Raw genomic sequence first — 129,356 nt, 5'->3', positions numbered from 1 at the left:
TCTCAAATGGGAAAAAATTTTCTTTAGCTTACTATCTGTAAACGGTGAAAGTGTTGTCCTTTTATTTGACAAATCCGATGAAATTATTAACCTTCTGCTATAAACATAACATATAATCATTATAAAGATTGTAGAGGAAAATATGTAATTAATGGAGAGGGATGTGTCAGCAATTCTTGTTGCTTGCGTTGATACTACTGTAACAATACGGCTCCCAAGCAATACCGGGCTGTCCAGATCACTGCGGTGATTCGTGAATCCGGTTTCCGATTTTAAAAGAGAAGGGATGCCACCTTAACGAAGACTTCCTGGTAAAACGTAATGCTTCAAATACAAGTCCTTAACATATCAGTAGATGGCCAACTGCGAGTCCTTGCATTGGCAGCTTATGATTGTTATGTCCCAGAACATGGAGAGTCCAGCCTTAGCATGATTTTTTTGCTTAAACTCTTCACATGATGGATAAAAAATACAAACGCATATATGGATCCATTTATTTTTTTCTTGGGTATGCATAGATGTGCCCAGACAAGAATCAAGGAAAAATAATCGTCTTGCCTTGGTATATATCATGTAATTTTAAGCTTGATTAGTTATTTTAACGGTTGCACTATGTACTTAGCTAATTTTAATTGGATTGAATGCATTAAAAAAAAAAATAAAAAAATAACATTTTTTATCAAATGAAAAAAAATAATTTAAATGAAAAAAATAATAATAAAAAAATAAATATAAATTATTTATTTTAATTGAATTATCGTAAATCGCAAACTGTGAAATAGTTAATTTTAAACGATATCCAGAGAATGACAATTTAAATATTTTACAACAGTTATACAAAATTGAGAATTGTGAGAGATTTTGAATGTTAGTTACCCTTCATATAGATTTGGGTGACTCTCAAAAAGGATTTCTGCGAAAAGTGCCACAAGGTTTCATAGGATGCTTTTTATACAAAATTTTTAGTCTCTATAATAATATATATTTATTTATTTAACTAAATAAATAAATTATAATTTTATTTATTTAACTAAATAAATAAATTATAATTTTATTTATTTAACTAACTAAATAAATAAATTATAATTATAGTTCAAAATTTTAATAAATAAATTATATAAATTTTAAATAATTTTAATCAAACTCCTACTTAATTAATTAGATAAAATTGTAATTTTTTCAAATTACAATTTTATTCCAATATTAATTTATATGCAATCAAATCCTACTTGATTCAACCTCTCATTTTATTTTCTCATTTTTTATGTGTATAATTCATTAGATTCTAAATATGTTAGCAACGAATATAATTAACTAATTAATTAATTTAAAAATTAAGAATATTATTTAATAACATGTCAAAATTACTCAAATATTCGAAAGGTTAAAATTTTACTGTGCATAATTTGTTAATATAATTAATATTCTTTCATTACAAATGTTCCGATTTAATTTTTGATGCACGAAACATGTCTGTAATATTAAATCATATTAATTTTTATTTATTAGCCATTGATGTGTTGAATGAAATTTCAAATCCCATTTGATAATTATATTTCACCTTACACAAGAATTTCATAATAATGCTAACAAAAACAAACGAGATATTTCCTAATTTAATATTGAGTGATGAATTCTATCTCAATCACATAAATACTTATATCCAATTCATCACTATTGTTACTCATGAATCAAAGCTCTTGTAAGATCAATTAAAACATAAAAGTACTTATATAAGATTATTTATTGATTTTAACTTAAATGATCACTTATATAAATATCACTGGAGTAATACATAAATACAAAATATTTTCTATAAGATGAATCAAAACATAAAAATATTTATATAAGATTATTTATTGATTTCAAGTTAAAAAATCACTTACACAAACATTACTATAAATATTATTTGAGTAATCTATAAACACAAATTATTATCTATATAAATTTCTCAGGTGAATCAGTTCAATACACTTATTTATAAAATAAGTAACTACATATTAATTTTAAATATCTCACCTATTTCAATTTATGAGATCAGTTGCTTACTGTAAAGGGAAAAAATATAACATATAATAGTATCAACATTTCTAATAATTATTCAATTATGATAATAACAATATCTCACTTATCTCAATTTATGAGATTAGTGGTTTATTTTAAAAAATAATAATATAATATATACTAGTCTCAACAGTTCTAATCATTATCCAATCACGATAATAATATGGAACATTTGGATATATTACTTAATGTAATAGAAATATTACAATTATAATTATATTATAATTTATTTTGTAAATTAATATAGTTTCATGAATTTTTTCTTTACTCGAAATTCAATTAAATTAACACTAAAAATAAATACTTGTCTTTTATAAAATTATATTTAAATATTTAAAATATACGAATAATAATATTAGACTATAACTAACAAATTGCCTATAGACATATTACTAAGCGTCGCCCTTCTATTTCTTTTCAGAGTCCAAAGAAGAAGCTTGATCAAGCAAAGAAAAAGAGTATTTCAAGCAAAATGGTGGTTTATTGTTCCAGTAATCATCTTAGCAAACGTTCAGCGGATGCAGTAAAAATATTTCCAGGAGGAGAATTAAAGAAGACAACCAATAACTTCAATAGAAATGTGGTCATTGGTCAAGGTAGGTCCTGTCTGTAGAACTGGAAAGAAAGCAATTTGATATAAATCTGAGGAGAAGAGTTAGAAATGTACTTCATTTCCTCGTAAAAAGAGAAGCGACTTTTTCATAATGTGGACCATCAGGTGAAAGCAGACAGAGGGAAATTGTAAGGAAGTTCAGAGAGTGGCAGAGCTCGCATGGAATTGCTTGAGATTAGAGGAAGACAGGGACCCACAATGAAACATGTAGTGGACGAAGATATTGATGCAGTCAAGGAAGCAACCGCAGATGAAGCTAGGACATAATTCCCAAGAGAGCTAACGTAAGTTACTGTTCATTCTGAACAACGAGAATTATACCGTGAGATGGATATTACATATGAAAAAAAATTTAATGGTCTAAATTTATGCATTTAGAAATTATAAATTCAGAGTTGATTTCTTTTACTTAAATATTTATGAGAAATTTACTTTTTAGTCCCTGAGGTTTAACGTAATTAACACTTCTGTCCCTCTATTTTGGCGACCCAACACTTAAGTCCCTCACTTTCTCTTCCGTCCAAATTCGTAGTCCTTCCGTCCATTTAAACCGTTTGGTCAAAGAGTCAAAAGTGAAAGGTGATAATTTTTTCCAGAAATACCCTTCTCTTAATGTGAAATTCCTTTTTTTTTTTTTTTTTTTTTTTTTTTTTTTTTTGAAGAAGAAGAAGAAGGTTAATTTTGTCAATTCACGTGTCCTAAACGGCTATTTTGGACGGAAGGACTACGAAGTTGGACAGAAAAGAAAGTGAGGGACTTAAGTGTTAGGTCGCCAAAATAGAGAGACAGAAGTGTTAATTTGTCAATTCACGTGTCCTAAACGGCTATTTTGGACGGAAGGACTACGAAGTTGGACAGAAAAGAAAGTGAGGGACTTAAGTGTTAGGTCGCCAAAATAGAGAGACAGAAGTGTTAATTACGTTAAACCTCAGGGACTACAAAGTAATTTTCCTAATATTTATTTTTACTTAACAAAGAAAAGGGGGGAAAAAATCGTGCACGCAAAGACGATCATATTTATCTTCTTTCGTGAGTATATTGAGAATCATTTGATATCGAAGGCAGGTTTTGAGAGATCAGAACTGAAAATGGGTATGCAAAAAATTACAAGCTAGATCGAACTTGATACGAAACTACATCTGTTATGCTTTGATAAAATTATTCTATAGAGGGACAAGAGACATTACATAGAAGAATTTTCTCGGAAAATTACCAAAGCTGAGGTTATTTATCTCACTAACATGATCATACTCAGTTATATCTTTACAATGTATCCGCAGACTCAAAAGAGCTTGCTTCTCTTTAAAGCATATACAAAAACGCCATCAAGAAGACTTGATCATTAATTAATTTACAGATGGGCGCAAAATTTGCAGACTTCATATATATCAATCTACAGTTAGAGGAGTCGGCGTCGTTGAAACTGCAAACTAAACCTTTCCGTCCGACGAAGGAACAACTGTATTAGCTCTCGCCATCGGAGAAGATGATGCAGGGACAGAATTGGTTCCTTTGGACGGAGAAGAGGAAGGAGTAGGTAGTTTCTTGGGTAACATTTGTTTCCAATATCCTTTAGGCAATCTTGAAGCTTCCGATGATGAGATGAGGAGAAAGAAAGCGAGAAGAGTAAAGAGCAAGTACTTTTGCATACAAGAAACTAACATGTTGAAGACTGAGCAGGGAGATGACTTAGGGGTGGCTCTCAGTTTGATGAATTAACATTGGAAAGCAGCAGCTTTAGAGAGGTTGTGGCAGCAGACATGTTGAGTAGTATATGGAGAGTGCCAACTTGTTTGTTTGAGGAAAGATGTGTCAGTGGCAGACAATGTGTGTTTTGATAAATACTAAACTGTTAAAAGCAACTCGTGTTGTTCTTGTTTTATAATAGTAGAGTATGGGGCAGAGACAGAAAGAGTTTAATTAATCTTCTGTTAAGAAATCTTTCTTGTCGAAATTGTTCAAGTATATATACCTGTACATGCCAATACAAATATATACATGGATTATGCCATTTAAGCAAATTCTCGATTAAATAATGAAATATAGAAATCCATAAAGCATATGTTCTTAATAAACAAATGGGGAGCTAGCCCTAGCTAAGTCTTGGCATGGTTGAATGAACCCACTTAAGCATCTAGTATTATTATTCTTAGTTTTCAATCATTCAAACATGAGGGATAGTGCCTTTTCATTATTTGGAGATAGCTAAGAAGCCAAAGAAGCCTAACCATGAAAAAAAAAGTTTAAAACATTTAAAAGGAGTCTAAAAAGAAGCATCTTTGACACTTTTGCTTACTACTTTGCCAACAAAGGTAAACTTTATCAAATATAAGATAGAGAATGTCAGCGTGGGCTATCAAAATATATTGCAAAAAAAAAAAGGCAACCCATTTCTTTAAAGTAAAAGAGGCAAAGGACCAAATGAGAGGTTAAGGGAGCTAAGGCCACTGCCCTTAGAAACAAAAGTGCGCAGCTCAAATTTTGCATGGTTGACATTAAATTATGGAAGAAAGTTGATAGAGTGTCGGACGAAAGATAAAATTATGCTTAATGCAGACTTGTGTCTATGTGACAGGAAGAGTTGGAAGCAGGTGGAAATTGCGACCCATCTCAAAGTGGTAGGGTCTAATATTATTCACTGTGGTCGGCGTCTCTCATTTGACCTAATTAGATTGCAATTTGCTGGACTCTTTAGTGCAATGAGTTTGATGTTGTATTGGATTTTTGCTCTTTCTTTTTTCATCATCGATATTGGCTAGATCACTAATTCTTGTTTATATGATGTGAAAGGTTTTCAAGTAATTATATTACCCTTATGTTTATTTGAAAATGCTAACAGTCATTTAAACAAGTGACGGTGAAAGGAAAGAGCATATGCTACCTAAGGCAACCAATAATCCCTGCTTAGGCGATGCTTCTTATCATCTCAAGATCTTCCACGACTTTCTTCATTGTGGGTCTTTGTTCTCCCTCTAATCTCAGGCAACTCCTTGCGATATCTGCAACTCTCTTAAGCTGCTTGGCATTTCCTTCTTGTTTTACTCGATCCTCCAAAATTTCAAACAGGCGACCACCTCTTAATGAAGAGATGAAATACAAAGCTAAACTCTTCTCCTCACAATCGGAGCAAATCGCCTTTTTTCCAGTGAGCAACTCCACAAGAACAACTCCAAAACTATAAACATCACTCTTTTCAGTTAATATTCCTGACTGGAAGTATTCAGGGTCCATGTATCCAAGTGTCCCTTGCACCAACGTTGATATTTGTTCTTGATCAAAAGGAACTAATCTTGAAACTCCAAAATCAGATACTTTGGCAGTGAACTCATCATCTAGTAGTATATTGGCAGACTTAACGTCTCTGTGAATGATTTGCATTGAATGCATATAAGCAAGAGCCGTTGCAGTCTCCTTTGCCATCCTTAGGCGAGTTTGCCATGGTAATGTGTGGGCACAACCTTTATCGTGAAGATGGTGGAAGAGGGTGCTGTTGCTGATAAATTCATAAACTAGTAATGGAACCGAAGTCTCTAAACAACAACCCAAGAGCTTCACAACATTTGGGTGATGGATTTGTGAAAGAACGATCACTTCATTGACAAATTGCTCGATCTGGGTTCTATCAATAGCCTTGGACCTCTTGATGGCAACTACCCTCTCATCTGATAAAATTCCTTTGTATACAACACCATAACCTCCTTGGCCAATGACCATACTCTTGTTGAAGTTGTTGGTGGCCTTTTTTAGTGCTTCTTCTGAAAATATTTTTGCTGTATCCGTTGAACTTTTGTTTGTGAGTAATTTTTGTAACAAGAATCCTCCATTTTGCTTGAAAAATTCTTTTCTAAGCCTTGTCTGACTTCTTCTTTGGATTACCAAAATAAAACAAGAAATGCCCGCAAATACCACGACAAGGCCGATGCTAGTACCTACATGAGACAAAACACATATATATATAAATTCGCAAGGGAAAAAAAAAAAAAATCTTGGAACGTTTTGAAAATTTTCTCCATGCTTACCAGTAATGACCCCGGTGCGTGACTTCGTAGTAGAAGAGCAGCCGCTTCCATCTTTTCTGCCGTCCCCGTGATACCCTTTAGGGCAAGAACAAGTGTAATTGCCCGCAGTGTTCAAACAAATATCTGTGCACTTGTTGAGGCTTGGAATTTCACATTCGTTTACATCTGACACATTTGAAATTAAATATATCAGTAGCAATTATAAAAAACTTGAACGAGAGCAGGATCATGTCAGAGATGGGGAAGAAAAACAGAAGGAGAAGGATAGATATACCTTTGCAGCCATTAACAAGGTACGGATTCCCCGAATAACCCTCAGAGCAGTTGCAGAGGTAGCCGGGACCATTATCAGAATCATAGCATATGCTTCTAATGTCCTTACAAGCATATGTTTCGTGATTCTTTCGTGCATCATCGCATGTTTCATTTCCAATAGCCCAATCAAGCACCACAGGAAATGTTGTTTCATGTCTTAAATCAGCTAAATCCAATGTTGAGAAATTGTATGCATTCGCCTCAACCACAAAGGCATAGCTACAGGGATTAAAGTCCCATACGGATGAGTGATTAAAAAAACTGTATATACTCACTTCAAACTCCAATACATCTTTGGGAATGAAGGTCTGACAACAGCCCATTCCGATGCATGACCCATTCACCACATCTCGAAATCCTCCACAATAAGATATACACCCTGTTGCATAATCTTGACGTTCAAGGCCTTGAATGATCGTGACGGTGTCGCAACCCACGGCGGTGAACTTGTTCTCAGTGTAGGAAAGGGGAAACTTGTCCACGATAAGGGTAGATGTCGTAGATATGGTGGAGTTACCAGAAGAATTGTAACAATCACATGCTGGTGAAGTAGAGATTCGAAGTTGGCCCTCCAACGATATGTTGAGAACTGTTACATTGGTTTCTCCAAGGAATGCTTCATAATTATTTGAAGCATTACATGTTATGAGGAAATCTTTGTTTAGATAGCATCCTTCCTTTGTCCCAAATGGGAATGGAATGCTTAAGTCTCCGCAGCGGTCTGGGCAATCGGCCGTCGGTTGGGCGTTAGCTCCAATGGATGTTCCTGCTACTGCTGCTAATGACACTGCAAGCAAGAAGAGTTGCGAATTGATCTCCATGAATGGCTTAATTTTTTGTTTGAATTCTTTCTTTAAAATCTTCTAATGAGATGGTGATTGCTATGTAATAACCAATTAATTTATATTTAGCAACTTTAATCACTTCATCGCATCCATCGAAGACTTGAAACAAAATATGTGCAAACAAGAAAAGCTTCCTTCATTGGTTGCTCAATCACTGACAAAAAATCAAAATTAAAAAAAAAAAGAAGAATGCAATGACAATAATTTATTGTAATCATTTTGTTATTTTAATAGTATTAGAATAAATACAATAAATATAAAAAATTCACCATAACTAATAATTATAATAATAAAAAAAATTTCTCTTGCAATGAACCCAATAAAATTTTCAATTATAGTAAGTTAGAATTTTTTTTCTTCTTTATTTTAATATATGCTTTTAAATTTTATTTTCATAAGCTCAAAAGGAAAATCAATTAAACAAAACCCAAATTAATGACATAACTAGTGGAATACCCACACCCTATGCCCGGATAATTATAAAATCATATTAGTAATTATATATATATATATATATATATGTATGTATTATCATTAATTGCATGCTTCTATGTATGTTGTTTGATGTTATGTTGGATTTGCCGATGAATAAACCAATAAGCCAAATCAAGTTTTGACGATTTTATAAATTGAATTTATCAAATTTTTTCAAGTAAAAAATAACTCGAGTTTTATTATTTTGAATTTGAATAAAACATTAATAAATTTAAATTTAATTTATTTATTAAAAAATTGAGTTTTTATCTAGTATAATTTCAAGTAGTTTTGTAAATGATTTTATTTTATTTATAATTCAATAAATTTTAATTTAAAATTAATCGAATGGCAAAATATTAAATTTTAAAATTTTAAATTTAACTTATAAAAATTTATATAAATTTTAAACTTTTATAATATTAAGCTCAGCTTATTCACAAATTAATTTATGAGCTTACTCATAAAACTTATACATAATTAAATTCATGGATTTTAATAATTTAAATATTAAGGAATTTAAATTTAATTAATTTATTAAAAAATTTAAAATAAAGCTCGAATATATTTCATTTAAAAGATAAATTGAATTTAATTAAAATTTTATTATTTCGAATAACTAATTTACACCTTAGATTTTGTCCTTTCGTTTTACATAATGGATAATGCCGAAATCACTAATTCTTGTTAACTTGTTAATTAATAATTAAATTTTCTTATTCAATTTTTAATACATTTTACTGATAAATCAATTAAATAAATAGATGTTGCATTTTCGTACTATTCCTTAAATACCCTCATTCCTATCCATAACGTTACCCAGCCCACTAACGGGAGAACAAATTCAAGGAAAAAACAAACTTAGGCTAACTTTACATAAATTCAAAAAATAAAATTTTGTTTGTTAGATTCATATAAAAATTTTGAAAAATTATTTATGTTTTTTTGTCAGAGAAAAATCTATTTATCTTTTTAGTTTATGTATATTTGATATAAACAAAAATTACTCCAATTTTTTTTTTTTTAAAAATAACTCTCATATATAACGAGATTGATTTTTAATAATTTTTTAATTAAGTAAATAAAAAATAAAATTATAATGAAATTAAATTATAAAAAGTAAATGCTCTGTATTATGGAAATACAAGGCAGATATGGTATTCATAGCTGAGGCCAAATGCCCTGTATTTTCGGTCTCTTAATTTCTCGGTGGTAAGGCGTTTTTGGGGCATGGCTAATCTCAAATGGATGGGCATTGCTGCGGCTGGTCTATCTGAGGGTATTCTGTACAATTTGGAATAAAGATCAAGTAACTGTCTCCTCATCTTCTCTCCTTTAATAGATGGATTCTCTTACATTACCTCTTTGCTTCTAGCAATTTACTTCACATATTGCTGTTATTTATGCGCTCTGTTCAGTCAAGAGCAACAGTTATTGTGGAACGAAATTACTCGAATGCTCTCACGTATATCGAGCTCTATCATGCTTGATGACCGCTGGATTCCTTCACCCCGGACCAGAGGCTTGACCACAGCCCAAGACCCATGACGTAGGGGCCCACACACTTGATATACATAACAAGCCTGGCTCATCCAACCTTCAAGACCGGGCTCGGCCCATCTTCCTCACTCAAGCCGGCCCGGCCCGCACGAAGCAGGCCCTCTCCACTCAGGCTTAGCATCCGGCTGAACTCTCAGCCCAGCCCAGGATCCGGAATAATATTCACCAGACAGCCTGGCAGATCCGCTCGAACGTACGCACGAGGAGAATCAGAGGCCGTTACGCATGGAGCAGGCGGCTGATACCCTAGTACCTCCGAATCTACATGGCAGAGACGCGTGGCCCAATCCTGGAGAGACCTTTACACGTCACCAGCAAGCAAGACAATGTATAAAAGAGGAGTCCCCTCCTCAGGAAACGGAGGCCTTATTCAGTAATACAAAACCCTTGTAAAACCCTATTCTATTGGATCTCAGATCATCAATTGGCGCCGTCTGTGGGAAACGAAGGAGATCTTTTCATCACCGGAGTTTTCACTTTCAAAACCCACTGAGATCCACGATGGCAAACCACCAAGAAAGTAACCTTAATATTCCAAATGACCTGAGCTCTGCCCAAGATGGGCAGCAGTTCTCCTTTTCTAGCCCTACAACGTTGAATAACCAAACACCTATTTCTCTTAATCTCTCGCCAAGCCTGGCAGGGAATACTCCCACCATGACCCTGTCTAACCAAGACATTCAAACCATGGCTCTCCAGCTACAAACCACTGCTCACTGGTTGGGGCAGATAATGCAACAAAGGGGACTTAGCACCCCAGTAAACGCACTCCCAGTAGTGGAGGAACCCAGAACCAATGAACCCCAACCTACCTCCGCCCGCCTCCAAACTAACAACCACGATGCCAGAGAAGAAGAAGAACCGGAGGCCCGAATTCATGGGAGAAGGGCAAGAGAGTTGATAGAAAATGAAGAGGTGAACGACTATTCTGCTGAAACAACCAGGGAAACGGGAACTGAAACAGAGGAGGAAGAATGTAGTTTGGGTAAAAGATCCAGCCCGGAAGACGAGAAAATGAACCAAAAGCTGAAAAGGTTGAAGGAGCAGCTCCTAGCCGAGCTAGGTAAGAAAGATCAGAGTCAAACCTCCTTGCCTACTTCTTCTCCCTTCTCAAAGTTAATGCAGCAGGAGACCGTTCCAAAAAAGTTTATGATGCCGCCGATGGCGGCCTATAATGGGGCTGGTAACCCGAGAGAGCATGTCATGAACTATAAGACCTTCATGGAGTTGCAAACTCTGTCAGATGCTCTGATGTGCAAGGTGTTCCCAACAACGCTCTCGGGACCAGCGAGGGCATGGTTCAACAGCCTGGAGGCCGGAAGCATTAAAAGTTTCGGAGATCTGGCCACCCGCTTCATTAGCCGGTTCGTAGCCGGGGTGCCAGCAGATAGGAAGACGAGCTATCTGGAAACAGTGAGACAAAAAGCTGGTGAATCCCTCAGAGAGTATGTCGCCCGTTTCAATACGGAGGCCCTGCAGATTCCCGAGCTTGACGAGGGAAGGGCGGTAGAGGCCATGCAAAAGGGCACAACCTCTGCCGAGTTCTTTGGTTCTCTGAGCAGGAAACCTCCGACCTCACTGGCCGAGTTGATGAAGAGGGCGGAAAAGTATATAAGGCAGGATGACGCCTTAGTAACGAGTAGATTCGCCAAAGGGGTGGAAGGAAAAGAGAAAGCCCCGGAGGAGGGGAGGTCGGAAAAACACGAGAAGAAGCGTGGAAAGAGGCCTGAGCCGTACAAGCAGGCCTGGGAAAGAAGGGATCAAAGGCCTCCTCCTCCTCAGGTTCTCGAACCAAGAGTGCTCCCTCCTTGGGTCCCGGAGAAACCGACTCCATTAAATGCGTCCAGAGCCGAGGTGCTCATGGCTGTCCAGGATAAGGAGTTTCTCCAGTGGCCCAAACCTTTGAAGTCGGAAGCAGATCAGAGAAATCCTGACAAGTATTGTCAGTACCACCGGACGCATGGCCACGATACAAATAACTGTTTTCAGTTAATCGCGGAGATTGAAAGATTGATAAAAAGGGGGCATCTCAAAAATTTTGTGAAGAAACCGGAGGGGCAGAGGCCTCAACCCGGTCCGGCAGCCCAGATGCCCAGGAGAACTGGAGCTGGACCAGTGAATGATGGGTCCAGTGGGACTATTAATATGATTGTTGGAGGAACTGGAGGACGGATGAACCGTCGAGGAAAGAAGAGAAACCGGTGTAACGACCCGAAAATCGGACCGCTACCGGCACTAGGATCCGGGTCGACTAAAGGCCGCCGGGACCCGTAGCAAGCCTAACATGCATATCTACCCATGCTCAACCATCAAAACCTCTTAAAACTCACTTAAAACTTCATGAAACGTAAAGAAAAACATAGATCCACACTTACCTCTTGAAGATCGAGGGTTGGTGCGACCCAAAGCTTGAGATGTGGAGAACCCAAACTCTTAAAGTCTCTAAGCTCTCCAAACCTTGATCCAAGCTTTACAACTCTTCAAAACAACCATATAGCTTATAAAACGTGAAGGATTTGAAGAAAAAGCAAGAAAACGACTAGAGGAGGACATGAACACACCTGAGCTCGAGAATGGGGAGGAAACTCGCCCATTTTCGGTCTGAGGGGCTTTTATAGGTGGCCAGCCGAACCTCCTTCGGCGGCCTAACGTGCATGCGAAACACCCCCATGTTCGGCGGCCGAACTTGAGGTTCGGCGGCCGAACCTGGTTTGTTCAAACATAGCTTTCGGAGGCCAAAAGCGCTCCCAAAACCAACTCATGTTCGGCGGCCGAACTTCACTTTCGGCGGCCGAACCTGGTAAAAACCTCCTTAGTCTTTTCCTTTTCAAAACTCAAATCTTTTTCATTTAAAACCATGAAATCAGTAAAAAAAATCATTTTAGAAATCACATTTTTACCCCTCTAGAAGACTCTGGCATCATCAAAATTCCATATTCCAACGGAGATTCCTCCGGAAGGTAGGGATTCCGATGCCGGAATCTAGCCGGGTATTACATTCTTCCCCCCTTTAAGAACATTCGTCCTCGAATGTTCAAACAAACAAACATGCATCAAGCATAGCATCTAACATACATAAGCAAGCAAAACCTAAAAACCTCTCTTCTCAAAGAGAGACACGGTCATTGCTAGAGTATAAACTCTCGGTCTCCCTGGTGCACTTTCATCTGAAGGTGATTCTAAGGGGCTATCACCATCGGGATTTCCTTGTTTCCACACTTCTGACTTGTGTGTCTGCAGTCCGTACTAGCTGCTCAACATAGGTGAGATCCTTTATGATCTCCACCTCTGGTTCTTTCCAGAACCTCACTCAGACCCGACACTAACTCATATACCGTGGAAACATGGAAAAACGGATGGATCTCTTCCTTTGAAGTAGGTAAATCTAACTCGTGGAATACATTCCCAATCCTTCGCAGGATTTCAAGGGTCCAATGTATTTGAGAGCTGATTTACCTTTCTGCGCATAACGAATCACCCTCTCTTTAGGAGACACCTCCAGCAACCCTCAACTTCCTCGAGGACCTCAACACGCTTCCGCCGTGCGCTCTGACAAAACTCTTCTTCTCCTCCGAAACTCTACATGCCTCTTGCGGACGACTTCATACTCTCCTGCTGACTATGATTTTTTAGAAATCACATTTTTACCCCTCTAGAAGACTCTGGCATCATCAAAATTCCATATTCCAACGGAGATTCCTCCGGAAGGTAGGGATTCCGATGCCGGAATCTAGCCGGGTATTACAACCGGGAAGGGGAGACCAGCAATGGCGAGGTGATGCAGATCATTGAACACTCTACCATGACCATCGCTTTCTCTTCGGAGGATGCACAGGGCATTCAGATGCCCCATGATGACGCGCTTGTCATTGAAGCAGTCATTCATAATTTTTGGGTGAAGAAGGTTCTGGTGGATGATGGGAGTAAGGTCAATTTATTGCCATACCGGGTTTTCCAGCAGATGGGAATCCCAGAGGAACAGCTGGTTCGGGACCAGTCACCCATCAAAGGGATCGGAGGAGCACCGGTACTCGTAGAAGGGAAGGTGAAGCTGGCCCTTACCTTGGGAGAAGCACCCAGAGCTCGCACCCATCATGAGGTGTTTTTGGTGGTCAAACTCCCACTAAGCTACAACGCGATTTTGGGGAGGCCGGCGTTGTTCAACTTCGAAGCTGTCACTAGCATCAGGTATCTGGCACTCAAGTTCCCAACGGAAGGAGGAGTGGGAATGGTCCGGGGCAGCCAGGAGGAAGCAAGGGCAGTATACTTGGCCACAGTGACGGAACCGAACTCAACCGGAGAAGCGCTTGATTCAGAAGTTTTGGAGGTCAGGGATGAGACAAAGGAAGCCCGGACAGAACCCGTAGGAGAGCTGGAGACCTTCTCTCTATCAGAAGAAGAAGCGAGTAAGGTCTTCAGTCTCAATGCCGGCCTCACCAAAGAACAAAAAAGTGAAGCCATGGCCCTGATCCGAAGTCACTCGCCGACCTTCGCATGGAAGCCCTCAGACATGCCGGGAATTGACCCCAAAGTGATGACACACCGATTGAATGTCCTCCCCGAGGCCAGACCAGTAAAGCAAAAAAAGAGAGTAGTGGGAAGAGAGAAGCAGTAGGCTACCCAGGAAGAAGTCCAGAAGCTAGAAGAGGCAGGCTTTATTAGGGAGGTTATGTACCCACAGTGGTTAGCAAATCCTGTGTTAGTCAAAAAAGCCAATGGCAAATACAGAATGTGTATAGATTTTACCGACCTGAATAAGGCCTGCCCTAAAGACTGTTACCCCCTCCCCGATATTAATAAGATGGTCGACTCAACGGCCGGTTTTGATTATATGTCTTCTTTGGATGCTGTACCAGCCCGGCCCGTACGCACGGCACTGTTACCACTCACGGCCCAGGGCTATCCCTCGCCTGGCCTCTTGCCACCTCGGGCTTTCCACTGGCGTCGTGAGCAGCTCTTAACATCCCTTCACCCTCACGGGTTCCAGGCAGGATTTGTCCCCTTGGGTTCTCGTCAAACGCATCCTTCCCCAAGTGGATTTGGCCCAAATTTCCCTTAGGAAATTAGGTCGCCTCCCCCACTGCTCGAACCCTTGACCTCCCACTTTAAGGGAATAGTCTGGTGAGAGTGGGTTCCAGGCAGGATTTGTCCCCTTGGGTTCTCGTCAAACGCATCCTTCCCCAAGTGGATTTGGCCCAAATTTCCCTTAGGAAATTAGGTCGCCTCCCCCACTGCTCGAACCCTTGACCTCCCACTTTAAGGGAATAGTCTGGTGAGAGTCTGGTGAGAGTGAGTACCAATTGTTCCAATCATCCCTTCACCCTCACGGGTTCCAGGCAGGATTTGTCCCTCGGGGGAGCCATTACGGCCCGCCCTAGCCCGAGTGGATTTGGCCCAATTCCTTCCTCTGGGAATTAGGTCGCCTCCCCCACTGCTCGAACCCTTGACCTCCCACTTTAAGGGAATAGTCTGGTGAGAGTGAGTACCAATTGTTCCAAATGGAACAATTGGTACTCACTCTCACCAGACTATTCCCTTAAAGTGGGAGGTCAAGGGTTCGAGCAGTGGGGGAGGCGACCTAATTCCCAGAGGAAGGAATTGGGCCAAATCCACTCGGGCTAGGGCGGGCCGTAATGGCTCCCCCGAGGGACAAATCCTGCCTGGAACCCGTGAGGGTGAAGGGATGTTAAGAGCTGCTCACGACGCCAGTGGAAAGCCCGAGGTGGCAAGAGGCCAGGCGAGGGATAGCCCTGGGCCGTGAGTGGTAACAGTGCCGTGCGAAAAGGGCCGGGCTGTTACAGATGCTATGTCTGGTTACCACCAAATCCCAATGGAAAAGACGGATGAGGAGAAGACCTCATTTATAACTGAAGACGGGACTTATATAGAGCTATCCTTCAAGGATTAAAGAAACGGCTGGATGGCGCAAAGAAGAATTGGACAGAAGAGCTCAATAGCACTCTATGGGCACTCCGAACCACTCCCAGAGCGCCCACTCAAGAAACCCCGTTTGCACTTGCTTATGGCACAGAGGCTGTAGTCCCAGTTGAACTGCAGATCCCCACTCATCGAGTTCAATTCGTTAGTGAGAACGCTAATGGGGACAAATTAAGGAGCAACCTAGATGCTCTTGAAGAAGTTAGGGAAGAAGCCCAAGTCCGAACTGCTGCTTATCAACAACGAGCGGCAAGATATTACAATCAAAAGGTCAGAGAAAGAAGCTTAAAGGTAGGAGACCTGACTTTAAGAAACCTGGAAGCTACTGGAAAAAGAGCAGCCGTAGGCAAGCTAGCACCGACCTGGGAAGGTCCATTCAAGGTGACAAAAGTGGTTAAGCCCGGGGTATACCGAATTGAAGATATGCAAGGAAACCCCGAGCCCCACGCTTGGAACATCCAGCACTTAAAAAGGTATTTTCCTTGAAATATTTGTAAAGAAAAAACATTGTATGTTGACAAATATGAATAAGTGAAAATTGTTTATACAAATGTGATTATCTTTGTGAAAAACATTTTTCCATGATAAAGAAAGAACAGGGCTCAGAAAGATTCCTTGCAAACAAGACCTCAGTTAGGTACAAAAACCAGCTGAGATGACGAAGCGACAGTAAGGCCAATGAGCCTGAATTTTGTACAAACAACCAGCGAGGCCCCGAGGTCGTCCCGGAAATTCAAAGAAAACCAGGATCCCGTAAGATCTCCTGAAAACAAAAACAACCGGCGAGGCCCCGAGGTCGTTCCGGAAATTCAAAGAAAACCAGGATCCCGTAAGCTCTCCTGGAAACAAAAACAACCGGCGAGGCCCCGAGGTCGTCCCGGAAATTCAAAGAAAACCAGGATCCTGTAAGATCTCCTGGAAATAAAAACAACCGGCGAGGCCCCGAGGTCGTCCCGGAAATTCAAAGAAAACCAGGATCCCGTAAGCTCTCCTGGAAACAAAAACAACCGGCGAGGCCCGAGGTCGTCCGGGAAATTCAAAGAAAACCAGGATCCCGTAAGATCTCCTGGAAATAAAAACAACCGGCGAGGCCCCGAGGTCGTCCCGGAAATTCAAAGAAAACCAGGATCCCGTAAGCTCTCCTGGAAACAAAAACAACCGGCGAGGCCCCGAGGTCATCCCGGAAATTCAAAGAAAACCAGGATCCCGTAAGATCTCCTGGAAATAAAAACAACCGGCGAGGCCCCGAGGTCGTCCCGGAAATTCAAAGAAAACCAGGATCCCGTAAGATCTCCTGGAAACAAAAACAACCGGCGAGGCCCCGAGGTCGTCCCGAAAATTCAAAGAAAACCAGGATCCCGTAAGATCTCCTGGAAACAAAAACAACCGGCGAGGCCGACCTCGGCGAGGCCCCGAGGTCGTCCCGGAAATTCAAAGAAAACCAGGATCCCGTAAGCTCTCCTGGAAACAAAAACAACCGGCGAGGCCCCAAGGTCGTCCCGGAAATTCAAAGAAAAACAGGATCCCGTAAGATCTCCTGGAAACAAAAACAACAGGCAAGGCCCCGAGGTCGTCCCGGAAATTCAAAGAAAACCAGGATCCCGTAAGATCTCCTAGAATAAAAAAAAAAGGTCGGTGAAGGACTTAAGAGCCTCCCGAAATGAAAAATTTCTCCACCAGAACAACTTATAAAATCCAATTCCGACCGTGGAAAGAGAAGAGCCCAGAGCTAAAAAAAAAAAAAAAAAAAAAAAAAAAAAAAAGGGGCCGAGCTCCCAGCTCGAACAGACTTATATTCTTACAACACTCAAGGTCGAGCTCCCAGCTCGGACCGATATTCACAAAGGCCCAAGACCGAGCTCTCAGCTCGGGTAGACTCATATCCTTTAAAGGATCAAGATGCGAAGGCCAAAGAGAAAGGCCGAGCTCCCTCCATAGAAGGACTCATAAATGAAGATATCCTTAAGAGGATAAAAAGGCTATAATCAAAGCCTAAATCAGTTTATCTGAAACAAATATACGAAGTCACAACGAAGAAAGAAGGACTAAAAGCCAAAAACTGACATGATAGTCGTCATTAAAAAGATACGAGATTTGATCTCTCAGACTATCAGCTAAGAGCTGAGCTCGCAACTTAAGATTAATTCAGAGCTTCTGAATGACAATATGTAGTTTACATCACAAATACGAAGCGTAGAGATAAATGTCAAGAAATATGAAAAACGAGAAGGAAACTAATAATTATTACAATTTATTTCTCCGGCGAGGAAGGAGGATAAATAGTCCTTAAGGGACTTACATCAGTAAGAACACCCTTGCCTGCCTTATCTCTATTTACAACCACCTCCGAAGGAAGCTCGGTGTCCCTTGGGCCAGAGCTCTCAACATTAAAAATAGGGGCAACTTCTGACCCAAGGTGGAGACCGTCTTTCTCAGAATCAGGATCATCCTCCTCCGACTCTATCTCGAATTCCCCTGACGAAGACTCAGCTGGCCGGTCTATGTTCCTCTGAGAATCTCCTCGGGGCAAAGGGAAATCATCCTCCCCGTATAGCACTGACTCGCCATCTGAGTCCACTTCGCGCCTACGAAGCTTGGCCAAAGGAATATCAGGAGCCTGCCTAGCTTCTCTTAAACCGCGATTGTAGCTAGTTACATACATGCGGTAGGCCTTATCAAGGATAGCCTTTTTCATTTCACCAGAAGCTTTATACTCATCAAGATGTTCTTCACAAGCCTCAGCCACAAATTCCTTAAACTCAGAAGAGTCTTTGTAATCCTGAAGATGAGCTTCACAGGCCTGATCAATTTTAACCTTCAGCTCATCAGACTCCTGATACTCTGCTATATACTGTTCACGCTTCAGCTGAGCCTTCCCTTCGGCATACTTTACCACCTCAAGCAGGGCTAAACATTTACGTTCCAAAGCCCTGACTTCATTTTTCAGCTGTTGTTGGCGAAGGTTGAACTCTTCAGCCGATGAAGACAGATCTCTGATACGATCAGAACTTGTACCCAATTCCTGCTCAAGGACCTCCACCCGGGCTAGGGCACTTTCCCTCTGAGCCTTCACCTCATTCAGGTGAGCTTGAAGCCCCTCAAAATCAGCCTTTAAGGCCTCATGTTGGCGCTGGACCTCGGCTTTTTGGCCAACAGCCTCATCCCTCTCTTGAAGGGCCGTTGTCATAGAGGACAGCTGTTTTACAACCTCTACACAATGAGCTTCCACTTCAGCTGCCCTCTCATCAGACTCCTGGAGAACCCTGCGAGTACGAGACAGCTCTGATTCCAAGGATTTGCTATGCTCTGCCGCCTCAACAGCTCTGTCCTCAACTCTTTTAGAGGCCTCCAGCGCAGAATGTAACTCCACCTGGAGAGACTGGATCTGCTCCCGGGCGGCTGCCAGGTGGCCCCTCGCGTCGCTGGTGGCAGTCAGGTTTTCATCGCGACGCGCTTCTTCGATCCGGCGGTCCACGGACTCCCGGAGAGAGAGGTCACGGGCATCCACCTCCATAACCAGGCCTAACATCTAGTACGGAAGAACAATTGTCAAGAAAAGAAACAAAGCAAACTCAAAGAGAAGTGAAAAGAAAAAATAACTTACCATCAGAAGCATTTCTCCAATCGTAGATCCGAGCTCCTCACGAGAGCGAGATTGGAAGGACACCTGCTCCTTGGTAGAACTGGCCAAGTGACCAGTCAGGGCCAGAAGACGAGGATCCGAAGCCTCTGTTATCCCGCCGAACATCCGTTCCCGGAGAAGTGCGGCAACAGCAGAGGCCGGAGACTCAGAGGAAATGCTTGACAGGCCCAGAATGTTGTCAGTAGGGGACGACGAAGGAACAGAAGAAACGCCTTTCCCCTTCCGAATGGTAGAAAGAGGCGGGGAAGGACCCGCAGCAGTCTTAGATTTCTTCCGAGCAGGAGATGGGACAGGCGTTCCAGAAGGGGTCGGACGCTTGCCCCCGGTCTTTGAGGGGACACCCCCAAATCCCTCAGGCTCAGTCCTCACAGGGGCAGGGGCACCTTCACCAGAAACCTCTGGGCTCTGATCCTCTAAGAGGATGATCTCCATCCCTGTCCCAGAGGTCTCCTTGTCTTCAACAGGGGACTTAAATTTCCCCCCTAACACCTCCTCAGTAGAATGGGCGGCACCCTGCCCCACTTGTTCAGTAGCTTGGGTCTGCTCCACAATAGCTAGGGAAGTTTCCCTCACGACCTCTGAGGAGGCTGGAACGGATTTAGACCCTTCAGTAGGCGTCGAGGTTGAGCTCGACCCACCATGACTAGATGGCCGAGCTGATTTGTTGCTGCGAGAGCTCGGCTTGGAAGTCCGAGAAGAAGCTTTGACGGGAGGTCGGCTGACCTTCTTGGAAGAAGCGGCCTGAGCCAGCTCTGCAGCAATCTCAGTTACAGAACGCCCATCCCCAAAGGCGTCAAAAATTGCATGCATGTTCTCCCGAGACAGGTCAAAATTCTTGGGGAATTTGATGCCCTCCATTCTAACCTCAGAAGCTGCAAGAAACAAGAAGTTATAAAGAGTCAGCATACTTCCTGATATTATGAGCAAAGAAGAAACAGAATAGCCGGACAAAGCACTATACCCGTGTCCTGGATATCCCTAAGGTTGGACGCAAACATACACTTCTCGACATCATACTTCCTCTCAACGGAAGTCAGTCGAAGCAGCCCGACCTGCTCAATAAGACTCAATGTGGGCAGATCGTTGCAGCCCGGAAAGATCTCCCCCCACCTTAGGTCCACATCCCACGATCGGCAGGACCCTAGTTTTAACTCCGCCACAAGGAAATTCTCTACCCATCCCTTTATAGAATCCTTGTAGCCCGTAAGAAGAGACAGCCCATTACGGGGGGAAAAGTAATAGAAGTTTTGCTTCGCCCTAACCAGGCAGCAAAAGTGACAAACAGATAGGCCGTAGGTGCGAAACCCCAACCCAGACAGATAGACTCGAAACAGGACATGAATAAAATGGAATTTGGGGATAACATTCGAGGAGTTACCCCAAAGTATTCAAAAACCTCAACAAAGAAAGGGGTAAAAGGAAGCGGTAGACCAAATTCTCTCTGCTTCAGGAAAAACACTATGCTACGAACCTCTTGGGGATCCACTAAACCAGGAGGGCGAGGGTAAGGAAGAACTATCCTCTCATTTGGAAGAGGTGCTCGAATAAGATACAACGGAGTATCTAAAAGCCTCCGGGAAATGTGATTAGTTATGTTGGAAGGTGTAATATGCGACTCAAGGTCAAAAACATCAGGAAGCTTTGAACTTGCCATGGAAGAACAAGGAAGCGTACCTGAGAACACGATGGGATGAAAAACCGTACAAGGAGTTGCAGGAAGACAGAGAGCAGACAAGAGCTAGTTCTTCAAAAGACAAAAGGAATTCGAAAAGAAGGGCAATTATGAGGCAGGGCGTTGATCTGAACAGTTTTGTCTTGGAGCGGCGCGATCATTAATTGTTCTCGAAGTTTATCCTCTCAACGGTTAGGTAATAACCGGCGAGACGGTAAAAGGGGCAAAAGGATGATCGCTGGGTTTATCTACATCTATCAAGGGCCAAGTATACGATGACAGCCCATCATTTAAAAGCCCATTCGCCATCCACATAATACAGGCCCAACTCATCAGTCAGAGTAACTTAGCCTACTACTTTACCATCCTTATGGTAAAAGCCGAGGAAACAGAGGGGCAAGTCATGAAAAGACTCAAAAGTACAAGCAAATGGGAGCATGATAAAGGTCAGACCTGCTCATCACTTAAAAAGTTATAAGATTTGATTTATCGTTATTAAACAAAGGGTGCGAGATCGGAAAGAGGCGCTAAGAGCACCTCGGAATCATACAAAGCTGAGAGCTTAGAGTTCAACTCATCAGAAGCCGAGCTAAGAGGTTGGATTAGTCCAGCTCAGACAGCATGACTTGAGAGCTCGGCCAGCTAAAAAAAAACTCAGAGCTCATTTCACTAAGCAAAGACAGAACTCTCAGGTCGGCCAGTCCAGCTCGGACAACATGACCTGAGAGCCCGGTCGGATGAAGGAGACTCAAAGCTCAATTCATCGAAGTAAAGACCGAGCTCACAGGTCGGTCAGACAGTCCAGTTCGGAAACTTGAAAGCCCAGTTGGCTAAGTGGATCCGGAGTTCAACTCATCAGAGCTCGCAGATAGGTTAGATCAGCTCGGGAAAAAGCGGGACAGAGCTCAGTTGGTTAAAATTATAAGGCGAGCAATCTAAAGTATTTCACACATGATAAAAGAAGAACAACTTAAGCATGAGAGCAGAACAAGAACTTCATTAAAAGAAAAGCACATTACAGCACATTACAAAGGCCTACACTACGGAATGAAAGACTATCCTTAAAGGATTTACATATCCAGATACTTCATCATCTACGATTATCACCTACCCTACTATTCTAGTCTTCAGCTCGGAGGACTTCTCGTAGCTCGGAATGAGAGTTTTTCAGAAAAGGCCAAGATCTGTCTCGCTACTATAGGAGAACTGAACAAGTTGATTCCCATAAGCATTTCTCACTGTTCCCCTGGGCAAACGTCCGGTTATCCGAATGTGATGCACGGTACATTCGGACAAGCTCAGATATTGTATGCCGGCCGTGCACCACACATGAAAAACATAAGTCTTCGAGGCTATGGCCCCGAAGAGATCGCGAAGTACACATTCGAAGAAATCGCTGGAGACCTGGCTGAGTGCAGCAGATCCCAGTCTCACGTAATACTGGTACTTCACACCAAAGGGAATAATAATACTGGTACTTCACATCAAAAAGAACAACAAGCTGAGCGCCGGCGCCACTCCCATTTATATCAAAAGAGGACAACAGGGGCATCGAGGAAATTCCCTTTTTCTCCGCGGAAAAAGGTGAAGTTAGAACGAACCCCTCAATAGCCCAGAACTTCTTTGGAGCCCGGGCAACAAGCAGAGGAGGAGGCCGGCCAGACGACCTGGGTAAAGCAATTTCAGCAGCTTCCCGAATGGTCCCACCCTTCGGCTGCCATACCAGAAGGATCTTCAATGCACCATCCAGACGCCTTAGAGGTAACATCAAATTTTCAAGAATTTTAAGCTGACCCATTTTTATTTCAGGAACTGCAAAAAGTTTCAAAACAGAGACAAGTCAGAAACAGTTCTCCCTTAAGATGATAAGAGCAAAATCAAAACAAACCTCTGAGGCACAAGGCAATCTGTTTGAAGAAGGCATCGGATAGACCTGCCACAGATAAAACAAGACTTTCTCGCTTCAACAGAAGGCTCAAGAATGAAGAAAAGCTGGCGCTGATATATACTCGGAGCCTGAGGACTTAGCACGGGGCAGAGTTACACTAGACTCTAAGCTAGTGGTGTCAGATTTCTAAAAGATATTCACAGAAAAGGAAAGAAAGGAGATGTCCAGATAATGATGACAAGAAAGTAAAGGCGGCAGAGGACAAGAAGAATAGAGAAAAGACAGAAAGAGGAAAGAGCAGATAGAATTCAGAAACTGCGCAACGACGGAAAGATGAAAGGATATTATTAAGGCACCTGAACCCGAACAGACGCGATCATAATAGTTCTTGGTATTCACCCCCTCGGCAGTTGGAGCAATAACTGCCGAGAAGGTGAAGGGGCAATTGATGACCGCTGGATTCCTTCACCCCGGACCAGAGGCTTGACCACAGCCCAAGGCCCATGACGTAGGGGCCCACACACCTGATATACATAACAAGTCTGGCTCATCCAACCTTCAAGACCGGGCTCGGCCCATCTTCCTCACTCAAGCCAGCCCGGCCCGCACGAAGCAGGCCCTCTCCACTCAGGCTTAGCATCTGGCCGAACTCTCAGCCCAGCCCAGGATCCGGAATAATATTCACCAGACAGCCTGGCAGATTCGCTCGAACGTACGCACGAGGAGAATCAGAGGCCGTTACGCATGGAGCAGGCGGCTGATACCCTAGTACCTCCGAATCTGCATGGCAGAGACGCGTGGCCCAATCCTGGAGAGACCTTTACACGTCACCAGCAAGCAAGACAATGTATAAAAGAGGAGTCCCCTCCTCAGGAAACGGAGGCCTTATTCAGTAATACAAAACCCTTGTAAAACCCTATTCTATTGGATCTCAGATCATCAATGCTTATTAGAGATTTCAATCAAGTGCAATGCAATACTGACAGCAAAAGTGGCCATTTTATAGAAAAAAAAAAAAAAAAAAAAACTTATTAAGTTCAGTCTACGTTACAATACAAATGAGTGAATTCTATAATATAAAATTTAAGTGCGAAAAGCGAAAAAACAAACAGAATTAATAATATATAAATTCTAACTATTGTTTATTAAATATATACATCTCTATGTATAATTAATAATTATAAAGTTAATATTCATATGAACACGTGTTTTTTTTAGTTTTACCTGATTTAAATAAGACTCAAAATTTATATTTTGAGTGATGAAGGAGCTATCTCTTTGTTTAATTGAAAATAAATCCATATGAATGTGAGTGAGGGAGCGTAATCTTCCTAAAGCAACCAAAGTGAGGGAGCGTAATCTTCCGAAAGCAACCAACAATCCCTGCTTAGGCTATGCTTCTCACCATCTCAAGATCTTCCACTACTTCCTTCATTGTTGGTCTCTGTTCTCCCTCTAATCTCAGGCAACTCCTTGCGATCTCTGCAACTCTCTCAAGCTGCTCAGCATTTCCTTCTTCTTTTACTCTATCCTCCAAAATTTCAAATAGGCGACCATCTCTTAATGAAGAGATGAAATACAAAGCCAAACTCTTCTCCGCACACTCGGAGCAAATTGCCTTTTTTCCAGTAAGCAACTCCACAAGAACAACTCCAAAACTATAAACATCACTCTTTTCAGTTAATATTCCTGACTGGAAGTATTCAGGGTCCATGTATCCAAGTGTCCCTTGAACCAACGTAGATATTTGCTCTTCATCAAAAGGAACCAATCTTGAAACTCCAAAATCAGATACTATGGCAGTGAACTTATCATCTAGTAGTATATTGGCAGATTTAACGTCTCTGTGAATGATTTGCATTGAATGCATATAAGCAAATGCTCCTGCAGTCTCCTCTGCCATCCTTAGGCGAGTTTCCCATGGTAACGTGTGGGCACAACCATCGTCGTGAATATGGTGGAAGAGGGTGCCATTGCTGATAAATTCATAAACTAGTAATGGAACTGAAGTCTCTAAACAACAACCCAAGAGCTTCACCACATTTGGGTGATGGATTTGAGAAAGAACAATCACTTCATTAACAAATTGCTCAATTTGGGTTCTATCAATAGCCTTGGACCTCTTAATGGCAACTATCCTCTCATCTGATAAATTTCCTTTGTACACTACACCAAAACCTCCTTGGCCAATGACCATACTCTTGCTAAAGTTATTAGTTGCCTTCTTTAGTACTTCTTCTGTAAATATTTTTGCTGCATCCGTTGAACTTTTGTGTGTGAGTAATCTTTGCAACAAGAATCCTCCGTTTTGCTCGAAAAATTCTTTTCTAAGCCTTGTTTGACTTCTTCTTTGTATTATCAAAATAGAAAAAGAAATGCCTGCAAAGAGAACGACAAGGCCGATGCTCGTACCTACATGAGAAAAACACATTATATATACACAAATCTGCAAGAAAAAAAAAATCTAGGAACGTTCTGAAAATTTCAGAATACTTACCAGCAATGACCCCAATGTGTGATTTCGTAGTAGCAGAGCAACCATTTCCATCTTTTCTGCCGTCCCCGTGATACCCTTTAGGGCAAGAACAAGTGTAATTGCCCACAGTGTTCAAACAAATATCTGTGCACTTGTTGAGGCTTGAAATTTCACATTCGTTTACATCTGACACATTTGAAATATATCAGTAGACATCATACAAGATTAATGCTAGACCATTTGATCAGTAGCTACGGTCGAGTGCATGTTTTGCTATGCAAAGGTAAAATTTCAGTTTTTGCTATGCCCCTTGTAAAGTAAAAAAAAAAAAATTAAAAATTAAAAAAAAAAAAAAAAACTTTCAATGAGAGCAGGATCATGTCAGAGATGGGGAAGAAAAACAGAAGGAGAAGGATAGATATACCTTTGCAGCCATTAACAAGGTATGGATTCCCCCAATAACCCTCAGAGCAGTTGCAGCGGTAGCCGGGACCATTATCAGAATCATAGCATATGCTTTTATTGTCCTTACAAGCATACGTTTCCTGATTCTTTCGTGCATCATCGCATGTTTCATTCCCAATAGCCCAATCAAGCACCACAGGAAATATTGTTTCATTTCGTAAATCAGCTAAATCCAATGTTGAGAAATTGTATGCATTCGCCTCAACCACAAAGGCATAGCTACAGGGATTAAAGTCCCATACTATTGAGTGGCTAAAAAAACTGTATATACTCACTTCAAACTCCAATACATCTTTGGGAATGAAGGTCTGACAACAGCCCATTCCGATGCATGACCCATTCACCACATCTCCAAATTCTCCACAATAAGATATACACCCAGCTGCATATTCTTTTGCCTGAAAGCCTTGAATGATCGTGTCAGTGTCGCAACCCACGGCGGTGAACTTGTTCTCAGTGTAGGAAAGGGGAAATTTGTCCAAGGAAAGGTCAGATGTTTGGGATATGGTGGAGTGAAAAGAAGAATCGTAACAATCATATGCTGGTGAAGTAGAGATTCGAAGTTGGCCCTCCACCGATATGCTGAGAACTGTTATATTGGTTTCTCCAAGGAATGCTTCATAATTATTTGAAGCATTACATGTTATGAGGAAATCTTTGTTTAGATAACATCCTTCTTTTGTCCCAAATGGAAATGGAATGTTTAAGTCTCCGCAGCGGTCTGGGCAACCGGGCATCGGTTGGGCACTAGCTTGGGTTGTTTCTGATGCTGCTGCTAATGCCACTGCAAGCAAGAGGAGTTGCTGAATAGTTGCGTACTGCGAATTGATCTCCATGAGTGGCTTTATTTTTCGTTTGAATTCTTTGTTTAAGATCTTCTTCTGAGATGGTGATTATGTAAATTACCCAAGATTTATGTAGAAACTCCAAACTTTAATCGCTTCATTGCATCCATCGAAGACTTGAAAAAAAAGACAAACGAGAGCATGCAAACAAGAAAAGCTTCTTTCATTGGTGGCTTAAACTCTAAAATCTAAATTGTATCTATCATGACTTTGATATAAAAATTTATAATGGATTATATTTAGATAAAAGAAAGCAGATTCTATACAGAGGAAAGAATACATAAATGACTAAACTTGTAAATTTATAAAAAGGAAAATTAAAAAAATGTAATTAATTATCGTCGAATACTAAATATTAAGAGACGATAATTTTTTAATAATTACTGGTTTAATTATTAAATATTAATATAAATAAATAGCTATCATACAATAAAAACATTATTTTAGTTTAATTCAAACACTAACTACTGCCACTAATATTGTTTGCAGAATACAATCAAAAAGTTGGCTTAAATATCAAAAAGTTGACCATATTCACTGCCAAAAGGTAAATGGTTATCCTCAATCATAACAGTAAATATAACTATTTAGATTGCCTCGCAAGTTTTCATCAATATTATTTAATTAATATAAAATTTAAAAAATTAAAAATTAAAAATTATTATTAAATTTTAAAAAATTAAAAATATCATAAATAAATTAAAAAAAATAACTATTTATAATGGTAAAAAATTTTAATGAGAAAAATATAAAAAATTATTAAAATTAATTAAAATATAAAATTAATTTCTAAATAATAAAATTTGAATATGTAACTTTTGACAGCCGAATAACTCATTAAATTTTTAAAAATAGTCGATTTCGAAATTTTTTTCATAAAACTATTATGACCTCCAATAAATAATGTAAATAGAAATTAAATTTGGTTCAAGTTTTATTTCAAATTCAAAACTAATTATTTTATATTATATAATTTTTAAAATAATTTATCATTATTACCTTAAATTTATTTTTGTAATAATAATTCAACCATGCAGCATCCTCTTATTAATTTTGTAAATTTACACTTGACAATAGTTAACTATATATTTTATATTTCTCTTTATCCGTATGATGTTGTATTAGATTTTGCTCTTTCTTTTTAATTCTCGAAGTCGCAAATTCTTGTTTACATGATCAGAAAGGTTTTCAAGTTATTATTTGGGCTAACAAAGTTCAAGTGTGACATGAAAAAAAAAAAAAAAACCTCTCTTATTTATGTGAATTTACTTATTATTTAAATGTTCATAAAAATTATTCAAGAACTCTCTAAACTTTTCAAATTGATCTCTTTTTTTATTATAAATATGGCAACAAGACAGCATATTCTCTTGCTTCCAAATCACATTAAGACCCCAATTTTCTTTATAATCCATACTATCAATTATACTTTATTTTTGGTAATTTATCTTTCTTAAATATATCAGTTATTTTTTCTGGCAAAAAAAATTGTGAAACATAATACTTAATATTGTATTAATAATTAATTAATAAAATAAAATAATAAAGTAAAATAATAATTTATTAGTAAATATCTATAATCAAATATACAATTTAAGATATATAGCAATAACTTATTGGTAAAAATGTTGAGTCAAATATATAATTTATAATAATATCTACAATTAAAATGTATCCTTAAATATAAAATACTTAAATAACTTACTACTATCTGATAATCTGAGATCCTATTTTAAATAACTTACTACTATCTGATAATCTGAGATCCAGAGAAATAGGATTTTTACAATGGGCTCTGTAAAACTCTAGAAAAACTTAAACCTAGAAGAGAGAGATCCTCCTTTTATAGCTTTCTTTTTGTCCGCTAGTGACGTGCCAAAAGAACGAGTACCAGTAGTCCATCTGTCCCTGCCACGCTGATACAGACGTACGTGGGAATCAAATCTCTGCCCCATGCGTAACGACCTCTGATTCTCCCTGGCCACGGATGGGCGGGTCTGCAAGATGAACGGATGGGTCTTACTCTGGGTTCCTGGTTGGGCCGGCCAGGCTGGGCCGGGTGAAGGGAACAAGATTGGGCTGAAGAGGGGCTCCCCTACGGAACTGGAGAATGGACCATCCCGGTTGAGGCGCGTCAGGAGGGAGCCCGGCCTTACCATTTGAATAAACCAGACCTTATCCATACTAAGGGCTCTAAGATGTCTGAGTAATGGGCCGATATCGTGGGCCTTATCTCTGATTCGGACGAAGAAATCTCTCGGTCATCAATTGCCCCTTTACCCTCTCGGCAGTGATTATCTGACTGTCGAGGGGGTAAATATCGAGGACCATCATGACCACGCCGCCCAAGGACAGTTTCTTCTAAGACGCTTGGACGCCCTTCTGTCTTGTTACCGTTTCGAATTTTGAACTCTTTCTGCCTTCTTGGAGCATTTGCCATCTTTGATTCCTTACGCCACTCGCCTACTTCGTCTTATAGCTTCGGCCATTGTTAAGGTACGCTTCTCTTCTTCACTCCCCATGGATAGCCCCAAAATTCCTGATATTCTCCGGATCAAGTCTAACGTTACCCCATCTTCCTTAAAAAAACTTTTTCTCTCGGGAGTATTTGGATACTCCCCTTTTTTGCATTCGCGCTCCCCTCCCGTATGAAAGGATTGTTCTTCCTGATCCTCCTCCCTCTGGCTTAATTGATCCTCAGGAGGGTCTTAGCTTGGTATTCTTCGCTAAACAGAGGGAGTATGGTTTAACCTTTCCTTTTTTGCCTTTCTTTACCCAGGTTTTCCGACATTATCGTATAACCCCTCGGATGTTGGTCCCCAATTCCATCTTGTTCATGTCCTCTTTTGAATCTGTGTGTCTAAGTTGGGGATTTACACCCACGGTGTCTTTGTTTATGTCCTTCTTTCGATTGGTCAGGGGAATCCAAAATTTTTATTACTTTTTCCCTCGTGGGAAGCTTTCAATTTTCACGGGTCACAAAGACTCAATAAAGGGCTGGATGGAGGGCTTTGCAGTAGTGGAGCTTAAGAGGGAGTCCGGACTTGTCTGGGACTTAGAGCTCTCATGGGAGGATGTTCCACTGGACTGCAATGACCTATCCTAGCTAAGCCTCACCGAGCAGGTCGGGTATATTCGACTGACTTCTGTCGAAATGAAGTATGATGTCGAGAAGTGTATGTTTATTTCTAATCTCCGTGATATCAAAGACGCGGGTACTTGACTCTTCTCAGTAGCGCTACTCTGCTTTAGATTTGTGTGACTGGTTACCTGATTTTGTGTTGATTTTTGGATTTTTACAGCTTCCCAGGTGAAGATGGACCAAATTAAACCCCCTAAGAATTTTTGTCTGTCCCGAGAAAGCATGAACGCCGCGCTGGACATTCTGCGTGCAGGAGGACGCGTTTCTGAGGCTACCGAGGAAGTAGCTCGGGTCATTGCTTCTACCATAATGAGCCGACCTCCCAGGTTGACCTCTAAGGGTACTAGACCTTCCAAGCCCTCCCGAAGCGGCCAAGGGAGCTCGGCTCCTTTCCCTTGTCAAGCCTCCGGGCCTCGACGAACTGACAACACACAAGCTGCGGGGGATTCGAAGGTTATTGCCAAATTGGCTGAAGGTCCTGGACTCGTGAGGACGGACGATCTTCATTCTTCTGCCGATGTTTCCGTGGAGCTTTTGGAAATTGTCCCCATTGATGAGGGGGGCCCTGAGGACAAAAATGAGGCGAATTCGAAAGGACAAGATGCCCAAAAAATTCCTTCCGAGGTCGTCTCAGCAAAGGAGGCTGTAGCTGGGCCTACAGAGGTGGCCCCTCTACAGGGGTCGATGGTTGTTCCTCAAGGCGTGGCCAAAGGGATCGGGAGCAAGCGTCCTTCTCCTGCCGAAGAACTCGGCCCGACCCCCTCTTTGAAGAAAGCCCGAACCTCCGGGGGTCCTGCCCCTCCCTTGCCTCCTTTGGAGAAAACGAAGACTTCCGTGGTGCCTCTGCTATCTGCCCCGGATAATGATATATTAAATGCAGAAGACATCACGCATCAGTCTCTGGCAGGTGTCGTGGCAGAGATTTTGCGAGAGCGAATGTTCGGAGGAACCACAGATGCTTCAGACTCTCGTCTACTGGCCTTGACTGGCCATTTGGCAGGCTTCACATGGGAGCAAGCAACCTTCCGTTCCTTACCACGAGAGGAGCTCGGAGAGAAGATCAGGGAGATGCTCCTGATGGTAAATTGCCCCTTTTGCTCTCACTTTGATTCTTTTAATTTCTTTATCCTTATGGACATTTCCTTTTCGCATTAGGCACTGGGCCTTTCCATGGAGGCTGATGCTCGTGACCTCTCTCTACGAGAGTCTGTAGACCGTAGGATTGAGGAAGCTCGTCGAGAAGAGAACCTATCTGCAACCATTGATGCCCGAGGCAACCTCGCGGCAGCCCGAGAGCATACGGCGTCTCTCCAGACGGAGCTGTATGCCGCTTATGAGGCCTTAAAGAGGGCCGACGGAAAGGTAGCCGATGCAGAGGAGTATGCCAAGTCCGTGGAGACAGAGTTGTTTAACACCCGAAGACTTCTTGAGGAATCTAATGAGAGAGCAGCTGCAGTTGAGGCTCGTTGTGAGGGGGTTTTGAAGCAGCTGTCTTCGGCAGTGGAGGGCCTTCGCGAGAGGGATGAGGCTATAAGCCAGAAGGAGGAGATTCAGCGCCAGCTAGAGCAGCTGAAGGTAAAATTGGACTCTACCTCAGCTCTGAAGGACGAGGCCTTAGCCCGCATCGTAATTTTAAGGCAAGAGCTGAGTGGGCAAGCTGATAGCATCAAGGGTCTAACTTCGGCGGCAGAAGAGTTTAAACTTCAAAATTAGCAACTGCGCCAACAAGTCACGGACCTAGAGACGAGGTGTTCAGCCCTGTCTGAAGAGGCCAAATTAGCCGAGGATAAGGTCCGGCTGGAGATTGAAAAGCACTTGAAGGAGTATAAGAAGTCCCCTGAATTGAAGAAAGAGACCCAACAGGCCTGTGAAGCTTACCTCCAAAATTACAAGGATTCTTCTGAGTTAAGAACCGAGATAGCTGAGGCCTGTGAGAAGCGACTTGCAGAGTATAAAGCTTCGGATGAGATGAAAGAGGCCATATGGTATAAGGGTCTCTGCATGTTTGTCTCCGGCTTCAACCGGGGTTTAAGAGAGGCCAGGCATAATCCATCTGTTCCCCTGACCGTACTCCGAGCTAAAGAAGAGGATTCCGATGGTGAGATCGTGGCTTACGGGGAGGACGATATGCCTCTGCCCAAACGGACTTCTCTTGCTAAAGTTGGGCCTTCTGAGGCAGGATCCGAGCTGAACACAGAGAATGTGGAAGTCCTCAACCCTGAGGTAGGCGTCGCCGAGCCTCAGAAGGAAGGTATAGGATCCGAGCTGAACACAGAGAATGTGGAAGTCCTCAACCCTGAGGTAGGCGTCGCCGAGCCTCAGAAGGAAGGTATAGGACTAGGAGGGGGAGGTGCTGGACTTCCAGGGCTGGAGATCGTTCCTTTTGTAAATGCCGGGGAGTCTGAGCGGGAGGAGGTCGGACCTCCCTCGGGTAGCAATGTAGACAGTGTAAGCGCAGATAGTGTAAATAGGGTGAGGGGTAATATAGATACTAATGTAATTGAGGGTGATGCCCCTAAGCATGTGAGTCCTTTGAGGACAATCTTTCCTTCCGAAGAGTAGAAATAGACTGTAATTGTTTTTTCCTTTTAATGACATTTTAGTTTTCCAAGTGTATGGATGTTTTGATTTATTTTACTTGTTATTCCTTTGTTTATGATTTTCTTCTCCTCCTGGGGCATTCTCCCTGCAGGTCTTTTCCGAGCTGGACTAACTTTATCCGTGAGCTCGGTTTTCAATGGAGGGTTGAATTTTCCACAGGCCTTTATGGTTTTATTTGTGACTTCCTTATGACAGTAAATCTGATCATGTACCTCTTAGGGGAATAAGCAGGGCTGACTTTCTGCTTTGAACTCCGTTCTGCTATGGACCGAGGTTGGGACCTTGTCTGTCCAAGTCATGGGATTTTCCTTCGGCTTCATGAAGCCCTGTATCTTTCTATTTGTCTGTCAGACCTTCCGAGCTCGTTTATGAGTTTAATCCATGAGCGAGAACAGTTTGTCGCTACTTGGGAGTTGTTACTGTCTCTCAGGTCCCACTGCTTTTTCGGCAGTTGTTTCAGGAGGGGCGAGAGGGTAAACCCTTGAAGTCTCTATACTCCTCAGGTCAATACTTCAAGTTTAGAATATGCTGACACATCCTTGACGATGTGAATGGGCTGGGCCTTGGTGATGCAGGATGCTTAAAGGTTTCTAAGTAATGGCCAGGCGTCATGGGCCAGGGCCCTGTTCGAGGCGAGGGAACCCAGCAGTCATCGTCGATTGCCCCTCTACCTTCCTGTTAATTATTATCTGACTGTGCAGGTTTCCAGAATCATTATGACCGCGTCTGTTCACGTTCAGCTTTCCCCATAAATTCTTTTCATCTTATTGTTGCCTCACTTTTCGAATTTTCTCTACTCCTTTCTATCTTCAGCTTTCTCTTGTTCTTCGTGTACGTTGTCACATCTATTTTCTCATCTTTTTCCTGCGGGATGTGCAGTCTTTCTCTTTTCGTGAATAGCTTTTAAGAATTCTGCTGCCGCTGGCCTAACGTCTAGCATCACCCTGCTCAGAATTACAGCTTTACTTTTTGGGATATATACGTTGGTGTCCTTCCCTTACCTCCTGGAGTTCTTTAGTAATTCAGATTGGCTTTTCAATTGAGGATCTCTGGTCTCATCTTCCCCATGTCTTTTTTTCGTACTGTTTACCTAAGCGAGTCTTTCATGTCTTCAAGGTGTCCCTTCGGTGTTCCACAAGAGGTTGAGGTTGTATTATGCAGATCGTCAGGCCGGCCCCCTCCCCTTGCTTCCTTCGGAAAGGAGGAGAAGACTTTCGTGGTGCTAACATTCACTTGTTCCATTGCTCTTCAGAATATTTCCCCAATTTTCTGGTGTTGCCTTCATTTGTTCCATTGCCCTTCAGAATACCTTGCTGGTTTTTTGTTGGCGCTTCGGACAGGTGAACGGGTAGTGGTGCCGATCTCCCTGGGACTTTAACTCGAAGACTTATGTTTTTCATGAGATCGGCATATAATATCTGAGCTCGTTCGTATGTATCGTGAATCACACCTCAAGACGGAGCTCAGCCAGCTTACGAAGTTGATTTTCCGAACTATAAGATTTTCTCTGAATCGAAAGCTAATATAGTGGGGTAGGCGATAGTGATGTAAACGTAGATGATGATTTATCTGGGCATGTAAATCCTTTAAGGATAGCCTTTTATCCCGTAGTGTTGGTGTTTGTGACATGCTGTAATGTGTTTTTCTTTTAATGAAATTTTTACTTTGCGTTCATACTCGAACTGTCTTTTCTTTATCATAAATGAAGTACTTAGATTGCTTGCTCCGTAACTTTTCCCGAAGGATCTGCTGTATTGCTTTCTCCTTCTTGCCCCTTTAATCGTTCAGAGCTAGAGTTCATTCAGTTAACTGAGCTTTTGACTTACTTTTTTCCGAGCTAGACTAGTCGTACTCGTGAGCTCTGTCGTAATGATGGACAAGGTTGATCTTTCTGCCTTTAGCCTTGTTTTGACAGGAATTGGAGCTGAGGTTTTATCTATTCATGCCGCTAAATGTTCCTCGGGTTGCCCCCTTACCTGCTTCAATGTTTATTACATAAAGATTGAGGGAGTAAATCTCTATATTGCATTTGTACTTGCACAGTTTTGGTTTAGGCGTTTTGACTCCGCTATTTGATTTGACTCAGCTTTCTCATGAGATCGGAACTGTATTTTATGAGTTGTTCCGGTGCATGATATTGGAAATTTTCGCTCCGGGAGGTTATTAAAACCTTCATTGACCGTTCTCGTTTTTCCGGGAGTTCTAGGGGATCCTAGTTTTCTTTGTTTTCCCGGGAGATCTTGGGAATTTCGGTCTTCTTTGTTGTCCCGGGAGATCTTAGGGATCCCGGTCTTCTTTGTTTTCCCGGGAGATCTTGGGGATCCCGGTCTTCTTTGTTTTCCCGGGAGATCTTGGGGATCCCGGTCTTTTAATTTTTAAGTTTGAAAGTAGCAAAGAGATTGGATCATAACAGCGTCTATTTTATTGCTTTGTTTTAGAATACAATCTATCTTTTGTACTTAATAACATTTCAAGGAAAATACCTTTTAAGATGCTGAATATTCCAGGCGTGAGGTTCAGGGTTTCCTTGCATATCCTCAATTCGATATACTCCTGGTTTGACCACTTTAGCTATTCTGAATGGGCCTTCCCAAGTCGGTGCTAGCTTTCCTATTGCCGCTCTTCTTCCTGTAGCCTCTAGATTTCGTAGGGCCAAATCTCCTACCTTCAGGCTTCTTTCTCTAACCCTTTGATTATAGTAATGGGCAGCTCTTTGCTGATACGCGGCAGTTCGAACTTGAGCTTCCTCCCCGACTTCCTCAAGAGCATCCAGGTTGCTTCTTAACTTGTCTTCGTTGGTGCTTTCACTGCTGAATTGAACTCGATGTGTAGGAACTTGTAGCTCGACTGGGACTACGGCCTCAGTACCGAATGCGAGTGCAAAAGGCGTTTCCTTAGTGGATGTTCTGGGGGTAGTTCGCAGTGCCCACAGGATGCTGTTGAGCTCTTCTGCCCAATTTGCTTTTGCCCCATCCAGTCGTTTTTTCAATCCTTGGAGGATGGCTCGGTTGGTAACCTTTGTCTGACCGTTGGTTTGAGGATGAGCCACCGAGGAAAATTTATGCCATATTTCCATGTTTGTCGTAAACGCTCGGAAAGTGCTGCAATCAAACTGCCTGCCATTATCTGAGATAAGTACCCTTGGTATGCCAAATCTGCAGATAATATGCCCCCATACGAAGTCTATCATCTGTCGAGCTGTTATCGTGGGTATTGCCGCTGCCTCCAGCCATTTTGAGAAGCATTCCACAGCCACCACCATGAACTTTTTCTGCCCCGTAGTTTTGGGAAAAGGTCCCAGGATGTCTATTTCCCATTGTGAGAACGGCCATGGACTGGATATGCTGGACTGAGGAACGGCCGGGGCATTGATGGCATTGGCGAACCTCTGACATACATCGCACCTGCTGACGAACTCTTTTGCTTCTTTTTTTACAGTGGGCCAGTAATATCCTTGCCTGAATATCTTATTGGCCAATGTTCCTGCTCCTTCATGAACTCCGCACGTCCCTCTATGTATTTCCTCCATCACCTTTATTGCCTCTTCCAGGCTCACGCATCGGAGCCACGGGCTGGATTTTCCTCTTCGGTATAGGGTCCCCCTTACCACCTGGTAGTTAGCCGCTCGGGCTGCTATCTTTCTTGCTTCATCCTTGTTTTCGGGGAGCTTTCCTTTCTCTAAATATTCCAGGTACGGAGTCATCCAAGTCTGGGTTCGTTCTGCCTGCAATACCATGTTTGTCTTACTAAAAGCAGGCGTATTGACGTGTTGTATGTACACCTCATCAGGGAGCTGCTCTAATTCTTCTTTGGTTAACCGACTAAGCAAGTCTGCTTCTTCATTTTCCTCCCGTGGTATTCTTTGAAATTTGACAATAACTCCTCGATCCGTGAGCTCGGCCTCTATCACTTTCACCTTTGCTAGGTAATTCTGCATGGTTGGATCCCTGGCTTGATATGCCCCAGTTACTTGATTGATTACTAGTTGTGAGTCACTATTCACCTCGAGGTCAGTTGCCCCCACTTCTATTGCGACCAACATTCCGTTTATTAGGGCTTCATACTCTGCTACATTATTGGAGGCTTTGAATCCCAAACGTAGAGCGTAGCAAACCTTGAATTCCCCGAGCCCCTTGAGCATTACTCCAGCGCCGCTGCCTCCAGCGCCTGAAGCCCCATCTACATATAACTTCCAATTGAAGTTCTGGGAGAGTTCTTCCTTTCTTTCTTCCCTCGACGCTCCTGAGGATGATTCTCCTTGTTTCTCATCGAATGTGCATTCCGCTATGAAATCAGCGAGGGCCTGAGACTTTATAGCTGTCCGAGGTCGATACTCTAGGCAATAAGGGCCAATCTCCACGGACCAAGCTAACATCCGACCTGAAGTCTCCGGTCTATGTAAGATCTTCTTCAGGGGTTGATCTGTCATGACAACTCCTTGGTGGCTTTCCAGGTAAACCCTAAACTTCCGGACTGCCAGCAGTAGAGCATACGCTATCTTTTCAATATTTAGATATCTGACCTCGTCATCTTTGAGCACCTTGCTGACATAGAAAACAGGCTTCTGCTCTCCTTCTTCCACCCTTACCAGTACGGCGCTAACTGCCTGTTCGGAAGCTGCCAGGTATATCAGAAGTTCTTCACCTTCTATGGGACTACTAAGCACATGAGGTGAGCTGAGATAACTTTTGAGTTCTTTGAAGGCTTCTCGACAATCTTCTGTCCATTCGAAGTTTGGCACTTTCCTTAACTTTCTGAAGAACGGTAGACACTTTTCTGCCGACCGTGACATGAATCGATTGAGTGCCACTACTCTCCCGGTCAGTTTCTGGACGTCCCTTACACAGGTTGGTTCTGCCATATTCAGTATAGCTTCTACTTTTTCCGGGTTGGGCTCGATGCCTTTCCCACTTACCATGTATCCCAGAAATTTTCCTCCTCTGATGAAGAAAGCGCACTTTGCGGGATTCAGCTTCATTCTGTACTGATCTAGTACCCCAAATACCTCCTTCAAATCTGCCATGTGTTGTTGGAAAGTTAGGCTTTTTACCACCATATCATCCACATACACCTCGACGTTTCTGCTAATTTGATTCTTGAAGATTTTATTCATCAGTCTTTGGTAAGTTGCCCCAGCGTTTTTCAGCCCGAAAGGCATAGCTCTGTAACAGTAAGTCCCATCTTCGGTTATGAATGAGGTCTTCTCTTCATCCGACCTGTACATTGGGATTTGATGATAACCAGACATTGCATCCAAAGACGACATGTAATCAAAATCGGCCGTAGAGTCGACCATTTTATTAATATCAGGGAGGGGATAACAATCTTTAGGGCAGGCCTTATTTAGATCAGTAAAGTCTATGCACATCCTATATTTGCCATTGGCTTTTTTAACTAATACAGGATTGGCCAACCATTATGGGTACATAACTTCTCTAATAAAGCCTGCCTCCTCTAACTTCTGTACTTCCTCCTTGGTGGCCTGCTGCTTCTCCCTTCCTACTACCCTTTTTTTCTGTTTTACCGGTCTGGCTTCAGGGAGGACATTCAATCTATGGGTCATTACCCCGGGGTCAATTCTGGGCATGTCCGAGGGCTTCCAAGCGAAGCTTGACGCATGACCTCGAATCAAGGACATCACCTCGGCTTTCTGCTCCTTGGTGAGGCCGGCGTTGAGACTGAAGGCTTTGTTTGTTTCCGTTCCTGACAAGGAGAAGGTTTCCAGCTCCCCCACCGGCTCTGTCCTGGCCTCTGTTTTCTCATCTCGGACCTCCAGGACTTCTGAATCCATCCTTTCCTCTGTTGAGCTCGGCTCCGCTACGGTAGCCAGGTACACTGCCCTTGCTTCTTCTTGACTTCCCCGAACTATTCCCACCCCTGCTTCTGTGGGGAACTTCATTGCTAAGTATCTGATACTGGTGACAGCCTCAAAGTCAAACAACACAGGTCTTCCCAGGATCGCATTGTAGCTCAGGGGGAGTTTAGCTACTAGAAATACTGCATAATGGGTGCGAGTCCTTGGGGCTTCTCCCAGAGTAAGGGCTAGCTTTACCTTTCCTTCCACCGTCACTGGCGTTCCTCCTATCTCTTTAATCGGGGCCTGATCTCGGATTAACTGCTCTTCAGGAATACCCATCTGCTGGTAGACTCGGTAAGGCAGCAGATTCACTTTGCTCCCATCGTCCACTAGAACCTTCTTTACCTTATAGTTGTGGATGATGGCTACAATGACGAGAGCATCATCATGGGGCATCCGAATGCCCTGAGCGTCTTCCGAGGAGAAAGAGACGGTTGTTGAAGAGTGTTCAACGACTTGCATGACCTCGGCGTTACTGTTTCCTTCTTCTCTGCTCCTCTTTTTCCCCCTTCGGCTCATTCGACCCCCCGTGCCTCCTACAATCATATGGATGGTTTCGCTGGACCCATCATTTGGGGGGTTAGCTCCCGTTCCTCGTGGCGTTTGAACTGTCGGAGTCGGCGGAGGCCTCTGTCCTTCCGGCTTCTTTACGAAGTTCTTGAGGTGACCCCTCTTTATTAACCTCTCGATCTCGGCAATTAACTGAAAACAGTTATTGGTATCGTGGCCATGCGTGCGATGATACTGACAGTACTTGTCAGGATTTCGTTGGTCTGCTTCAGCTCTTAGGGGCTTGGGCCACTGTAAGAATTCCTTATCTTGTACGGCTATGAGTACCTCGGCTCTTGAGGCGTTGAGTGGGGTCGGCTTCTCCGGGACCCAGGAGGGCCGTGATCTTTGTATTTGGTCCTGAGAAGGGAGGGGTCTTTGATCCCTGCGCTCCCAAGGCTGTTTATAGGGCTCAGGCCTTCTACCGTGCTTTCTCTCATGTTTCTCTAGCCTCTTTTCCTCCGGTGCTTTTCCTTTATCTGACAGTCCCCTAGCAAACCTGCTTGTTACCAAGGCGTCGTCCTGCCTTATGTACTTTTCGGCCCGCTTCATCAACTCAGCCAGTGAGGTCGGAGGCTTCCTGCTTAACGAGCCAAAGAACTCGGCGGAGGTTGTCCCCTTCTGCATGGCCTCTACTGCCCTTCCTTCGTCGAGTTCGGGGATTTGAAGGGCTTCTGTATTGAAACGAGCGACATATTCCTTGAGCGACTCTTCTCTCCTTTGCCTGATTGTTTTCAAGTAGCTCGTTTTCCTATCAGCGGAAACACCAGCAATGAAGCGGCTGATGAAACGAATGGCCAAGTCTCCGAAACTGTTGATGCTCCCAGCCTCCAGGTTATTAAACCATGCTCTTGCTGGGCTTGATAACGTTGTTGGGAATACCTTGCACATTAAAGCATCCGATAAAGTCTGTAGCTCCATGAAGGTCTTGTAATTAAGGACATGTTCTCGGGGGTTGCCAGTTCCATCGTAGGCAACCATAGGTGGCATCATAAACTTCTTAGGCACGGTCTCCTGTTGCACCCATTTCGAGAAAGGAGAAGAGGCAGGCAGGAGAGTTTGGTTCTGTTCCTTCATTCTCAGCTCGACCAGAAGCTGCTCTTTCAGCCTTTGCAGCTTTTGGTCTACGCTATCCTCCTCTTGCTTGGGTCTTTTTTCTAGGCGATATTCCTCCCCCTCTGCTTCGCCTCCTGTTTCCCTGGTGGTTCCGGCAGAATAGCTGTCGGCTTCGTCATTTTCTATCATCTCCCTCATTCTTCTCCCATGAACTCGAGCCTCCGGTTCTTCGTCTCCCCCGATTCTCCTCTCTCTTTCCCCAATGTCACGGCTGTCGGTTTGAAGGTGGTTATGGGTTGGTCGGGGCTCATTTGAACGGGGTTCTTCTACCACCGGATGTGCGTTCACTAGGGTGCCAAGGCCCCTTTGCTGCATTATCTGCCCCAACCAGTGGGTGGTGCTTTGTAACTGGAATGCGATAGTTTGGAGGTCCTGGTTAGACAAGGCCACTGCGGACGCGTTCCCTGTCAAGCTTGGCGAAGGGTTGAAAGAAATGGGTGGTTGGTTATTGGTAGTCGTAGGACTAAAAAAAGAGAACTGCTGTCCTTCTTGGGCAGAGTTCAGGTCGTTGTGGGTGCTATTGTTTTCAGTGGGGTTAGCCATTGTGGATCTCAGTGGGTTTTGCAAGAATGGAAACTCCGGTGATGAAAGATCAACCTCGTTTCCCACAAACGGCGCCAATTGATAATCTGAGATCCAGAGAAATAGGGTTTTTACAATAGGCTCTGTAAAACTCTAGAAAAACTTAAACCTAGAAGAGAGATCCTCCTTTTATAGGTTTCTTTTTGTCCGCTAGTGACGTGCCAAAAGAACGAGTACCAGTAGTCCATCTGTCCCTACCACGCTGATACAGACGTACGTGGGAATCAAATCTCTGCCCCATGCGTAACGACCTCTGATTCTCCCTGGGCATGGATGGGCGGGTCTGCAAGATGAACGGATGGGTCTTACTCTGGGTTCCTGGTTGGGCCGGCCAGGCTGGGCCGGGTGAAGGGAACAAGATTGGGCTGAAGAGGGACTCCCCTACGGAACTGGAGAATGGACCATCCTGGTTGAGGCGCATCAAGAGGGAGCCCAGCCTTACCATTTGAATAAACCAGACCTTATCCATACTAAGGGCTCTAAGATGTCTGAGTAATGGGCCGATATCGTGGGCCTTATCTCTGATTCGGACGAAGAAATCTCGCGGTCATCACTATCTATTAAATTTAAGATTTATATTTTTTTATATTTGACATTATTTATTTGACATTAATACTTTACTATTTAAATTTTTTAAAAAAAAATGAAAGTTGCAGTTCCAGGGAATTACTCCAGGATGAATAAAAGATCTTTTTATTTTTAAATATCTTATTCTATTTAAAAAATTAATTAAAAAAGTAACAATACTGGACATATCTTTGAGACGCATTCAGTGCAAACGCTTCTAATAAATACAATTGAAGATTCTAGCTTTTTTTTTTTCCTGAAAAAAATAGCCAAACAGGATTTATATTCACGGCTAGCTAAAAACAATAGTTTTTAAAATTCAATACCCAAAGTTTGATGCTAGATTCAATATTACTGATAGAAAGCACCAATTATACAAAGGAAATCTGCATAAAAATGCAACAATAACCCCATGCAATCACCAACAGTAATTGGCTTATTTATATACCACTTGCAGGCCTGATCTCTATCCCTTCAACAATCAGACCACGCTTCCAGTTAAGACGTTTCACTTCTAAAACACTGATTTCCAACTCTCCAGAGTCGCCTTCCTCATTCAAGAACTCACCCAATTCAATCTCCAGCCATCTATCTCCTCTTATTTTTGGATAGTTTCCACTGTCTTCTCTACTTGCTACAGATGCTTCATCAATATTATGCCTCCTAATTCGATTGTCCAAATAAATGGTACGCTTGCTGCTTCCGCTCTCAACAAGTCCCACTATGCCCTCTACTGGTCGGTCTTCGAATCCATTACCATAAGAGCCTGCTGTTAATTTGAACACCAGATAAGCTTTATATAATGTTCTTGGGGATAGCATGGAGGTGTTAATTTTGCCACGGATTTCGAACCAACACACAGCTTTAAGCTCTGCCACCTCTGTGAATCTGCACTTTATGCTATCATTAGTCCCTAAAATTGGCAAATTATATAATATACTCAGTGTACTGCATATATGTGCATCTTCACTCAGAAAAAGTTAGTTTTTTCTAGATTATAGAGCATTCAATCCACCTTTTATGAGTAGGCGAGTATATACACTTCGTGTACTGAATAATTTTCCAAATAAATATATCATATTATAAATGGCTATATATGTAAGAATCAGAAACTTCTTTTTGTTCAATGTAAGTTTGTAAAATTTCACTTTCACTAAAATGATTTTGTGTTTCAGTTGAAAATTTAAATTATTATAACCCACTGTAGACTAGTGGTCGTTATTAAGTTCTTGAACATGAAAAAAGTTCTGTTTTTGTTTTAATTGAATCCGCCTTAGTTAAAATGAAAGTATTGCTTCAAAACATAGCATAAAAATAAGAGTTTTATAAAATCCATCACCAAATTTTTCATTTGAAATACATGTCTTTCCGATATTTTCACAAAAAGTTCACATTATATCATCATATTTACTAAGCTTTTAAATTGCGGAATAATTTAATCCTATGAGTTATAAATCAAAGGGTGTCATATGCACATATTACCATAATAAGTTTTCCATTTCTATTTTCTATTGAAATTTAATTCCCTAGGAAAAAGAGGGAAAAGTGAGAAAGTTTGGACTGATTTTCTACCATTGTATTTATTTATGTTCTAAGGATTAAATTATTTTAGAGTTTACAAGTTTAAGGACAAATACAATGAGTATAAAATCAAGGAGGTAACACAAAGATTAGAAAAAATATACATTAAGCCTACATTTAACTTCTTATCTAAGTAAATCAAGAGTAGTCTAATCAGAAAGGTACACACAACAAAAAAGTTCAAACCGAGCATCTCCATGAGATCTATCATAACCCCAATTCATCATTGAGCTTTCATTAAATAATAACATAATCCTCATCTATTTCAAATTCACACACAGCTACATCAAAGACCATTTAAGCTTTCAATTTCCTTACCCAAAACTTCATATTTGTAACCTTGCCTGGATGAAATATCAGGAAAATATAAGAGATGAGAGAGAGAGAGAGAGAGAACCTGGAGCCGGGTACAGAAATCCACCGCCAATAAGCAGGAGTATCGCCCCAAACAATCATGAGATGCCGTGCAGAAATCATGTAGCATTTCTTCCCACTCCATTTGTCCAACGCAAAGCTCTGTTTAACGACAAACAAAGAATATACATATAGTAATAAAACAGAGAGATCTACAGCCACTGACTATGGACAAGATGCAAAAATAGGATGTCAACTTTACCATTTTGCCGTCGTCGATGAGGATTGGATTATCGCATAGGCTGAGAAATATGTGTTTCTTGGGAAGACGAGAAGACAGCAGAGAAGAATCAGACGATCGGGAAACAATAGACTGATAATCGGCAGGTAGGAACCTATTCCAAACGGTGTCGGATTTAGAAGCTTCGTTGAACGTTCGAGAAATGAGCGATAATCTGCATGCTTCCGGAGGGCTAGTAAAGGAAAGGACGTGAGCCACACAGCTTTCAGTTTCCGGCAATTTCGACATTTCTCTACTCGCTTAATTGGTACTTCTCTCTACAAAATGCACGGAGAAGAAAGAGCAATAGATTGCAGAGACTCTAGTCTCTAGCCGGCCGTAGTCAAAACTCGCTTAGCTGTTGCGCAAACACAATTCCCCTTCGGAGGACACTGTAAAAAATTGCAATTTTGGTAAAATCAATTTATCAATTATGGTACTAGGTTAGTTTCATTGATGAGTTGATAGCATCAGCATGTTCGATTTTGATCTTTATACGTTTTTTTAATTAAAAATTAAAATCAAAATTAAAATATGAAAATTAAAATTTCGGTTCTTTATATTTAAAATTAAATTTCAATAGATTCAAATAATTTTGATATAATTTAAATTCTTTTTTTAATTTTTTAATTTTAATTTTAATTTTAATTCAACTCTTAATTTTTATAAATAAAATTATAATATATTTACATTTATTTTAAAATAATAAATATCTAATATCAAAATAAGAGTAAAAATAATAATATTCACATTTAATATATTATATACAATACTAAGAAAATTATATTATTGAATATTATATTATTTTTTTATATAATTATTAATTATATAATTTTAATTAAAAAATACATATATATTAATATGTAAAATAATTATATTATTAATTTGTCATTTACACATATAATTAAAAATTATAAAGTGTTTAATACATTTATAATTGAGATAACAAATACATGCATATATATATCACATATTTAAATAGAATAAATTATAATTAATTAAATTATATTATTAAAATTTTTTAATAATTAATTAAAATATATTATAATATTATTAATAACTATTTAATAATTAAGAAAGAGTTATATTTAAATTATATGAATAATTTAATTTCTAAAAATAATTAAATAATATTAAATATAAAAATAATAAGAGAGTATATATTTACACTCATAATAAATTAAATTTTTATTAAATTTATGATAATTCACAAATAACTATTTTATTTATATTCTTATTTATTTATAATTTTTATGATATATTATTTATAATTTATAAAATTTAAATTTAAATTTTTTAAATAAAAGAATCTTACAATTTTGGTAGTATAATTTATAAAAATTATATTAAAAATATAAAATATATTATTATTAAAATTATATTATAAAACTATAATATTATTAAAATTATTAAATATATATACATATAATTAATTTTTTGATATAATTTCAGTATAGATTCAGGTCGATTTTAGCATAATTTTTAATAAAAAATTAAAATTAAATAGTTGAATATATTTAATTCTATATAATTTAATTTTTATAATATTTATTTTTTTTTTTTAATTTTTATACGATTCGATACTATTTTCGATTTGATTTGAAACCTCAGATTGTAACTCAAATGAAACGGCAGACCATTATCATTGACTTGCTAGGTCGTTCCCTCTTGGAGTAATCGGTTGAAATTTCCAGAGCAAGTTATAGTTCAAGCCCACATTTAATTACATCACATTAATGCGTCAATTGCAGTCTTTCTTTATTAGTTTTTAGCTATAAAAAAAATTATCAATTACAAGATTAATTGCAATCTAAATAACAAAAATATTTATTTACATAATTAAAAATGTTATAATTTTTATTTGGCAATGAAATAATTTGGTTGTAAGACTCATTCCATATTTCTATAAATTTATATTAATAGAAATTCAAGATTGTTCATCACATTACAGCATAAATGAACAAAGACAACAAAACTATCTAAAAAATCTATTCCTGTAAATCGATTTATAACAGATAGAATTCGATGTAGAAATCCTGGCTGTAAATTTATTACCAACGGCTTAACGTCCACTCTCTAACTGCAGGGCTGCTTGAAACTTAACACTATCAGGCCCCATTGATACACTAGTGCCATTGGAGTTGGTTAGCAGATCAAGTAGGGGCTCAGTCTCTTCAATATCGTTAGTGGCAAATTCAACATGAACGCAGTTGCCCATCATTAGTTCCTCAAGCTCCATTTTCACTTCCTTCATTGTAGGTCTTTTCACTCCCTTCATTCTTAAGCAGCGTCTTGCGAGCTCAGCAACCCCTTTAAGCTGCTCCGAGTTTCCTTCATTTCTCACTCGTTCATGGAGAATCTCAAATAAGCGATCTTCTTTCATTCTATCAATGAAGAAAGCAGCCAGATTTTTGTCCTTTTCAGGCCTATCAGAAGAAATCACCTTCTGTCCTATCAAGAGCTCTAAAAGGACAACCCCGAAACTATACACATCACTCTTTTCATTCAACAATCCTGAATGAAAGTATTCAGGATCTATGTATCCAAATGTTCCTTGAACCAATGTAGGTAGCTGAGTTTGATCCAAAGGAACCAATCTCGAAACTCCAAAATCTGATACTTTTGCTTGGAAATTATCATCCAAGAGTATGTTCTCTGATTTAACATCTCTGTGAATGATATGTATAGGAGCGTCAGAATGCATATGAGCAAGTGCATCTGCAGTTTCCACTGCAATCCTCAGACGAGTTTTCCATGGCATGGGGGACTCAACAACTTCATTGTGTATGTGATAATGGAGGGTCTTGTTGTTGATAAACTCGTAGACTAACAAGGGAACTGATGTTTCCAAGCAACAACCTATGAGTTTTACCACGTTTGGATGCTTGATTTGGCAGAGAACGACCACCTCGTTAACAAATTGTTCAATCTGATCATGGTCCATAACTTTAGACTTCTTGATTGCTACTGATTTGTGATCTAGAGTTCCTTTGTAAACTATCCCAAAACCTCCTCGGCCCACAATTTCACTTTCGTTAAAATTGTACGTTGCCTTTTTGAGCTCATCTTCTGTGAAAATTTTAGCTTTCTCTGCAGATATTTCAATCTTGGAGAGTAATTGTTGCAACACTAGCCCACCATTGTTCCTGAAGTTTTTCTCTTTAAGCTTGTTGATTTTCCTTCTTTGAAGCCCCCATGATACAAATGCCAAGATCGCAAATGCAAGGGAAACGGCAATACATGCTCCTAGAAAATTAAAATTATTACTCTTAACAAATAGAAATTTCAGGCACCTTTGCCCTCTAAATAGAAAAATTATTTTATGCAACCATTATATGTATAATTACATGGTAATAATTGATTATGATGGAATTTATAAATTACGGTAAGATTTTAGTTATGGACTTACCGATGATAACTTTTGTCTTGTCTCGAGCGGTACAACCTGTTCCGTTTTTAGTTCCATCGCCATGGTAACCCTTGGGACAGAAACATTCATAGCTTCCAACTTCATTTCGACAATGTTTGGCATATATGCATTGGTTGAGGCTAGGGTCCTCACACTCATCAATATCTGAAAGGAAATAAAGAAAATAAATTACAACTTATTGTTAGCTAAAATTAAGATTTGTGTAATGGGACAAAGGTATCATGTACCTTTGCAGCTATTTGGGAGGTAAGGATTTCCCTCGAAACCACTGAGGCAGTCACAATAATACCCATGTAGATTTTCAGAGTCACGACATACACTATTCTCCTTACATGCATAAGCTGTTATGTTCTGTCGAGCTTCTTTACATGCCTTATTACTGATTACCCAATCAATTACCACAGGGAACCCCTTTCTGTTGTTTTGTAAATTAACAAGATCTAATGTAGAAAAATTATACACACCATCTTCAACGACAAAAGCGTAGCTGCAAGGGTTGAAGTTCATTACTCGTGTGTGGTTGTTATAGCTCCTCACAGTAACACTGTAATCCCTTATGCCTTTAGGAATGGAGCTTTCGCAGCAGCCTCTACCAGAGCAAGACCCGTTAACCATTAAATCATTTGTCTGACAGAGTGACAAACATCCAGTAGCATAGCTATATTCCACAGGATCTTCAACCCATGCATAAGTGTCACAACCTACGGCAATAAACTTGTTTCGGGAAAATGAGAGGGTGAATGTGAATAATCTGTTCCACGGTTGATTAGAAAATATTCTTTCCCCGCTTTTGCTATAGCAATCGCGGGCCAACAAGGAGAAGATTCGAAGCTTACCATCAAGTGATATGTTCAGGACCTTTACATTTCCATGTCGCAAATATGGCACAAAATCATTATTCTTGGTAACAGTACAGTTTATGAAGAAAGTATCATCTAGGAAGCATCCTTCGCGAGTGCCAAATGGATATGGGATGCTGAGGTTCCCACAACTATGTGGGCATCCAGGTTTGGCATAGACAGGAGGTATTGTCGGTGGTGATGCTGCTGCTTTCGATGCAGCTGCCAATGTTAACAGTAGCAGCCCGTGAATTATCAAGCGGTTCATCTCTTAACGCAATCCTCTGGTTTCCTTTCTTTTCTTTGTTTTATGCGAAAGACTTGTGTGCCAAACTTGTTGGGATTGCTTCGACTTTATGAAGTTTTTAGATGGATTCAGAAAATATTAAAGTAAATCTCTCTTTTGTTTTTTTATAAAAAATTTAACTATTTATATTGAATCATATGGATCCGATCAGATAAATATTTTTATTAGTAATGCAAATCACTCGTGTATGCATAGCCGTGTGGAAACGACTGACCATTATATCACTGACTTGCTAGGTCGTTCATTTTTGGAGTATTGGGTTAAAATTTTCAGACAGCTAGTCCGTTCATGCCCCACATCTTAATTGCATTGAATTGATGTGATTTTTTTTTTCAAGTCAAATTATTGGATATTTCTCAACAACCCCCTGGTCTGAGGTAAAGCATTAAATTAATAATGTTATAATAAATCATTGAAAATTTTAAAATTTAATAAATTTAATTTTAATTTTCATCTAAATATAATGAAAATTTTTAATTTTCATATTATGAAATTAAATCAAAGAAATCGTTTTTAAATTGAATAAAATAATGAAATTTATTTTAAATGAATTATTTTTACAATTATGGAATGGAATTGAATATAATTAACACGATTCAACTTTGTCCGAGTCACCATTATTTTCCTTTGTTTCTTCCTTCTCTGTGCCTTATCAATTCCTAATTCCTTCCTCAGTCAATGACGTGTACGTTATATTCCTAATTATTCATTGGAAAATACTTTTCGACTCTTTAAAAATTTTATTAATTTATATATATATAAATTTATGAATATATTTTAAATATTTTTTAAATTAAATTTAAATAATAAAAAGATTATAAATAATATCTTTTCATAGAAAATATTTTTTATAATAATATTTTTCATAAAAATATTTTTTAAATATAAATAATTTTATTTAAACAATCAAAGCCTTAAAAGAATAATTTTTTAATTTAAAAGATGAAAAAACATTTTATTTTCATAGATAATATTAAAAGACAAATTAAGGGTATTTGTTTCACCTTATAGCACTATAAAAAAGTTATAATTTATCAATGGGTTTCACTGACAAATTTAAAATCTATTAGTAATAATAATAAATTTACTAATAAATTTAAACATTCCTTAATAAATCTTAATTTTAAAAATTTTGTGTAAAATTTTATCAACAAATTTAAAATTCATGGGTAATCTATTAGTATTATTAAATGATTTCAAGATTTATTGATAATTTATAAATATATAAAATAAGTAATATTAAAATTTATTAACAAACTTAAAATTGGTTACTAAATTCGTTGGTAATTCACTAATGAATTTTAATCCGTTAATAAATTTAAAAAAGTGTTTAACATTAGTAATATGTTTAAAAAATTACTAACGGATTATAAATCTGTTAATAATGTGTTAAAAAAAATATTGAATTTGCTAACAGATATCATCCGTTAATAACGTTTATAGATTTAAAATGATATTTCGCATAAAATTTAATTTCATGTTTATTTTTTTAAAAACCTATATTTTTTTTTATTAACGGAATTACTAACGGATTTGAAATCCGTTAGTAATTTTTAAAGGAAAAAAAGCCCGCTTTTATTTTTAAAATTTAATAACGAATTTAAACCTATTAGTAAATCCATTAGTAATCCACATTTATAAACATAACACCACCCCTTCTCCTTTTATCATTTCCATTTCTTTCATTTTCTTTCCCTTTCTTTCATTTTCTTTCCTTTTCACTTTCTTATTTCATTTTTTTTCTTATTATTATTTTTTTTATTTTTTTCCTTTAATCTCTTATCTTTTTTTTATCTCATTTTCTTCCTTATTCTATTATTTTCTTTATTCTCCTCCATAATTTTCCTTTCACTTTTTTCTTTTTTTTTTCCATTATTTTCTTCCCTTTGTTCTCTTATTCTTCATTTTCTCTATAATTATCTCTTTTTTTCTATTATTTTCCTTTTATCTCTTATCTTTTTTTTTTTAATCTCATTCTCTTCCCTCTTCTATTATTTTCTTTATTTTTCTCCATAATTTTCCTTTCACTTTCTCCATTTTATTTTCTATTATTTTCTTCTTCTTCTCTTGTTATTCATTTTCTCTATAATTATCATTCATATTACTTCCTTTCATATTATTTTCTTCTATCATTTTCTTTCTATCTATATTTTTTCTATTATTTTCTCTTCATTTATTTTCTTCTCTAATCATTTTCTCTTTTTTTGTTTTCCATTTTTCTAATCATCTTTTAACTCTACTCTCATTCTTCCTTCTTATTCATAATTTTTATTTTTCTATCATTTTTTTTCTTTTCTCTTTTTTCATTTTTTATTATTTTCTCTCCTTTACTCTTCTCTTATTTTCACTTTTTATATATTTCTAATAAATATTAGACATAAATTAAAATTTTAGTAACAATAATAATATAATTTTAAATCTTATTGAATTAATAAAAAATAATATTAATACTAAAATTTATTATTTAGATGAAATAATAATTATTTTAAAATTATTTAAATTTTCAATAAATTTACTAACGGATTTTAATTCATCGATAATTTATTAATAGATTTATAAATAAATTTAAATTTATTAATAAATTATTTTTCTCTCACTTTACTAACGGATAAATCCGTTAATAATAATAATAGAAATTCTGTTAATAAATCCGTTAGTAATACTAATGGATTTAAAAATTATTGATAAAAATTTACAAACGAATTTTTTAACAACGGATCGTAATCCATTGATAATTTGTTTACCAACAGATTTTTACAAGATTATCAATGGAAAAATTCATTGGTAATCCATAAAATTTTTTGTAGTGTCAAATATTTATATCAGGTTATAAATTTTAATAATATGCTCAACTTTTTATTTATATTATTTTTTAAATTTATAATTTGAAAACAAATAAATTAGAGGAAATTAACCCTTATATTTTAATTATAAACACTAAATTTATAAGTTAATTTGTTAAAGTAAATTATTATATTGCACTTATAATTTTAAACTTCATCTCATTAACGTTCCATTTATTTTATAGAAAATATTTTTTTAAATATGTTTTATAATTTTTGAGACACTTAATAAAATTAAATAATAAAAAACCTTTTTTTTAAATATTTTCTATATTTTTAAAATTTTATTAATAACTATATATTATAAATTTATTAATATATTTTATTTTTAAATTAAAATCAAATAATATAAAATAAATTATTTTATTAACACATATTTTTTACGAAAAATATTATAATTTTTTCAATAAATATGCTTCTAAACTATTTATTACCAAAACATATTAATATTTATCGACCATTTATATAAATTCTAACAAAATGACGTTGGATTTTTTTTTCCTTAATTAATTAAAAGATTAAATGTACTTTTAGGTAAGTGACAAAACAGAACCTCCACGCTTTAACAAGGCATCCACAAGTTGTTCTTAAAATACTAGTTCAATGAGTTAAATTAAATCCAATCAGTAATCAATAAATTAATTATTATAATATCAATATAAATTTTCTGAGAGTTATATTTTTAAAAAAATATGTATTTAAATAAGTATAATACAACTGGGGAATTCTAATTTGAAAAATATTTATTTAGACGGATCTATTATATATTAAAGACATTTTTAAAATATAAATAAATAATTGGATATTTTCATAAAAAAATATATTTTAATCCTTCTTAAATTCATAAAAAAATATATTTTAATCCTTCTTATATAAAATAAGAGTGGTGATATTCCAAAAACATCTAATAATTAATATAATTAATTCTGTGTTTCATAATCAAGGATAACCATATCACTTTTACAATTTTGTTGCAAAATTCATTTTTTTTCATATTTTATAAATAAATTTATATTTATTTGTGGAAAATTTGCTTTCTAGACTGACCCATAAAAACGAAGTTCTCCATTGTCTTTAAGGTCAGGGAGGCACACCTGGGTGAAGGTCCGCCTTCGCCCTGTGTGCTCTCTGCAACAACCAGCCGCGACCCCCCTTCCATAGGACTTGGGCGCGGTTTGCTACCGAGAACACTTCTCCATTCTACAATTTAGATGCTGAAAGTGCTCAATTCTTAAACTGAGCTTTTTTCGGTTCCCTCGTTATTTCTAGAAGAATTAGTGTGCTACTAGCAGCTCATAAAAATTTAAAGGAAGCCGATTGTACTCATAACTGCATTAAATCTTCAAGATAAATATTAATAGAACAATATAGAATAATTAACAAAATCAATTTGTAATCTTTTCTCAATTCCACATGATTACTTAACAAAAATAATGAAAATATATAATAGTTGGTAAAAAATTATAAAATAATTTGAATTAATTATTTTAATTCAAGTAAAAAATAAATTTAAAAATTATTTAAATTTATTTGAGTTGAATTATTATAATTAATACCAGACAGCCACCCACATGAAATTGAGGTTGAAAAATAATTTGGATTAAGAAAGTAAAAGATGGACTCCAAATTACACTTATAATTTGTTTTTTCTTTCAAAAGAATCAAATTTAATACTCTAGATGTATCTAATTTAATAATTTACTTATATAAATTTAAATTAAACTGAAATCGTTTTGAGAGAACTTGGACTTTTTCTTCTCATTAATTTTTTCTTTCAAAAGAATCAAATTTAATACTCTAGATGTATCTAATTTAATCATTTTCTTATATAAATTTCAATGAAACTGAAATCGTTTTGAGAGAACTTGAACTTTTTTTTCTCATTAATTTAAATATCAAAAAAATTAAATTTATTAAATTTTAAATTGATTGTGAAAAGAGATAGTATCTCTTACATGAGTCATACACACTCCTCTCTAATTTTTAGATGAGTTAGACGTAACTCAAATTTAACGCGAATCTCTTTATCTAATTGTGGGTCTTTCATAAATATGTTACAAACGGTAAAAAATGTTAGGAAAGTGTGTTGAAATTCATATCGATTGTAGAAAGGAGTGATGTGGTCTAGTTATAGGCACTTATCACCTTAAATTAGCTTTTGAATTAATCTGCTTTAAATTTAACAAAATCAACATTAAAATCTTCCTTTTGATAAAAAAAATTAAAATTAAATTTCAATTATTAAAAATTGAAATTATTGGAATTCAATATAAACTCTGTTACGTAGAATTCGATAGCGACCGATTTTCACTTCTTTCCACGATTAAATTTTTTTCTTGCAAGTTTATTTTGATACCGATTATAATAATTTAGTGTCAAATCAATTTATAAATTTAGCATGTATATAAGCATTAAAACAAAAGGTTTACTTTCTCTAATTTTTTTTAATTTATAAATTTTAAAATAATATTATAAATAATTAAACTTATTATTAATGTTTTTAAGATTTAAAACCACTTATAAGTTAGGATAAATAACGTTTAATTTGTTTTTAGTATTACCTATTATTATGTTCTTTTTGAGACGATTTATCGGTCCACGCAAGAATTTTTGTATAAATTGAATTTGTCAATAAATAATAATTTTTATATATATTATTAAATATTTAATAACATAAATATCTACTATATGCTGCTTCACCATGTCAAAGCCGGCCCTACAGCTCTAACAAATGTTGATGTCTAGTCCATTATTTAATTATTTTTTTAAAAGTAATTATACATTATATTTTATTGCAAAAAAGTATTTTAACACCATTTAATAAATTGAAATTAAAAAAAAATGCTGCATAATTATATATACAAAATAATTATCAAGCAAATGAAAAAAAATTACGTTTGGAATTAATTTTTAGTAGAATTTTACTGTTTAAAAATATATATTATTATTTATATGATTACATCGAATAATTAAATCTATACTATATGGAATAAATCTATACTATGCTATATATAAAGAAATTTATTCAAATATTATGTTAAAATTAAATCACTAGTATTATAATAAACGTTTTCAAAATGATCAAGTGTGGAAATGAAGTTTCATATATATGCGTACTTGCTGATAAGAGGCGAAGACCTAAACGTATAAGAGAGAAGACCAAGACTTTAAACCCTGACTGCTGCCTATCATTATAGATCCAGCTCTGATGAACTATATTCTCATCGCAAAAACGAAGTCTGTGAATTAAGAAAAGTAAAATCCCCACGCAAGAAAGCTGTAGCTATGGTTTTCTTGGTTAGATTACTGGTGGCCCTTGTTCTTGTCGGGGTGCTTCTAGCAGTAGCACCGGCAACAGCTCAATTAGCCAAGCCCAATTGCCCAGACCATTGTGGAAATGTAAGCATCCCATATCCATTTGGCTTAAACTTTGATTGTAGCCTAAACAAAGATTTCCTTATCACTTGCAAGAGCAGCAAGACCACCGATTCTACACCTCCACAGAAAGAAGCTTTTTTGCGGGATTCTAATATTAAGGTTATAAACATAAGTATGGATGGCGAACTGCAAATAAGGAGCGAGGTATCCCGACGTTGCTTCTCGTCCGGCGGTGAGGACTGGAGAACAAATTGGCTGCGTTTGTCAAAGTTCACAGTTTCCTCGAAGAACAAGTTCACTGTTGTGGGATGTGACAGCTACGCGTACCTTCTAGGGTCTCGAGCAGGGTTAAAGTACAGTGCCGGATGCATGTCCATCTGCGACTCCATCAAGTCTGTGTATAACAAGTCTTGCGCAGGTAGTGGATGTTGCCAGATAGAGATTCCTGATGGACTATCCTATACAAATGTAACAGCATACAGTTTCGACCGCCATGAAAAGGTGCAAGATTTCAATCCCTGCACCTACGCCTTCGTTGTAGAAGATGGCAAATTCAACTTCTCTAGTGAATATCTCGAGAAAATCCCACAAGATAAAAAGTTCACGATGGTGCTTGAATGGTCAATTGAGAAGGCCGGTGATCACAAACTAAGCTCTGCCTGCAAGGATGATGCTACGAGTTATAATCTAGACAACGATTCTGGATATCGTTGTAAATGCAAGGATGGGTACGAGGGGAATCCATATATTGGCTGTAGAGGTATTTCGAAATACTATGTCGAATTCAATTATATATATATATATATATAGCACTACATTCTTTTTGTTTATATATACATACCTGCCGTATTTTCATGTTCTACTGTGTATTTCCTGCCATAATGTCTTTTTTTCTTGAATAATTGAAAGGAAATTTCATCATCATTTTCTGGATTGATGACTTGCAGACATCGACGAATGCGCTCGTCAAAATAACTGTTCACACAAATGCACTAATACGGATGGAAATTATACGTGCACTTGCCCGAAGGGATACCATGGGGATGGGAGAAAAGACGGACAAAGATGCACAGCTTCTCAATTTCCCCTTATGAAGATAATTATTGGTAAATTTTGTATATTTGAATCTCGTTTTCATTTGATTAACACACAATGATGAATTATCTTGATTTATTTACAGGTGTTGGCATAGGAGTTATAGTCTTGTTTGTTGCCACCTCTTGGCTCTACTTGGTTTTAAAGCAGAGAAAGCTCATCAAACTTAGAGAGAAATTCTTCAGGGAAAATGGGGGTTTTATCTTGCGACAGAAATTATCTGGACAACAAGGAAACCCTGACATGGCAAAAATCTTTACAGATGAGGAGTTGAAGAAGGCCACCAACAATTTTGACGAGAGCACCGTCGTTGGCAAAGGAGGCTTTGGAACTGTTTATAGGGGAATTTTAGCTGACAACAGAGAAGTTGCCATCAAGAAATCAATCTCCGTTGATCAAAACCAAATCGAGCAATTCATCAATGAGGTGGTTGTGCTGTCTCAAATTAACCATAGGAATGTGGTCAAGCTTTTGGGTTGTTGTTTAGAGACTCCAGTCCCCCTGCTAGTTTATGAATTCATCTCCAACGGTACAGTCTTCGATTGCATGCATAACCAAAGAAATGCATCAGCTCTCTCTTGGGAGCTACGTCTGAGGATAGCAGCAGAAACGGCAGGAGCTCTATCTTATCTGCATTCTGCAGCTTCTGTACCGATCATCCATAGGGATGTGAAGACTACCAACATGCTGTTAGATGCTAATTACACCGCAAAATTGTCTGACTTTGGAGCTTCAAGATTAGTTCCACTAGATGAAACTCAGTTATCTACAATGGTGCAAGGAACACTGGGATACCTAGACCCAGAATACTTGCGTACAAATCAACTGACTGAGAAGAGCGATGTGTATAGCTTTGGAGTAGTGCTTGCGGAGCTACTAACGGGCAAGAAAGCACTTTCTTTCGATCGGCCTGAGAAGGAAAGGAGTCTAGCTGCGCATTTCCTTACTCGTGTGGAAGAGGGCAAATTGTTTGAAATTCTTGAGAGGCATATTGTGAATGAGGGAAACGAAGAGCAGGTAATGGAAGTGGCTCGGCTGGCGAAGAGGTGTTTGAATTTGAAAGGGGACGAAAGGCCTTCCATGAAGGAAGTAGCAATGGAACTGGAAGGCCTCCACATGATGAACATGCATCCATGGGCGGTTGTGAATGCAGAGGAAACAGAGTACTTGCTCACCAGAGAGGAATCCAATGCTTTCAATAATGGAGACGGACTCACTGCATCAAGTGCTGGGATTGATAGCATGAAGGACAATTTACTTGTATCAGTAGGAGGTGGCAGATGAATTTAATCGCATCAATGGTAAGCTTCTTCCTTGTTTTATTTATTTATTTTCATTTGAAGTACGTTACTCAGTTCTATTGGCATATAGTGTTATGTAATCCTACCAAGTGACACGTACTAAAATTTGTATATTTATATTGAGTGATATATTTTATTTTATTTTATTTTTAATAATATTATAATTAATATATGAATATTAAATATAATTTATTATCTTTACAATAACTATCAATATGTGACTTTTTAATTTTTTATCACTTTTTAATATAATTTATTTTTATTTTTATAATAAATGAATTACTAAAAACTTGTATTATAAAGGATATTTAGGAAAAATAAACTTGTGAAAATATTTTTAATATCAATCTAAAGTTTTACTCATTAATTTGATAATTTTTAAAGTCATAAACCTACAGTATTAAGTAATGCATGCAATATATTTCCTTTCTGTGAATAACAACAACGTTAAATATAAACACTTAAAATTATAAAAAGTATATTTATATTCTCTATAATTTTTTTAAAATGAAAATCAAGAGAATAAAACTCTTCGAATACATATTACCGAATTAAATTTGTGAGTGCATATTCTTTTTAATTTTAAATCTATATCTATATATTTATTTATATCTATTATCATATTTATCATTTTATTTTTTTAATTTTTAAATTTTTTTTCACTATTTTCCTTTAATTTGATTAGAGTAATTAAAGTTTTAATTTTTATTTACAAGAGTTAATTATAACTTTGAAATTTTAAATTTAGATTTAATGCATTTACATCTATTTAAATAAATAAATTTAAATTAATGCTAGAAAAATACTCACAAGTTTAATCTGATGGTAAGTGTATATAAATAAATTTAAAAAATTTTAAGTTTTATTTTTCCGATCCTCAATTTAAAAAAAAAAATTAATGCTAGAGAAAATTTGAAAAGTTTTCTTTTATTTTCTATAAATTCTCAATGAAGTTGTGAAAATGGAAAAACGTAACAACTTTTCCAATTTTTTTAATTTAAAATTATTAACATTTATTTATAAATATGAAATTTAAAAGTTAAAATCATTGCATTTTTTTATTTTATTAATAATTTATTAGCACTAGAGAAATTAAAAATATTCAATATTTAAAATTTCACTTTTCTTCACTTTGATTGGACCAATTGAATTTTTTCAGTTTAAAATTGTTAATTAATATTTATAATTAATTATAATTATAAAATCTAAATTATTTATATAAATAAATCTATTTATTAGAGAAATTTAAAACGTCGAAGTATTTTTTTTTATGTTCTTTAAAATTTTTAATTAACGATGTTATTAAAATAAAAAAAATAAATTAATTTTTTATTTTTATTATAAAAATAAATTAAAAATATTTACCATAAATTATTATTTTATATATTTTAATTATAACTATAAATCAAAAGCAAAGGTGTAATATTGTTACATTCAATTTTATCATTAACCATAAAATAATAATTTAATTAATTTTTTACGAGAAATAAAAAATATTATTAAAATTATAATTTTATTAAATATAAAATAAATTTTAATTAAAATATATTATTATATATATTAAAAAATTTAAATTTTATTTATAATAATTTTAAATTACTATTAAATTATTATTTTAATAATATTAAAAATAATATTATTATTTAAATTCTAAAATATCGCGGCGAAACCAACCATCAATTCCTTTTCAAAATCTAAAAAACTAATAAAATTGAAAATTGAAAAATGGAAAATGATTCTTTTAGGTGGCATTTTCATCTTAGCTTTTGTGAATCTAGGAATTTTCTCATTTGACTACACTCGTAAACCTTACCTAACAATTTTTAACTATTCCATTTACGCAATCCTTTTGGGAAAATTATTTCTTAAACTTCATTTTAATTGCATAATTTTATTTGTAACATATACTTTTGGATATTCTCAATTTAGCACATATATATTGAGATTTTCCAAATTTTAGATGATTTGAAGAATATATTTCTTTGAATTTGTTTGTATAAAATTCCATGATTTCAATTCTATGAAAAAATGCATAATTTGTCCTTTATATTTCAAAAAAGTTATTTTACTCTCTAAAAACAAATATTTTTTTTTCAGCTTATTGACTAATTTAATTTTAAAATTAATTATGTAAAATTAACCCCCATAATATAAAAGTGAGTGTACATAATTTTTTTAAATGTTTAATTATAAAAAAACGTGATAATTATAAATATTATTTGTCAATTATAAAAATTAAATTATTTTATAATTTAACAATTAAAGAAATAAATAGATTAAAAATTAAGAAACAAAGTGATTTTTTTTTTTAAAATTAATTATGTAAAATTAACCCCATAATATAAAAGTGAGTGTATATAATTTTTTTAAATGTTTAATTATAAAATAACTTGATAATTATAAATATTATTTGTCAATTATAAAAATTAAATTATTTTATAATTTAACAATTAAAGAAATAAATAGATTAAAAATTAAGAAACAAAGTGATTTTTTTTTTTTTTAAATGTAAGGTGGTAAACATTTAAAAAATCTGAGGATCTATCAAACCAGGAGGAGGAGGATTTGAAAGAACAATCCTCTCGTTTCAGAGAGAAATCCGGATATAGTAAAGGGGAGTATCCAAATACCTCCGAGAAAAGAAGTTAGTTATAGTAGAGGGAGTGATACAAGATTCAAGGTTAAAAACTTCAGGAAGCTTTGGGCTTTCCATGGTGGTAGAAAAAGCGTACCTGAAGAGCGGTATAGCGGATAAGCAGAGGAGAATGGAGAGATCAAAGAACTGAGTAGAGCAAAAGTTTTGAAAAAGCCAGAGAATTTGAAATTTGAAATTTGAAACAGTAGCGAAATGAAAAGATGTTCTGAGGCAAATCGTACTTAGACGGCGCGGTCATAATGATTCTCGGTATTTACCCCATCACCAGTTGGGCAATAACTGGGGAGAAGGTAAAGGGGCAATTGGTGACCGCTGGATTTCTCCACCTATGTCTGGGCCCAGACCCACGGTACCAGCCTATTATTTGAAAGCCTTTAAGCCTCCCGCGTGAGTTAGGTCCGGCCCACTCTGCTCTAGGACCAATCTCCAGCTAATTTGCCCCATCAGGCCGGCCCGACTTTTTGGGCCCAACGAACATACCCCCTCTGGGCTCAGCCCTTATCTTATCTGCCGGTCCAGCCCGGAACTAAGGGAGACTCACCTGTCCGTCATGTGGGTCCATCCGCATGCGCATCCCAGAAGAATCAGAGGCCGTTACGCATGGGGCAGAAATCTGATATTATCGTACACCCGTATCAACGTGGTAGGGACAGGTGGCCCAAATAACAGACAGTTTGTTACGCGTCACTAGCAGACAAAAAGAAAAGATATAAAAGGGAAAGTACTCTTCCCTGAGTCTAAGTTTTTTCTCCAAACTTACAGAACCTTTATAAAACCCTATTTTTCTGGATCTCAGATCATCAATATTCACATCTAATATATTATATACAATACTAAGAAAATTATATTATTGAATATTATATTATTTTTTATATATAATTATTAATTATATAATTTTAATTAAAAAATACATATATATTAATATGTAAAATAATTATATTATTAATTTGTCATTTACACATATAATTAAAAATTATAAAGTGTTTAATACATTTATAATTGATATAACAAATACATGCATATATATATATATATATATATCACATATTTAAATAGAATAAATTATAATTAATTAAATTATATTATTAAAAAATTTTAATAATTAATTAAAATATATTATAATATTATTAATAACTATTTAATAATTAAGAGAGAGTTATATTTAAATTATATGAATAATTTAATTTTTAAAAATAATTAAATAATATTAAATATAAAAATAATAAGAGAGTATATATTTACACTCATAATAAATTAGACTTTTATTAAATTTATAATAATTCACAAATGAACAAAGACAACAAAACTATCTAAAAAATAATTTGGTTATGAAAAAATTTGGTTGTAAGACTCATTCTATATTTCTATAAATTTATATTAATAGAAATTCAAGATTGTTCATCACATTACAGCATAAATGAACAAAGACAACAAAACTATCTAAAAAATCTATTCCTGTAAATCGATTTATAACAGATAGAATTCGATGTAGAAATCCTGGCTGTAAATTTATTACCAGCGGCTTAACGTCCACTCTCTAACTGCAGGGCTGCTTGAAACTTAACACTATCAGGCCCCATCCATACACTAGTGCCGTTGGAGTTGGTTAGCAGACCAAGTAGGGGCTCAGTCTCTTCAATATCGTTAGTGGCAACATCAACATGAACGCAGTTGCCCATCATTAGTTCCTCAAGCTCCATTTTCACTTCCTTCATTGTAGGTCTTTTCACTCCCTTCATTCTTAAGCAGCGTCTTGCGAGCTCAGCAACCCCTTTAAGCTGCTCCGAGTTTCCTTCATTTCTCACTCGTTCATGGAGAATCTCAAATAAGCGATCTTCTTTCATTCTATCAATGAAGAAAGCAGCCAGATTTTTGTCCTTTTCAGGCCTATCAGAAGAAATCACCTTCTGTCCTATCAAGAGCTCTAAAAGGACAACCCCGAAACTATACACATCACTCTTTTCATTCAACAATCCTGAATGAAAGTATTCAGGATCTATGTATCCAAATGTTCCTTGAACCAATGTAGGTAGCTGAGTTTGATCCAAAGGAACCAATCTCGAAACCCCAAAATCTGATACTTTTGCTTGGAAATTATCATCCAAGAGTATGTTCTCTGATTTAACATCTCTGTGAATGATATGTATAGGAGCGTCAGAATGCATATGAGCAAGTGCATCTGCAGTTTCCACTGCAATCCTCAGACGAGTTTTCCATGGCATGGAGGACTCAACAACTTCATTGTGTATGTGATAATAGAGGGTCTTGTTGTTGATAAACTCGTAGACTAACAAGGGAACTGATGTTTCCAAGCAACAACCTATGAGTTTTACCACGTTTGGATGCTTGATTTGGCAGAGAACGACCACCTCGTTAACAAATTGTTCAATCTGATCATGGTCCATAACTTTAGACTTCTTGATTGCTACTGATTTGTGATCTAGAGTTCCTTTGTAAACTATCCCAAAACCTCCTTGGCCCACAATTTCACTTTCGTTAAAATTGTACGTTGCCTTTTTTAGCTCATCTTCTGTGAAAATTTTAGCTTTCTCTGCAGATCTTTCAATCTTGGAGAGTAATTGTTGCAACACTGGCCCACCGTTGTTCCTGAAGTTTTTCTCTTTAAGCTTGTTGATTTTCCTTCTTTGAAGCCCCCATGATACAAATGCCAAGATCACAAATGCAAGGGAAACGGCAATACATGCTCCTAGAAAATTAAAATTATTACTCTTAACAAGTAGAAATTTCAGACACCTTTGCCCTCTAATTAGAAAATTTATTTTATGCAACCATTATATGTATAATTACATGGTAATAATTGATTATGATGGAATTTATAAATTACGATAAGATTTAGTTATGGACTTACCGATGATAGCTTTTGTCTTGTCTCGAGCGGTACAACGTGTTCCGTTTTTAGTTCCATCGCCATGGTAACCCTTGGGACAGAAACATACATAGCTTCCAACTTCATTTCGACAATGTTTGGCATCTATGCATTGGTTGAGGCTGGGGTCCTCACACTCGTCAATATCTGAAAGGAAATAAAGAAAATAAATTACAACTTACTGTTAGCTAAAATTAAGATTTGTGTAATGGGGCAAAGGTATCATGTACCTTTGCAGCTATTTGGGAGGTAAGGATTTCCCTCGAAACCACTGCGGCAGTCACAATAATGCCCATGTAGATTTTCAGAGTCACGACATACACTATTCTCCTTACATGCATAAGCTGTTATGTTCTGTCCAGCTTCTTTACATGTCTTATTACTGATTACCCAATCAATTACCACAGGGAACCCCTTTCTGTTGTTTTGTAAATTAACAAGATCTAATGTAGAAAAATTATACACACCATCTTCAACGACAAAAGCGTAGCTGCAAGGGTTGAAGTTCATTACTCGTGTGTGGTTGTTATAGCTCGTCACAGTAACACTGAAATCCCTTATGCCTTTAGGAATGGAGATTTCGCAGCAGCCTCTACCAGAGCAAGACCCGTTAACCATTAAATCATTTGTCTTACACAGTGACAAACATCCAGTAGCATAGCTATATTCCACAGAATCTTCAACCCATGCATAAGTGTCACAACCTACGGCAATAAACTTGTTTCGGGAAAATGAGAGGGTAAATGAGAATAATCTGTACCATGGGCGATTAGAAGTTCTTTCCCCACTTTTGTTATAGCAATCGCGGGCCAACCAGGAGAAGATTCGAAGCTTACCATCAAGTGATATGTTCAGGACGGTTACATTTCCATGTCCCAAATATGGCACAAAATCATTATTCTTGGTAACAGTACAGTTTATGAAGAAAGTATCATCTAGGAAGCACCCTTCGCGAGTGCCAAATGGATATGGGATGCTGAGGTTCCCACAACTATGTGGGCATCCATGTTTGGCATAGACAGGAGGTATTGTTGGTGGTGACGCTGCTGCTCTCGATGCAGCTGCCAATGATAACAGTAGCAGCCCGTGAATCATCAAGCGGTTCATCTCTTTACGCAATCCTCTGGTTTCCTTTCTTTTCTTTGTTTTATGCGAAAGACTTGTGTGCCAAACTTGTTGGGATTGCTTCGACTTTATGAAATTTTTAGATGGATTCAAAAAATATTAAAGTAAATCCCATTTATATTTTTTTATGAAAAATTTTAATTTTCATGTAAATATTATGAAATTAAATCAAACAAATCGTTTTTAAATATTCAACTTTATCCGAGTCACTATTATTTTCCCTTGTTTTTTCCTTCTCTTTGCCTTATCAATTCCTAATTCCTTCCTCAGTCAATGACGTGTACACTATATTTCTAATTATTCATGGAAAATACTTTTCAACTCTTTAAAAATCTTATTAATTTATATATATATAAATTTATTAATATTTTTAAAATATTTTTTAAATTAAATTTAAATAGTAAAAGATAAATTATAAATAATACCTTTTTGTAGAAAATATTTTTATAATAATATTTTTCAGAAAGAATATTTTTTAAATATAAATTATTTTATTTAAACAATCGAAGCCTTAAAAGAATGCTTTTTTAATTTAACAGATAAAAAACTTTTTATTTTCATAGATAATATAATAAGACAAACTAAGAGGGTATTTATTTTATATTATAAAATATTCATATCAGCTTATAAATTTTAATAATATGCTGAACTTTTTATTTATAATGGAGTTAATGAATAATTTTCAAGCACATTTGTGGGTATCAAGCAGATAGTTTGATATTTGATTAAAGGAGTAGTTGCAAGGTGGAGAAAAAGTAAACTCCATTAAAAGACTAAGTCCGAGTCCGTGGAGACATACGTAAATGCAGTTTCATATGAAAGTGAAAGGAGTAGCATAAGCATAAAACTTTTATTCATTATTTCAACTCTCTCATATTTGCATCCTTAAAAATCATATTTGGTTTAATCAGATTTACTCTAATAATTAAAGACATATTACTCATTCGATAGATTAAATTTGAGCCTCGGACATTTTCAACTCTCTAATTGAAAGAAAAAAAAATTATAACTCACGAAAGTTACCAAATTCTAGGGAAAAAGAAAAATAGAGGAGCAACAACGTCCTTGATTAGGAGGAGGTGCATGCATATTACATCAAATAAAAGTCATTGACATTGTTTTTCATAATAATAATAATAAAAAAAGACTTCTATTAAAATATTAATTCATTCAGTCTCAATAGTTTACCATATCAAGTTTAAATTCTAAAGTAATTCATTTGTCTATTCTTTACATCTATTCTTTAAATTATTTATAAATAAAATTATATATCCTTCATTTAGTACCAAGAATTTTATAAAAAATTAATTTAATTTACCTTTTCTTAATAATTTTTTTATTTAAAATGAAAGATTTTAATTTATTTTTTTTAAATTTCAAATCTATTAAATTGTGTCATCTGAAATTATAAAATAACCCAATTAAAATTAAAAATCAAAATAAATAGAGAAATTAATTTCACATATATTTATAAAAAATAATTTAGGTATAATTATTAAAATTACTAAAATTTAAAGTTTTTTATAATTATTTATTTTAAATTATATTAAAATATTAATTTTTGATATTAACCAAAATAATTATATAATATTTTCATTAAATTTAACGATCAAACTTCACATGCAAATATAAATAAATTTATGTAATTTGATAAATATTTTCCTCTTCCTGGTCCATGATAGATCTGGTTTTCTTCTGGGTTCTTTCTTGTTGGGCTCCCTGATGGGTCTCTCCATGTTCTACCTGGTGAAAGGATCTGTAAAATAAGAAAGAATGGTCAGGGGCCTACCGGGGGTGCCCCGGCAGAGGCCCTCCGACGCTCAAGTCAGATTTTATGGCTCAGAGTAGTATATTTAGGCAAGGGTTACAAAAAGAATAAAAATGGTGTCCAGGAAGGAGAAAGAAGAAGAAGAGAGCCCCCCTTCTGTGTGGCCTCTACCGTAATATATATATCTGTCTCTCTGCCACAATGCTAGCTGTCTTCTGTCGCTTAGCTCCGTATGTACGGATGTGTCAGGCGCCTGCTCCATGCGTAACGGCCATTAATTATCCTCTGATACGTATGATTCTCCTCTGATACGCATGCGAAAGAACCTACCAGCGGGGCATCTTGGTTATTTTCCCCTTTCCGGGCTGGGTTGAATGGTAGGGCTGAAGTTGAGCCTGGTGAGGGCCTGATTACTGGGCCGAGAGGTTTGGGCCGGTTTGATTGAGGAGTCTAGGCGGAGTCCGGCCCTGTGACTGAGCGGGCTGGACCTGGCTCTCGAGGGGAATATTGAAGCCTTCGGATCATGGACTGTTTTCATGGGTCTGGCCTTTATACCGGGGTGAAGAAATCCAGCGATCATCAATTGCCCCTTTATCTCCTCATCAGTTATTCCATGACTGGTGAGGGGATAAATCTTTAAACTCTATTCATGACCGTGTGGTCTGAGAACTGCTCCTATCGAAAGTATCCCTCTCTTGCCTTTTTATTATTTTTGCCTGAGCGTTGGACTCTTGTGTATGTTTTTTGCCCCTGAGTATTTATGGGCTGTCTTCTTTCGAGCGTTTTGCGGGCTCTTTGTTGATTGGACCTTTTTCTAGGTCAGCTGAGTTGGTTTAGTGTGAGCGGTCAATTCTCGAGGTCGTTGCCTCTCATGATTGCCCCTGATTCTCTGTTTGGCTTTGTATTTTGGTATGCAATTTGCTTAGGAATCGCCTTGCCTTAATTCGGTCTGTCTTATCAGGTTTACCAGTACTGTGCTCGTTTTCTTGAGATCGGTATGATGCTTTGGTACTTTTGGCTGTTGTGTGAGATTAAAGTCTCTCTATCTGATGACTTGAGCTCCTTTGGGAGGTCGGAGTTTAGCTTTTTCATTTATGGTCCCGTGCCCCAATCTTTTATGTGAGATCAGAACTATGTTCTTTATGAGTTGTTTTTGCTTGTAGCACCGGATGATCTTGGGGATTCTGGCTATTTTTGCTTCGGGAGATCTTTGAGATCTTTGCCGGTCTTCTGCCTCACTGAGGTCTTCTGCCTCATTGAGGTCTTCTGCCTCAGTGAGGTTTTCTGCCTCAGTGAGGTCTTCTGCCTTAGTGAGGTCTTCTGCCTCATTTAGGTCTTCTGCCTCATTGAGGTCTTCTGCCTCATTGAGGTCTTCTGCCTCGGTGAGGTCTTCTGCCTCGGTGAGGTCTTCTGCCTCATTGAGGTCTTCTGCCTCATTGAGGTCTTCTGCCTCATTGAGGTCTTCTGCCTCATTTAGGTCTTCTGCCTCTTTGAGGTCTTCTGCCTTATTGAGGTCTTCTGCCTCTTTGAGGTCTTCTGCCTCATTGAGGTCTTCTGCCTCATTGAGGTCTTCTGCCTCAGTGAGGTCTTCTGCCTCATTGAGGTCTTCTGCCTCTTTTGAGGTCTTCTGCCTCATTGAGGTCTTCTGCCTCATTGAGGTCTTCTGCCTCTTTGAGGTCTTCTGCCTCTTTGAGGTCTTCTGTCTCTTTGAGGTCTTCTGCCTCTTTGAGGTCTTCTGCCTCTTTGAGGTCTTCTGCCTCTTTGAGGTCTTCTGCCTCTTTTGAGGTCTTCTGCCTCATTGAGATCTTCTGCCTCGGTGAGGTCTTCTGCCTCAGTGAGGTCTTCTGCCCCATTGAGGTCTTCCTTTGCTAGGACCTCAGTGAGGTCTTCTTTTGTCAAGACCTTATTGAGGTCTTCTCTTGTCAAGACCTCATTGAGGTCTTCTATTGTCAAGACCTTATTGAGGTCTTCCTTTGCTAGGACCTCAGTGAGGTCTTCTTTTGTCAAGACCTTATTGAGGTCTTCCTTTGTCAAGACCTCATTGAGGTCTTCTCTTGTCAAGACCTTATTGAGGTCTTCCTTTGCTAGGACCTCGGTGAGGTCTTCTTTTGTCAAGACCTTATTGAGGTCTTCTCTTGTCAAGACCTCATTGAGGTCTTCTATTGTCAAGACCTTATTGAGGTCTTCCTTTGCTAGGACCTCAGTGAGGTCTTCTTTTGTCAAGACCTTATTGAGGTCTTCTTTTGTTAGGACCTCAGTGAGGTCTTCTTTTGTCAAGACCTTATTGAGGTCTTCCTTTGTCAAGACCTCATTGAGGTCTTCTCTTGTCAAGACCTTATTGAGGTCTTTTTTTGTCAAGACCTTATTGAGGTCTTCTCTTGTCAAGACCTCATTGAGGTCTTCCTTTGCTAGGACCTCAGTGAGGTCTTCTTTGTCAAGACCTTATTGAGGTCTTCCTTTGCTAGGACCTCAGTGAGGTCTTCTTTTGTCAAGACCTTATTGAGGTCTTCCTTGTCAAGACCTTATTGAGGTCTTCTCTTGTCAAGACCTTATTGAGGTCTTCCTTGTCAAGACCTTATTGAGGTCTTCCTTTGCTAGGACCTCAGTGAGGTCTTCTTTTGTCAAGACCTTATTGAGGTCTTCCTTTGCTAGGACCTCAGTGAGGTCTTCTTTTGTCAAGACCTTATTGAGGTCTTCTTTTGCTAGGACCTCAGTGAGGTCTTCTTTTGTCAAGACCTTATTGAGGTCTTCCTTTGTCAAGACCTCATTGAGGTCTTCTCTTGTCAAGACCTTATTAAGGTCTTCCTTTGCTAGGACCTCGGTGAGGTCTTCTTTTGTCAAGACCTTATTGAGGTCTTCTCTTGTCAAGACCTCATTGAGGTCTTCTATTGTCAAGACCTTATTGAGGTCTTCCTTTGCTAGGACCTCATTGAGGTCTTCTTTTGTCAAGACCTTATTGAGGTCTTCTTTTGCTAGGACCTCAGTGAGGTCTTCTTTTGTCAAGACCTTATTGAGGTCTTCCTTGTCAAGACCTTATTGAGGTCTTCCTTTGTTAGGACCTCAGTGAGGTCTTCTTTTGTCAAGACCTTATTGAGGTCTTCTCTTGTCAGGACCTCAGTGAGGTCTTCTTTTGTCAAGACCTTATTGAGGTCTTCTTTTGCCAGGAGATCTTGGGGACCCTGGTCTTCATGCTCCGGGAGGTCTTTTAAGATCCTCACCGACAGTTTTTATTTTGTTTTCCCGGGAGTTCTAGGGGATCCCGGTCTTCTTTGTTTTTCCGGGAGTTCTAGGGGATCCCGGTCTTCATGCTCCGGGAGGCATCTTTAAGATCCTCACCGGCCGTTTTTGTTTTGTTTTCCCGAGAGTTCTAGGGGATCCCGGTCTTCTTTGTTTTCCCGGGATTTCTAGGGGATCCCGGTCTTCATGCTCCGGGAGGCATCTTTAAGATCCTCGCCGGCCGTTTTTGTTTTGTTTTCCCGGGAGTTCTAGGGGATCCCGGTCTTCATGCTCCGGGAGGCATCTTTAAGATTCTCGCCGGCCGTTCCGGGGTGACCTCGGGGCCCCGCCGGCTTTTTTTTTTTTTTTTGTTTTGTTTTCCCGGGAGTTCTAGGGGATCCCGGTCTTCATGCTCCGGGAGGCATCTTTAAGATCCTCGCCGGCCGTTCCGGGGTGACCTCGGGGCCCCGCCGGCTGTTTTTTGTTTTGTTTTCCCGGGAGTTCTAGGGGATCCCGGTCTTCTTTGTTTTCCCGGGAGTTCTAGGGGATCCCGGTCTTCATGCTCCGGGAGGCATCTTTAAGATCCTCGCCGGCCGTTCCGGGGTGACCTCGGGGCCCCGCCGGCTGTTTTTTGTTTTGTTTTCCCGGGAGTTCTAGGGGATCCCGGTCTTCTTATTTTTCCCGGGAGTTCTAGGGGATCCCATTCTTCATGCTCCGGGAGGCATCTTTAAGATCCTCGCCGGCCGTTCCGGGGTGACCTCGGGGCCCCGCCGGCAATTTTTTGTGCCTTTTTGAGGTTTTTGCACAAGATTCAGGCTCATTGGCCTTATTGTCGCTTCGTCATCTCAGCTGGTTTTGTGCCTAACTGAGGTCTTGTTCATTTTTCTGAATTTTTCTGCAAAATAAGAGCTTGTACCGAGCGTATATAACGAGGGTACTCATTTTTAATAATATCCGTCAATAAATAATATGTCACACATGTCACTTGGTTTCATTCTTCAGATGAACAAATGCAAGTATTAACTCTTACAACGTTAACCCATGCATTTTTAGAGATGCAATAAACAATATTTTGCATGTGTAAATTTCTTCAGGACTTTTTGATCTATAAAATGCAAGCTATTATCAGGATATCTAAACTCATAGAGATTTATTTTAAACTTAGTCTTACTATTTACATGCGAAGCATGCCTTTTAATCAATTTATAAAATCATCTGTAAAAATAATTACCAATAACCAAAGACAATCTTGAAATTTAAATTCTATCTTACCTATTTGGGACTTCGAATACTAATTGTAAAAAGAATCGGTTAATTTATAAAAAAGTCTTTTTCTTTTTCTTTTTCTTTTTCTTTTCTTTTTTTTTTTTTTTTCATGCGTGTCTATATGTTATATTATCATGCACATGACATGGCATGAGATGAATGCATATGTAGACACATGCCTACATAGAACTACGAGAAGAGGAGATAGGAACCTGAATGGGAAAAGCATCCATGTCAGCTCTGATGGCAACAAACGGAGGCCCATCAGTGCCGATCTAAGCCCGAATACCCATTTTCTTCTGCTTTTTCTTTTCTCTTTTCATCCTTGCTGTCCTTTAATTCATTTGCAAAACTCTCTGGACCTTTCTTTTGGTTCTCCTCATTCAGATCTTTCACATAAGCTACACCAGAATGATTATCTTTTTTAAATAAATTGTCCTTCAATCCATTTCTGCACTTCTCTTCATTGGCACAGGATGATCCCGTCGCCTTGGTTTTCTTTGAATGGGTCATGAAGTCTTCATCGTCACTCAAATTTTCCTTATAAGAGACCTGTTGCTTACGCCGATCAGATCTCCTTGGGCGCTTTCCATAGCTACTCGAATTCACTTCTGCCTTAAACTCACCATCTTCATCAACTGTAATACCCGGCTAGACCCCGGTATCGGAATTCCTACGTTCCGGCGGATTTTCCATTGGAAGTCGGGATTCGAGGATGTCGGAGCTTGCCCTAAGGGTATAAGAAAGGTTTTTAAGCTGTTTTGTTAAGTGTTTTTTATCATGTTTGCATGTTTTGAGTTAAGAAAATTGAGTTTTGAAATGAAAAGGCCAAGGGGACAAAAGCCAGGTTCGGCCGCCGAAGGTGAAGTTCGGCCGTCGAAAGTTGCATGGTTTCGCATGCACGTTAGGCCGCCGAAGGAAGAGTCGGTTGGCCACTACAAAAGCCCCTTTGCCCGAGACTTGAGTGTTAAACACTCTGTTTTTGGGTCAAAGGTAGGTTCAAGCTCTCCTTGGTGTGATTTCTCATGTTTTCCTCAAATCTTGCATGTTTTAACTTGATTTGAGCTTTGTTTTAGAGATTTGAGCAAAAGGAAGCAAAGTTGAGCACTTGGAGAGTTTGATTGAGTTTTCTCCTATCTCCAAGCTTGGATCATCAATCCTCTAGTTCTTCAAGAGGTAAGCATGGATCCTCACCTCCCCTTATGTTTAAAGTAAGTTTCATCAACTAGCATATCTTCTTCAGCAGGTGCGATTCTTCTTGCATTGATATAAATGTATATGTATTATTGGCATACAAAAAAGCCAATAGAGAGGACACTTGTCCTGCTGTTATAGGCTCTAGCCCATTCACGCGTTCACCTTCCTCATCTCCTTTTCCTTTCTCTGTTTAGTTCCCGAGAGCATTAAACTGCCTCCCAAATACTTGCTGGTGTTGTTTCTTGCAGTGGTGTTACTCACTACTCACTCTCTTACCCAATACAAGCCACCAATTAACAAGCCTCCTCCTGCAGAGAGATACGCCCCATTTGACCCAACAGACAAACACCACAGACTCCCAAAGAAGTGGCCACCCAGTTCGATTGATGGATCGATAGGAGCTGGTGATCATCAAGAGAAGGCATTCCCTGACAAAGACAAGCCATGAAAACGCAAGGGAGTGCCGTCACCACACAAGCCTGGAAATCTGAGGTGAAACAGAGCCACACAGATTCGATTCTGTCAATTCCAATGAAACAATACGCCCTTGGGAGCAAACGGACTCCAACCCATGAACAAATTGATCTTGGATTTGAGGAATTCCACGTTGTCGACTTGGCTGACCTGCTCAGTCAGGCCATCGTACTCCGCTAAATTCAAGTTTGAAAATTGCATGTCTTCAGGCTGGCCAACATTAACAACATCATTCCCTCCGATCTGAATCGCGAGTCCGAGCTCAAGCATGCTCCGACCTCGAACACAAATCTAACTTCGAGCTCGGGTCCGACCTCGACTTATAATACTGTAATTGCTGGATTTCTTGAGTTCCTTTCAGTCCTGCTCTTGAGCTTGGACTCAAAGATAACTCCGAGCTCGGGTCCGACCTCCACTTATCTTGAGGACAGTCTGGCCATCCGACTCAAAATGCGAGACTGACTTCTTCTTCCGACCTGTTGAGTTTGATCTGCTGGAGCCTTCCCACTCAAAAGTTGATCATCTGGTGGTGGTGTCTGCTTTAATTCTTGAAGGTTGTGGTTTCTTCCTTTGCATACGTGGTGTCAGCTCCATCATGCCTTCATATCTGGTCCAGTTCGGTGTCGTGACGACCTCACTTGTTGGAGCTTGACCAGACCAGCGACTTCTTCATCAGGTCGGCGCGCCTTTAGCACCATCATGTCTGTCTATCTGGTCCATTTCCACGTCGCTCCGGCCTCATTTGTCGGGTCTTGACCAGACCAACAACTTCCTCCTCAGGTCGATGCGTCTTTGGCAGCTCGAGCTCTTTCCACTCCTGCTATTTCTTATGTGGATCTCAATGGGTGGATTTGAAAACTTTTGAGATAGTAAAATCTCTTTCGTGGAGGGCACATTCCCGGCCAAGCTTGGCGAGGGGTTAAAAGGAATGGGTGGTTGGTTGTTTGGAGTTGTAGGACTGGAAAATAAGAACCGCTGCCCCTCTTGGGCAGAGCTCAGACTATTTGGAATGACGTTAAGGTTATTTTCTTGGTGGTTTGCCATTGTGGATCTCAGTGGGTTTTGAAAGTGAAAACTCCAGTGATGAAAAGATCTCCTTCGTTTCCCACAGACGGCGCCATTTGATAAATATTTTCCTCTTCCTGGTCCATGATAGATCTGGTTTTCTTCTGGGTCCTTTCTTGTTGGGCTCCCTGATGGGTCTCTCCATGTTCTACCTGGTGAAAGGATCTGTAAAATAAGAAAGAATGGTCAGGGGCCTACCGGGGGTGCCCCGGCAGAGGCCCTCCGACGCTCAAGTCAGATTTTATGGCTCAGAGTAGTATATTTAGGCAAGGGTTACAGAAAGAATAAAAATGGTGTCCAGGAAGGAGAAAGAAGAAGAAGAGAGCCCCCCTTCTGTGTGGCCTCTACCGTAATATATATATCTGTCTCTCTGCCACAATGCTAGCTGTCTTCTGTCGCTTAGCTCCGTATGTACGGATGTGTCAGGCGCCTGCTCCATGCGTAACGGCCATTAATTATCCTCTGATACGTATGATTCTCCTCTGATACGCATGCGGAAGGACCTACCAGCGGGGCATCTTGGTTATTTTCCCCTTTCCGGGCTGGGTTGAATGGTAGGGCTGAAGTTGAGCCTGGTGAGGGCCTGATTACTGGGCCGAGAGGTTTGGGCCGGTTTGATTGAGGAGTCTAGGCGGAGTCCGGCCCTGTGACTGAGCGGGCTGGACCTGGCTCTCGAGGGGAATATTGAAGCCTTCGGATCATGGACTGTTTTTATGGGCCTGACCTTTATACCGGGGTGAAGAAATCCAGCGATCATCATAATTAATTTATAATATATTAGTTAATTTTTATATTTTAAAATATATTTATTAAAACATAAATAATTTAAATTATTTTTCAATTATCTCTATTAAAACGATCATATTTTTATAAAGTAAGAACATCATATAAAAGCATATTAAAAATGAATGAGGAGGCAATACACCATTCATTTGAATTTGTCACATAAATAGTCGCTCTATTTAAAAAATAGAATGCTGATTTGCAGATTTTTTACAAAAACCATAAAAATCACACTAAACGTTAATTAAAATATGGCCAAATACATTAAATTCAACTTTAAATCTAAATTTATTTTTAAAATATTATTACAATGCAAAATAAGATAATCACTTATTATTATTAGTTTTAGAGTATAAATTACCGTTTAATTTATTTATTTATTTTTATTTAATATTTAAATGAATTAAAAATAAATTTAGACCAAAAAATAAAATTTAATATCTATATCTTCTCTTTACTATATAATTTATTAGCAAATTTCACCTTTTTACATTTTAATGTCACTAATAACATAAACAAAGTAAGATTATATTTTTGTTATGCCTCATAATTCCTTTTTTTTTTTGGATTAATCCAATGGATAAATGCATAAATTTTAAAAAAATAAAATAAAATACTAATGAATTTATTTTAAAAATAATTTATTATAAAAATCAGGTACATAATCAAGTAGCAATCCCTTTCAAAAAAGAAAAGAAAAGAAAAATCTGCTCCAATCAAATGTGTGAACCATCCTCAAATAATTTTATTTCTTCTCTCTAAATCTAAATCAAACTCAAATCATTTTGAGTGAAATTGATTTTATTTCGTCTCTCTTTTAAATATTGAAAAAGATTAAATGAAAATTAAAATCTCCCTTAATAAAAGTTAAAAATCAAATTACACCAATTAAAAACTAAAATCACTAAAATTTGAGAGGTAAGATAAGGGATTTGTTTAAGGGCAATTTTTAATTTTTAAAATTATGTAATTCAATTGAATTTCATATTTCATAGGTTAATATAGTGCGGATAAAATTACAATTTCCTGTTATGAATTCAATTGTTCGAATTATTTATAATTAAAATTAATTTTTTTTTACTTTAATGGAATTTAAAATAAATTATATAAATTTAGATAATAATATTTTTTAAATGAATTATAAATGAATTCATTTCAATAGTTTAGTAACTAATGATTATTACGAGTTTATTTTTTAAAGTTAAAGTTTAGAGTATTTTAAAATCATTTTAAAGATTTTAAATGTATTAAATTAATATGAGAAATAAATTCTTAAAATCATATAGAAATTATTTATAAAATCTCAATATATATAAGCTAAATTGAGAATATCCTATATATAAATAAATTACTGCTACATGTAGCTAAAATGCGTGAATTTCACCATTAACCCTTTTATAAATTTGCATACAAATTTCAATTTACACAAAAATTATTTAAAAAATATGTCATCACAAGATAAAAGCATGCGATTAAAATAAATTTAAGAAGAAAAAAAATTACCAAAAGGATTGCATAATTAATAACTAAAATTGTTGAGTGAGGTTTTACAAGTGAAACCAAATGGGAAAGAATTAATTTTTAGTAGCCCTAAGTTGTTTTGGTAGTCATGATTAGAAATTGGATTTACATGGATCAGTAATATAAATATATAAGATTTATATATTCATAAGACTGTATATATAAGTTTTTCAATGACATAATAATGAATAAATAAATAAATAAAATAAAAACTTCAAACTATTATTGGAAGTTGAAGAACAGAGACAAGTAAAAAAGCAGATGGTCATTTTATCCACAAGCAGATAATGGACATAACACACAGAAAACTCAAAATCATCTACCATCACCCAATGATAAGTTTACATGGCTTTGAATGCTATCATACACAGCACTTGCGCTGTTACTATCTCCATGACCAAAATCTTTCTTTTTCTCACTAAGCAAGAGCTCTGTCTCTTCTTGGTTCTCTGCATCCCATGTATGCACTTCCATCATTCTCAGTCCCTCTAATTCCATTGCCACTTCCTTCATAGATGGCCTCTCCTCCCCTTTCAATCTTAAGCATCGCGCAGCTAGCCTCGCCACTTCCTTAATCTGCTCTTCTGTTCCTTGGTTTATGACACGACAATCAACAACCTCAAACAATTTTCCTCCTTTCATGGAAGAAAGAAAATACAAAGCCAGACTTCTCTCTTCCTCGGGACGATCGAAGCAAAGTGCCTTGTGAGTAGTTCCACAAGTATTACTCCGAAGCTGTAGACGTCGCTCTTATCAGTCAGCTGATTTGTGTGCAGGTATTCTGGGTCCAAGTATCCCCAAGTTCCTTGCACCACAGTTGATAACTGAGCTTCATCCATTGGAGCCAATCTTGAAGCTCCAAAATCAGACACTTTTGCTGTGTAATCAGCATCTAAGAGGATGTTAGTGGTCTTGACATCTCTGTGGATGATGGGCACTGAAGCTGCAGAATGCAAATAAGACAATGCTCCTGCAGTTTCTGCTGCTATTTTTAGACGAATCTGCCAAGAAAGTGCTGATAATCCATTGCTTTCATTGTGTATGTGATCGAAGAGTGTGTCATTGGTGATGAATTCATAAACTAGTAAAGGCACTGGCGGCTCTAAACAACAACCCAAGAGCCTGACCACATTCTTGTGGTTAATTTGAGACAGCACCACCACTTCATTAATGAATTGATCAATTTGGTTTTGATCTGTTAAAATTCCTTTATAAACAGTACCGAAACCTCCTTTGCCAATGATTGTAGTCTCGTCATAGTTTCTAGTGGCCTTCTTCAACTCCTCAGCTGTGAAGATTTTTGCTGTATCAGGGGTTCCTTCTCGTCTAGAAAGTTTCTGTTGTAAGACGGCGCCACCATTTTGCCTGAAGAATTTTTCCTTAAGCTGAATGAGCTTTCTTTTCCTGAAGATCAAGTAAAGCCAGGAGGCAGCAACAACCAAGGCTGTAAAGCCTATGCCGATACCTGAATCAAAAGCGAATTACAGCATATCTTCATGGAACTCTCTATGTAAAAACTCTTGAAATTAAGTTAAAGATTGGTAAGAAACTATACCTAGAATGATTTTAACAAAAGACAGTTGATTGCGCGTGCAACCTTGTCCATCCTTTCTTCCATCTCCATGGTATCCCTTGGGACAAGAACATGTATAGTTTCCATCAGTGTTGGTGCATTTGTCGGTGCACTGATGTTCATTTTCGCATTCATTGATATCTACATGTAAGTTTTAGCCATCAAATTAAGTAATTACTCCCATATTCCATTTTTTTTATTTGCATTAAGGTTTTCAGAAAGTGAGCAAGTAAATCAATAAATCACTTAAATTATAAGCTGATTTATTTATTTTAAAAATAATTTTTAAATTTATTTTTTATGTAATTTAAAATAATTAATTTAAAAATATTTCCTTTTAGTAAATATGGTCCAACTTGATATTTCTTTACTATTTTATGCATAGAAAAATGCATTTTAGCCATTATTATGGAAAGAGACAGCCTGCTAATTTAAGTGTATTTTATAACTAGTCATAATCTTTAGTAATAAATAAATTATCTCCGAAATTATGTCTTTATTAATAGAATAATCCTTTTATTAAAATCTATAGTTGATAAACTATAATAGAAAAATTTTGAAAAACTAAATTGTTAAATATTAAAAATAAAGTGTTGGAGATGAAATTATTATTTTTGGATTTAAAAATTAATAGAGAGTATCATTTTTGGTAGATTTTTAATAAAAAAAAATTTATCGAAAAAAGAAATTATGTAAAAGTTTAAATACCTTGGCATCCTACGTATGGGTTGCCCTGGTAACCCGCCTTGCATTTACAAAGATACCCAGAAACGTTGTCAGGTGGCTTATAACTTTGAGCATGCTCCTTACAGGCGCTTGTGCTGTTCTCCTGGTCATAAAAATATGATATAAAAATATAATATTATTATTGAAAATGATATAAAAATTATAAATTTTTTACTTCTGATCTCATTGCCGCTCCTTTAACTGAATTTCAGCGTCTGGACACCCTACAGTACCACTCCATATATTCTGAATGAAAATGGAGTGACTCTATTGTTGGCTGACTAGTTATTATTCTTCTATCTCCGGTGTTTCAGCGCACGATCCAATGAGAGTGCACTTCTATCTTATTTGTGTCATTCTTCCGCAAATCAACATTATGGAGTGCAACAGATTATTGAGATTCAGCAGTAATATGTTGCTGCATATCAAACGTTGCATGACCCGATCCGGCTGATACCACTCTATAATATGAAAGGATACTAGTGGGACAACAGCTCTCCAAATTTTTCATCCTTAGTGACAGTATTCGGAGAGTGATTCAATCAGGGTATTAGTGTGTATGGCTCCCAAATTACCTAAACTGAACATTCATTTATTATACACAAATTAATGTACCTTTAAAATATTAATTTTTTTAACAGTATTACCTGCTCGAGTAATAATTGATCAAGCTGATAACGCAGCACCACTAGTACGTGGGTGACAACCTCCTTTGACATTACTCCACCTGCACAATATATTATATTAGCAAGTATTTCTTTAAATATTAAATTTAAAAAAAAATTAACAATAATATAATATCACATACCTGCTACCTAGTGGAGCATCATGATGTGGTATTCGGTTAGACAGTGTCAGCAATACTGCTGTGATACGGTCCCATGCCCATATCTGAAGTATGAACAATAGATCAGCCATCTGCATAATTTCAGAATTTGTCGCCTTACATAACTGTCTGTACAACCATGTCAGACATGTCTTATCCCAGCTATAATTACTGGTTTCTTCCAGATCGGCTAGCAAAGATAAAAATATTAGATTCACACGCAAAGCATATGTATCACTAAAAATAGATCCAATGACCATCATAATATATGCTTGTGTGAACTTCTGTACAACTTCCTCATCATCTGGAAGTTGACTAAACTCTTCAGTTAGGCAGATCATTTTCAAATAATACCCTTTTATGGCATTATTAGGTGGAACGACATCTAATAATGGCTCACATAGTGATGGCCAATGGTGGCGTGATCGGCCTATAACAGCTGCACTATTGACCGGCAACCCGGTTATTAGCCCCACATCTTGAAGAGTAATGGTCATTTTCCATTCGGGAAACATAAATATATGGGTCTCTGGTCGCCCCCGCTGAACAAGGGCAGTAATTAAGTGCCAATCTAAAGAAAAAAAACATAACCGTATTACGCCATAAAAACTCATACACCGTAAGTGAGGTATTATTTGATTTGTAATATCGTCTAAATGTAAAATTGTACCCTTTTTTTGCAACCTATGGCCCTACTTTCTATAGTTTATTGTCATATAGTCTCAAATAAATGTTCGGTTTGTGCATATAGCAACAATAGATCATTGAAACCCGGTAAAATATAATCACGGCGGTCACGGTGATTACGTCTTTCCTCCATATCTAATTATACAAAATAATATATAATATCACAGTACAATGAACTGCTATAATCACGGTAAAATATAATCATGGCGTTCATGGTGGTAAGTGCATTTAAGTAAATATGAGAAATCTTAAGTTTTACTCCCCCAATCCCCAATCCCCAATCCTTATTTCAAAAAAAAAAAAAACAATACATAATTTAACACTATAATAATATACATATTTTAAAAAGATTTTATCTAAAAATCACAACAAATACTACTTATTCATTCTATCACAACAAATATTATATTTAAAAATCACAACAAATTTAACACTGCTCACAACAAATACTATTAATTTATTCTATCACAACAAATTTTTTATCCAAAAATCATAACAAAATTAACACTACATAAAAATAATTTATAAAAATATTACTGGTCTAAATTAAAAACGATAATTTTTTATTTATTTTATTTTTATATATTAAAAACGATAATTTTTTCTTAGCTTTTTAATTATATTTATTTTAAAAATATTAAATTTTATTAAATATTAAAAAATATTTAATAAGACTAATACATAAAATAAAATTAATACTAATTGATTTATATATTATTATAATATAAAAATAAAATAAATATTAATTTTAAAATAATTAAAATAAATTATAAGATGGATGAAATATTTTAAGAATTTAATTTATTATATTTTTTAAAAAATATTAAATTTTATTAACTTTTTAATTATATTTATTATAAAACTATTAAATTTTATTAAATATTAAAAAATATTTAAAAAATCTTTAAAATAAAATAAAATTAATACTAATCATTTTATATATTATTATAATATAAAAAGTAAAATAAATAATAATTTTAAAATAATTAAAAAATTATACGATGGATGAAATATTTTAAGAATTTAAATTATTATATTTTTTAAAAAATATTAAATTTTATTAACTTTTAATTATATTTATTATAAAAATATTAAATTTCATTAAATATTAAAAAATACTTAAACATAAAATAAAATTAATACTAATCATTTTATATATTATTATAATAAAAAATATAATAAATAATAATTTTAAAATAATTAGAACAATTATAAGATGGATGAAATATTTTAAGAATTTAAATTATTATATTTTTTAAAAAATATTAAATTTTATTAAATTTTTAATTATATTTATTATAAAAATATTAAATTTCATTAAATATTAAAAAAAATTAAACATAAAATAAAATTAATACTAATCATTTTATATATTATTATAATAAAAAAATAAAATAAATAAGAATTTTAAAATAATTAAAAAAATTATAAGATGGATAAAATATTTTAAGAATTTAAATTATTATATTTTTTAAAAAATATTAAATTTTATTAACTTTTAATTATATTTATTATAAAACTATTAAATTTTATTAAATATTAAAAAATATTTAAAAAATCTTAAAAATAAAATAAAATTAATACTAATCATTTTATATATTATTATAATATAAAAAGTAAAATAAATAATAATTTTAAAATAATTAAAAAAATTATAAGATGGATGAAATATTTTAAGAATTTAAATTATTATATTTTTTAAAAAATATTAAATTTTATTAACTTTTAATTATATTTATTATAAAAATATTAAATTTCATTAAATATTAAAAAATACTTAAACATAAAATAAAATTAATACTAATCATTTTATATATTATTATAATAAAAAATATAATAAATAATAATTTTAAAATAATTAGAACAATTATAAGATGGATGAAATATTTTAAGAATTTAAATTATTATATTTTTTAAAAAATATTAAATTTTATTAAATTTTTAATTATATTTATTATAAAAATATTAAATTTCATTAAATATTAAAAAAAAACTTAAACATAAAATAAAATTAATACTAATCATTTTATATATTATTATAATAAAAAAATAAAATAAATAATAATTTTAAAATAATTAAAAAAATTATAAGATGGATGAAATATTTTAAGAATTTAAATTATTATATTTTTTAAAAAATATTAAATTTTATTAACTTTTTAATTATATGTATTATAAAAATATTAAATTTTATTAAATATTAAAAAATATTTAAAAAACTTAAACATAAAATAAAATTAATATTAATCAATTTATATATTATTATAATATAAAAATAAAATAAATAATAATTTTAAAATAATTAAAAAATTATAAGATGGTTGAAATTTTTCAAGAATTTAAATTATTATATTTTTTTTAAAAAAAAATATTTGTTAAACTATCATTTTAAAAGTTTTAAAAGAATATATTTATAAAAAATTAAGTGTGTGAATTATGTTTGTTTAACTTTATTTAATTTTTTTAATTATATTTTAGAGATAAATTTATATAAAAATAAATTTAATTTTTTTTATTTAATTTTATAATTGATGGGGGATTTTAATTTTTAAGAAAAAACTTTACTTTTTAATATCTTATATACAAATATTAATTTATTAATTTTTTACAAATTTAAGAGTTAATTAATAAATTTTTTAAAATTATAAAAATTATATAAAAAATTATTTTAATCTGAAATGCTTCTAATTTTTATTTATTAACATTTAGCGTTTACATAATTAAATTTTAGAATAAAAAATATTATACTTAAATTTTCAATACATATAATAATTAAAATTATGTTTATATATAAAATTATAATTTATAATTTTATTTTTACATGTCAAGAAAAAAATATACATATTTAAAAATAAAATTTAATAAAAAAAAAACTTGATGATGGTAGAAATGTTGAAAGGAGATGAATGGAGATAATTATGTGGTGGAGATGGAGATATGATGAGGAGTGAGGGGGAGAGGGAGAAGAAACTGCTGAGTAGATGGAGAAAAAATGTTTAGAAGAGAAGATGGAGAATGGGAAAATGGAGATGGAAGGAGACTCAACTCTCCCTCTATCTGTGCATGCAGGTCTTTGGGGCTGTGCATGCACAACGCTATGAAGTATCGGACACTTTTCTTAATCCAGATGACTTTAATCCATCAAAATTATTTGGGTAGTTAGGGGTGCAGAGAATATGATGCGTTATAGGCGTGTTCGGTATCCAAAGTTTCGAACACGCCACGCATGCTGCTACGGGAGCAGTCTGACTATTTCGATAGCAGAAAACAAGTTGTTCGACGCCACACTATAGATGTCGAACAAATATATTTGACAGTATGACCGTTAAACACATCTCTTTTATATAGATAATTCAAAAATATTTTTAGATTTTATGTGAATTTGTTAATATTTTTTTCGTTATACATGAATTAACAAAAAAACAAAAAAACTCTCCTGATTTGGCATAGACAGAGGTAATGTCGGTGGCGATGCTGCTGCTTTCTATACAGCTGCCGATGATGTGAATCGTCAAGTGGTTAATCTCTTTACGCAATCCTCTAGTTTCCTTTCTTTTTTTTGTTTTATGCGAAAAACTTGTGTGCAAAACTTGTTGTCTGTTTTATGCAAAAGACTTTTGTGCCAAACTTGTTGGGATTGGTTTGACTTTATGAAATTTTTAGATGGATTCAGAAAATATTAAAGTAAATCTCTCTTCTTTTTTTTTTTTATGAACAAATTATCTATTTATATTGAATCATATGGATCCGATCAGACAAATATTTTTATTAGTAATGCAGTTCACTCGTCTATGCATAGCCGAGTGGAAACGACTGACCATTATATCATTGACTTGCAAGGTCGTTCACTTTTGGAGTATTGGGTTAAAATTTCCAGACAGCTAGTCGTTCATGCCCCACATCTCAATTGCATTGAATTGATGTGAATTTTTTGTTTTTTCAAGTCAAATTATTGGATATTTCTCAACTTATCCGAGGTAAAGCATTAAATTAATAATGTTATAATAAATCATTGAAAATTTTAAAATTTAATAAATTTAATTTTAATTTTCATGTAAATATAATGAAAATTTTTAATTTTCATATTATGAAATTAAATCAAAGAAATCATTTTTAAATTGAATAAAATAATGAAATTTATTTAAAATGAGCTTTTTTTTACAATTGTGGAATGGAATTGAATATAATTAACGCGATTCAACTTTATCCGAGTCACCATTATTTTTTTTTTTTTCTTTCTTCTCTTTGCCTTATCAATTCCTAATTCCTTTCTCAGTCAATGACAGTGTACACTATATTCCTAATTATTCAGGAAAAATACTTTTCTACTTTTTTAAAATTTTATTAATTTATATATATATAAATTTATGAATATATTTTAAATATTTTTAAATTAAATTAAAATAATAAAAAATTATAAATAATATGTTTTCATAGAAAATATTTTTTACAATAATATTTTTCATAAAAATATTTTTTAAATATAAATTATTTTATTTAAACAATCGAAGCCTTAAAAGAATGGTTTTTTAATTTAAAAGATAAAAAACATTTTATTTTCATAGATAATATAAAAAGACAAATTAAGGGGTATCTGTTTTATCTTATAAGATATTCATATCAGCTTATAAATTTTAATAATATGCTGAACTTTTTATTTATATTATTTTTTAAATTTATAATTTAAAAACAAATAAATTAGAGGAAATTAACTTTTATATTTTAATTATAAACACTAAATTTATAAGTTAATTTGTTAAAGTAAATTATTATATTGCACTTATAATTTTAAACTTCATCTCATTAACTTTCCATTTATTTTATAGAAAATATTTTTTTAAAATATGTTTTATAATTTTCAGCATTTGAGACACTTAATAAAATTAGATAATAAAAAATATTTTTTAATAAAAAACTTTGTGTAACAGAGTGACAAACATCCAGTAGCGTACCCATGCATAACTGTCACAACCTACTGCAATAAACTTATTTCGTTAAAATAAAAGGTGAAAATTCTGGATAATCTGATCCATGGTGTAGAACGAGAAACCCTTTTGCCGCTTTTGTCATAGCAATCCTTGGCCGCCCAGAAGAAGATTTGAAGCTTACCATCAAGTGATATGTTCAAGACCTTTACACTTCCACCTGTCAAATATGGCACAATATCATTATTCTTGGTGGTAGTACAGTTCATGAAGAAAGTATCATCTAGGTAGCACCCTTCGACGGTGCCGAATGGGTATGGGATGCTGAGGTTCCCACAACTATGTGGGCACTAAGGTTTGGCATCGGCATGATCTCTTGTTGGCGGTAATGCTGCTATCGTTAATGCAGCTGCTAGTGATAACAGTAGCAGCCCCTAATCGTCGTGGTCGAACAAGCCATCATTTAATATAGGAAAATTTATTTTTTTAATCCTTGAAATATAGTATAATTAATGGATTCATTCATCTATTTTTAGAATTCAACACTTTTATTTCTGATATTTAATTTTATCAAAATTAAAGATTTCTCCGTAAAAAAATATCGTTAGTGACAAAAAAAATGACTGGACTATCCTTTTTATAATCCAATACTTTAGTTCCTGAAATTTAATTTCTACAAATTTACATGTCTCTCTCAAAAAATTGAAGGAAAAAAATATGTTTTCGTCTTTAAAATATTACAAAATTAACAGATTTATCCCTTTATTTTTGAATTTGATACTTTAGTCCCTAAAATTTAATTTTATCAAAATTCAAGAAAAAAAATCTCAAATTCAATCTCCATAAATAAATAAAAATTTTAATAAATTTAAGATTTAAATTCAGTAAAAATAATAAAAATTAAAATATATAAAATTTAAATTATTAAAAATAAAATGTTAAAATTCAATAGAAATTATTTTTGTAATGTTGCCGCTGTCGATCACTATTTGCCATTTAAAAAATTCATTAAAACGTTTCTGACATTTTAAAAAGTCTACTAGTTTATATTTTTGTTAATTTTTTAGTCTTTAAATATTATAAAAAAAATCTAAAATATGCCTGATATGGAGGGACTAATTAGTAAACTTTTTAATAATTTAAGGGATCAATTAATAATTTTTTTAAACTATAGGGATTAAATAGTAAAATATTTAATGATAAAATTAATAGAAGAACTAAATTAACAAGTAGACTTTTTAAAATGTTAGAAACATTTTAATATATTTTTTAAAATTAAGAGATTAAGTAGAGAGTTTTTTCATATTATAGGAATTAAATAGTAATTTTTCATTTTATTATTGATATGAGTATTTTTTTATTCTCTTCTTTTTTTTATGCGAAAATCATTGATTTAAAAGAAATTTTTAATAAAAAGACCTTGAATTTTAACGAAATTAAATTTTAGAGATAAAAGTGTTGAGTTCTAAAAATAGAATGATGAATTCGTTAATTACGTTATATTTTAAGAACTAAAAAATAATTTTTCCTTTAATATAATATTTTTTTAATAATAAAAATATTTTTTATATAATAATTTTTTAATTTTAAAAATTATTTATTATATTTATATATATTTTTTTAAAATTTTATATTAATTAAAATATTATATTTATTTTTGAATTATATATAAAAATAATATTTTATTATTAAAAAATAATATTATATTATACTAGAACTTAAATTATGCAAGTACATAAAAAATAATTATATTTTAAATTATTATACATATTATATAATACATTAATACATTTATATTTATTTTATTAATATATATTTTTATTAGCCATTTTATATACTAACAATAATAGTATCATCTAAAATATATTAATTGATATTATTTCTTAATTATCAATTACAATAAGTTATTCCCTATTCGCTACCGGCTATATCTAACTGTTAAAACCTCATGGCTCTTATGTTATAGCTCCACGTAGTAACACTGAAATCCCTTCTGCCTTTAGGAATGGAGAGTTGGAGACCTTCATCTCTTTACGCAATCCTTTCTTAGACTTTTGCGACAAAAATGTTTACGGCTGCTTGGATTTTATCATAACTAGCTTTTTAAGGCTAATTCCACTTATCAGTTGATAGCATAACATCATTTCGCCAACATGTTGATGATCTAATTAAATCTTTAAATTACTTTTAATTTATAATAATTTATTTTAATATTATTTAAAAAAGTTTAATTTATAACAATTTATCTTAATATTGTTTAAAAAAAAGTTTATTCCTTCAAATTCTAGAAGCCTAACACTGGTAACCCTAGAGAGACGCGAACGCGTAGCCTTGTGGAAAAGGAAAGAACATTATCATTATTCAATTCCAAGAAAAAATAAATAAATAATTAATTAATAATAGTTCCTATCTAAGCAGAAATTTTACAATAAAACAACGATTCCATGTAATCAATTCCACATAAAATAACAAATCAGTAAATGTTAAACATAAATAATTAAATAATTTAAAAATAAAAAAATAACTGTTAGATCATTTTTATTTTTAATAATTATTTTTGTCTAAGTGTAAGTTGGTAAATATAATTTATCATACCATATAATCATCATTTCAAAAAATAATAATAAGCAACAATTCGCTCCAATCAAATTTGTGGGTTAGTCTTCGAATCTGGAACAGAGAGACAGACGTTTGTACGTACCACTTGATTCTGCACCAGTGCACCTCATAATAGAATATAACCACAAGACTTTTACAATTTCGTCGTAAAATTTATTTCCATATTTTATGAATAAATTTATATTTATACAAATGTAAAAAAAAGTTCAAAATTTAATACTCTGAATGTATCTTATGTTTTCTTTAAATAGAAAACATTAATAATTTATTTACAAATTTAAATTAAAGTAAAATCATTTTGAAATAAATTGGTTTCTTTTTCTTCTTTCTTTTAAATATTGAAAAAGATTAAATCAAAATTAAAATATCCCTTGATAAAAATTAAAATCAAATTATAACTAATAATAATCGAAATTATTGAAAGTCGACATGCAACATTGCCGCAATGTTTTGGCTGGAATTCTGAGTGAAACTTAATTAAATTTCATATTAATATATTAATTTGGTGCCAGTAAAATTAAAATTTAATTTTATGAAATTAATTATAATTAATTTATCAAATTTATGATAATTATATAAAACTTACAAAAGACTAAAATACCCAACAAAATGAATTCTACAGAACTTATTATAAATTAAAATAATGAGATTAATCTTAAATGAATATGCAACGCAACACAATTGAAATAATAAAATTCTATGTTTTAAGGAGTACTAATTTCTAATTTTTAATATTCCGGATGTATTAGTTTGAATGGTTTATAATATTCAATACAGTTCATACACTTTTCTATCCTATATAACATTATGTACTTTTTGAGATGATTTTTCGGTCCACGCAAGAATTTTTGTATAAATTGAATTTGTCAATAAATAATCATTTTTATATATATTATTAAATATTTAATAACATAAAAATCTACTATATGCTGCTTCACCATGTCAAAGCCGGCCCTACAACTCTTACAAATGTTAATGTCTAGTCCATTATTTAATTATTTTTTTTAAAAGTAATTAAATCTATACTATATGGAATAAATCTATACTATGCTCTATAAAGAAATTTATTCAAATATTATATTAAAATTAAATCACTAGTATTATAATAAACGTTGAAAAAAAAGGTAGGTTTTTCAAAATGATCAAGTGTGGAAATGAAGTTTCATACGCGTACTTGCTGATAAGAGGCGAAGACCTAAACGTAGAAGAGAGAAGACCAAGACTTTAAACCCTGACTGCTGCCTGTCATTATATATCCAGCTCTGATGAACTATATTCTCATCGCAAAAAGAAGTCTGTGAATTAAGAAAAGTAAAATCCCCACACAAGAAAGCTGTAGCTATGGTTTTCTTGGTTAGATTACTGGTGGCCCTTGTTCTTGTCGGGGTGCTTCTAGCAGTAGCACCGGAAACAGCTCAATTAGCCAAGCCCAATTGCCCAGACCATTGTGGGAATGTAAGCATCCCATATCCATTTGGCTTACAATCAGATTGTAGCCTAAACAAAGATTTCCTTATCACTTGCAATACCACCGATTCTACACCTCATAAACATAAGTATGGATGGCGAACTGCAAATAAGGAGCCAGGTATCCGGACTTTGCTTCTCGTCCGACGGTAGTAAGGAGTGGACAACATATTGGCTGCGTTTGTCAAAGTTCAGAGTTTCCTCGAGGAACAAGTTCACTGTTGTGGGATGTGACAGCTACGCGTACCTTCTAGGGTCTCGAGCAGGGTTAAGCTACAGTGCCGGATGCATGTCCACCTGCGACTCCATCAAGTCTGTGTATACAAAGTCTTGCACAGGTAGTGGATGTTGCCAGATAGAGATTCCTGATGAACTATCCTATACAGATGTAACAGCATACAGTTTCAACAACCATACAAAGGTGCGATATTTCAATCCCTGCACCTACGCCTTCGTTGTAGAAAATGGCAAATTCAACTTCTCTAGTGAATATCTCGAGAAAATCCCACAAGATATAAACTTCACGATGTTGCTTGAATGGTCAATTGAGAAGGCCGGTGATCACAAACTAAGCTCTGCCTGCAAGGATAATGCTACGAGTTATAATCTAGATGTCACACCCAATCCCCAAACTGTAGAGACTGATATGACCCGAAAAACTGACAGAACTTCCCCTGATATTTACTGCCTGGATGCATAGAGTAAGCAGAACAATGGGTTTCCTCCATAATTTCTCTCTTCAAGCTTTCCACTCTGGGTACACATAGTCTATCACCAAACATTAAAGTTCCATCCTCCCTTAGAGAAAAGTCGGTACGAGTGCCATCTCTTACTTCATTCCGGATCTTACTCAACTGCTCATCCTGATTTTGGGCTTCTCTGACTCTTTCTCAATGTGCCACCTGCGGTAAACATCATGCTGGGGAGTGCAGAAAGTTCGATAGGGGTTGTTTTGAATGTGGTTCTTCGGGCCATTTTAAGAGAGATTGTCCATTGCTGATAGCCAGAGACAGTGGTTCTCAGCAAGGATCAGTGGCGCCTCAGAATCTAAGGTATGGTGTGACACCATCACAGGGTGTACCTACAGCACAAGTTGGGCCTGGCACAAGCAGAGCCAGTGGAGCTACTTCATCTTCTCAGCCTAGACCAATGATGCAGCCTGGCAGACCTCGCACTCAGGCCAGAGTTTTTGCTATGACACAGCAGGAGGCACGAGCATCTCCAGAGGTGGTGACTGGTATGTTAACTATTTTCGATAAAGATGCACACATTCTTATAGATCCTGGTTCCACTCACTCTTTCGTATCTCAATCCTTCTCTAAGCATGCTGATAGAGAATTAAAACCTTTAGATTGTGGATTAGCTGTGAGTACTCCAGTTGGGGATTCTGTAGTATGTGAACATGTGTATAGGGATTGTGTTGTTAAGTTGGGCGACCATGAGTTGTTAGTGGATCTAATTCCTTTGTGTCTACAAGATCTGGATGTCATCCTAGGTATGGACTGGTTATCCCGTCATCATGCCACAATAGATTGCTTTGAGAAATCAGTGGTATTTAATAGTCCAGAAGGGTGTAAGTTCACTTTCTTTGGGGAGAGGCGTTTACTTCCTTCTTATGTGATTTCTGCCATGACTACTAGGAAGATGCTTCGGAAGGGTTGTCAAGCATACTTAGCCTATGTGGTGGACAGTAACCTAGAGGGACCTAAATTGGAAGATATACCAGTAGTAAGCGAGTTTGAATGGACAGATGAATGTCAAAAGAGTTTTGAGAAGCTTAAAACGTGTCTCACATCAGCTCCAGTTCTTACCTTACCCTCAGGTACAGATGGATTTGTGGTGTATAGTGATGCTTCTCACAAGGGTTTAGGCTGTGTAATCCAAACATAAATATAAAACCCCATTGATTGGATCTAACTAAAACATAACCCATTTTTATTCTCAAATCACTAAAATCACTATTAAAAGGTAAAGAAAATAAATTATATCGTAAAAATTGAATAAAAGGAATAAAACTCACATACCCAATTTTGGAACCTCTAGAAGAAATTATTGAATTTCTTAGCAGGATGTAGGTTTAAAATAGGATCTGGGTTGATTGGGTTGAGAAGGAGGAGATTTGGATTTAAAAGAGGAAATTTTTTTTTTTATATATATTTTTGCAGAGCTTTTGCTCTTTTGCTGGAGGAGGAAGACGGGTTTCTGGTTTCGGGAATGTTTCGGGACATTCCCGAAACCAGTGCTTTAATGCTCAATTTTCCCTTTTTTTTTTTTTATTAAAATTAATAGGCCTGGGCCTGGGCCTTATACTAGACAACGTTTCTGGATATCGTTGTAAATGCAAGGATGGGTACGAGGGGAATCCATATATTGGCTGTAGAGGTATTTCGAAATACTATGTCGAATTCAATTATATATATATATATATATATATATATATATATATATATAGCCCTATATTCTATTTGTTTATATATAAATACCTGCCGAATTTTCATGTTCTACTGTGTATTTCCTGTCATAATGTCTTTTTTTCTTGAATAATTGAAAAGAAATTTCATCATCATTTTCTGGATTGATGATTTGCAGACATCGACGAATGCGCTCGTCCAAATAACTGTTCACACAAATGCACTAATACGGATGGAAATTATACGTGCACTTGCCCTAAGGGATACCATGGGGATGGGAGAAAAGACGGAGAAAGATGCACAGCTTCTCAATTTCCCCTTATGAAGATAATTATTGGTAAATTTTGTATATTTGAATCTCGTTTTCATTTGATTAACACACAATGATGAATTATCTTGATTTGTTTACAGGTGTTGGCATAGGAGTTACAGTCTTGTTTGTTGCCACCTCTTGGCTCTACTTGGTTTTAAAGCAGAGAAAGCTAATCAAACTTAGAGAGAAATTCTTCAGGGAAAATGGGGGTTTTATCTTGCGACAGAAATTATCTGGACAACAAGGAAACCCTGACATGGCAAAAATCTTTACAGATGAGGAGTTAAAGAAGGCCACCAACAATTTTGAGGAGAGCACCGTCGTTGGCAAAGGAGGCTTTGGAACTGTTTATAGGGGAATTTTAGCTGACAACAGAGAAGTTGCCATCAAGAAATCAATCTCCGTTGATCAAAACCAAATCGAGCAATTCATTAATGAGGTGGTTGTGCTGTCTCAAATTAACCATAGGAATGTGGTCAAGCTTTTAGGTTGTTGTTTAGAGAATCGAGTCCCCCTGCTGGTTTATGAATTCATCTCCAACGGTACAGTATTCGATTGCATGCATAACCAAAGAAATGCATCAGCTCTCTCTTGGGAGCTACGTCTGAGGATAGCAGCAGAAACGGCAGGAGCTCTATCTTATCTGCATTCTGCAGCTTCTGTACCGATCATCCATAGGGATGTGAAGACTACCAACATGCTCTTAGATGCTAATTACACTGCAAAATTGTCTGACTTTGGAGCTTCAAGATTAGTTCCACTAGATGAAACTCAGTTATCTACAATGGTGCAAGGAACACTGGGATACCTAGACCCAGAATACTTGCGTACAAATCAACTGACTGAGAAGAGCGATGTGTATAGCTTTGGAGTAGTACTTGCGGAGCTACTAACGGGCAAGAAAGCTCTTTCTTTCGATCGGCCTGAGGAGGAAAGGAGTCTAGCTGCGCATTTCCTTACTCGTGTGAAAGAGGGCAAATTGTTTGAAATTCTTGAGAGGCATATTGTGAATGAGGGAAACGAAGAGCAGGTAATGGAAGTGGCTCGGCTGGCGAAGAGGTGTTTGAATTTGAAAGGGGACGAAAGGCCTTCCATGAAGGAAGTAGCAATGGAACTGGAAGGCCTCCACATGATGAACATGCATGCATGGGCGGTTGTGAATGCAGAGGAAACAGAGTTCTTGCTCACCAGAGAGGAATCCAATGCTTCCAATAATGGAGACGGAGTCACTGCATCAAGTGCTGGGATTGATAGCATGAAGGACAATTTACTTGTATCAGTAGGAGGTGGCAGATGAATTTAATCGCATCAATGGTAAGCTTCTTCCTTGTTTTATTTATTTATTTTCATTTGAAGTACGTTACTCAGTTCTATTGGCATATAGTGTTATGTAATCCTACCAAGTGACACGTACTAAAATTTGTATATTTATAGAGTGATATATTTTATTTTATTTTATTTTATTTTTAATAATATTATAATTAATATATGAATATTAAATATAATTTATTATCTTTACAATAACTATCAATATGTGACTTTTTAATTTTTTATCACTTTTTAATATAATTTATTTTTATTTTTATAATAAATGAATTACTAAAAACTTGTATCATAAAGGATATTTAGGAAAAATAAACTTGTGAAAATATTTTTAATATCAATCTAAAGTTTTACTCATTAATTTGATAATTTTTAAAGTCATAAACCTACGGTATTAATTAATGCATGCAATATATTTCCTTTCTTTGTGCGAATAACAAAAACGTTAAATATAAACACTTAAAATTATAAAAATATATTTATATTCTCTTTAATTTTTTTTAAATGGAAATCGAAAAAATAGAACTCTTCAAATACATATTACCGATTTGTGAGTGCATATTCTTTTTAATTTTAAATCTATATCTATATATTTATTTATATTTATACCATATTTATCATTTTATTTTTCTAATTTTTAAATTTTTTTCACTATTTTCCTTTAATTTGATTAGAGTAATTAAAGTTTTAATTTTTATTTACAAGAGTTAATTATAACTTTGAAATTTTAAATTTAGATTTAATGCATTTACATCTATTTAAATAAATAAATTTAAATTAATGCTAGAAAAATACTCACAAGTTTAATATGATAATAAGTATATATAAATAAATTTAAAAGATTTTAAGTTCCATTTTTCTGATCCCTAATTTAAAAAAAAAAATTAATGCTAGAGAAAATTTGAAAAGTTTTCTTTTATTTTCTATAAATTCTCAATGAAGTTGTGAAAATGGAAAACGTAACAACTTTTCCAATTTTTTTAATTTAAAATTATTAACATTTATTTATAAATATGAAATTTAAAAGTTAAAATCATTGCATTTTTTTTATTTTATTAATAATTTATTAGCACTAGAGAAATTAAAAATATTCAATATTTAAAATTTCACTTTTCTTCACTTTGATTGGACCAATTGAATTTTTTCAGTTTAAAATTGTTAATTAATATTTATAATTAATTATAATTATAAAATCTAAATTATTTATATAAATAAATCTATTTATTAGAGAAATTTAAAAAGTCCAAGTATTTTTTTTATGTTCTTTAAAATTTTTAATTAACGAGGTTATTAAAATAAAAAAAATTAATTAATTTTTTATTTTTATTATAAAAATAAATTTAAAATATTTACCGTAAATTATAATTTTATATATTTTAATTATAACTCTAGATCAATAGCAATGGTTTAATATCGTTACATTCGATTTTATCATTAACCATAAAATAATAATTTAATTAATTTTTTATAATAAATAAAAAATATTATTAAATATAAAATAAATTTTAATTAAAATATATTATTATATATATTAAAAAATTTAAATTTTATTTATTAATAATTTTAAATTACTATTAAATTATTATTTTAATAATATTAAAAATAATATTATTATTTAAATTCTAAAATATCGCAGCGAAACCAACCATCAATTCCTTTTCAAAATCTCAAAAACTAATAAAATTGAAAATGGAAAATGGAAAATGATTCTTTTAGGTGGCATTTTCATCTTAGCTTTTGTGAATCTAGGAATTTTCTCATTTGACTACACTCGTAAAACTTACCTAACAATTTTTAACTATTCCATTTACGCAATCCTTTTGGGAAAATTATTTCTTAAACTTCATTTTAATTGCATAATTTTATTTGTAACATATACTTTTGGATATTCTCAATTTAGCACATATATATTGAGATTTTCCAAATTTTAGATGATTTGAAGAATATATTTCTTTGAATTTGTTTGTATAAAATTCCATGATTTCAATTCTATGAAAAAATGCATAATTTGTCCTTTATATTTCAAAAAAGTTATTTTACTCTCTAAAAACAAATATATTTTTTTTCAGCTTATTGACTAATTTAATTTTAAAATTAATTATGTAAAATTAACCCCCATAATATAAAAGTGAGTGTATATAATTTTTTTAAATGTTTAATTATAAAATAACGTGATAATTATAAATATTATTTGTCAATTATAAAAATTAAATTATTTTATAATTTAACAATTAAAGAAATAAATAGATTAAAAATTTAAGAAACAAATTGATTTTTTTTTTTTAAATGTAAGGTGGTAAACATTTTAAAAATCTGAGGATCTATCAAACGAGGAGGAGGAGGATTTGGAAGAATAATCCTCTCGTTTCGGAGAGGAGCCCGGATATGGTAAAGGGGAGTATCCAAATACCTCCAAGAAAAGAAGTTAGTTATAGTAGAGGGAGTGATACAAGACTCAAGGTTAAAAACTTCAGGAAGCTTTGGACTTTTCATGGTGGTAGAAGAAGTGTACCTGAAGAGCGATATAGCGGATAAGCAGAGGAGAATGGAGAGATAAAAGAACTGAGGAGAGCAAAAGTTTTGAAAAAGCCGGAGAATTTGAAATTTGAAACAGTAGCGAAATGAAAAGATGTTCTGAGGCAAATCGTACTTAGACGGCGCGTTCATAATGATTCTCGGTATTTATCCCCTTACCAGTCGGGCAATAACTGGCGAGAAGGTAAAGGGGCAATTGATGACCGCTGGATTTCTCCACCCAAGTCTGGGTTCAGACCCACGGTACCAGCCCATTATTTGAAAGCCTTTAAGCCTCCCGCGTGAGTTAGGTCCGGCCCACTCTGCTCTAGGACCGATCTCCAGCTAATTTGCCCCATCAGGCCAGCCCGGCTTTTTGGGCCCAACGAACAGACCCCCTCTGGGCTCAGCCCTTATCTTATCTGCCGGTCCAGTCCGGAACTAGAAGGGAGACTCACCTGTCCGTCATGTGGGTCCATCCGCATGCGCATTCCGGAAGAATCAGAGGCCATTACGCATGGGGCAGGAATCTGATATTCTCGTACCCGTATCAACGTGGCAGGGACAGGTGGGTGGCCCAAATAACAGACAATTTGTTACGCGTCACTAGCAGACAAAAAGAAAATATATAAAAGAGAAAGTACTCTAATATATTATATACAATACTAAGAAAATTATATTATTGAATATTATATTATTTTTTATATATAATTATTAATTATATAATTTTAATTAAAAAATACATATTTATTAATATGTAAAATAATTATATTATTAATTTGTCATTTACACATATAATTAAAAATTATAAAGTGTTTAATACATTTATAATTGATATAACAGATACATACATATATATATATATCACATATTTAAATAGAATAAATTATAATTAATTAAATTATATTATTAAAAAATTTTAATAATTAATTAAAATATATTATAATATTATTAATAACTACTTAATAATTAAGAGAGAGTTATATTTAAATTATATGAATAATTTAATTTTTAAAAATAATTAAATAATATTAAATATAAAAATAATAAGAGAGTATATATTTACACTCATAATAAATTAGACTTTTATTAAATTTATAATAATTCACAAATGAACAAAGACAACAAAACTATCTAAAAAATAATTTGGTTATGAAAAAATTTGGTTGTAAGACTCATTCTATATTTCTATAAATTTATATTAATAGAAATTCAAGATTGTTCATCACATTACAGCATAAATGAACAAAGACAACAAAACTATCTAAAAAATCTATTCCTGTAAATCGATTTATAACAGATAGAATTCGATGTAGAAATCCTGGCTGTAAATTTATTACCAGCGGCTTAACGTCCACTCTCTAACTGCAGGGCTGCTTGAAACTTAACACTATCAGGCCCCATCCATACACTAGTGCCGTTGGAGTTGGTTAGCAGACCAAGTAGGGGCTCAGTCTCTTCAATATCGTTAGTGGCAACTTCAACATGAACGCAGTTGCCCATCATTAGTTCCTCAAGCTCCATTTTCACTTCCTTCATTGTAGGTCTTTTCACTCCCTTCATTCTTAAGCAGCGTCTTGCGAGCTCAGCAACCCCTTTAAGCTGCTCCGAGTTTCCTTCATTTCTCACTCGTTCATGGAGAATCTCAAATAAGCGATCTTCTTTCATTCTATCAATGAAGAAAGCAGCCAGATTTTTGTCCTTTTCAGGCCTATCAGAAGAAATCACCTTCTGTCCTATCAAGAGCTCTAAAAGGACAACCCCGAAACTATACACATCACTCTTTTCATTCAACAATCCTGAATGAAAGTATTCAGGATCTATGTATCCAAATGTTCCTTGAACCAATGTAGGTAGCTGAGTTTGATCCAAAGGAACCAATCTCGAAACCCCAAAATCTGATACTTTTGCTTGGAAATTATCATCCAAGAGTATGTTCTCTGATTTAACATCTCTGTGAATGATATGTATAGGAGCGTCAGAATGCATATGAGCAAGTGCATCTGCAGTTTCCACTGCAATCCTCAGACGAGTTTTCCATGGCATGGAGGACTCAACAACTTCATTGTGTATGTGATAATAGAGGGTCTTGTTGTTGATAAACTCGTAGACTAACAAGGGAACTGATGTTTCCAAGCAACAACCTATGAGTTTTACCACGTTTGGATGCTTGATTTGGCAGAGAACGACCACCTCGTTAACAAATTGTTCAATCTGATCATGGTCCATAACTTTAGACTTCTTGATTGCTACTGATTTGTGATCTAGAGTTCCTTTGTAAACTATCCCAAAACCTCCTTGGCCCACAATTTCACTTTCGTTAAAATTGTACGTCGCCTTTTTGAGCTCATCTTCTGTGAAAATTTTAGCTTTCTCTGCAGATCTTTCAATCTTGGAGAGTAATTGTTGCAACACTGGCCCACCGTTGTTCCTGAAGTTTTTCTCTTTAAGCTTGTTGATTTTCCTTCTTTGAAGCCCCCATGATACAGATGCCAAGATCACAAATGCAAGGGAAACGGCAATACATGCTCCTAGAAAATTAAAATTATTATTCTTAACAAGTAGAAATTTCAGACACCTTTGCCCTCTAAATAGAAAATTTATTTTATGCAACCATTATATGTATAATTACATGGTAATAATTGATTATGATGGAATTTATAAATTACGATAAGATTTAGTTATGGACTTACCGATGATAGCTTTTGTCTTGTCTCGAGCGGTACAACGTGTTCCGTTTTTAGTTCCATCGCCATGGTAACCCTTGGGACAGAAACATACATAGCTTCCAACTTCATTTCGACAATGTTTGGCATCTATGCATTGGTTGAGGCTGGGGTCCTCACACTCGTCAATATCTGAAAGGAAATAAAGAAAATAAATTACAACTTATTGTTAGCTAAAATTAAGATTTGTGTAATGGGGCAAAGGTATCATGTACCTTTGCAGCTATTTGGGAGGTAAGGATTTCCCTCGAAACCACTGCGGCAGTCACAATAATGCCCATGTAGATTTTCAGAGTCACGACATACACTATTCTCCTTACATGCATAAGCTGTTATGTTCTGTCCAGCTTCTTTACATGTCTTATTACTGATTACCCAATCAATTACCACAGGGAACCCCTTTCTGTTGTTTTGTAAATTAACAAGATCTAATGTAGAAAAATTATACACACCATCTTCAACGACAAAAGCGTAGCTGCAAGGGTTGAAGTTCATTACTCGTGTGTGGTTGTTATAGCTCCTCACAGTAACACTGAAATCCCTTATGCCTTTAGGAATGGAGATTTCGCAGCAGCCTCTACCAGCGCAAGACCCGTTAACCATTAAATCATTTGTCTTACAGAGTGACAAACATCCAGTAGCATAGCTATATTCCACAGAATCTTCAACCCATGCAGAAGTGTCACAACCTACGGCAATAAACTTGTTTCGGGAAAATGAGAGGGTGAATGTGAATAATCTGTACCATGGGCGATTAGAAGATATACTTTCCCCGCTTTTGCTATAGCAATCGCGGGCCAACCAGGAGAAGATTGCAAAAAAGTATTTTAACACAATTTAATAAATTGAAATTAAAAAAAATGCTGCATAATTATATATACAAAATAATTATCAAGCAAATGAAAAAAAATTACGTTTGGAATTAATTTTTAGTAGAATTTTACTGTTTAAAATATATATTATTATTTATATGATTACATCGAATAATTAAATCTATACTATATGGAATAAATCTATACTATGCTATATATAAAGAAATTTATTCAAATATTATGTTAAAAAAAAGAAGAGAGAAGACCAAGACTTTAAACCCTGACTGCTGCCTATCATTATAGATCCGGCTCTGATGAACTATATTCTCATCGCAAAAAGAAGTCTGTGAATTAAGAAAAGTAAAATCCCCACGCAAGAAAGCTGTAGCTATGGTTTTCTTGGTTAGATTACTGGTGGCCCTTGTTCTTGTCGGGGTGCTTCTAGCAGTAGCACCGGCAACAGCTCAATTAGCCAAGCCCATTTGCCAAGAACATTGTGGAGATGTAAGCATCCCATATCCATTTGGCTTACAATCAGATTGTAGCCTAAACAAAGATTTCCTTATCACTTGCTATACCACCGATTCTACACCTCCACAGAAAGAAGCTTTTTTGTGGAATTCTACTATTAAGGTTATAAACATAAGTATGGATGGCGAACTGCAAATAAGGAGCGCGGTATCCCGACGTTGCTTCTCGTCCGACGGTGAGGAGTGGACAACAAATTGGCTGCGTTTGTCAAAGTTCACAGTTTCCTCGAAGAACAAGTTCACTGTTGTGGGATGTGACAGCTACGCGTACCTTCGAGGGTCTCGAGCAGGGGTAAATTACAGTGCCGGATGCATGTCCATCTGCGACTCCATCAAGTCTGTGTATACAAAGTCTTGCGCAGGTAGTGGATGTTGCCAGATAGAGATTCCTGATGGACTATCCTTTACAAATGTAACAGCATACAGTTTCAACAGCCATAAAAAGGTGCAAGATTTCAATCCCTGCACCTACGCCTTCGTTGTAGAAGATGGCAAATTCAACTTCTCTAGTGAATATCTCGAGAAAATCCCACAAGATATAAAGTTGACGATGGTGCTTGAATGGTCAATTGAGAAGGCCGGTGATCACAAACTAAGCTCTGCCTGCAAGGATGATGCTACGAGTTATGATCTAGACAAGGTTTCTAGATATCGTTGTAAATGCAAGGATGGGTACGAGGGGAATCCATATATTGGCTGTAGAGGTATTTCGAAATACTATGTCGAATTCTATTATATATCTATATATAGCACTATATTCTTTTTGTTTATATATAAATACCTGCCGAATTTTCATGTTCTACTGTGTATTTCCTGTCATAATATCTTTTCTTCTTGAATAATTGAAAAGAAATTTCATCATCATTTTCTGGATTGATGATTTGCAGACATCGACGAATGCGCTCGTCCAAATAACTGTTCACACAAATGCACTAATACGGATGGAAATTATACGTGCACTTGCCCGAAGGGATACCATGGGGATGGGAGAAAAGACGGAGAAAGATGCACAGCTTCTCAATTTCCCCTTATGAAGATAATTATTGGTAAATTTTGTATATTTGAATCTCGTTTTCATTTGATTAACACACAATGATGAATTATCTTGATTTGTTTACAGGTGTTGGCATAGGAGTTACAGTCTTGTTTGTTGCCACCTCTTGGCTCTACTTGGTTTTAAAGCAGAGAAAGCTCATCAAACTTAGAGAGAAATTCTTCAGGGAAAATGGGGGTTTTATCTTGCGACAGAAATTATCTGGACAACAAGGAAACCCTGACATGGCAAAAATCTTTACAGATGAGGAGTTGAAGAAGGCCACCAACAATTTTGAGGAGAGCACCGTCGTTGGCAAAGGAGGCTTTGGAACTGTTTATAGGGGAATTTTAGCTGACAACAGAGAAGTTGCCATCAAGAAATCAATCTCCGTTGATCAAAACCAAATCGAGCAATTCATTAATGAGGTGGTTGTGCTGTCTCAAATTAACCATAGGAATGTGGTCAGGCTTTTAGGTTGTTGTTTAGAGACTCGAGTCCCCCTGCTAGTTTATGAATTCATCTCCAACGGTACAGTCTTCGATTGCATGCATAACCAAAGAAATGCATCAGCTCTCTCTTGGGAGCTACGTCTGAGGATAGCAGCAGAAACGGCAGGAGCTCTATCTTATCTGCATTCTGCAGCTTCTGTACCGATCATCCATAGGGATGTGAAGACTACCAACATGCTCTTAGATGCTAATTACACTGCAAAATTGTCTGACTTTGGAGCTTCAAGATTAGTTCCACTAGATGAAACTCAGTTATCTACAATGGTGCAAGGAACACTGGGATACCTAGACCCAGAATACTTGCGTACAAATCAACTGACTGAGAAGAGCGATGTGTATAGCTTTGGAGTAGTACTTGCGGAGCTACTAACGGGCAAGAAAGCACTTTCTTTCGATCGGCCTGAGGAAGAAAGGAGTCTAGCTGCGCATTTCCTTACTCGTGTGAAAGAGGGCAAATTGTTTGAAATTCTTGAGAGGCATATTGTGAATGAGGGAAACGAAGAGCAGGTAATGGAAGTGGCTCGGCTGGCGAAGAGGTGTTTGAATTTAAAAGGGGACGAAAGGCCTTCCATGAAGGAAGTAGCAATGGAACTGGAAGGCCTCCACATGATGAACATGCATCCATGGGCCGTTGTGAATGCAGAGGAAACAGAGTTCTTGCTCACCAGAGAGGAATCCAATGCTTTCAATAATGGAGACGGATTCACTGCATCAAGTGCTGGGATTGATAGCATGAAGGACAATTTACTTGTATCAGTAGGAGGTGGCAGATGAATTTAATCGCATCAATGATAAGCTTCTTCCTTGTTTTATTTATTTATTTTCATTTGAAGTACGTTACTCAGTTCTATTGGCATACAGTGTTATGTAATTTATTATCTTTACTGTAACAATCAATATGTGACTTTTTATTTTTTTTATCACTTTTTAATATAATTTATTTTTATTTTTATAATAAATGAATTACTAAAAACTTGATAAAGGATATTTGAGAAAAATAAACTTGTGAAAATATTTTTAATATCAATCTAAAGTTTTACTCATTAATTTGATAATTTATAAACCACTAAACCTACAGTATTAATTAATGCATGCAATATATTTCCTTTCTTTGCCTGAATAAAAACAACGATAAATATAAATACTTAAAAATTATAAAAAATATATTTATATTACCTTTAAGTTTTTGAAATAGAAATCGAAGAGTAAAACCTAAAATTTCTCAAATTTATTTAGATTTATTATCAAATTAAATCTGTGAGTGCATATTCTCTTTAATTTTAAATTTATATCTATATATTTATTTATATCTATACCATATTTAACATTTTATTTTTCTAACTTTTAAATTTTTTCACTATTTTCCTTTAATTTGATTGGAGGAATTAAAGTTCTAATTTTTATTTACAATAGTTAATTATAACTTTGAAATTTTAAATTTAGATTTAATGCATTTACATTTATTTAAACAAATAAATCTAAATTAATGCTAGAGAAAATTTGAAAAGTTTTTTTTTTATTTCCTATAAATTCTTAATGAAGTTGTGAAAATGGAAAAACGTAACAACTTTTCCAATTTTTTTTTAATTTAAAATTATTAACATTTATTTATAAATTTGAAATTTAAAATTTAAAATCATTGCATTTTTATTTTATTAATAATTTATTAGCACTAGAGAAATTAAAAATATTCAATATTTAAAATTCCACTTTTCTTCACTTTGATTGGACCAATTGAATTTTTTCAGTTTAAAATTGTTAATTAATATTTATAATTAATTATAATTATAAAATCTAAATTATCTTTATAAATAAATCTACTTTATTGGAGAAATTTAAAAGATTGATGCATTTTTTTATGTTCTTTAAACAAGGTTGTTAAAATAAAAAAAGTAATTAATTTTCTATTTTCAATATAAAAATAAATTTAAAATATCTACGATTATCTTATATATTTTAAACCTAATTATAAGTGAATAACAACAGTTTAAGACCCACTATATTTATTTTTATCATTATAAGATAACGGTTGGTTTAAAACTCCTTTCATTTATTTTTACCATTAAATATAAAATAGCGGTTTAATTAATTTTTTATATTTAATAAAAAATACTATTAAAATTATGATTTCATTAAATATAAAATAAATTTTAATAAAATATATTATTATATATATTAAAAAATTAAATTTGACTTATAATAATTTTAAATTGTTGTTAAATTATTATCTTAATAATATTAAAAAACTAATTTTACAGTAATAATATTTTTATTTAAATCTTAAAATATCATAGTGAGACCAACCATTCCTTTTTAAAATTTCAAAAACTAATAAAATTGAAAATTGAAAATGGAAAATGGAGAATGATTCTTTTAGGTTGCATTTTCATCTTAGCTTTTGTGAATCTAGGAATTTTCTCATTTGACTACACTCGTAAACCTTACCCAACAATTTTTAACTATTCCATTTACACAACCCTTTTGGGAAAATTATTTCTTAAACTTCATTTTAATCGCATAATTTTATTTGTAACATATACTTTTGGATATTCTCAATTTAGCACATATATATTGAGATTTTCCAAATTTTAGATGATTTTGAAGAATATATTTCTCATCACATCACTATTTAATATATTTAAATTTTTTAATAATTTTAAAATACTATTAATATAGTCTAAAATATTCATGCCGTTTTTAAAATTCTATTAATTAATCTTCTTAAATATTATAAAAAAATTAAAAATATCTTTCATATAGAGAGTAATTAGTATATTTTTTTATAAATTTTAAATATTAATTAATAATTTTTTTTAAATTATAAGTATTAAATAGTAAAATATTTAACAGTTAAAATTAATAAATGAATTAATTAATAGCGTTGGTAGCATTTTAGTGTATTTTAGCATTTTAGCATTTTAATATATAAAATATGAAATTTTATTAAATTTCACTATTTTAAGAGTCAAAATTCGTTAATTACATCTCAAATTTCAATTTTTAATATTTATAATTTTATTTTAATTTTTCTTAATTTTGATTTAATATTTTTTACTATTCAAAAGAGAGAAACCGTAAAACCAATTTTTTTCAGAATGATTTCAGTTTAATTTAAATTTATAAATAAATTATTAATGTTTTCCATTTAAAGAAAAATTATTGGATACATTAAGAGTATTAGGTTTTGAATTTTTTTACATTTATATAAATATAAATTTATTCATAAAATATGAAAAATGAATATTACAATGAGAATTGTATAAATTTTGTGGTTATCTTCTATCATGAGGTGCACAATTAATTGATAGGAACCAGGGTTCAGATTTTCTCCTCCTCTAAATACTTACCGAAAAAAAGAAAAAGAAAAAGAAAAGCGTCCATCACTCTATTTTGGATTCAAAAGATTGACCAACGCATCTGATTAGAGTGAATTTCTATTTTTTTTTAAAAAAAAATTAGGAAGTCCTTATATTTTTATGAAATTAATTAATTAATTAATAATTATAATTCTTAAAAACAATTAAAACGTCACTTCTATTTTCAAAATAAAATAATCTTCGTTAAAGATTCTTATAGTCAATCGATATAACTGTCGCTCGAAAAAGAGAGCATATTGGAAATTACAAAGTTACCCTTAGAACACTTAAAAGGAGAACCAATGGATCTCAGGCCTAGGATGCCCAATTAATTGTTCCCCAATTAATACCCGAAAGCTTTGCGTTTTGTCCAATCTATCTCTTTCCTGATCTGCGACGGTTGCTAATGGCGGACCTCGCTCACAGTAAATGGCAAAACTGCTCCTGAACCAAGGTGTGTTGCTCTTCCTTTTTGTAAGTTCCTATAGATTCATATTTTTATCTACAGAAATTTGAGCAGAATTGGCTGCCTCTTTGAACGATGGCCCATTCACACTGCCAATCGATTCTTTTCTTCTTAATCGACTAAAACACTTGAAAGAGTATTCTCAAAAACCAATTTAATTCCATCTCGATTCTTTTCTTCTTAATCGACTAAAACACTTAGAAAGAGTGTTCTCAACAACTAATTTAATTTCATCTTTTGGAATTCACCAAAAGTTTTTTATTTTTAAGAACAATAATTTTTTTTAATGAAACTATTCAAAGAAAGTATAAAATGCAGATTTTATTGTCATATCTGATTCAATAGAACCGCTTCGTTGATAATCAATTTGATTTCAATTCTAAATCTAAAGTAGAGAAAATCAGAAAAACAAAATGTTGCAATCTCTTGGGATTAATTGCCTTTTGCTGTCAAATGTTGGATACTAACTTGTTAAATAATTTTAGTTGGTGAAATCATTTAATTAAAAAAAAAAAAGAAAAGAAAAGAGGAAAAGACGAGTTTGGATGCTGCCTATGAATCAGTGATTGGCAACGAGAAAGGAAAGGCAGAGAGTGGTATCCAAAGGAACCAGTGGGTGTTTGATAAAATGTTTAAAAGAATATAGTGTTATGGGTCTAGAAGATGATGGTTATTTTTGTAATTTATAATTATTCTATAAATTTTAATTAACAATTTCATTTTGACTAACGAAATTTCTTTTAACATAAGGAACACATAATTGGATTTAAAGATAATGAAGAATATTTTAATTAAAATTAAAAATTATAAAAACTAACTAATTAATTTCACTAAAAATTTAGAAGTGTTATAATAATTTTTCTTTTTCCTAAATGGGTTTGCTCCTTAAATACTTGCCTGATTTCTATGATGATTGTTTGTTTGGAAAATATGATGATTTATTTTTTAATTTAGAAAAATTAATTACTATATATGTTTTGTGATATTTTTTACGGAATTAAAAATATATATTTTATAAAATATAAAAATATTTTAATTAAATAATTTTAAAATAAATATAAACTAATCAATTTATTAAAAACTCAAAAATCTCATAGTAACTCTCTCGACCAATAATGGAACTTTGGGCCTCCACATGATGAACGTGCATGGCTGTGAATAGAAAGGAAACAGAGTACTCGCCGACCAGAGAGGAACCCAATGCTTTGGGTGGATTTTAATGGTTATTAGCGAGAAAATTTTCTTCAATAACATTTTAAAATTCAAATTATAGAAACGTTATTCTATTATTTACCCAATTTTCTCAATTAAAGCCACACAATAATCATAGATTCATTTCTAAAATTCTAATGACTAACAAAATTGAAGTTGGGAGATGAATCATTTGTTGGTTTTAAAGTAGGTCCAGGCGGAAAAATTATAAAAAAAAAAAAAAAAAAAGAAGGCAGGTGTCTGGTTGAATTAGTGAAAGTTGGTGGAATTTTATTACACATGTTCTTGATTTTTTAGTTATCGTTCAGAAAAATAATTTTTTAAAAATATTATTTAAAAATTATTAAAATTATTTTTAATATAATTTAGTCATGAAGACATCAAAATAATAAAATTATTTTTTTAACTATTTTTTTAATAGCATCTATAATGGTATTCAAACTCAATGCCAAACAACTCAATAAGCAATTGTATGAATTTTCAGTGGTTTTTTGTACAAAGGCTTCTTTTTGTTATTGTTGAGATCAGCCAGCCTTTTATAATTTAACTCAAAATAGATAATTATTCAAAAAAATTTAAATTTTATCAGTTTTAATGATTATATTTTAATTTTTTAATATATATATATATATACTAATATATTTTTTAATTTCATTTAATTTTTAATTTAAATTTAATTTATTTATAATTTTAAATGATAGATTTTTAAGAGTAGATGATTCATATTTCACTTTTTTTTTTATATATACGAGTGTAATTCTTTTACACATACAAGTGGAATTCTTTTATGTAATTACAAATTACAAGCGTTGCTATGATAATATTATCACTCGTAAATTAAGAATTATAATTTCTCCTATTAAAAAAATAATTATATTTATTTTTATTTGTCTATAAAATAGCTTACTAAAGGATGTCACATACTATATTATATGCAATTATATATGTGGACTTAAATTAGTTTTTATTTTCATTAGAGTAAAAGTTAATAGTTAATTTAATAATCTAAAATGGATAAATTTATTAAATAATATATAAATTAATTTTATAAATTAAATTAAATTAATATAATAAAATTGATTATTAATTTTCGACTCTATTAAAATGGATATAATAAATATAATTAATTTTTAAATAGTGAGACATCGTAATTCTTAATTTTTTATAACCTATTATTATTATTATTTATAGAAATGTGTCATTTAAAATTATAAAATAACTAAATTAAAATAAATTGAGAAATTAATTTCATATATATTTATAAAAAATAATTTAAGGTATAATTATTAAAATTAATAAAATTTAAAAGGTTTTTTTATAATTATTTATTTTAAATTATATTAAAATATTATTTTTTAATATTAACTGAAATAATTACGTGATATTTTTTATTAAATTTAACGATGAAACTTAAAAAAATATAAATAAATTTATATAATTAATTTATAATATATTAATTAACTTTTATATATTTATTAAAATACGAGTAATTTAAAATTATTTTTCAATTATCTCTATTAAAACGATCATATTTTTATAAAGTAAGAACATCATATAAAAGTATATTAACAATGAATGAGGAGGCAATACACCATTCATTTGAATTTGTCACATAAATAGTCGCTCTATTTAAAAAATAGAATGCTGATTTGCAGATTTTTTGCAAAAACCATAAAAATCACACTAAACGTTAATTAAAATATGGCCAAATACATTAAATTCAACTTTAAATCTAAATTTATTTTTAAAATATTATTACAATGCAAAGTAAAATAATCACTTATTATTATTAGTTTTAGAGTATAAATTACCGTTTAATTTATCTATTTATTTTTATTTAATATTTAAATGAATTAAAAATAAATTTAGACCAAAAAATAAAATTTAATATCTATATCTTCTCTATTTATAAGCAAATTTCACTTTTTACATTTTAATGTCACTAACAACATAAACAAAGTAAGATTATATTTTTGTGATGCCTCATAATTCCTTTTTTTTTTTTTTGGGTTAATCCAATGGATAAGTGCATAAATTTTAAAAAAATAAAATCAAATACTAATGAATTTATTTTAAAATAATTTATTATAAAATCAGGTACATAATCAAGTAGCAATCCCTTTCAGAAAAGAAAAGAAAACAAAAATCTGCTCCAATCAAATGTGTGAACCATCCTCAAATAAATTTTATTTTTTCTCTCTAAATCTAAATCAAACTGAAATCATGTTGAGAGAAATTGATTTTATTTCTTCTCTCTTTTAAATGTTGAAAAAGATTAAATCAAAATTAAAATCTCCCTTAATAAAAGTTAAAATCAAATTACACCAATTAAAAACTAAAATCACTAAAATTTGAGAGGTAACGTAAGGGATTTGTTTAAGGTCAATTTTTAATTTTTAAAATTATGTAATTCAATTGAATTTCATATTTCATAGGTCAATATAGTGCGGATAAAATTACAATTCACTATTATGAATTCAATTGTTCGAGTTAAGTAGAATTAAAACTAATTTTTATCTATTTTAATGGAATTTAAAATAAATTATATAAATTTAGATAATATTATTTTTTTACTAAAATTTATATATCATAATGAATTATTAAAATGTCTATATTAATAATTGTACAGAGTGTTAAAATTAGTGATTTATCACTATTTTCTCTTAAATGAAATTGAAAATCCTTTACTGTTTACATTTTAATGGATTGATTCAATACCAACGTAATAGTATTTTTTTTTAAAAATTAATTCTACACTTATTCCTAATTAAATTATTCATTTCAATAGTTTAGTAACTAATGATTATTACGAGTTTATTTTTTAAAGTTAAGTTTAGAGTATTTTAAAATCATTTTAAAGATTTTAAATGTATTAAATTAATATGAGAGATAAATTCTTAAAATCATATAGAAATTATTTATAAAATCTCAATATATATAAGCCAAATTGAGAATATCCTATATATAAATAAATTACTGCTACATGTAGCTAAAATGTGTGAATCTCACCATTAACCCTTTAATAAATTTGCATACAAATTTCAATTTATACAAAAATTATTTAAAAAATATGTCATCACAAGATAAAAGTATGCGATTAAAATGAATTTAAGAAGAAAAAAAAATTACCAAAAGGATTGCATAATTAATAACTAAAATTGTTGAGTGAGGTTTTACAAGTGAAGCCAAATGGGAAAGAATTAATCTATAGTAGCCCGTAGTTGTTTTGGCAGTCATGATTAGAAACTCTTGTCTAAATTGGATTTACATGATCAGTAATGTAAATGTATAAGATTTTATACTGTACGTTTACACCATAAGTCTATATAGTACTGTATATGTAAGTTTTTCAATGACGTAATAATGAATAAATAAATAAATACATAAAAACTTCAAATTATTATTGGAAGTTGAAGAACAGAGACAAGTAAAAAAGCAGATGGTCATTTTATCCACAAGCAGATAATGGACATAACACACAGAAAACTCAAAATCATCTACCATCACCCAATGATAAATTTACATGGCTTTGAATGCTATCATACACAGCACTTGCGTTGGTACTATCTCCATGACCAAATTCTTTGTTTTTCTCACTGAGCAAGATCTCTGTCTCTTCTGGGTTCTCTTCATCCCATGTATGCACTTCCATCATTCTCAGTCCCTCTAATTCCATTGCCACTTCCTTCATAGATGGCCTCTCCTCCCCTTTTAATCTTAAGCATCGCGCAGCTAGCCTCGCCACTTCCTTAATCTGCTCTTCTGTTCCTTGATTTATGACACGACAATCAACAACCTCAAACAATTTTCCTCCTTTCATGGAAGAAAGAAAAAACATAGCCAGACTTCTCTCTTCCTCCGGACGATCGAAGCAAAGTGCCTTCATGCTTGTGAGTAGTTCCACAAGTATTACTCCGAAGCTGTAGACGTCGCTCTTATCAGTCAGCTGATTTGTGCGCAGGTATTCTGGGTCCAAGTATCCCCAAGTTCCTTGCACCACTGTTGATAACTGAGCTTCATCCATTGGAGCCAATCTTGAAGCTCCAAAATCAGACACTTTTGCTGTGTTATCAGCATCTAAGAGGATGTTAGTGGTCTTGACATCTCTGTGGATGATTGGCACTGAAGCTGCAGAATGCAAATAAGACAATGCTCCTGCAGTTTCTGCTGCTATTTTTAGACGAATCTGCCAAGAAAGTGCTGATAATCCATTGCTTTCATTGTGTATGTGATCGAAGAGTGTGCCATTGGTGATGAATTCATAAACTAGTAAAGGCACTGGCGTCTCTAAACAACAACCCAAGAGCCTGACCACATTCTTGTGGTTAATTTGAGACAGCACCACCACTTCATTAATGAATTGATCAATTTGGTTTTGATCAACTGTTATTGATTTCTTGATGGCAACTATTCTATTATCTGTTAAAATTCCTTTATAAACAGTACCGAAACCTCCTTTGCCAATGATCTACTCTCGTCATAGTTTCTAGTGGCCTTCTTCAAATCCTCTGCTGTGAAGATTTTTGCTGTATCAGGGGTTCCTTCTCGTCTAGATAGTTTCTGTTGTAAGACGGCGCCACCATTTTGCCTGAAGAATTTTTCCTTAAGCTGAATGAGCTTTCTTTTCCTGAAGATCAAGTAGAGCCAGGAGGCAGCAACAACCAAGGCTGTAAAGCCTATGCCGATACCTGAATCAAAAGCGAATTACAACATATCTTCATGGAACTCTCTATATAAAACCCCTTGAAATTAAGTTAAAGATTGGTAAGAAACTATACCTAGACTGATTTTAACAAGAGACAGTTGATTGCGCGTGCAACCTTGTCCATCCTTTCTTCCATCTCCATGGTATCCCTTGGGACAAGAACATGTATAGTTTCCATCCGTGTTGGTGCATTTGTCGGTGCACTGATGTTCATTTTCGCATTCATTGATATCTGCATGTAAGTTTTAGCCATCAAATTAAGTAATTACTCCCATATTCCACTTTTTTTATATGCATTTAAGGTTTTCAGAAAGTGAGCAAGTAAATCAATAAATCACTTAAATTATAAGCTGATTTATTTATTTTAAAAATAATTTTTAAATTTATTTTTTTATGTAATTTAAAATAATTAATTTTAAAAAATTTCTTTTAGTAAATATGGTCCAACTTGATATTTCTTTACTATTTTATGCATAGAAAAATGCATTTTAGCCATTATTATGGAAAGAGACAGCCTGCTAATTTAAGTGTATTTTATAACTAGTCATAATCTTTAGTAATAAATAAATTATCTCCGAAATTATGTCTTTATTAATAGAATAATCCTTTTATTAAAATCTATAGTTTATCAACTATAATTGAAAAATTTTGAAAAACTAAATTGTTAAATATTAAAAATAAAGTGTTGGAGATGAAATTATTATTCTTGGATTTAGAAATTAACAGAGAGTGTCATTTTTGGTAGATTTTTAATAAAAAAAAATCTTTTATCGAAAAAAGAAATTATGTAAAAGTTGAAATACCTTGGCATCCTACGTATGGGTTGCCCTGGTAGCCCACCTTGCATTTACAAAGATACCCAGGAACGTTGTCAGGTGGCTTATAACTCTGAGCATGCTCCTTACAGGCGCTTGTGCTGTTCTCCTGGTCATAAAAATATGACATAAAAATATGATATTATTATTAAAAAGTATAAAAATCATAAATTTTTTACTCTTGATCCCATTGCCACTCCTTTAACTGAAATCCAGCGTCTGGACACCCTTATAGAGTGGCTCTGTTGTTAGCTGACTAGTTATTATTCTTCTATCTCCGGTATTTCAGCGCACGATCCAATAATAATGCACTTCTGTCCAATTTGTGTTATTCTTCCGCAAATTAACATTATGGAGTACAGCAGATTATTGAGGTTCAGCAAGAATATGCTGCTGCATACCAAACTGTTGCATGATCCGATCCGGTTGATACCTCTCTGTAATATGAAAGCAAACTAGTGGGACAACAGCTCTCCAAATCCAAATTTCTCGTCCTTGGTGACAGTATTCGGGGAGCGACTCAATCAGGGTATTAGTGTATGACTTCCAAATTACTTGAATTAAATATTCATTTGTTATACACAAATTAATGTACTTTTAAAATACTAATAATCGATCAAACTGATAACGCAGCACCACTAGTACGTGGGTGACAACCTTCATTATCTGTTTGGCATTACTCCACCTGCACAACATATTATATTAGCAAGTATTTCTTGTACTCGGTTAGACAGTGTCGGCGATACTGCTGTGATACGGTCCCATACTCATATTTGAAGTATTAACAATAGACCAGCCATCTGCATAATTTCAGGATTTGTCGCCTTACATAACTGTCTGTACAACCATATCAGACATGCCTTATCTCAGCTATAATTGCCGGGTTCTTCCAGATCGGTTAGCAAAGATAAAAATATTAGATTCACACGCGAAGCAGATGTATTATTAAAAATAGATCCAATGACCATTATAATATATGCTCGTGTGAACCTCTGTACAACTTTCTCATCATCTGGAAGTTGACTAAACTCTTCAGCTAGTCAGATTATTTTCAAATAACCCCATCTTATGGCATTATTAGGTGGAACGACATCTAATAATGTCTCACATACTGATAGCCAATGGTAGCGTGATCGGCCTGTAACAGCTGCACTATTGACTGACAACCCAGTTATTAGCCCCACATCCTGAAAAGTAATGGTCATTTTCCATTCGGAAAACATAAATTTATGGGTCTCTGGTCGCCCCCGCTTAACAAGGACAATAATTAAATGCCAATATAAAGAAAAAAATCTTAACCGTATTACGCCATAAAAACTCGTACGCTGCAGGTGAAGTATTATTTGATCTGGAATATCGTCCAAATGTAAAATTGTATCCGTTCTTTTGCAACCTATCGCCCCACTTTCTATATTTTGTTGTCATATAGCCTCAGATCAATGTTCGGATTGTGCATATAGCAATGATATATCTTTGAAACCCGATAAAATATAATCACGGCGGTCACGGCGATTGCGTCTTTCCTTAATATCTAATTATACAAAATAATATACAATATCACAGCACAATGAAATGTTATAATCACGGTAAAATATAATCATGGCGTTGCATTTAAATAAATCTGAGAGATCTCAAGATCTACTCCTCCAATCCCTAATCCCCAATCCTCATTTCAAAAAAAAAAAATACATAATTTAACACTACAATAATATACATATTTTAAAAAGATTTTATCCAAAAATCACAACAAATACTACTGATTTATTCTATCACAACAAATATTCTATCTAAAAATCACAATAAATTTAACACTACTCACAACAAATACTACTAATTCATTCTATCACAATAAATTTTCTATCCAAAAGTCACAACAAAATTAACACTACATAAAAATAATTTATAAAAATATTACTGGTCTAAATTAAAAATGATAATTTTTTATTTATTTTATTTTGATATATTAAAAATGGTAATTTTTTTATTAACTTTTTAATTATATTTATTTTAAAAATATTAAATTTTATTAAATATTAAAAAATATTTAATAAGGCTAAAACATAAAATAAAATTAATACTAATCAATTTATATATTATCATAATATAAAAAATAAAATAAATATTAGTTTTAAAATAATTAAAACAAATTATAAGATGGATGAAATATTTTAAGAATTTAATTTATTATATTTTTTAAAAAATATTAAATTTTATTAAAATTTTAATTATATTTATTATAAAAATATTAAATTTTATTAAATATTAAAAAATATTTAAAAAAACTTAAACATAAAAAAATTAATACTAATTATTTTATATATTATTATAATATAGAAAATAAAATAAATAATAATTTTAAAATAATTAAAAAAATTATAAGATGGATGAAATATTTTAAGAATTTAAATTATTATATTTTTTTGAAAATATTAAATTTTATTAACTTTTTAATTATATTTATTATAAAAATATTAAATTTCATTAAATATTAAAAAATATTTAAAAAAACTTAAACATAAAATAAAATTAATTCTAATCATTTTATATATTATTATAATATAAAAAATAAAATAAATAATAATTTTAAAATAATTAAAAAATTATAAGATGGATGAAATATTTTAAGAATTTAAATTATTATATTTTTTAAAAAATATTAAATTTTATTAATTTTTAATTATATTTATTATAAAAATATTAAAATTTATTAAATATTAAAAAATATTTAAAAAAACTTAAACATAACATAAAATTAATACTAATAAATTTATATATTATTATAATATAAAAAATAAAATAAATAATAATTTTAAAATAATTTAAAAAAATATAAGATGGTTGAAATTTTTTAAAAATTTAAATTATTATATTTTTTTAAAACAAATTTATTCGTTAAACTATCGTTTTAAAAGTTTTAAAAGAATATATTTATAAAAAATTAAGTATATGGATTATGTTTGTTTAACTTTATTTAATTTTTTTAATTATATTTTAGAGATAAATTTATATAAAAATAAATTTAAAATTTTTTTTATTTAATTGTGTAATTGATAGGCAGTTTTAATTTTAAAAAATATTACTTTTTAATATCTTATATACTAATATTAATTTATTAATTTTTTACAAATTTAAAAATTAATTAATAAATTTTTTAAAATTATAAAAATTAAATAAAAATTATTTTAATATGAAATACTTCTAATTTTTATTTATTAACATTTAGCGTTTACATAAAATTTTAGAATAAGAAATATTATACTTAAATTTTCAATACATATAATAATTAAAATTATGTTTATATACAAAATTATAATTTAAAATTTTATTTTTATATGTCAAAAAATATATATATATATTCAAAAATAAAATTTAATAAAAGAAAAACTTGATGATGGTGGAAATGCTGAAAGGAGATGAATGGAGATAATTATATGATGGAGATGGAGATCTGCGGTGGAGTGAGGGGAGAGGGAGAAGAAACTGCTGAGGAGATGGAGAAAAAATGCTGAAAAGAGAAGATGAAGAATGAGAAAATGGAGATGGAAGGAGACTCAAGTCTCCCTCCATATGAGCATGCACAGCACTATGAAGTATCGGAGACTTTTCTTAAAGTCGTTTGGGTGGTTAAAAATACTAATAGGTTGAGTATTAAATCGAATCGAATCAAATAAATTAAAAATTGAAATTTTAGTATTTATGAAAATTAAATCGAATTGATTTTAGTTAGAAATCGAGTCGAACTAAACTGATCTGATTCGGTTTAATTTGGTTCAGTTTGATCGATTTCAATTTTTAATAAATTTTTTATTTTTTATATTCTATTTTTAATATTTTAAAATTTAATTAAAATATTTTAATTTTAATATAATTTAATTTCTCCATATTATTAAAAATAATATATTATTAAAAATAATATATTATCACTAATGGATTCAATTTATTTTTTTATTTTTTTAATTATAATTAAATTAAACTAAAATAATTAAAATTTTTAAAATTAAAAATTAAATTAAATCAAATAAAACATTAAATTAAATTTTAAAATTAATTTAATTCGATATGAATTAAATAGTGATCACCCTGAGTGCAAAGAAAATGATGGGTCGTATCTTTTACGCAATCCTCTAGTTTTCTTTCTTTTTTTTGGTACTCTCCAGGTTTGGCATAGATAGGAGGTATGTCGGTGGCGATGCTGCTGCTTTCTATGCAGCTGCCAATGATGTGAATCATCAAGCAGTTAATCTCTTTACGCAATCCTCTAGTTTCCTTATTTTTTTTTTTGTTTTATGCGAAAAACTTGTGTGCAAAACTTATTGTTTGTTTTATGCAAAAAACTTTTGTGCCAAACTTGTTGGGATTGCTTTGATTTTATGAAATTTTTAGATGGATTCAGAAAATATTAAAGTAAATCTCTCTTTTTTTTTTATGAAAAATTTATCTATTTATATTGAATCATATGGATCCGATCAGATAAATATTTTTATTAGTAATGCAAATCACTCGTGTATGCATAGCCGTGTGGAAACGACTGACCATTATATCATTGACTTGCTAGGTCGTTCACTTTTGGAGTATTGGGTTAAAATTTCCAGACAGATAGTCGTTCATGCCCCACATCTCAATTGCATTGAATTGATGTGAATTTTTTGTTTTTTCAAGTCAAATTATTGGATATTTCTCAACTTCTCCGAGGTAAAGCATTAAATTAATAATGTTATAATAAATCATTGAAAATTTTAAAATTTAATAAATTTAATTTTAATTTTCATGTAAATATAATGAAAATATTTAATTTTCATATTATGAAATTAAATCAAAGAAATCATTTTTAAATTGAATAAAATAATAAAATTTATTTAAAATGAATTATTTTTATAATTATGAAATAAAATTGAATATAATTAACACGATTCAACTTTGTAAGAGTCACCGTTATTTTTTCTTGTTTCTTCCTTCTCTTTGCCTTATCAATTCCTAATTCCTTTCTCAGTCAATGACCGTGTACACAATATTTCTCATTATTCATGGAAAATACTTTTCAATTCTTTAAAAATCTTATCAATTTTTATATATGTAAATTTATTAATATTTTTAAAATACTTTTTAAATTAAATTTAAATAATAAAAGATAAATTATAAATAATATCTTTTCTTAGAAAATATTTTTTATAATAATATTTTTCATAAAATTTTTTAAATATAAATTATTTTATTTAAACAATCGAAGCCTTAAAAGAATGGTTTTTTAATTTAACAGATAAAAAACTTTTTATTTTCATAGATAGTTTTATCTTATAAAATATTCATATCAGCTTATAAATTTTAATAATATGCTGAACTTTATATTTATAATATTTTTTAAATTTATAATTTAAAAACAAATAAATTAGAGGAAATTAGACTTTATATTTTAATTATAAACACTAAATTTATAAGTTAATTTGTTAAAGTAAATTATTATATTTCACTTATAATTTTAAACTTCATTTCGTTAATGTTCCACTTATTTTATAGAAAATATTTTTTAAAATATGTTTTATAATTTTAAGCATTTGAAACACTTAACAAATTTAGTTAATAAAAAATATTTTTTAAATAAAGAAATTATTTTAAAAAAATAACTTTTCTTCTAAAAAAATCATTTTTTATATTTTTAACATTTTATTAAGAACTATATATTATAAATTTATTAATATATTTTATTTTTAAATTAAAATCAAATAATAAAAAATAAATTATTTTATTAACAAATATTTTTTACGAAAAATATTATAATTTTTTCAATAAATATGCTTCTAAACTATTTATTACCAAAACATATTAATATTTATCGACCATTTATATAAATTTTAACAAAATGACGTAGGATTTTTTTTTCCTTAATTAATTAAAAGATTAAATGTACTTTTAGGTAAGTGAGAAAACAGAACCTCCACGCTTTAACATGGCATCCACCGGTTAGTTCTTAAAATACTAGTTCAATGAGTTAAATTAAATCCAATCAATAATCAATAAATTAATTATTATAACATCAAAATAAATTTTCTGAGATTTATATTTAAAAAAAATATGTATTTAAATAAGCACAATACGACCCGAAAATTCTAATTTGAAAAATATTTATTTGGACTGGTTTATTATATAAGATTTTCAAAATATAAATAAATAAATGAATATTTTCATAAAATTTCTAATTATATTAAATTTAATTACTATGACGATAAGTTTTTGTCTAAGACTGCAGTTCTATGAATATGTAGTATAAGTTTTTCGGTGACATAAGAATGAATAAATAAATACATAAAAACTTCAAATTATTATTGCAAGTTGAAGAACAGAGACAAGTAAAAAGCAGATGGTCATTTTATCACAAGCAGATAATGGACATAAAACACACACAGAAAACTCAAAATCATCTACCATCACCCAGTGATAAGTTTGCATGGCTTTGAATGCTATCATACGCAGCACTTGCGTTGGTACTATCTCCATGACCAAAATCTTTGTTTTTCTCACTAAGCAAGAGCTCTGTCTCTTCTGGGTTCTCTGCATCCCATGTATGCACTTCCATCATTCTCAGTCCCTCTAATTCCATTGCCACTTCCTTCATAGATGGCCTCTCCTCCCCTTTTAGTCTTAAGCATCGCCCAGCTAGCCTCGCCACTTCCTTAATCTGCTCTTCTGTTCCTTGATTTATGATACGACAATCAACAACCTCAAACAATTTTCCTCCTTTCATGGAAGAAAGAAAAAACATAGCCACACTTCTCTCTTCCTCGGGACGATCGAAGCAAAGTGCCTTCATGCTTGTGAGTAGTTCCACAAGTATTACTCCGAAGCTGTAGACGTCGCTCTTATCAGTCAGCTGATTTGTGTGCAGGTATTCTGGGTCCAAGTATCCCCAAGTTCCTTGCACCACTGTTGATAACTGAGCTTCATCCTTTGGAGCCAATCTTGAAGCTCCAAAATCAGACACTTTTGCTGTGTAATCAGCATCTAAGAGGATGTTAGTGGTCTTCACATCTCTGTGGATGATTGGCACTGAAGCTGCAGAATGCAAATAAGACAATGCTCCTGCAGTTTCTGTTGCTATTTTTAGACGAATCTGCCAAGAAAGTGCTGATAACCCATTGCTTTCATTGTGTATGTGATCGAAGAGTGTGCCATTGGTGATGAATTCATAAACTAGTAAAGGCACTGGCGTCTCTAAACAACAACCCAAGAGCCTGACCACATTCTTGTGGTTAATTTGAGACAGCACCACCACTTCATTAATGAATTGATCAATTTGGTTTTGATCAACTGTTATTGATTTCTTGATGGCAACTATTCTATTATCTGTTAAAATTCCTTTATAAACAGTACCGAAACCTCCTTTGCCAATGATTGTAGTCTCGTCATAGTTTCTAGTGGCCCTCTTCAACTCCTCTGCTGTGAAGATTTTTGCTGTATCAGGGGTTCCTTCTCGTCTAGATAGTTTCTGTTGTAAGACGGCGCCACCATTTTGCCTGAAGAATTTTTCCTTAAGCTGAATGAGCTTTCTTTTCCTGAAGATCAAGTAGAGCCAGGAGGCAGCAACAACCAAGGCTGTAAAGCCTATGCCGATACCTGAATCAAAAGCGAATTACAACATATCTTCATGGAACTCTCTATATAAAAACTCTTGAAATTAAGTTAAAGATTGGTAAGAAACTATACCTAGAATGATTTTAACAAGAGACAGTTGATTGCGCGTGCAACCTTGTCCATCCTTTCTTCCATCTCCATGGTATCCCTTGGGACAAGAACATGTATAGTTTCCATCCGTGTTGGTGCATTTGCCGGTGCACTGATGTTCATTTTTGCATTCATTGATATCTGCATGTAAGTTTTAGCCATCAAATTAAGTAATTACTCCCATATTCCACTTTTTTTATGCATTTAATGTTTTCAGAAAGTGAGCGAGTAAATCAATAAATCACTTGCATTATAAGCTGATTTATTTATTTATAATATTTTATAAATTTAAGGTTTTCAGAAAGTGAGCAAGTAAATCAATAAACCACTCAGCAGATTTTTTCAATTAGCATGTAAGTGCTCGAGATGAAATTATTATTTTTTGATTTAGAAAACAATGGAGTGTGTGTCAGACTTTTAATAAAAAAATCTTTTTATCTAAAAAAGAAATTATGTAAAAATTGAAATACCTTCGCATCCTACGTATGGGTTGCCCTGGTAACCCGACTTGCATTTACAAAGATACCCAAGAACGTTGTCAGGTGGCTTATAACTTTGAGCATGCTCCTTACAGGCGCTTGTGCCGTTCTCCTTGATAGACCAATCAAGCACCACTGGGAATTCTGTAGTGTTCGATATATTATCAAGGTATTTGAAGGAGAAATTAAATTTGCTATCTTCTACAATAAACGCATAAGTGCAGAGATTGAAATCCGAAACATTAGTATGGTTGTTAAAGCTATATGCAGTTACATTTGCATGATAAAGTCCGTCAGGAATCTCTATCTGGCAACACCCACTGCCGGAACAAGAGTCTTCGTCCACGAATTCACGTTCAGCGCAGAGAGACATGCACCCTGAGCTATACAATTTCCCATCTCTGAACCCTTCAAGGTATCCGTAACTGTCACAGCCAATAACAGTGAACTTGTTTTGAGATTTTGAGATGGTGAAATTTGACAAACTGAGACTATGTCGGCGGGATCCTACAGGATTCCGTGTGCCCGACTTATTATAGCAATCTTGAGATACTAGTCTAGAGATTTCCAACTTGCCATCTAGATGTATGTTTGTGACCTTGAATTTTGATGTCCTCAGAAATGTCACCGGAGGGCTGAAACTGTAGCTGCAGGTGATGAGGAACTCCGGGCTTTGATTACACCCTGCTAAGCCAAAAGGGTATGGAATGGTTACATTTCCACAGCGATCAGGGCAGCGAAGCCTATCTTGGGCTGCTGCTAGAGCTAGAAGAGATGATAATGGCGCAACCACCATAAGCAAAGCAAGGAAACTCATAGTGTCAAGCCGCCAAGAACTGTTTCTTTGGGACTTTTCTAAGATCAAGCAGGTTGGTGGTTCTTTTTATAGACGACTCAAATGGAGTTATTAATGAATAATTTTCCAGCACGTTTGTGGGTATCAAGTTGATAATTTGATATTTGATTTAAGTAGTTGCAAGGTGGAGGAAAAGTAAACTCCATCAAAAGACTAAGTCCAAGTCTGTGGAGGCATATGTAAATACAGTTTCATATGAAAGTGAAGGGAGTAGCACAACCATAAAACTCTTATCCATTATTTCAACTCTCTGATTTACTCTGATGATTAAAGATACATTACTCATTTGATAGATTAAATCAGAGCAACAACGTCCTTAATTAAGAGGATAGGCATTATTGATAAAAAATTTTGTCAACCTGACATTACATCAAATAAAAGTCATTGGCATTTTTTTTTCATAATAAAAAAAGATTTCTATTAAAATATTAATTCATTCAGTCTTAATGATTTACCTATCACGTTTAAATTCTAAAGTAATCTAAATGTTTATAAAAAATAAATGTATAAATAACATAAACCAGATAAAATATTTTTAAAAAAGATTAAAACAAAAATTGAACTATTTAAACAAATGGAATCAATTCAATAATTTTTTTCAACTTACCCCACTCGTCGGTCACCCAGTATTTTCGTTGCTGTATTAATATTCTGAATTTTCAAATACCATTAGCCACATCAATTGAAATCGGTATATCCGAGAATTTGTTGGATTCTCATTTTGGGCTGATGTGGGCCTAAAATTCTAAATTTTTATTAGTTGAGTAAATTAAGATTGGGCTAAGAAGACAGCCCCCCGACCTTATGAAACAAATGAGAGAGGGAAAAAATCTGAAGAATGAGAAATTCCTTACTTTATGTTGTATGCAATAATTAGTACCAAGTGAGGAACTTAAACAACACAACATTTCTAAAAAAAAATACCATCGGAAATTAAATCAAAGAAAATTACTATGGAAAATATTATTCTCTTAATAATTAGATTAATTACTAATTTTTTTAAATATTAAGAATATTTTAATGTATTTTTTGAAGATTAAATAATAATTTTTTTTATAATAGACTAAATAGTAAATTTTTTAAAATTATTTATAGGTGGAATCATTTAGTATTAAGAATTTTACAAAAATTTAATTTAATTTATCTTTTCTTAATAATTCTATTATTTAAAATGAAAGATTTTAATTTATTTTAATTTAAAAATTTTTTATTTTAATTAAAAAAATTAAAATTTTATTTAATTTTATAAGAAATTATTTAAATTTTTATTTTAGAAAATGAATCATATCTGACGAATGTATACAGAGTCGCAACCCATATTAATTTCTTATTAACCATCTAATTTTCATACGAAAGTCATTTAATAGTAATAGCTCCAAGCTTATTTGTGAGTGAAATCACACACAAAAACCATTTAATACTAATACACACTGGATTATTTATAATAGCTCCAAAATGGGCTCGAGTCTTTTAGACAGTTTGAAATCGTATCTATTTTTTTAAGATTTAAATAAAATATTTAAGATCTGTTTTTAAAACAAATCTTTTTAATTCAATTGCTTAATTACAAAACTCACCACTATTCTATATTAAATTTTATAATTTTACTATGATTTTGATGAAAACAATTGATTTTTACTTAGAATTTAATTTTAAACAGATTTTTGAATAGAAATTGAGAAAATAAATAAAAAGAGATCGAATTAGAAGATTTTCTGATTAGAGGGTACAGTCTTACCCAAAGTTCTAGCTCAAAGCGACGGACAAACTCCAGAATTTCAATTTTGCCAGCTGTAATTTCAATTTTTTTAACTGTAAAGAGTCCAGATCAGTTTTAGATAAAAGCAAATACAATCAGATTAGTATTGAGATAAGAGTTATCATAGGAGTAATAAAGTTTCTTTTAAATTATAAATATTTATCTTTTTATTGAGAAAAAAAACCTATATAAAGGTTGTCCTAGAATTAGTATAAGCATCTCATATATTTTTCTCTTCTCTTCCTCTCTCATATTCGGCCCCTCTTAGCCAACCTCTTTTTCTTTTACTTCTTTATTTCTTTGCAATTTTATTCTAGACTAAAAACTTCTTTTCAGTTGAAGGTCAATTATAATTGAGGTTATTCAAAATTGTGAGATTATGTTGTTTAACTTTTCTTCATCTTATTTCTATTTTTAATTAATTTTTGTTTTTGAAAAATAATATCTCTATTATTATACTCTTAGAAATTCAAGTGGTCTATTGAATCTCTTAGAAAGATACATATTGCTAATTAATCTAATTAAATCCATAACTATTTAATTGGGTTAATAATAAGTGGCAATTAATATATTCGTTTATGTTAAGTAATTAATTGATTTGATTTAAATAATTCGCTTGTTATTATTGATCAAATTTGGATTATTCTCTCTTAAAATAGTTAACTAATTAAATCTACAAACTTGATGAGGTTATCAGTTAACTAAGAATTAATTTAAGAACAAAGCAGATTATTTTACTCATAAGGAAGAATTGATGGTATTCGCTTGTTTGAACACCATAACTAAACGATAAATAATAAAATGAACTATCTTTTTAATCAATGATCAACTGCAAACCTCTCAATTTGATTATCTTCAGCTGAATTTTACTTTAATTATTTGTTCCACCATTTTAATTGCATTGTTTTTTTTTCTTTAAGTTTTTTTTTTATATCAATTTCTCTAACAACGATTCTCTTCTTCTCTCTTTTTATTTTAAATTGTTCTTCTTATTCTACTAGTCATCTAATTTTAAAAAAGTTAAAATCTCTGTGGGATCAATACTTATTTTTCCTATCTATAAATTCTTTTAAATCAAAGAAAAGGAAATAAGTTTTAATTTGACGGATTTGACGCCCGTCAAATCTTGGCTCCGTTGTCGGGACCTTTAACAGTTTATTTTTATTTTTATGACCTAGTCTGAAAATAATGGAATTCAGTTAGATCTAGAAATCGAGAAGACTGCAAAAAAATTGAAAAAATTAATCAAATTGCAAAAACATGCTAATTTGGGAGCCTTTCAACCATCTGTCCGATTCCCTCTACCAATCGAAGACACCACGTCTTGATCAGCACCAACCGAACCTCCAGTTGACACCAACCGATGAGACATAATGGCCGCAGCTGTCACTGAAGAACAACCTCTTTGCATTACATACCCAGTATTGAACGCTGATCAAGCATAATTTAGCCACATTTTTATCATAATTATTATTGTTTATTTACACATTTTTTAGTTTAATTTATGGTTTTTATCTTGTTTTTACAGAAAAGGAAAAAATTGAAAAATTGGAGAAAAAGTGCAGAAAATTGACAGAAAAGTGATTGGGTCAGTGATTTGCCCAAAACACTCAAATCACCGGGCAAATCACTTTGACAGCAGAAACCTGGAGGCAACAGGCAGAAGTGATATGGGCAAGTGATTTGCCCAAGACACTCGAAGACACTGGCCAAATCACTCGCAGAAGACAGAGAGCAAAAAAAACTGGACTGACTCACAGAAAAGTGATTGGGTCAGTGATTTGCCCAAAACACTCAAATCACCGGGCAAATCACTTTGACAGCAGAAACTGACAGAAGAGCGGGAAATTGGGCAGAAAACAGAAATCCGAATTTTCAGAAGTCTAATTCCAACCCAATCACTACCAACATAAAACCAAGAGCCACGAAAGAGCTTCTCATCCAAGAAATTCCAATTGCAATTAAATTCAACATCAAAAGAGGAGTCAAACACCAAATCAAAAAGGGATTTTGAAACCCTAGATGGATGGAATTCTTCAGCTATAAAAGGAGAGCCTCCAAACCAACAGGGGATCTTCTGATCATCTCTCAGCTTCAGAAACTTTCCAGAAACGTAGCAATCTCTTCTTTCTTTTTTTTCTTTTGTGATTTTGTCCACCATGAGTGGCTAAACACTTTCCTTTCTAGTTGAAGTTGAAAAATTCAGATTTGTGATGAATTGGGAGATTTAAATCTCCATTGTTAAACTTCTATTTATTTTCAATATTTATGCAATTTGATCTTTCTATAATTGTTGCTTTGCTTTTAGAATCAATTTAGGCCTATTGCTTTTAATTGCTTGAGTAACAATTATTTGAATAATTTAAGTCCGTAATTGCTTATATTATTTGAACACAAATTTAATCAAGTTGCATGATCTAAACTTGACCACGCGGTTGACAAGGTTAGAATTAGGTTTCTCTAAGTCTTAATGCAGTTAACAATTGTTCGATGCCAAAGGCCCCAAGGACGTTCCTTGGCAACTTGTTAACTAGTGTTTGATTAGCGAATGTTTCCTAATCAAACTAGAACTAAGGAGGAATTTGGATTGTGAGAAGCGTCTTTCACATCCTAAACTAATTTATTGAGATAAATAGGAGTATTAAAGAATCAATGATCAATTCTAAACAATCTGAAATAGATCCATACTTCAACTAGAAGCTTTTCTCTTATTGATTTACTCATCTTTAAATTATTGCTTTCTTTTGTTATTTAGTGTTAATCCATCAACTCAAAACCCCCCTCTTTTAATTACTTGTTATTTACTTGACCTAGTCATTATTAGGAAAATCATTGGTGTCAATTCCCTGTGGTTCGACCATATTGCCACTATCTACAAGTTTATTGTTGATTGTTTAATAGGTTTATTTTTGACGGTTTCGACAACCGCCTATCAAACGCACTCCTGGAATTGGAACATGTATGATTCATATATTAACAAAATTCTAAGGATTTGAGAATAAAGACCCATATTGTCATCTGAAAGAGTTTTATATAATTTGTTCAAGTATGATACCACAAAAAATAACTGACAAACAAATCAGGTTAGTAGCTTTTCCTTTTACTTTGATTGAATTCACTAAGAATTGACTTTACTATTTGCCCCCACGTTCAATTTCTACTTAAACACAAATTAGAGACTTGTTCTTAAAAAGATTTTTTTCATCAACTAAAGCTTCACCTATAAGAAAGAAAATAAGTAGAATAAAACAAAGAAAAAAAAATGAAACTCTCCATGAATGTTGGGAACGTTATGAGAAATTAATTGCAAATTATCTAAAACATGTAATCATTCTAAAACAGCTCAACCTTCACTTCTATGAAGGAATTTTACCATTAAAATGGAGAATAATAGATGCTGCTAGTGGAGGTGCCATTTTAGAAATGGAACCTGAAGAAGGTACAATTTTAATCTAAAAAATAGTTGCCAACTCTAGACAATATGGCCGAGATGGGGACATTTCTAAGAATGCAGATGAGGTAGGTATTGCATTTTTAGATTCTAAAATTTCGCGACTTAGCACTGCCCAATTTGTGTCACTCTTCCGCAAATCAACATCATGGAGTGCAGCAGATTGTTGAGGTTCAGCAAGAATATGTTGCTGCATACCAAATTGTTGCATGACCCGATCCGGTTGATGCTACTCTATAATATGAAAGCAGAATAGTGAGACAACAGCTCTCCAAATTTCTCGTCCTTGGTGACAGTATTCGGGGAGCGACTCAATTAGGGTATCAGTGTATGACTCTCAAATTATCTGAAATGAACATTCATTTGTTATACACAAATTAATGTACCTTTAAAATATTATGTTTTTTAATAGTACTACATGCTCGGGTAATAATCGATCAAACTGATAATCCAGCACCACTAGTACGTGGGTGACAACCTCCGTTTATCTGTCTGGCATTACTCCACCTGCACAACATATTATATTAGCAAATATTTCTTTAAATATTAAATTAAAAAAAATTAACAATAATATAATATCACATACCTGCTGCCTAGTGGAGTATCATGATGTGGTACTCGGTTAGACAGTATCGGCGATACTGCTGTGATACGGTCCTATACCCATATTTGAAGTATGAACAATAGACCAGCTATATGTATAATTTCAGGATTTTTTGCCTTACATAAGTGTCTGTACCACCATGTCAGACATGCCCTACCCCAGTTATAATTGCCGGCTTCTTCCAGATCGGCTAGCAAAGGTAAAAATATTAGGTTCACACGCGAAACAGATGTATTACTAAAAATAGATCCAATGACCCTTATAATATATACTCGTGTGAAACTCTATACAACTTCATCATCATCTGGAAGTTGACTAAACTCCTCAGCTAGCCAGATCATTTTCAAATAACACCTTCTTATGGTATTATTAGGTGGAACGACACCTAATAATGCCTCACATATTGATGGCCAATAGTGGCGTGATCGGCCTGTAACAGCTGCACTATTGACCGGCAACCCTGTTATTAGCCCCACATCCTGAAGGGTAATGGTCATTTCCCATTCGGGAAACATAAATATATGGGTCTCCAGTCGCTACCGAGCAGTAATTAAGTACCAATCCAAAGCAAAAAAAACCTAACCATATTACGCCATAAAAACTCATATGCCGTAGGTAAGTTATTATTTGATCTGAAATATCGTCCAAATGTAAAATTATACCCTTTTTTTACAACTTATCGCCCCACTTTCTATTGCTTGTTGTCATATAGTCTCAGACCGATGTTCGACTTGTGCATATAACAACGATGGATTATTGAAATCCGGTAAAATATAATCACGGCGGTCATGGCGATTGCGTCTTTCCTCCATATCTAATTATACAAAATAATATACAATATCACAACACAATAAAATGCTATAATCACGGTAAAATATAATCATGGCGTTCACGGTGGTAAATGCATTTAAATAAATCTGAGAGGTCTCAATTCTACTCCCTCAATCCCCGATCCCCAATCCCCAATCCTCATTTCAAAAAAAAAAAGACACAATACATAATTTAACACTACAATAATATATATATTCTAAAAAAATTCTATCCAAAAATCACAACAAATACTATTAATTCATTCTATCACAACAAATATTCTATCTAAAAATCACAACAAATACTACTAATTTATTCTACCACAACAAATATTCTATCAAAAAATCACAACAAAATTAACACTACATAAAAAAAAATTTATAAAAATATTACTGGCGTAAATTAAAAATGATAATTTTTTATTTATTTTATTTTTATATATTAAAAATGATAATTTTTTATTAACTTTTAATTATATTTATTTTAAAAATATTAAATTTTATTAAATATTAAAAAATATTTAAAAAACTTAAACATAAAATAAAATTAATACTAATCATTTTATATATTATTATAATATAAAAAGTAAAATAAATAATAATTTTAAAATAATTAAAAAAATAAAAGATGGATGAAATATTTTAAGAATTTAAATTATTATATTTTTCTAAAAATATTAAATTTTATTAACTTTTTAATTATATTTATTTTAAAAATATTAAATTTCATTAAATATTAAAAAATAATTAAAAAAACTTAAACATAAAATAAAATTAATACTAATCATTTTATATATTATTATAATATAAAAAATAAAATAAATAATAATTTTAAAATAATTAAAAAAATTATAAGATGGATGAAATACTTTAAGAATTTAAATTATTATATTTTTTAAAAAATATTAAATTTTATTAACTTTTTAATTATATTTATTATAAAAATATTAAATTTTATTAAATAATAAAAAATATTTAAAAAACTTAAACATAAAATAAAATTAATACTAATCGATTTATATATTATTATAATATAAAAAATAAAATAAATAATAATTTTAAAATAATTAAAAAAAATTATAAATTGGTTGAAATTTTTTCAAGAATTTAAATTATTATAATTTTTTAAAAAAAAATTATTCGTTAAACTGTCTTTTTAAAAGTTTTAAAAGAATATATTTATAAAAAATTAAGTGTGTGAATTATGTTTATTTAACTTTATTTAATTTTTTTAGTTATATTTTAGAGATAAATTTATATAAAAATAAAATTAAAATTTTTTTTACTTAATTGTATAATTGATGGGCGATTTTAATTTTTAAAAAACTTTACTTTTTAATATCTTATATAAAAATATTAATTTATTAATTTTTTACAAATTTAAGAATTAATTAATAAATTTTTTAAAATTATAAAAATTACATAAAAAATTATTTTAATCTGAAATACTTCTAATTTTTATTTATTAACATTTAGCGTTTACATAATTAAATTTTAGAATAAAAAATATTATACTTAAATTTTCAATACATATAATAATTAAAATTATATTTATATATAAAATTATAATTTATAATTTTATTTTTATACGTCAAAAAAAATATACATATTCAAAAATAAAATTTAATAAAAGAAAAAGCTCATGATGGTGGAAATGCTGAAAGAAGATGAATGGAGATAATTATAGGGGGAGAGAGAGAAGAAACTGCTGAGGAGATGGAGAAAAAATATTGAGAAGAAAATATGGAGAATGGAAAAATGGAGATGGAAGGAGACTTAAGTCTCCTTCCATCTGTGCATGCAAGTCTGCAGGGCTGTGCATGCACAGCGCCACGAAATGTCGAATGCTTTTCTTAATCTAGATGACTTTGGTCCATCAAAGTTGTTTGGGTGGTTAGGAATGCAGAGAATATAATAGATTGTAGGCGTGCTGCTATGGGAGCAGTCTGACTACTCCCGTGGTAGAAAGTAAGTTATTCGATGCTAATAGCGTCGAACAACATAGCTGAATGGCAGTTCAACACCCATGATATTGAATTCAAGTGTGTTCGAGTGTCGAACAAATATGTTCGACAGTATAATTGTCGAACTCATTTCTTTTACACATAAAATCTGAAAATATTTTTAGATTTTATATGAATTTATTAATATTTTTTTATTATACATGAATTAACAAAAATTCTCTAGTTTTCAGATTCTGTATGAATTTATTAATATTTTCTTTATTATACATAAATTAACAAAAAGCTCTCTAGGTTTGGCATAGACAGGAGGTATTGTCGGTGTCGATGCTGCTGCTTTCTATGGAGCTGCCAATGATGCGAATCATCAAGCGGTTCATCTCTTTACGCAATCCTCTAGTTTCCTTTCCCTTTTTTGTTTTATGGGAAAAACTTATGTGCCAAACTTCTTATTTGTTTTATGCAAAAGACTTTTGTGCCAAACTTGTTGGGATTGCTTTGACTTTATGAAACTTTTGGATAGATTCAGAAAATATTAAAGTAAATCACTTTTTTTTTATGAAAAATTTATGTATTTATCTTGAATCATATGGGTCCGACCAGACAAGTATTTTTATTAGTAATGCAAGTCACTCGTGTATGCATAGCCGTGTGGAAACGACTGACCATTATATCATTGACTTGCTAGGTTGTTCATTTTTTGAGAATTGGGTTAAAATTTCCATACAGCTAGTCCGTTCATTGCTCCACATATATATATATTTTTTTCAAGTCAAATTATTGCATGTTTCTCAAGTACCCCCTTCTCCGAGGTAAAGCATTAAATTAATAATGTTATAATAAATCATTGAAAATTTTAAAATTTAATAATTTTAATTTTAATTTTCATGTAAATATAATGAAAATATTTAGTTTTCATAATTTTAAACTTTATTTCGTTAATGTTCCATTTATTTTATAGAAAATATTTTTTAAAGTATGTTTTATAATTTTAAGCATTTGGAACACTTAACAAAATTAGTTAATAAAAAATATTTTTTAAATAAAAAAATGATTTTAAAAAAATAACTTTTCTTCTAAAAAAATCATTTTTTATATTTTTAACATTTTATTAAGAACTATATATTATAAATTTATTAATATATTTTATTTTTAAATTAAAATTAAATAATAAAAAATAAATTATTTTGTTAAAAAATATTTTTTACAAAAAATATTATAATTTTTTCAATAAATATGCTTCTAAACTATTTATTACCAAAAAATATTAATTTTTATCGACCATTTATATAAATTTTAACAAAATGACGTTGGATTTTTTTTTCCTTAATTAATTAAAAGATTAAATGTACTTTTAGGTAAGTGAGAAAACAGAACCTCCACGCTTTAACATGGCATCCACCGGTTAGTTCTTAAAATACTAGTTCAATGAGTTAAATTAAATCCAATCAATAATCAATAAATTAATTATTATAACATCAAAATAAATTTTCTGAGAGTTATATTTAAAAAAATATGTATTTAAATAAGCACAATACGACCCGAAAATTCTAATTTGAAAAATATTTATTTGG

The 129,356-nt window shown here is 33.7% G+C and overlaps 11 protein-coding genes and 1 pseudogene across 11 annotated transcripts; 2 read left to right on the top strand and 10 right to left on the bottom strand.

The window, feature by feature from the left end:
- Window positions 1-5,366: 5,366 nt before the first annotated feature.
- LOC110609928 (wall-associated receptor kinase 2) lies at window positions 5,367-7,867 on the bottom strand. The gene is made up of 3 exons (XM_021749771.2): window positions 6,971-7,867; window positions 6,697-6,861; window positions 5,367-6,606 (listed from the first exon to the last, which is right to left on the bottom strand). The coding sequence occupies exons 1-3, from the start codon at window positions 7,830-7,832 to the stop codon at window positions 5,582-5,584; spliced, it is 2,052 nt and encodes a 683-aa protein (XP_021605463.1). The 5' UTR covers window positions 7,833-7,867; the 3' UTR covers window positions 5,367-5,581.
- A 16,409-nt stretch (window positions 7,868-24,276) lies between these two features.
- On the bottom strand, window positions 24,277-26,845 carry LOC110603744 (wall-associated receptor kinase 2). Its single transcript, XM_021741636.2, has 3 exons — window positions 25,931-26,845; window positions 25,528-25,692; window positions 24,277-25,442 (listed from the first exon to the last, which is right to left on the bottom strand). Exons 1-3 carry the CDS (start codon window positions 26,805-26,807, stop codon window positions 24,418-24,420), a joined length of 2,067 nt encoding a protein of 688 aa, XP_021597328.1. The 5' UTR covers window positions 26,808-26,845; the 3' UTR covers window positions 24,277-24,417.
- Window positions 26,846-41,523: 14,678 nt separating this feature from the next.
- On the bottom strand, window positions 41,524-43,887 carry LOC110609736 (F-box protein PP2-B10). Its single transcript, XM_021749517.2, has 3 exons — window positions 43,428-43,887; window positions 43,209-43,327; window positions 41,524-42,118 (listed from the first exon to the last, which is right to left on the bottom strand). The coding sequence occupies exons 1-3, from the start codon at window positions 43,692-43,694 to the stop codon at window positions 41,671-41,673; spliced, it is 834 nt and encodes a 277-aa protein (XP_021605209.1). The 5' UTR covers window positions 43,695-43,887; the 3' UTR covers window positions 41,524-41,670.
- Window positions 43,888-45,336: 1,449 nt separating this feature from the next.
- Window positions 45,337-47,982, bottom strand: LOC110608835 (wall-associated receptor kinase 2). The gene is made up of 3 exons (XM_043953798.1): window positions 47,103-47,982; window positions 46,830-47,019; window positions 45,337-46,747 (listed from the first exon to the last, which is right to left on the bottom strand). Exons 1-3 carry the CDS (start codon window positions 47,980-47,982, stop codon window positions 45,508-45,510), a joined length of 2,310 nt encoding a protein of 769 aa, XP_043809733.1. The 3' UTR covers window positions 45,337-45,507.
- A 6,122-nt stretch (window positions 47,983-54,104) lies between these two features.
- LOC110609734 (putative wall-associated receptor kinase-like 16) lies at window positions 54,105-56,827 on the top strand. Its single transcript, XM_021749516.2, has 3 exons — window positions 54,105-55,002; window positions 55,190-55,348; window positions 55,423-56,827. Exons 1-3 carry the CDS (start codon window positions 54,150-54,152, stop codon window positions 56,619-56,621), a joined length of 2,211 nt encoding a protein of 736 aa, XP_021605208.1. The 5' UTR covers window positions 54,105-54,149; the 3' UTR covers window positions 56,622-56,827.
- Window positions 56,828-60,817: 3,990 nt separating this feature from the next.
- LOC110608834 (wall-associated receptor kinase 2-like) lies at window positions 60,818-63,288 on the bottom strand. Its single transcript, XM_021748122.2, has 3 exons — window positions 62,412-63,288; window positions 62,164-62,328; window positions 60,818-62,001 (listed from the first exon to the last, which is right to left on the bottom strand). Exons 1-3 carry the CDS (start codon window positions 63,286-63,288, stop codon window positions 60,818-60,820), a joined length of 2,226 nt encoding a protein of 741 aa, XP_021603814.2.
- A 6,389-nt stretch (window positions 63,289-69,677) lies between these two features.
- LOC122722140 lies at window positions 69,678-71,074 on the bottom strand. Its single transcript, XM_043952078.1, has 2 exons — window positions 70,782-71,074; window positions 69,678-70,194 (listed from the first exon to the last, which is right to left on the bottom strand). Exons 1-2 carry the CDS (start codon window positions 70,786-70,788, stop codon window positions 69,821-69,823), a joined length of 381 nt encoding a protein of 126 aa, XP_043808013.1. The 5' UTR covers window positions 70,789-71,074; the 3' UTR covers window positions 69,678-69,820.
- A 3,725-nt stretch (window positions 71,075-74,799) lies between these two features.
- LOC110608829 (wall-associated receptor kinase 5-like) lies at window positions 74,800-76,077 on the bottom strand (the record flags this gene model as incomplete). Its single annotated transcript, XM_043953797.1, is given in 2 exon segments — window positions 74,800-75,303; window positions 75,306-76,077. Coding segments are annotated over 2 exon segments (1,164 nt in total), but the record flags the coding sequence as incomplete, so codon positions are not given.
- Window positions 76,078-77,561: 1,484 nt separating this feature from the next.
- Window positions 77,562-78,218, bottom strand: LOC110608830 (serine/threonine-protein phosphatase 7 long form homolog). The gene is made up of 2 exons (XM_021748119.1): window positions 77,704-78,218; window positions 77,562-77,622 (listed from the first exon to the last, which is right to left on the bottom strand). The coding sequence occupies exons 1-2, from the start codon at window positions 78,216-78,218 to the stop codon at window positions 77,562-77,564; spliced, it is 576 nt and encodes a 191-aa protein (XP_021603811.1).
- Window positions 78,219-87,504: 9,286 nt separating this feature from the next.
- LOC110609697 (wall-associated receptor kinase 2) lies at window positions 87,505-100,502 on the top strand. The gene is made up of 7 exons (XM_043954299.1): window positions 87,505-88,030; window positions 89,733-89,801; window positions 90,009-90,167; window positions 90,242-91,381; window positions 97,991-98,752; window positions 98,936-99,094; window positions 99,169-100,502. The coding sequence occupies exons 1-7, from the start codon at window positions 87,511-87,513 to the stop codon at window positions 100,365-100,367; spliced, it is 4,008 nt and encodes a 1,335-aa protein (XP_043810234.1). The 5' UTR covers window positions 87,505-87,510; the 3' UTR covers window positions 100,368-100,502.
- Window positions 100,503-108,070: 7,568 nt separating this feature from the next.
- LOC110608832 lies at window positions 108,071-111,352 on the bottom strand (annotated as a pseudogene).
- A 5,077-nt stretch (window positions 111,353-116,429) lies between these two features.
- LOC110608269 (putative wall-associated receptor kinase-like 16) lies at window positions 116,430-119,238 on the bottom strand. Its single transcript, XM_021747483.2, has 3 exons — window positions 118,334-119,238; window positions 117,846-118,004; window positions 116,430-117,755 (listed from the first exon to the last, which is right to left on the bottom strand). Exons 1-3 carry the CDS (start codon window positions 119,157-119,159, stop codon window positions 116,560-116,562), a joined length of 2,181 nt encoding a protein of 726 aa, XP_021603175.2. The 5' UTR covers window positions 119,160-119,238; the 3' UTR covers window positions 116,430-116,559.
- Window positions 119,239-129,356: the final 10,118 nt, after the last annotated feature.

This window comes from Manihot esculenta, chromosome 2, assembly GCF_001659605.2.
Source record: "Manihot esculenta cultivar AM560-2 chromosome 2, M.esculenta_v8, whole genome shotgun sequence".
In the NCBI taxonomy this organism is placed as follows: Eukaryota; Viridiplantae; Streptophyta; class Magnoliopsida; order Malpighiales; family Euphorbiaceae; genus Manihot; species Manihot esculenta.
Note: the sequence above shows the minus strand (reverse complement) of the source record. Positions and strands in the feature narration are given on the sequence as shown.

Coding starts and splice junctions, on each gene's coding strand:
- LOC110608835 (XM_043953798.1), bottom strand. CDS start 47,982: ATGAACCGCTTGATAATTCACGGGCTGCTACTGTTAACATTGGCAGCT. Junction 47,020..47,102: donor CCTCCCAAATAGCTGCAAAG/GTACATGATACC, acceptor ATTTCCTTTCAG/ATATTGATGAGTGTGAGGAC. Junction 46,748..46,829: donor TCCATAACTAAAATCTTACC/GTAATTTATAAA, acceptor TTTTCTATTTAG/AGGGCAAAGGTGCCTGAAAT.
- LOC110609734 (XM_021749516.2), top strand. CDS start 54,150: ATGGTTTTCTTGGTTAGATTACTGGTGGCCCTTGTTCTTGTCGGGGTG. Junction 55,003..55,189: donor TCCATATATTGGCTGTAGAG/GTATTTCGAAAT, acceptor GATGACTTGCAG/ACATCGACGAATGCGCTCGT. Junction 55,349..55,422: donor CCTTATGAAGATAATTATTG/GTAAATTTTGTA, acceptor ATTTATTTACAG/GTGTTGGCATAGGAGTTATA.
- LOC110608830 (XM_021748119.1), bottom strand. CDS start 78,218: ATGACCATTACTCTTCAAGATGTGGGGCTAATAACCGGGTTGCCGGTC. Junction 77,623..77,703: donor GATGCTCCACTAGGTAGCAG/GTATGTGATATT, acceptor TATATTGTGCAG/GTGGAGTAATGTCAAAGGAG.
- LOC110609928 (XM_021749771.2), bottom strand. CDS start 7,832: ATGGAGATCAATTCGCAACTCTTCTTGCTTGCAGTGTCATTAGCAGCA. Junction 6,862..6,970: donor CCTTGTTAATGGCTGCAAAG/GTATATCTATCC, acceptor CAAATGTGTCAG/ATGTAAACGAATGTGAAATT. Junction 6,607..6,696: donor ACGCACCGGGGTCATTACTG/GTAAGCATGGAG, acceptor TGTCTCATGTAG/GTACTAGCATCGGCCTTGTC.
- LOC110603744 (XM_021741636.2), bottom strand. CDS start 26,807: ATGGAGATCAATTCGCAGTACGCAACTATTCAGCAACTCCTCTTGCTT. Junction 25,693..25,930: donor CCTTGTTAATGGCTGCAAAG/GTATATCTATCC, acceptor CAAATGTGTCAG/ATGTAAACGAATGTGAAATT. Junction 25,443..25,527: donor ACACATTGGGGTCATTGCTG/GTAAGTATTCTG, acceptor TTTCTCATGTAG/GTACGAGCATCGGCCTTGTC.
- LOC110609697 (XM_043954299.1), top strand. CDS start 87,511: ATGGATGGCGAACTGCAAATAAGGAGCCAGGTATCCGGACTTTGCTTC. Junction 89,802..90,008: donor TCCATATATTGGCTGTAGAG/GTATTTCGAAAT, acceptor GATGATTTGCAG/ACATCGACGAATGCGCTCGT. Junction 91,382..97,990: donor AGACGGAGTCACTGCATCAA/GTGCTGGGATTG, acceptor CAGCTCAATTAG/CCAAGCCCATTTGCCAAGAA.
- LOC110608269 (XM_021747483.2), bottom strand. CDS start 119,159: ATGAGTTTCCTTGCTTTGCTTATGGTGGTTGCGCCATTATCATCTCTT. Junction 118,005..118,333: donor CCCATACGTAGGATGCGAAG/GTATTTCAATTT, acceptor ACTTACATGCAG/ATATCAATGAATGCAAAAAT. Junction 117,756..117,845: donor TCTTGTTAAAATCATTCTAG/GTATAGTTTCTT, acceptor CTTTTGATTCAG/GTATCGGCATAGGCTTTACA.
- LOC110608834 (XM_021748122.2), bottom strand. CDS start 63,288: ATGAACCGCTTGATGATTCACGGGCTGCTACTGTTATCATTGGCAGCT. Junction 62,329..62,411: donor CCTCCCAAATAGCTGCAAAG/GTACATGATACC, acceptor ATTTCCTTTCAG/ATATTGACGAGTGTGAGGAC. Junction 62,002..62,163: donor CAAGACAAAAGCTATCATCG/GTAAGTCCATAA, acceptor TTAATTTTCTAG/GAGCATGTATTGCCGTTTCC.
- LOC110609736 (XM_021749517.2), bottom strand. CDS start 43,694: ATGTCGAAATTGCCGGAAACTGAAAGCTGTGTGGCTCACGTCCTTTCC. Junction 43,328..43,427: donor TCATCGACGACGGCAAAATG/GTAAAGTTGACA, acceptor GTCGTTAAACAG/AGCTTTGCGTTGGACAAATG. Junction 42,119..43,208: donor ATTTCTGTACCCGGCTCCAG/GTTCTCTCTCTC, acceptor CATAAAGTGCAG/ATTCACAGAGGTGGCAGAGC.